At 47.5% G+C, this 144,179-nt stretch overlaps 1 protein-coding gene and 1 pseudogene across 5 annotated transcripts; one reads left to right on the forward strand and one right to left on the reverse strand.

Moving 5' to 3' along the window:
* Window positions 1-14,007: 14,007 nt before the first annotated feature.
* Ggta1 (glycoprotein alpha-galactosyltransferase 1 (inactive)) lies at window positions 14,008-90,762 on the reverse strand. 5 transcript variants are annotated; one of them, XM_057755114.1, is made up of 7 exons: window positions 90,539-90,762; window positions 32,172-32,260; window positions 28,809-28,844; window positions 26,549-26,614; window positions 25,470-25,571; window positions 19,879-20,016; window positions 14,008-16,481 (listed from the first exon to the last, which is right to left on the reverse strand). In XM_057755114.1, the coding sequence occupies exons 2-7, from the start codon at window positions 32,249-32,251 to the stop codon at window positions 15,788-15,790; spliced, it is 1,116 nt and encodes a 371-aa protein (XP_057611097.1). In that variant the 5' UTR covers window positions 32,252-32,260; window positions 90,539-90,762; the 3' UTR covers window positions 14,008-15,787. The 5 variants fall into 5 exon arrangements, with proteins under 5 accessions (XP_057611097.1, XP_057611093.1, XP_057611096.1 ...); XM_057755110.1 differs by lacking the exon at window positions 28,809-28,844 and adding an exon at window positions 44,066-44,160 and having other exon boundaries at window positions 90,539-90,592; XM_057755113.1 differs by lacking the exon at window positions 28,809-28,844.
* A 4,645-nt stretch (window positions 90,763-95,407) lies between these two features.
* LOC130864373 (40S ribosomal protein S26-like) lies at window positions 95,408-101,967 on the forward strand (annotated as a pseudogene).
* The last annotated feature ends 42,212 nt before the right edge of the window (window positions 101,968-144,179 follow it).

The raw sequence follows: 144,179 nt of genomic DNA on the forward strand, positions 1-144,179 counted from the left end.
GTGGAACAAATCCCTCATAATTCTGTCCAAAAGGCAGAATATGCTATTCTCATGGTACTAAGGGATTTTAAATAACCTCTCAATATAGTTACTGATTGGCAATATGCAGAAAGAGTTGTCTTGCATATTGAAACCACTGAATTTATACCAGATGATACAGAATTGACTTCCTTATTCATACAGGTTAAAGATATAATCAGGAATAAGTTTTGTTTCATATACATAACACACATCTGATCCCATATGGGTCTGCCGGGTCCTCTATCACAACATAACTATCTATCTATTCTTCAACTCCATCAAAGACTCCAGAAGGATATAATATTACCTAAGTAAACAGGAAGTGAATTGTAAGCAACTTCTAAAACTCTAGAAATGACAGAGACATCTCGCTGCCTGGACAGTCACCCAAAGTTCTTCTGTACCATTGGGGCATCCATCTTTAGCCTACAGGCCCATAGTATCTAGCAGACATTTCCATGAAGCAGGAAATTTTAAAGACAGTTCAGTCACTTTCTGTTGTGTCCTGCAGAATGTCTTGCAGACTCTTTCATGAAATGGGAACCCCAAAGGATCATCTCACCTTTTGGCAAGTTCAGTAGTTACCTCTCTGTGGGTTCTTCACATCCAGTTTATGCAACAGTCCAAGCAAGAGCAGTTTCTTGCCCAAATGGCTAACCAACTCCATTAGGAGCCTCTTTAATGCCCATCTTCCTCAGGAAATAGCTTCGTGCTGCCAGGAGCAGAAGTGTCTCATTGTCATGAAAAGCCCTAAATTATTAAAACATTTTAAATGCCATATTCTGTAGTCTTTGAAAGATATGAAGAATTCCTATCTGAAATATATCTATGAACATCTAGAAAATCTAACAAACATGACTACAAACTTTACTATTATAGAGATTATCTATTAACTTATATTTCTTAATTATATATTACATTCTTAAATGAACTACACAATCACAATACCTTAATCAAGAGCAGAAATATACATATAACAAAATTGACCTTAAATTTATATCAATAAAGCAAAATCCATATCAATACGAATTATTCATATCTATATCATATCCCCCTTTAAATGTAAAAGAACATCTATAAACAATATTTGGGAATATGGGCGTGGTTTTTTCTCTCCAAACTGCTTCATGCTGTATGGGGGTGCTGTTAATCAGGTCTTTCATGGTGTATCTTGTATGCTAGGTTCAACTCAGTTGGCAGTGGAGCAAAGTAAGTTTTTGAGAGTGTTTACAGCAACCTTTCAGGAGGGCATGGTCTATCATATCATATTTGCCTGGAAGCAATCCACAGGTTCTCATCTTCTGTGAAAACAAAAGAAGAACCTCTTTTTCAAAGCATCATATCCTTAGACCCAAATTCTGAAGTCATAATACCTTTATAATATCCATGCTGGTTTAGCTTAGCAGCCCACACAATGAAACATTTTTCTGTACTTAGCTCCTTCACAGTCAAAAAATTTAAAGAAAACACAATAATACACATAATCCAGACTCTCTGTGAATCTTCCATTTTTACGTGGCTTATTTATTTTTAATCTATGGTTGTTATTTGTACACTGTCTCTTTAAAGACTTTACCTTTTTTTATGACTCTCTATACTCTTTTTCTTCTTTCTCCAAAGCCTCCATATATTTATTCAACATTGTGACCCATTTAGAGGTCACTTATGTCTAAATCTGTCCTAGTGTAAATCTGTAATTCTTTACTGTCCAAGAACACTTTTGTTTTGCACTTTAAAAATGATAAGCTCTTAAGAATCTAAGCTATGACAATCCCAGGTCAAATACAGGTACTGCCTGCTTGCCCTGCCCAGTCCAACATGGTGAAGCCACTTGTGCCTCTGAGCCATGCGCACTGTAGCGCTAGCATGGCTGAGCTGCTTGTGCCTCTGAGTCACTTGTGCTGATGGAAGAGGGTCATATGTCTATTGATCAATAAAGAAACTGCCTTGGCCTTTAATAGGACAGAAAATTAGGTAGGCGGAGTAGACAGAACAGAATGCTGGGAGAAAGAAGTCGAGTCAGGCAGTTGCCATGATTCTCCTCTCCGACACAGATGCAGGTTAAGATCTTTCCTGGTAAGCTACCACTTTGTGGTGCTACACAGATTATTAGAAATGGGTTAATCAAGATGTGAGAATTAGCCAGTAAGAGGCTAGAGCTAATGGGCCAAGCAGTATTTAAAAGAATACAGTTTCCATGTAATTATTTCAGGTAAAGCTAGCTGTGCAGGAGCCAGGTGGCAGGAAGCGGCCACCACTCCTATTATTACATTGTGCCTCTGAGCTGCAGCAAGCAGTGCCCCCTTTTTAGGCACACCATAGCACTTTACTCACAAAACCCCATCTAAATACTCTGTCTCCTGCAAGAGACAGAGGTTTTGCTGGCAGGAAACTGGCATTTTTAAACTGTGTGGCTTTTTTTTTCTACTACAGCTGAATCAGGAAAATCTCTCTTAAAGCAGGTACAGCAAGACACCAGCAAACATCAAGATGCTGTGTTAAACACTTTATTCTTTTTGAAGCTCTCTCAGATTTTACGTGGAGTCAGTTTACCACGTTGGAATGCCATTTGTTGATAGGAGAGAGGGCCTGCTTTTGGTCCCAGCTGCCCGGCTAGCATATACCCGAAATAATCACACAGAAACTGTATTAATTTAAACACTCCTTGGCCATTAGCTCTAGTCTCCTATTGGCTTACTCTCACATCTTGACTTAACTCATTTCTAATAATTTGTATGTCACCATGAGGTCATGGCTTACCGGGAAAGATTTAGCATGTCTGACCTGGTGTCTCCATTGTGGCTTTCTGTCCCCCTTCTTCCTAGCATTCAGTTCTGTCTACCCCACCTACCTAAGTGCTACCCTATCAAAAGGCCAAGGCAGTTTCTTTATCCAACCAATGAAAGCAATACATAGATAGAATAACCTCCTACGCCAGACAATGCCAACATGCTTAACAATAAGGGATTCTCTTTCTTTCTTTCTTTCTTTCTTTCTTTCTTTCTTTCTTTCTTTCTAATACAAAATATAAGCAAAGGATACACACACTTAAAATAAAGTTCAGGAGAAGACAGCATTCCTGGAAATCCTCCAATCAGAGCAAAGCAAGAGTTACTTTTTGTTTATGTAGATACATGCAGAGTGAGATATGTAAAACAAGCACCATTACCTGCAGGAAGTAACCCAAAGGGTACTCAAAGAAATGAAATCTGGCAGATTGATGTATTCCACTTTATAGAATTTGGAAAATTAAAATATGTACACCACACCATTGACTCAGGTTTTCAATGGGCAACTGCCTTGAGCTCAGAAAAGGCCGATTCAGTAATCACATTTATTAGAAGTCATCACCATCATGGGTATACCTGCACAAATAAAGACAGACAATAGTCCAGCATATGTGTCTAAGAAAATGAAACAGTTTTTTGCTTATTATAACGTAAAGCATATTACAGGCATTACAAACAATCCTACAGGTCAGATAGTTATAGAAAGATCAAATTGAACTATAAAGGATATGCTAAACAACCAGAAAGTGATGAAAAATACCCCAGATAGATTGCATAATGTTTTATTAACCTTGAATTTTCTTAAGACTAATGAGAAAGGAACAACGGCAGCAGAGAGATAAAAAAAAACTTCTGAATTAAATCAGCCGGTATGTTTCAAGGATGTGCTGACCTCACAATGGAAACCAGGAGATGTGCTCTGTTGGGGAAGAGGTTTCTCTCTTGTTTTCACAGGAGAAGAAAAACTATGGATACCATAAAAATTAATAAAGATTCAGTTTGAAAAAGAGAAACCTCTTGAGAAAGAGAAATAGCATCCACAGAGGTGACAGCCATACATGTTGTAAGAAAGCCTCATAAGGATTGGGGCAGGGTTCTGTTCTTGTCTTTGCAAGAAAATACTCATCTGGGGGCTGGAGAGATGTCTCAGAGGTTAAGAGCATTGCCTCCTCTTCCAAAAGTCCTGAGTTCAATTCCCAGCAACCACATGGTGACTCACAACCATCTATAATGGGGTCTGGTGCCCTCTTCTGGCCTGCAGGCATACACACAGACAGAATATTGTATACATAATAAATAAATATTTAAAAAAAAAGAAAGAAAATACTCATCTTCAAAGAGTTGAGAGACCTTGGACATCTAGATGCCTAAAGATGAAGAGATAGCTACCCAGAAAGATCAACAAAACAAAAGAAATCTGTTTTATGATGCTGTATTATCTGCATGGTAAAATTTGATTATCTGGACATGTGTTCATCTCTACTTAAAGATAAGAGCTGGCTTTGGAATTGGACAATGGCTATCCTCAATTTAGAGCATGTTGTTAAAAGAAAAATTCAGAGTTTCTGTCTCATGTCAGGAGCCATCTGGTATGAGACAGAAAGAAGATAGATTTTAAGGAAATATTTTACTTTTTTCCATGCCCATTTTGTCTATATCATATCTCTCATTGAATATATGTCTATATGAATAATGTTTAAGTTTTCTATAATGAACAGTAGATTTTCCTGCAGTAATCTTTGAAGCTTTCAGGAAGAAGATGGGCCCTACAACAATGACTCCACCTTGTTGATATGACATCATGATGCTGATAGTGCTACCATGAGACTGGTTTTTGGATATCAGCTGCAGAAATGGTGTACCTTCTTACAACATTCTGGCCAGAACTCCAAATAAGAATTTCAACAAACAAACAAACAAACAAAACAACTCTATCAACTACTCAAAGACCACTTGCAATTATACAAAACAGCAAACTTGAAACTTAACCATCATTTTACTTTTATAGGATCCCATAGAAAAAATGTCGCCACCATGACAGCTGGAAGCAATTCTAGAAGACAACATCCCTCTCCCAATCAAGTTTGTCCTTGTGGTTAGGGACACCATTTAGGGGGTGATTATTACGCATATAAGATTTGGGGTTGGGGTGGACAGCTCAAAAAAAAAAAAAAGAATGGGATAATAGGTAGATTAGTGTGAACGTACACTCATAATAGTAATAAAGTGAATACTTGTGAGCTATTATTTATGGACAATTTACATTAAGTATAGATTTTTGCACATTGATGCAAGTTCAAATTATATTTATTATATTGAATATATGCCTATTTCTGTTTACAATATTTGTACACCTATGCAAAGTTATTTTGTCATATTGTATCCATGCATGTTTCTACCTTTGTTTAAGACATTTTGTATACTGATACAATTTAGGATATATTTATCCTATTGCATTATATATCTCTACCTCAGATCAAGACATTTATACATTGTTTATATTTCAAGGTTATTGTCCTCCTTTACTGCACAGTTATGATGGGGGAGAGTTTTCTGTTTTGTGTTAATTTCATTGGTTAAATAAAGAAACTGCCTTGGCCCTTTAATAGGACAGAAAATTAGGTAGGCGGAGTAGACTGAACAGAATTCTGGGAGAAAGAAAGCCGAGTCAGGCAGTTGCCATGATTCTCCCACCCGACACAGACGCAGGTTAAGATCTTCCCTGGTAAGCCCGCCTTGTGGTGCTATACACATTATTAGAAATGGGTTAAAGCAAGATGTGAGAGTTAGCCAGTAAGAGGCTAAAACTAATGGGCCAAGCAATGTTTAAAAGAATACAGTTTCCGTGTAATTATTTTGGGTATACCTAGCCATGCAGGAGCTGGGCGGCTGGAAGGCAGCCTGCTGCTCCTCACTACACAGTTGTTTAAAGATTGTTTAATATTCTGATATGAAGTCTTAATCTTTGTTATATAGGTATTAAGTATTATAGGTCAATAGTCATTCATGTTTGTCATACTTATAGTCAGACTAATTAGGTTCTTTATATACATAGAGATTGTATTCTATATAGATAGGTAATCTTCAACCACTTCAAAGATCTGTAGAATATGGCATTTAAATAACTTAGGATTCTGTTGATGTGAGACACGATTGCTCCTGGCAGCACTGATCTATTCCCAGGAGTGTTTAGCACCAAAGACACTCCACTTGGAGTTTGTTTTCTTCTTGGAACAAACAACTGGCCTTGGGGCAAGGAACTGCCCATGCCTCAACCACTGACAAAGTGTGCGGTGTCCAGACTGGACAAGCAGGATACAAGAAAAAAGACTGCCAAACCTTGCCAAGACAGGGTAAGATGGTTCTGAAAATGTTCCTGCCTCTGAAAATGGTCTGTCAGTTACTCTATGCCTTAGCCAAAATTGGTTGCTCCAACATTGCAAATGAGACTTTGGGTGATTACTCAGGCAGCCAGTTGTCTCTTTCATCCCCTGTACATTTTGGAAGCTGCTTGATTGCACATCCTGCCTACTCAAGTAATACTATGAACCTTCTCAGACCTTCGATAAGGTTGAAGATTAGACAGTCTTAGAATACTGGTTACCATCCTCTTATGATCTAGCTAAGCCATTTCCAATACAAGATTGAGATGCCTTAGGATGGTATGCTTGTTAAAACATTAGGATATGTTCCTTGCTTAATATCATTTATGCTGGCTGTAATTCTAATCTTATACTTGATATCTGTTCCAAGTGTATATAGTTTTGTATTGGGTTTAGAACTCTCTTATTTAAACAAAATGAGGAGGTGCTGTGAGAGGTCCTTCAGCCAATAGCCTTTAAGATACCAGCCCACTCGGGTATGATCTCTTATACTATAAATGCAGCTGTAAAGCGTGTGTTTGTTCTCTTGCTTCCAACTCTTGCTTCTGACTGCTAGACTCTGTTCCTGCTCCCTGTTCATGCAAAGGAATGACTGTGATCTAGGACAGTAATCTGTGAGTCTCCCCTAAATAAATAACCCTTTATTATATGCAATTCTGAACTAGTGTGGGATTATTTTGTATCTTCTGCTAACAGACCAGAGTCAGAGAAATCTTTCAGCTAGGCAGGTGGTGTGGGAGAATTGTCTGTATTCTGTCAATCATGTTTTAAATAAACACTGATTGGCCAGGCAGGAAGTATAGGCGGGAAAACCAGACAGGAAGTAGAAATGATACAATAAGAACAGGAGAATTCTGGGAAGGAGGAAGTTGATTCTTCCCACTCCTGCCTAGACCACCGAAGCAGCAGGATGTGATCTGCCCCACTGAAAAAGGTACTGAGCCACATGGCTAACATAGATCAGAAAAATGGGTTAATCAAGATGTGAGAGTTAGCCAGTGAGAGGCTAGAGCTAATGGGCCAATCAGCTTATAATTTATGGAGACCTATGTATGATTTTCTTTGGGGCTTGCCGGCTGTGAGGAACTGGGCAGGACAGACCCCAACAAGCAGGTCCCATTCATGTTACAGGCAGGGCTGGGGAAGGGCATGTTCCACACAAACTCTAGGGTACCACACCATCCCTATCTTTAATGTCAGCTGCACCAAGACTCAGCGCAAGGCCTTTGTGCTGGTAGGCTGCTAGCAGCAGGTGGCTGCACTCTCAGTCTCCTAGCAGGGCAAGCATCTCAGGCAGTAATAGCCTGTGTCAGCTCCATGCTGGGGGCCTGCTGCAGGCCATCCTGCAGCTCCTCCAGCGTGACCTCTGTGCTTACAGCCTGTGAACTGAGGCCAGCAGAGAAGGGTGTAGTTTCATGTTCTCCACTGCGTTCTGTTCTGTTCTGCTACCTTTCCTTTCAATTTTGTGTGTTCACTTTTTAAAAGCATCGTCTCATGAGACTTCACGCTGCCCCCCCTTTTAAAGTTGTTTTGGGGCTACAGTAGGTCCTGCAGACTCCTTTTCTGCTGCTGTATCTCCCTTCAGAGCCTCCTCAGAGCTCCGCTGCTATGCCGGCAGCCCTGCCATCTTTGTTTTTAACTGTATACTTTTTAAAGGCAGCCCAAACTTGATTCATAAGAAGTTTATTAGCTGAAAAGTTCAAGAATTTTAACAAATCCCAAACAATAAAAATACAAAACCTAAACAAAAAAAAAAAAAACAAAACAAAAAACCCAAAACCACACACAAAAAGCAAATTGCTCCACCTTGTCAAGCTTCTTAGCATACATATCAGAATCACACAGGAAAGCTGAAATTCCCCATGTTCAAGTCCCATCCCATGTAGGCTGAATAGCAATCTTAGGGGGTGAGATCCAGATATTAATATTCTCAATCTAGGCAACTCCAAAGTGCAGCCAATTTAGTAAACAGATGTTGAGTGTCCCCTACCACTAAGAAAGACAAAAACTCCTTTGGGTTGATTTTGGAATTTGGAAGTGGTAACCCGCAGCTGTGAATGTCCAACTGCCTCCCATCCACCTAATAAATGTAAAAAGCAATCAGCTTCCCATAAAAGCCTAGGGGAGGTCTCCAACTGATCTGGGCTACAGGCCAGTTACCTTGCCCCGGTGGATGCTGAGCAGGTGTGCAGTCAATGGGACAGGTAGTTGAAGGCTCACCTTGTCAGAACCCCTGGAACAAGGGTCACTGAATCTGGTTCACTTCTTTAGTTAGTGCTTGCTTCTCGGTGTGGGTTGCATTGCTACCACAAAATACTGGAGTCTGGATGCTTTACAAAGGGAAGTTTGTGGCCTCTAGTCCCAGAAATCCAAGAGTATGTCACTAGAACCTGCCAAGATCCCAGTGAGAGCCTTGTGGCAGTCCAACACCCACTAAAGCAGACATGCTTTGTGCAGAGAAGCACACGTTTGAGAGATGGAAGGGAGTTGGTGAGCTTGCTAACAACCCGGCTCACAGAAACAAATCTCCTGAGCAATGGTTCATTCCTCGAAAGGCATTAATCCCTATTCGTGGCCCCACACAACTCAACACTGCCCCCATTGGGCCCAGATTTCAATGTGAGCTTTATGGGTAGAACTGTATCCAAACCGTAGCATCCTTGGAGCAGATTACCAATGCGTCTCTCCTTTAACCCCGCATTAATTACTGTGATTGCCTCCCCTCTCCTCCACGCCTCTGCACTAACTATTGTATATTTAGGAGTGATTTAAGCTTACTGTTCTCTTCACAAACTGCAGAACACACCTGTAGCTGTCCAAAAAGGACACACATGCCCCTGCCTTTGATGGTGAGATTTCTGAGACAGCACACCCTAAGGAATTGGCATGTCCTCTGCAAGAATCTCATGTTGAGAAAATGAAAAGACTGAAGACTGGTGCCCAGCAGAGGAGGAACCTGTCTCCTGGAAAGAGCTTTCACATAGTTCCACAGCATGTCAGACCGTCCTTCAGGATGGGCTGGAGCTGGGACGCTGACAACAGTAAAACCTCACCTTGGCCAGGGACGTCTAGCTATGCATACTCCTTACTTTCTTTTTTTCCTTCTTCTTCTTCTTCTTCTTCTTCTTCTTCTTTTTTTTTTTTTTTTTTTTTTTTTTTTTTTTTTTTTTTTTTTTTTTTTGGTTTTTCGAGACAGGGTTTCTCTGTGGCTTTGGAGCTAACTCTGTAGACCAGGCTGGTCTCGAACTCACAGAGATCCATCTGCCTCTGCATCCCGAGTACTGGGATTAAAGGCGTGCACCACCATCGCCCGGCTCCTTACTTTCTACTTAAACATAAACACAAACCTGTCAGAACTCCTAAGAAGGGCTTGAGGATGGATGCCATTGGACCTCTTTATTTGTTCCTCTTCCTAATGTGGCCACACCGAATAAATCTTTCTGTGAATTTCACCATGACCTACCCATTTCTTTAATTAGCCCAGTGCAAATGTGTGGCCAAACTTAGCTAGTTGGAGCTGCCAGGGCCCAGACTCTGACCCTAAAATCTCCAGTAGTCAAATGAACTGCCTACAGGATCCAAAAAAGCAATTGTTAAATACTCTAAGAAATCTGTCCCTTGCTACATCTGTGGATCACCCTGTATCCCCTGAGAGAGCGGCTGTGTTGAAATGTTGCAGAACAACTTTGGATTAGAGTGGGATGTATTTTGGATATGTGAAAATGATACCTAGATTCACAGCCAGAAGTGGCAGCTATTTCTTGAGGGTTGACACCCAGTTCAGATACAACCATAGAGTTGGTGGTCACTGTTGTAGAATATTATTTTAAGACATGCTATATTTGTTTATGCTGTGGAACATTTGTTTAATGATGCAAAAATGTGTTATATTCGTTTATGTTGCATTTGTTTAATTCTGTGAAGCTGTGTTACTTCGGCTATCTAAAATACCCAATTGGTCTAATACAGAGCTGAATGACCAAGAGCAAGGCAGGAGAAAGGATAGGCAGGGCTGGCGGGGAGAGAGAAAAAATAGGAGGAAAAATCTGGGAAGAGAAGAGATTGGGGGAGTGAAGAGAAGAAGTGAGAAATGCAGAAGGGGAGGATGTCAGGGCCAGTCACCCAGCTACATAGCCATTCACGGAGGAAGAAGGAAAGAAAGGGATACGGAAATAGAGAAAGATAAAAGAGCCCAGAGGCAAAAAGCAGATGGGATCATTTAAGTTACAAAAAACTACATAGAAACAAGCCAAGCTAAGGGTGGACATTCATAAGCAAGAAAAAATCTCCATGTGATTATTTGGGAGCTGGGTGGAGGGCTCCCCATAGACCAAAAAGTAAAAACCAACCAACAGGTCCCACTTTCAGCAGCTTTCTTAGGACAGCGCTGTTTTCAGCCTTGAGAGCCTCCAGGTCCTTGGTTCGCACTCATGTCCTGGTTACAGAGATGCGATAGATAGCAAAGTGTTCACAGGGGCACAAACGCAATGACACAAAAGAGAAAGGAGGGGGAGGAAAAAGAAAGGTGGTCCAGGGTCTTGCTGATTTTCATGAGGGCTTCAAATGCCAGTGATGTCACCCATGTCAGGTTCTCACGAGCCTGCTCGTTAGCAGCTCTCCCTTGTCACCAGTAGATCACTGCACCAGCCTGCCAGTAAGCCCTGGGGATTTGAACACACCAAGGCTGCTCCCGGTCTTCATAGCCAAGACCAGAATCTCCTTCTCTCTGGACAGTCACAGCCAAGTCATTGTAAATGTTCTGACTTTGCATAACTTTCACAGGGGCATGCCTTAAGCTTGCAGGCCTATTTTCATTTACATGTAGAATCAGCACCATTTCTACAAATATGCCACCCTCAATAGCAACAGAGGTTTTAATCACTGTAATTTTTAGTCACTTCAGAAACTGGGTATCTTTGGAACTCCTGCCCTCTGGTGTCCACTAGGGGATATGCCTTTGTCTGAGCTCTGGATTCTAGAAAGTGAGCTCTAGAACTCCTGACACTTTCTTTATCCACTCTTCAGTTGAGGGCATCTAGGTTGTTTCCAGGGTCTGGCTATTACAAATAATGCTGCTATGAACATACTTGAACAAATGCTTTTGTAGTATGATTGAGCATCTTTTGGGTATATGCCCAAGAGTGGTATTGCTGGATCCTGAGGTAGATTGAATCTCAGTTTTCTGAGAAACTACCATACTAATTTCCAAAGTGGTTGTACAAGTTTGCATTCCTACCAGCAATGGATGAGTGTTCCCCTTAGTCCACATTCTCTCCAGCATAAGCTATAATTGGTGTTTTTGATTTTAGCCATTCTGATAGGTGTAAGATGGTATCTCAGAGTTGTTTTGATTTGCATTTCCAAGATAGCTTAGGATGTTGAACACTTCCTTAAGTATCTTTTGGCCATTTGAGATTCTTCTGTTGAGAACTCTGTTCAGTTCAGTACCCCATTTTTTACTTGGGTTATTTAGAATTTTAATGTCTAATTTCTTGAGTTCTTTCTATATTTTGGAGATCAGTCCTTTGTCTGATGTGGGGTTGGTGATGATCTTTTCCCATTCATAGGCTGCCTTTACACATTAGAGAACTACTCAAAAGCAGTAAGAAACAATGACATCTTGAATTTTTCATGCAAATAGATGGAATTAGAAAACACTATCCTTAGTGAGGTAACCCAGACCCAAAAGATGAATATGGTATGTTCTCACTCTTAAGTGGGTACTAGCTATAAACAAAGGACATTGAGCCTATAGTTCATGATCCTAGAGAAGCTAAGTAATAAGATGAACCCCCCCCAAAAAAAATATAGACCCACCTAGAAATTGGAAACAGACAAGATATCCTGAAAAAAATTGGGAGCATGGAGGTGGAGGGTAAAGGGAGGGGAGAAGGGGAAGAGAACGGGAGAAGGGAAGGGTTGAGAACTTGAGGGAATGGGATAGTTGAGATGGAGATGAGGACAGAGATGAGAACAAGCAAAGAGATATCTTGACTGAGGGAGCCATTATAGGATTAGCAGAAACCTGGCTCTAGAGAAATTCCCAGGAATCCATATGGATGACCCCAGCTAAGACCCTAAGCAATAGAAAGGGTGCCCAAACTGGCCTTGCCCTCTAGTCAGACTGATGAATATCTTAAATATCACCACAGAACCTTCGTCCAACAACAGATGGAAACAGAGGTAGAGACCCACATCAGAGCACTGGACTGAGCTCCCAAGGTCCAGTTAAAGAGTGGAAGGAATGAGAATATGAGCAAAGAGGTCAAGACCATGAAGGGTTCATTCACTGAAAGTTTACCTGAGCTAACAGGAGCTCACCAACTCCAGCAGGGCTTGGAAGGAACAAGCATAGGACCAAACTAGTCCCTTTGAATGTGGTTGACAGTTGCATAGCTGGGGTAGACTGAGGGGCCACTGGCAGTGGCACTGGGATTTATCTCTACTGCATATACTAGCTTTTAGGGATCTTATTCTCTTTGGGTAATACCTTGCTCAGCTTAGATATAGTAGGGAGGGCCTTGGACCTTCCACAAAGGAATGTGCTTTACCCTCTCTGAGGATTGGCTGGGGGTGGGATGGGAGAGTGTGTGGAGGGAATGAGAGGAGGAGAGGGAGTGGGTCCTTGGATTGGTATTTTTTTTTAAAAAATCTAATAAATTAAAAAAAAAAAAGAACTCCTGACACTTAATCATGCCATTTCCCACATGAACAAGACGCTTTCTGCTAGTGAAATCTGAAAGAGCAGGGCACCAGGCTCTGAGACTGGCACTAAGGACATGTCTTGGGGTGGGTTTAGCGCCCTGTGCATCTGTGCATTGTGAATCATTTAGAGGTGCTCCTTATACCTACCCACTAAATGCCAGTAGGACACACACACACACACACACACACACACCAGTTGTGAGGAGCAAGAGATGCAGATATTGCCACTGCCAAATGGCTGCGAGGGCAGAGAGGGGAATGAGTTCCAAGCGGAGAGCCACTGCTTTGCGGAGAGGGCAAACGATGCCAGGTCTACTGCCCCCCAGTTGGCACCAGACTCTGTCTACTTCAGCTACAGCCTCAGCCTAAACACAAGCCACAACCCTTGAGTTCTTAGCTTGTGAACCACAGGAAGAGGGCTCTGCCTGCCAGACCCTGAAGGGGGAAGTTGTGGCAGTGGGGACGTGGGGCAACTCAGTCACGCTCCACCTACAGTCAGGAAGCAGAGACAGACGCTGGGGCTCCTCCTGCTTTCTTTCTCCGTTTTAGTCAGTCTCGGACCTCACATTGATGTACCAGCCAGTTAGAGTGGTCTTGTTACTTCTGCTAACCCAATCTATCGCTCCCTTATAGACAATGTCTTTTATACTGGGAACATGCCTGGGCTGGGAAAATGGCTGAGTTGATCAACTGGATTCCCGAGAACCCACATAAAGTATCTGGGTATGAGGGCAGGCAGCTGTAGAGATGGCAGAACCTTGTTGGAGCTCGGCCAGCTAGTTTAACCAAATCAGTGAGCTCCATTCATGGGCAATGAGACCCTGGCTCCAAAGATAGGGTTGATCAGTCCTGAGGAAGACATCAAAGGTCAACTCCTGGCCTCTACACTCAGACAGACACACACACACACACACACGGGAGAGAGGGAGAGGACAGACAAGTCTGCTCTTTGTAGTCAGACAGGTCCAGGAGGTCACAGGAGGTCATGAGAGCTTTTCTACAGCTAAGGCCCTAAAATCTTGTATGATTACAGACAATCATAATTGATCCTTTTGAACATCTTTAGGAGAAAATGCATAATCCATGACCAGACCAGAATATACTGAGAAAATAATTTATTCAATTGTAAACCAGAATTTTTATTCAAAAAATGTTTAAACATTATCTTTAATAACATCCTAAATTTACTCATTAAGGATTTAAATTTAGATAAACGTTTAAAAATCAAGAAATTCCCTCAAAACTTCTTCAGCTTTTTACCACGCTTCAGAATCAATCGTGTCTTTGGTTCAGGACTTAAGACATTCAACTCCCCCACTTCAGCCTGGTCTAGCAGCCTCGGCGGCAGGGAGGCGGAATCCAGGGCCGGTGTGTGCTCTCCACTTCCTTTTGCAATGCCCACCAAGTCGGGAATTTTGTGGGGTCTTCTTGCTGCTGGGCACGTGACTTTTTCCTTTAACAACTGAAGAGCAAGAGGTGGTGCAAAGTAGACAAAATGTAAGATGCTTTTTTACTGAAGCCCTTCGCACTGTATGTCAATCAGCGCAATGGCTTTTTAAATAAACTGCTTGAAAATGGAAACAGATGACAACTGGAAGACAAGCAAATATAAATAGACGCACATATGGAAATACAGCCCGGCAGCCCTCACACTGACCGGCAAGTCACCATATGCAGCAGTGGTCTCGACCTCCCCAATGCCACGAGACTCTACTATAGCTCCTTATGCTGTGCTGACCCCAACCAAGAAATTATTTGTTGCTTCTTCATAACTATAATTTTGCTACTGTTATGAATGATGATATAAATATCTGGTATGTAAGACATCCTAGATGTGCCCACTGTAAGGGCCACAGCGGAAGTCTGAGAACCACGGCTATAGATCTTCAGCGTCTCTCAGAGGAGGGGACTGAACGTCTAGCAGCTCAGTTACAGTGACTGTGTTTCGGGTTGTTATAAAGTCAGTACAGACGGCTGCTGCACCTGCATAGTGTAGACAGAGCAGGGGAAAATGAGGTCACGTGACCGTGGGCTTTCTCTTCCTGTCAGTTCTCCAGGCGGAGAACCTTGAAGTTCAGAGCAGGTGGTAGGACCAGAAGATGATAGAGTGTCTTCCGGTGGAAAAGCATTCTCCCTCCCTAAAGCCATCCCCTCCCCTCACCAGTGTTCACCACTGAATATAACTTGGGCAAAACAAAACGCACCTTCCTTTCAACTCCTGCTCATAGCCATTGTTAAGAACACTGCCTGCATCTATAACTAAATTCAGGCACAACCCCGTGCCATGTCCCTCCAGCGTAGTGCAGTCTCTAAGTGGTCAGTCCCACATTACTGGGACTCTGAACACGTGCCACCACGATACGACCTTCTTTATGCATAGAAGCCAAACAATAACTGGGGCCTGGACCGCCAGTGGCCTGAAGCCACCAGCTGTGAAGTCCTCTACGGTCTCGTGCTGTGACGTCTCTCTGCATTGCCCTAGCATCCCCACAACCAGGATGACGGTGAACTGAGGGCACAGTGCACCCCACTCTGATCCAGCATTTCTCTTAGCACCCTATTTTCCAGTAAGCAGTCTAACATACTGGGTAGAACATTCTGGCTTTTTCTTTACCTATGGCACATTAATTTTGATTTCAGCTTATGTAGTACTTTCCCCACGCCCAGAATATATAAGAAATCACCGTGAATTTACACTCGATCACTTACCATAGCCTCTTTCTCACATGTTACAAGGCTCAAAGTTATACGGAGAAATAGTACGTGTTTGCCATGTTGGTGGGTTTTGATTTTGATTTTTAAGTTAACATTAACCGTTATTACTTTTTTTGAGGAATTAGCCAGAATAATTCTCTGTCAAATTTAGAAATCTACTGGCCCAATCTGAGGTCAGACATTACTTCTAACCAAATTATACTCTTTTGTCTGCCATGCTATCTTAACGTTTCGGATTTCCGAAGGCAAGCCTATGTGGTAGTCCCAGCAGTACTCTGGGGATAAGATTTTCGTGGGTTTGTTGGAAAGGAAATACTTGTTGAGGTGGCTCTCGTCATGCCACTGTGCTTCGATGTCATTCCTCTTGTCTTGGAGGATTCCCTCGAAGCACTCCCGGGTGAGGTTAAGGATATGGATGGGTGTTCCTCCAAAAATGGCCGCATGGTAATAAAAATCTCCCTGTCCATATGGGATGTACGCTGCCGACAGTTCCCGCCTCTCATAGGTGAACTCGTCATGATCAGCCTTGTACCACCAGGCCTGCAGTTGAGCTACCAACTGGCCCAGAGTCTCCACACCAAAAGTGTCTTGGAAGACCTGGTCCACATCCATGCAGAAGAGGAAGTCGACCTCATGCTGTATGTGGGCCAGGATGTGGTCCCCAATGGTCTTCATGCGCATCATGCTGATATCCTGCCACCTCTTCTCAGACTTGATCTCAAACACTTGCAAAGAGTGCAGAGGACTCAGGTGTACGGAGGGCATTCTGGAGGCATCGTCCATCATGACATAAAATATGACCCTGTGGCCAACCATGAAGTACCTGTTAGCAGAGTCCAGAAAATCTTCCAAGTAATGCTCAATGTACCTGAAACAGAGAGGAACACACTCAACCATGTGCCATTACACTCGGGTGCTCTGGATGTCACGTTTAGGAGGGGACTATGCAGTGTATTTTATTTGTATTTTAATAATAGAGCTTGAGGATCAGGGTACAAAGCTAAGCCACTAGAGGCCAGGGAGTGGTGGCACATACCTTTAATCCCAGTGTCTGGGAGTCACACACCTTTAACCCCAGCACTAGGGAGACAGAAACAAGAGTGATACGGCTGGGCAGAGAGAGGAATAAAGGGGAAGACACAGGAACTCACTGGAGAGTGGGGTCTGGGGATTCCTGTGAAGATTTAGTAGAGGTAAAAAGTCTCTCCAGCGGGTAGCTGCTTTGCTTTTCTGATCTTCAGCTTGAACCCCAGTATCTGTCTCTGGGTTTTTATTATTTGTGCTACAGGAATGACTTCTCCACACACCAGGTATGTGTTTGCATGTGGAGGAACACGTTAGTTAGCACAGCATCCTGGCTCCTCTCCACCAGCTGGTCACCCAGTCCCTGGGGAAAGTGGAAACTTCTCCCACTGCCAACTTAGTAAGAACAACTGGGAATGCAAAGTCCTGCCCTCTTGCTCTTGGAAGCTGGCCAGCCTGAGAGGTATGTGTTCCCAACTACTGAGTAAGCTTCATCCTAAGGCTCTGTTCCCGTATTTAGAAGCCTGCTGTCAAAGGTGTACTTTAGCCCAAAAAGGCCAGTGTTGTTTCTGCCAGGCCAAACAGAAAGAAAGCATGCTGTCCAAGTCCACTAGGGATTCATAACATCCTTACCTTCTCTGTGTTAGGTTAAGTCTAAGCACAGCACCACCCTGTCCTCCTCTGTGATACAGGGAATGGTGTGGAGGATGGAGATCTACTCCCATCAGCACCACCCCGTCCACTGTGATACAGGGAATGTGCAGAGGATGGAGATCTACTCCCATCAGCACCACCTCGTCCTCTGTGATACAGGGAATGTGCAGAGGATGGAGATCTACTCCCATCAGCACCACCCTGTCCTCTGTGATTCAGGGAATTTGTGGAGGATGGAGATCTACTCCCATCAGCATCACCCTGTCCACTGTGATACAGGGAATGTGCAGAGGATGGAGATCTACTCCCATCAGCACCACCCCATCCTCTGTGATACAGGGAATGTGCAGAGGATGGAGATCTACTCCCATCAGCACCACCCCGTCCTCTGTGATACAGGGAATGTGCAGAGGATGGAGATCTACTCCCATCAGCACCACCCCATCCTCTGTGATACAGGGAATGTGCAGAGGATGGAGATCTACTCTCACATTGCAAAGTCATTCTACAAACCTCCCATGTTTACCCCATATGCCAGTGTGCCATCCAGACAAATATGATGCTAAGAATCCATTCAAATACTAGAAGAGTGTCTCATTTCACCTTATTTAACTATTTTTAAGACAGGTTATCATGTATATGAGGCAAGCCTCAAACTCACTATGCAGTCAAAGATGGCCTTGAGCCTCTTAGACTCCTGGTAAGATTACACAATGTGCCACAACATCCCCAGACTTTGTGGTGCCTGAGATCAAACCTAGAGCTCCATGCACACCCTGCAGTCAGCCGTGCTACAGCCTGGCTCTATTTTAACACTTCTGTCTTTTTTTTTTTAAAGCATTGTTTAGAACAATTTTTAATTCTGAGCAAACTGAGCTGAAAGTATTGCGAGTACCCACACCTCCTGCCTAGACGCATGCACAGCCTTCCCTACAGGGCCACCAGGCCCCAGGAGGCAGGTTTGTGACAGCTGCCACACTTCCACTGATGCTTATACTAAGGTTCATGCAGGGAAATGTGCAAAAGCACAAAGTCAGGTACACCACCGCTGTGGTATCACTCAGAACAGCTTCACTCCTTAAGAATCGTCTAGGCCCTTCTTTTCCCCTTCTCTCTCCCTCAGCTCCTCAGTCGCCAGTCTTGCTCCTGGTACTATAGCTTTGCCTCCTCCAGAAGCAGAAGCAGGAGCAGAACAGCACGAACCTGTCCTGCGTGACTGGTGCTCTGCTGGAACACCAAGAGCAAGGGCAGAAGAAAGAGCAGCCAGCACACACTCACACTGCAGTCCACAGACGTCAGAAGGAAAGAGCCAGCCAGTTCACACTCACACTACAGCCTATAGACGTCAGAAGGAAAGAGCAGCCAGCACACACTCACACTGCAGTCCACAGACGTCAGAAGGAAAGAGCCAGCCAGTTCACACTCACACTGCAGCCCACAGACGTCAGAAGGAAAGAGCCAGCCAGTTCACACTCACACTACAGCCTATAGACGTCAGAAGGAAAGAGCCAGACAGTTCACACTCACACTGCAGCCCACAGAGGTCAGAAGGAAAGAGCCAGACAGTTCACACTCACACTACAGCCTATAGACGTCAGAAGGAAAGAGCAGCCAGTTCACACTCACACGGCAGCCCATAGACGTCCTCTGACCTACACATGCATATTAGATACAAAATTTAAAAAAAAAAAAAAAAACAGAAGTCCACCCCCACGCTCTCCAGTATGCCTTACTTTGTTGGTAGCTCTTTCATAATCCTCACTCAGCCTTTCTTAAAACATCCTTAAAAACACAACTCTGCCTCAAAAAAAAAAAAAAAAAAAGAAGAAGAAGAAAAGAGAAAAGGAAAAAAAGAAAAATTAAACCCAATGTTTTATTTAGGGGAAAACATTTAATTCATTAGGAAAGCAAAATGGGTTACACTTTAAAACCAATAGCACAGCCCAAGCTTCATGTAAGGATGAGTACAACTTCTCTGCTCAAATGTTCTGAATGAGGAAATGGAAGCTGCCGTAGCTACAACCAGTCCCATCTCAGCAGGTTCCAACCATTGAAATGCCAGCTAAGGTGAGAGACTGGTCAAGGAGTGGGCCAGCAAGACTCATGGCAACTGTCCCTGAATCCTGATATCTCCAGGATGATCAGGTAGACAGGACCAGAGGAACCCAGGGAAGAGCAGCAGCCATGTTAGCACAGAGGTCATGGTGCACACAGCCCACTCCCAGAATGTCTGCAACCCCTGTCCTTGGCCCTAGGTGCTAAGAGCACAGGAGGAGCACTTACGTCCCAGCCAGCCAGCAGCTGGTGTTTGCTGCTCCCTAGGAAAGCCCTGGAGGTCAGGGGGTAGGCGGTGGGCACGCTGCTGGCTCTGGGTCCCAGTGGCATTGAAGACAGTTTCCCTCCCCTCCGAGGCAGGAATGGGTGGGCTTACCTACTCTTGATTTTGTTCCTCCCCTTCATGGAAAAGGAGATAGAAGTCTCCTGCCCGGCAACTTAGAGAAAATAGCCTCTGGGCTACAGGTCCCTCACAAAGGCTTTGATGGTAGAACAACAAAAAATATCAAGGGCAAGTTTGTCAGTTTGCTTACTTTCCCACGGCAAAAACCGTCAGCCCCACGGTGATTTTCTGTCTGGCGTAATGCTTTTCCAGGCGAGCTCTGTTGTAAGTGCCTTCCCACACAATCGGCGCCTTCCACGGGGTCAGTGTCAAAACCTCCGGGCGGTTCCTGGTGACAAAAGCAGGCAACACTGTGGGTTAGAACCTCCATGCTAAGGTGAGAGACTGGTTAAGGAAGAGGAGGCTAGCAAGATCCTCGGCAGCTGTCCCTGGATCCTAACTGAAGCTTCATCCCAGAATGCTTGGGGAGGAGGTGTGATGTTCGCAGGGGCCGCACTGTGTGTGCTCAGGCACCTTCTCAGATTCTCATCATAAGGCACTGTCTACTCATGTAGCCAAGACTGACCCCAAGCTCCGCCGCCAAGGATCACCCTGAACTTCATCTTCCAAGTGCTGGGGTTACAGGCATGTACCCCCAAAGCCCCTTTAGGAGGTGCTGGGAATAGAACTCAGGTCCCATGAACGCTTGCTAGGCACCCTACCAACTGAACCACATCCCCGGCACCTTTGCGTTTCTCTCCAGCCCTAACTGACGTGTTTGGGTTGTTATTTGCCCTTGAGAATATCATCAGGGCCTAAGATGTGATGCAGGGGGATGAGAGAAAGAAGTTGGAGCTGAGAGACAAAGGCCTCTTCCAGTTTGCCCCATACTCGGGGGCTGCTGGTGTCATCAGCCTGCAGGGTAACACACTCCAGAGATGTGTGTCCCTCCCTTAGGCTAGTAGGCTATTGAGATGTGTACCTGGAGACTTCTCCAGCAGTCTCCTGCTGTGGGAAGAGAAAAGCCCAGGCCTGTAGCAGCCAGAGGGGGACAAGGTCTCAAAGTTCTAACAGCTTGTGAAACCACGCAGGACAGGCTGCTGTGGGGACAAGGATGTCTCAATGGTGGGCGGGACCGTGCATCTACCAGTCACTTATGCACACTCTTGCCAGTACTTAAATGACAGTCAGTGCCCCCAAAGACAGAGCTGGGGGTCACTAGAATCTTTATGTGTTCCTCTCCCCAATATGGACACATCACATGATCCCCACCCTCTCATTTCACTATTCTCTCACTTTAAGAACCTTAAAAGCCTTTGCACATGTGGGATGCATGTCCGTATGCATGTAAGTGCACTGTGTGTACTCAAGGTTGATGCTGGCAGTCTTTATTCCCTGAGACAGGGTCTCTCAAATGAACGTAGAGTTCATCGGTGTGGACTAGTCTCCCCACTCAGCTGATCTGGGGATCCAGTCTCCCATGAGCAGTGACTCTCCGGCAGGCTGTCACACCCACCCAGCATCTCACACGGCTGCTGGGGGTCTGAACTCTGCCTAGAGCTTCATCCACACATCGTCTCTCCAGTCCTAGTCCTGTCTCTCCCATCAGTGCATCGTCAGCGCTGCTCTGGAATACTGACGTTACCAACTCCACTTACAGACTAGGACACAGAATGCTCTGAAAGGGAGGGACTTCCTGGAGCGGAGCACAGGCGCGGCCAGAAAGCAGGACTCTGGCAAAGACCCTTTCCCCTGCCCACAGTCTCTTCACTAGGAACACAAAAGTGAACAGGAGGCTTGTTTTCATTACTCAGAAAGCTCAAATGAGACACCAACAGGGAGCCAGGCAGGTAGCAACAGTGCCTCCGAAGGCTGAGTGCAGAAGGACAGGAGGCAGCAGAGCCGAGCAGGGAGGAATCGAGGCAGGATTGCAGGGTAGACTCAGACTGAAGTACTGAGGACGGGCCCTGGCTGGGTGGAATACACCCTGACCAAGTTTGCTTGGCTTTGCACAGTGTTTCCTGGTATTTAAACCCAAACTCCCGGGGTGACACCCGCCCGTGTGGTCCTGGCCCTATTTGTGCTTCACAGGGGAAAAGCCACCAATGCGGCGGCGAGCGGGTCTGGAGGGAGACTGAGACAGGACACGTACTGATCCTCCCTGGCTGCTTGCACGTGGCCCTGCTGCTGGAAGGAGCCAAGGCAACTGTCCCCTGCACCTTCCACAGCAGCTGGAGGCCAAGTGTGCACTGGCTTGTGCACGCCATCATCACAGCTGCCGCGCGCTCCAGAGAGCCTGAGGCAGAGTGGGGAAGGCGCCCAGAACCAGGCTCTGCTCTTGAGATGACCTTGTCCCACCCCCGCCGCAGGCTGTGTTGCCTCTTCCTTCCCTAGGACCGCTGGAAGTACCTCTTCTTGGTATTGGCAGGGCAGGGAAAGACCATTGGCCACCTGCTCTCCTGGCCACCTGCTCTCCCAGCCACCTGGTGCCAGCACACCTGCTGCAGTGTGCACACAGGTGCGTGGGGACCCTTCTGTCATGAGAGATGACACAGTGGACTCTGCCAACCCTAGCCGGGCTCGTCCTTATCATGGGCCTGTGACATGCTGTATCCATTATCCAGCAAGAAAAGCAAAGCCAGAGAAAGCCATGTAACTGGTCACGGATATTGACAATTACATAGATGCACATGGAGCGCGTCCTGTGAGTCTTGGCACCATGTGTTTCTCTGAGGCAGGTCACATCTGGTCAACTCTACCCAGCAACTCACTAGGCAGTATTATCCACCAGTGCTCTGAACCAGATCTGCAGGGGTCACATTATGTCAACACCATGTGCAAGTAACTAATTGGTTCCTAGCTAATCAATGAAGGACTTGGAACAGGAAGGTTAAGTCATTGGCCTGAAGTCACACAGCTACTAAGGGGGAAAGCTGAGACTTGAACCCAGAGAGTCCTTCTCTGGAGTCCAGTGCTTTGAGCCCCAGTCTCTATTGCTCCTTGGATGGACACTTGCAACCCCAGGTTTGCCTTTGTCCACAGTGGCTGCCGTGGCGTCTTGTCAGTACTGACGTGCTGAGAGCTGGAGAGATGGCTCAGCGGTTAAGAGCATTGCCTGATCTTCCAAAGGTCCTGAGTTCAATTCCCAGCAACCACATGGTGACTCACAACCATCTGTAATGAGGTCTGGTGCCCTCTTCTGGCCTTCAGGCATACACACAGAAAGAATATTGCATACATAATAAATAAATAAGTACTGATGTGCTGAGCCTCTGTGTGGCTGTGTCAGGCACTCGCAGGCTCGGCTTTGTTGGAGCTCTCTTTAGAGCTTTGCCATGGCGATATTTAGTCCTGTTGTAGTCTTGCTTTACTGAATGACAGGATTTCAAAACAAAAAGGAAATAAACATACACAGATTCTATTTCTCCAACCCGGCATTTGTGAACTTCACCTCCCTCATGGACCACAGCCTTGTTTGCGGGTGGTAGTATTGGCCTGTCAAGGAAAGACGTCTCAGGAGCCGACCAAGCCAGCATCCTCAGTCAGTCCTGATGCTGTGTACGAGCCACAACATTGTGTGCTATTGTCTATGAGCAGGCAGTAAGTTTCCTTAATGGAAAGAGGGGGCAGGCACACAGGGGCTAAGAACAAGCCTTTCACTCCTACCTTTAATCTGGGCCCCAGCCACTGCCAGCACCCACTTTACAAGTCAGGCCATGAGGGGAAGGGGACTGAAGCCAAACTGAAGTTAAGCACTGGCCCACAGAAATGACAGCTAGTCCTTCCCTTTGAGAACCCGAGTCCCAGTGAGTGCCCAACCTGCTGGCACCCTCAGCCACATGGCCTCTCAGGCCCCACCTTCTAGAAGCCGAGTAAGAATCCCAGCGATCACTTCGGATACTTGAGCAGGAAGACAAAACAGCACTATTAAAAATTAATGCTAAATTAAAAATCGAAACATTCCACTTCCCAGCAGTTAATTGTTGGGTTCCACTGACAATCCCAGCATGTTGGCCATCCTTGACTGAGAAGCCAGACAGCCTGGAAGTGCAGGTGAGGAGGTGGTAGAAGGATGAGGGGGAGGCCAGCTTCCAGGAGCAACCTTTGCATGAGGCAACTTATTCATCAAATCCTGCAGCCCCATCCCCCAAGGAAACCACTGCAATACTATCAACTGCCTTAGCCAAGATCAAACAGAGTTCTAAAAGGAGGGAGGAAAAGTACCTTCCTTCTGAATGGGCACTCAGCACTGTGTGACCTCAGCACCCAGATCCACCATACACAGCAAAAGCATCCAGAAAAATCACAGAGCTCCTGGGGGAAAAAATGGGTCTAGGGAGTTGGTTTTCAATTGCATGTCTTTATGCACAGGTACATTAATGGTGGCCAGAGGAAGCATTAAAATCCTGTGAATTAGGCCAGCAAGACAGCTCAGCAGGCAAAGACACTTACGGGAACCCTGACAAGGAGAGACTGATTCCCCAGAACCCACAGAGTGGAGTGAGAGAACCAGCTCCCATCAGCTGTCCTCTGACTTCTCCATGCCCACAAGTAAGGATGTATTTAAAACTCTCAGGAACCACATAGTAGACTGAAGAAAAGATGCGGGACAGCATCACCCAAGCACCAAAGGGCACGGCAGCGGGAGCAGGGGTGGTGGCTGCGGAGTGGAGAGAGAGCTGCGGAGAGAATTGGGAACAAGAACCGATAAAAGAAGGAAGCCCTGATGGATGAGGAGCGGCTCTTCCACGCTCAGACTGACTGCTGAGACCAGAAGTGAGAAACAGGGCGAGGTGGAATTGAGAAATCCGTGTAGGTCGCATGAAGCAAACAGAGATGGCAGGCGGGCAGGCAGATACAGGTCAGGGCTCAGACACGGCTGGGAGAATCAGCATCTCCAGGCTACCGGATGCCAGGAAGTGGAGAGAGGCATAATGGAAAACAGAGCATGGAGAATCTGCCACGTGGAAATGCGCAGAAACTCCTGGGCAGGAAGACAGAAAGCAGGCATGGTGATGTGGAAATACGCATGCCTTGCTGTGTACTGGCTCTGCGGGAGTTCACAGGGAGGTGCACATTCATGTGACATAAACATGCGCACTTACTCATTCATTCTTCCACTATTTCTCATCCATGAAATAGATTTTGGAATCTTGAGAAGGTTTCAATGTGATGGTGGTTCAAGCCAATACTTTTTATTTGTGTGTGTATATGTAGGTGTGTGTGTGTGTGTGTGTGTGCATGTGTATGTAGATATGTGTATGCATGTGTGTATATGCATGCTACTGCATCTGGCTTTGCATGGCTCCTAGGGATCTAAACTCCAGTCCTCACATCAGTATGGCGCCAAGTCTCTAGTTCCTGTTTTGTTCTAAAAGCCGGTTTAGGCTAGTTTCTAAAAACATGAGTAGGTAATGACTACAAGTGTGGAAAATCCGAGCTACCATATCCTAATTTCTGAAGAACGCTAGTTGTTTGCTTGTGTGATGGGTGAACTCATGGCCCTGAATTCTTAGCTCAGGAATACTATGCCACAGAGTTAACCGAATCTACAGAGCGCCTCTTTGGCCCACCCCAGACCCTGCAGAGGTCCACACCATCCTACATGGCCTATGTGCTCTTCCTACCACTGGCCATTTCTTGTTGCGGTTACCACAGTGCTCAGTCCGTTTGGTTCCAAGTACCCAGACCGCAGTCTCTCAGCCCAAGTCCACGGATGAAGGTCTAATGGATGCTAAGACACCCCTCTCCCAGGGGACCACACTTTGTGTGCCCAGCCCCGACTTCAGTCTCTGTCCTTACTTTGGGCTAAACCAGTCCAACAGCGGAAGCTCTTCACTGCTGTCTTCATTTCGCACCTTTTCTCTCCTTCCTTCTAGGGCTTCTTCTCGATAACTGTGGGTCCTGTGTACAAAGAGAAAGAGGCCAGGTGAGGCCAGGCAGCTGGCGGCGGGGACTCTTTCGAGACTCCTGGCACAGGAGAATGCATCACTAGGGGCACTAAGCACTGATTCTCATAATTCAGGTAAAGGTGCAACATCTGTCTCTCTTGCCACTGGTCATCAGTTAGGTTTCAATGACCCTGCAACTCTCAGTTATTCCAGGAGTAGGACATCGCTCCAAGGAATGAATGTCCTACTGAAGTGTCTATTCTGAAATTTAAACTTCAGTCTTAACTTCACCCTTAACTGGAGAAAGGGAACTGGAGGGAGGGAGGGAGGGAGGGAGGGAGGGAGGGAGGGAGGGAGGGAGGGAGGGAGGGAGGGAGGGAGGGAGGGAGGGAGGCAAGCGGACTCGGAAGCCCACCTGCAAGGTAGATTCCTCTGAACTAGATGGCTCCTTAAGTCAAACTGCTTGTCAGGAAAGCCTGACCTCCAGAACCCACAATGGGAAGACAGAATCGCTGTCTCCTGAAAGTTGTCTTCTGACCTCATATGTGCTGTGGCAAGCATGTATCTACATTCATGCGCAGATCACACACACACCACACACATACTCACATCACATACACTACACAATACATTCACACACATATCACACATCCACATTCATACACACACCACACACATATCCACATCACACACATCACTCATACACACATCACACACACATACACACATCACACAATCATATATATATCACACACATATAAACACTATACAGATATATCACACATAAATATACACACATATACACATCACACAGCCACATACACACATATACACATCGCACACACACATCATACAGAGCACACACATTAACAATAGAAATTAAAAACAAAACAAAAGAGACTCCTTGAATGAGTTCAGTAAGCCAGAGAGAGTGATTGAGAAAGCCATGGCTGAGTGTTAGGGATGGAGGGACCCATCCTAACCCCTTACCTATTGTTAAACCAGTTCAGGAGCCACCATTCCCTCGGGCTGCTGCTGTCACCAACCTCTGGAGTTCTGGGAAACGTAAAAGAACAGAAACACTCTTAGAAAACGAGGCGGTCCCCAGCTGGAGGGAGGGACTTTCCAACATTCTTTTAATTGTCCAATACGACTATTAAAAGTGAACAGGGAGAAGCAAAAATGTGAACTACAAGGGAGGGACAGACCCAAGGAGCCTCAGCTGTCCCCTTTCAGGAAGCCCCCAGCACTCGGTTCATCCCTGGGACCCTGAAGGATGAGGGACAGGACCAATCGGACACTGGGTCCAGAGCACTGCTTGCTAACGGAGTACCTGTGGTGATGATCGATGAAACAGCACACATGTAGGAGCTCGGTAAAATGAACATGGCTGTAATGAGGGGTAATCTTTTTTAAATTATCTATTTTTATTTCATGTGCATTGATGTTTTCACCTGCATGTATGTCCATATAAGAGTGTTGGATCCCCTGGAACATGTGAGCTGCCATGTGCGTGCTGGGAATTGAACCTGGGTCCTCTGGAAGAGCAACCAGTGCTCTTAATCACTGAGCCATCTGCCCAGTCCTTTGGGGGTAATCTTAATTAAACAACAACAACAACAAACCATGCACTTTCCCAAGAACGATAGTGCAAGGATGCATGCATGCATGCATGCATACGTGTGTGTGCCTGTGTGTTATGAAAGGCCAGTCTGAGAAAAATACCAGTTGCCCAATCAGCGACAGCTTTGGGAAGTCCGAGGATTGCCAAAGGAGAAGTTAGAGAACCAGTTAAAACCAGCTTAGCCCCAACTTGAGACAGTTTGCATATTCTCTCTCACTGTGAAAGTTTCTAATTTGGGGTCTCTAGGATGAGAAAAAGGGGGACGATGGATAAGGTGGCAAGGTGACCCTGAACAGGGACACAGTATTAGTGGGGGGAGGGGTCCTGTTGTGCAGTTGAGGCTAACCCTCCCACTTGGCCTTTGCCGAGATGACAGGCACACTGCACCCTTCCTGGTTACGAAACCCGCCACAGAGTTCATCTGGAGGTGTCTGCAATGATCAATGACTAACGGCGTGGTTATAGGCGGGAAACAACGCAAGGACGAAAATCACAGGAAACAGAAAGACCAGCAAGATGTCAGTGAGTAAGGCGCTGGCTACCACGTCTGAGGACCCAAGTTCAATTCCCGGAACCCAGAAGGCAGAAGAAACATACCAAGATATCCTCTGATCATCACATGTACACACGCATGCCCACAAGTATGTACACACACACACACACACACACAACACAGACACATAATTTTTTAAAAGAGAAGTCCTGGTGGCTAGGAATACTGCTCTGAAGGCAAAGCACTTGTTTCAGAGCACGGGGACCTGCATTCTGATCCCTAGCACCATACATAAGTCAGAGAATGGCGTACATCTAGAATCCTGCTCTCAGTGGGGATCCTGGGGCGGGCTGGCCAGCCAGTGTAGCCAAAAATGACGATCTCTAGGTTCAGTGAGAGACTCTGTCTCCAAAACTCAGAGAATAACGGGGAAAGATCCTCGAAGCTGTCTTCTGGCCCACACTGGTGCACACACAGGCGAGCACACACCTAGACACATGTGCACAGGCGTGCACATGTCACACAAACCAACCACCTTCCCCTGATTTGATGACTCCAGTATGGATTTTCATGTGACCGTGGCCATCCCAAACAAAAGCTTCACATTCACTCTCATTTTTGCAGCTGAGGTGTGGGTTTAGTGGGTTTGGGCCTGTGGCCAAGGTCCCTGAGCAGGTAAGGAAACACTTCAGATGTAATACCTGGGAATGAATTACACTCAAATGAAGGCAAGCAGTTAAGAACAATTTGTTCTGAGCTTCCTGGCCACTGGGCAAAGACAGGAAAGTAGAGCTTAACATAGCTCCTCCTCGGTCCCTCACCCAGGAATACAGGCGCCTGCTAAACACCCAGCTGCCCCATCAGTCAGACAACAATGATCCCCAGATGACACCATTTGAAAAGAGTCACCTGATCAGAACTGAGGACAAAGCATGTTATTATTCTACACAGACCAGTCTGGGGACTGGCAGAGTACAACCCTGAGCCCAGGGTCCTAGGTAGCTGCTTCCTCCTTGCCTCTCTCCTCGCTGCCCCTGCACTGTGGCCTGAGCACCCCTGTGGCTGGCACGTAGAGAAAAACAGCACAGGTAGGAGACCAAGTGATGGAGGCGTCCGGAGTTCAGAGCACTTACTTTGTGTGGTATATCCATAAGAAGGAGCCTTCTGGGCTGAGGGCAAACAAGAAACAAAACACGTCACCTTACTTTTACTTCTCAGAGAGGCTACACTGCCTTCTCACTCCTCCCAGGCCTCTCCTTCCCTTGAGAGCAGCGGCAAATGCCTTGGGGATTCCCACAGCACCGCCAAGGATGGGAAGGGACTTCTGGCCATCTCAATTCCTGTTTTTTGCTTTGGGGATCTCCCCTCTAGCCCCCCTTCTTTCGTTTGAGGTTGGTCAGCTGTTACAGACAGGAAGGTCCTCTTCTACCGCATTCTCAGACGCTGGGCAATGAGGAAGCCCGGGTAGGTGGAAGCATCATTGCCAGCCACCCCACACTGAGTATTTATCCCCTTACCCCCACCCTCAGGAGGCAGAGACTGGGACATTTAGCTCAGATCCCTTCTGCAGAGCAGACCCAAGGGTGTTGCTTTAACCAGCCAAGGCATGAAGCTAACTTGATGCCTGGAAGGCAAGGCCGGGACTTTAGGGGATTACCTCCTTTCCCTCATTCTCTAAGTACTTGCCGGTTACATCCTCCAAGAGTGAAGGGACTCACTGCTGGCCAGGGCAGACCCATCCTTGCCCACGAGTGCTATACAATGTAACAGAAAAGGCAGGCCAATCTCGAGCCTACTTAAGTCACTAACCAAGAAGTGCGGGTGAGCATAAGCAGGAGCCCTTCTCAGGAGGACCCGGCAAACTTCCTGGAGAAGGCAGTACATTCTGAAGGATGAGGAGAAGTTCACCAAGGTGAAAGACATGAGATAAGAGTATTCCCAAAAGAGCAAACAGTATGCAGAGGCCCTGAGGAAGGATGCATCCGCAAGGAAACGGGGCCAGAGCTTGTGGAACCTTCTGGGGGGTTGCGCTCTTAACCCCTGAGCCCTCTCTCTAGCCATCTTCATTCTATGAGCCATTCATAACACAGAGGCACAGTTAAAGTAGACAACACCAAAGCCATCTAATCAAACTCAGTTTCAGAGCTTGCCGGCTATCCAAACAAGCATTTCAGCCCCAGGGGGGCACTCGTTCTCTTGGACAACTTCAGCGGCTGTAGTCACCACGTCTACCCGCCACAATCTTGATGCCATGTTTTGCCCATTGTTGCAAACACTGCTACTGTGTGGTGGATGCCTGTGGCCACCCTAACTGTGTCTGTTGAAGCCCTGTCCCCAGAATGATGACACTGGACCTCTGAGAAATAACTAGGTTTAGATAGGCATTTAAACAAAGGTGGGACCTCATGATGGATTTAGTGTTTTTATCAGAAAAAATAAATTAGAAATTGCTTGTTCTCCGTAAAGTATGGGCCAAGGGAGAAGGTCACTAGCTGTTTGCAAACCAAGAAAACTTCACTTGGGCACTGAGTCTCTGGCCTTGAGCACACTGAGAAGTAAGTTCCTGTTGTCGAAGTCGCCCAAGTGTGTGATAAGTGTTGTTAATGACAGAACAGGAATGTTTCTTGTTTGCTCATCTAAGGCGTAGGTACTAAAACCACTGCACAGTCCAGGCAAGTGCCCTACCACTGAGCTGTGGTTTTTGTTAATCAGTTTTTATTACTGTTTTTAACATAATGCCTTATTCTGTAGTGCAGGCGGACCTCAACCTTACTATGTAACCCAGGTTGGTTCCAACTCACAGTGATCTACCTGCCTCGGCCAGTCAGGTGTGAGGACTGCAAGCAAGACCCAACCCCCTGGGATGTTATCCCCATTTTTACAGGTCGGGTACTGAAGAACAGAATAGCTGTGTAGCTGTCCCAAGGTCACATACACAGGCAGTAGATGGAAGTCTGGGACACAACAGGCAGTCTGGTTTTATGATTTAGCCAGGATGCTCTTCAGCCCCCGAGAGCCTAAGGGTCACACCCAACAAGTGAATCATCTCTTTCTTAACTAACTTCCTCAATTCAAAGGACCCACTCTCCAGACCTTTTAAGTGGGTCACACGCTAGCTTGTCCCGCCTTTTCTCAAACTTACCTACTCAGAATGAAACAGCAGAACACCCTAGAAGTGGTTACAAACCTGTCACCCCTTTGAACCCGTGTCTTTTGCATTCTGACTGGAGGCTGCCCCTCCTAGGCCTGTACCTAAGGACACAGTTGATTTTTGTAGCCGGGGGAGGTCTGCTGGCTCATCCAACTTAGAAATCCAAAATTTTGAAAGAGGTAAATCAGATGTTAACCCAAAGCACCAGAACTCCGAGGCCACTAAAACATCCCCACTGTGAAGAAGGCCATCTCAAGACAGCTCCTACAGTTAGCTGTACAATTAATGCACTTGTTGAAGCTGAACAGAGCTCAGCTAGTGCCCTTCTTAGGCACCTGCTGGGGCTTTGCTATGAAGCTGGGTCTCCCTGAGGCCACTGACACGGGAGCTTCCAGAGGCAGAGGCGGCACAATAGATTCTAATTGACAGATGAGTTTGATGACTGAGAGACATTTGCTTCATCCTGCTTTCCAAAGCCAAGGGAAGGAAGGGAGGGAGAGAGTGCTTCACCCAGGCACAAATGAATCACTAGTAAAATGTAGTATGGGTTTTTGCACCAAAGCAAACCACTTGGACAGATCCTTTAAACTTCACAGATACTTTAGGACTGCAGAACTTAGAGCTAGTTTTTTGTGGAATTCCTATCTGAATTTTATCTATTTCTCTTTTTTCCTTTATTTTTAATTATTTTTAAATTTTATGTATGTGAGTGCTTTGCCTGTATGTATAGGCGTGCACCATTTGTGTGTCTGGCACCCATGGAGGCCAGAAAACAATTCAGGATGCCCTGGAACTAAAGTTACAGGTGTTTGTGAGCCACCATGTGGGTGCTGGAAATTAAACCCGGGTCCTCTGAAGGAGCAGCCAGTGCTCTCGACTGCTGAGCCACCTTTCCTGCCCCTTTATATTTTTGAGTCAGGGTCTCCCTGTAAAGCTATGGCTGACCTGGAAGTCACTATATAGACAATCTTGGCCTCAAACTCATACAATCCTCTTGTCTCTGCCTCCCAATTACAAGGATTCCATGCATACACCCCAGCCTGGCTTAAAATGCTTTATATAAGCTTATACAAATTACTCGAGGCTGTTTTGGGCTTAATGTGCCTTCTCTCTGGGTTTAGCCTACAGAAATGCACGGCAAGAACAGAGATGACGACTTTGGCAGAAGTTACCTGGATGGTCTGTGGTTTTAACGACCATGCAGGGCTGGGGAATACAGGAAGGGTGGAATCCTGTTTACAGCTCAGCTCCTCGAGTTCACCCTGCTTGGTCACTCTGCTGGCACCAGTCACACCGAATAAAACAGCCTTTCCATCCCTGTAGCTCTAGCCGGTTTCATAATTACCTGCTGACGTATTCCCAAAACACGACGAGCACAGTCGAGACAACCAGCATCAACAGGACCACTTTTCCCTTGATATTCATTATTTTCTCCTGTGGGGGAGGGGAAAGAAAGAGGGAAAACAGATTAAATAAATTAAATCTGGAGTGAGAGATGGCTTCTTGGGCTAGAGAAACAGCTCAGCGGTTAAGAACACTTGCTGGTTTCCATTCCCAGCATCCAAATGGCACTCCCAGCCATCGGTAACTCCAGTTCCAGAGAATCTGATGCCCTCCCTCTTCTGGCCTCCATGGGTACCAGATAAATGGGTGGTGTACACATATACACACAGGCAAAACACTCATACACATAAAATATTTTAAATAATAAAAATAACAAAAGGCCTCTGCCCACATCATTTTTAACAGGATACATTTGTGTGCAATGCACTAAAGATCAGAGGTGTGTCCCTGCTCAAGTGCACAAATAAAGTGGATGTAGTTAATGAGACTGCATGCTCTGGGAAGGATGCTGGAGGCGGAGCCAGAGCCGGGCGGAGCCACAGCCCTGGTGTCAGTAAGTGAGGAGGTAGCTGTTAGAGTTCCACAGACCTCCAGCTACCTCAGATTCGGAGCACCTCTGGTTCTGGGGCGGCGGGGGGGGTGGGGTGGGGGGGTGTTCCCATTCCCCAACTCTGTAGTTCCTGGAGTACTGAGGACACAGCTAATGCCTCTTTATAACCTAGGCTTTACCTACTTTCCACCCCTACCCAGTTCGCTCCACCACACACCCACAAGCAAGCAAACAACTGGAACTACAGGAGGAAAACTGTGGAAGGGTTGCTTGGCAGGAAGGCTGGGAAGTCCTTCAGTGTGGGGTGACCAGGAAAGGCAAGCAGAAGGGACATGAAAGGTGAATGCTGGATATGAAGATAAGGGTGCCCCTGTGGAACAACAGCCTAACGGGCTAGCCAGAGAGAGCTTTAGAACAGAGAGTGAGCAGGGGTGGACAGAGCTCTCAGAGGTCCACAGGGAGTTTGGGAGGAAGAACCGGATCTGTGTTCATGTGCTGAGGGGTGGGCAGAGGGTACCAGAACCCCAACATTAGTGGGGAGAGTCAGACGATTCTAATGGCCACGGAGAGTGGGCAACTGGATCATGATCTGCATGTTGCTGTTCCTATAGTGGGAAGTTTTGATAGAACATGTTGATACCTTACTACATTCTTCCGTGTAGGGAGAAATCATTCCTGGAGACTTGCCGGCTCTCTGAGATTCCAAGAGCTCAGACAGAATGAGCCTTTGACCCATAGTGAGCCAGCCATTCCGGAGCCAGGCCTCCTCCATCTGGTCCATGTACCCCACAAGGCAATAACACCTGACCTTATCACCCAGAGTACCATAAACATAGAGACCAGGCCTGACAAAATAACCGAGCAGATCTTAACCGCTCACTCTGCTCTCCTGGCTATTCCTGGGGATCCCACTTCCAGCTCTCAGTATCACTATGGTGGGTGGTGCTCCAGACATCCCAAGAAGAAAGGTTAGCTGAGAAACCTGTAAGAAGGAAGGCTGAGCAAGCCATGGAGACCAAGCCGGAGCAGCACTCCTCCATGGCCTTTGCATCAGCTCCTGCCTCCTGATTCCTGCCGTGAGCCCCTGCCCTGACTTCCCTCTGTGATGGAGTGTGGCCTGAGAGTTGTAGGGTAAAATAAACCCTTTCCTTCCTGTTGTTTTAGACCATGGTGCTTATCACAGCAATAGAAACCCTTACTAAGACAGAGTTCCAGGGACTGAACCCAGGTCCTCAGGTTTGGCAGCAAGCACCTTCACCTGCTGAGCCATCTCATTTTCCTCTTCCTTTTAGGTAGGTAGTTAGGAATAAGGCCTTTCGCAGAGCTGGTTTCTTAATGAGCTCAGCACAGACATAAACTGTGGGATCATCTCAGCAGAAACATCTGTAAACCAGCAGAAGGCTTCCAGATTAATTCCAGAAGAGAGTGCAAGAGACTAGATCCAAACGCTGTACGTTAGCCAAACTGAGCTCAGAAGCCCTCCTCCCGCGCATTGAGAGCACAGCTTCTGGGGGGACACAGTTAATTCACTATAAGTTTAGCCCAGAGGCCATGGAGCAACCAGGACACAGCTGGTCCCCAACCCTTACTGTGATGCTGGCTGATCCCCAGTCCTCACTCTCAGGTCCTAAGCCTACTTCCCCTACCTTATCTCCCACCCAACCAGAGAGCCCCACACCCATTCTAAACCAGTGAGAAGCCTGTCCACCTGTCCATGGACTCCCTAGTTTACTGCAGGCTAGAGCCTAGCAGACTGGGCATAAAAACATCAGGCAAGGGTCACTCATCTTCCGGTCTCCTCCCTTTCTTTTCAGAGGGCTGCCTTTCTACTCCCAGGAAGCTTTGCTTGTTTCTCACTAGCTCCTCATTCTGTGTGTGAGGTGATGACCGGGTGACTGCTGAGTTTCCCAAGCCTTAGTTCTCTGAGCCACGCCCACCTACACCAAGAAATAGACCTCATCACACTGCAGGACGCCCCACTAGACTGAGAGCCAGGGAAGTCCCAGGTTGAAGGTCACACAGGTCTGAGGCTGTGGCAGTAGAAGATTTGAGTCCTAACTTCGCACAAGAAATTAGTTTTTCAGCCTTCACCCACATCTCTATGAACACCTTGGAAAGCCAAACATCCTTTTGTAGCTCAAGGGGCGGCTCAGCCCTGATGTGGGATGCCCTTCTGTATGCTGTGAATATGTTTTATTATCATTGGTCACTAAAGAAGCTGATTTGCCCAATAGTGAGGCAGACTAGAACCAGTGGGAAATCCAAGCAAAGATAAAGGGAAAAGGAAGGCAGAGTCAGAGAGACACTAGCAGCCTCTGGAGAAGCAAGATGTGTGGTAATAACATGACCATGTGGCAATACAATGATTAATAAAACTGGGTTAATTTAAATTTTAAGAGCTAGGCAATAATAAGCCTGAGTTAATAGGCCAAAGAGTTTGTAATTAATATTAAACCTCAGAGTGTTTATCAAGGAAGTGGCGGGTGGGAGAGAAACCTCCAGTTACATAGCCCCAACTGACATTCTATTCTATAATCCCTATCCCATTTGAATATTTCTATGGATAAACATTAATGTGCCCCATTACTTGGTTCAGCTACATGGGAACTGCATGGGAACTGTATGGAGGCTAAGCAATCCATGTGCCTCAAAGTCTAAATTCAACCTATCTGGGCCCAGAGTTTTAGATTAGGGACTAAGGACCTTGACTAGATCAAATTAAGCTGGTTTCCTTGTTTTGACAATGGGGATAAGAATAGTGATGGGTCAGGTGGTGGTGGCGCACACCTTTAACCCCAGAACTCAGGAGGCAGAAGCAGGTAGATTCTGTGAGTTCGAGGCCAGCCTAGTCTACAGAGTGAGTTTCAGGGCAGGTTCTATAGCTTCTGAGAAACACTGTCTTGAAAAACAAAACAAACAAACAAAAAAAGATGACAGCTGTGTCTAAACCACCAGAGAAAGCATGTAACCTGAGTCTCATACCCAAAATGTACCATAGAAGGAGTGAAAGGCTCCTACATGGTTTCTTCTGACTACCATCTGTGCATTCTGACATATGATGCAACACACACACACACACACACACACACACACACACACACACACACCTTTAATCCCAGAACAACTAAGGAGGTGAAGCAGGTGAGTTTCAGGGCTACATAGTGAGACCCTGTCTCAGGAGAGGGGCGGGAGAAGGAGGGAGAGAAAAAGGGAGGAGAGGGGGAGGACTCATAAAATAGGGTACACGCTCTCGCTCTTTTAAAATGTTAGTCTTCATTACTGATGTTCATGAAAGAGGCTGCTGGGAGGGGGGTGAAAATGGGGCCTGATACTCAGAAAGTGCTCAAAATATTTGGAGGAAGGAGACCTCTGGGATAAAAACAGCTTATACAAATGGATGCAAATCAAAGTTTCACCATCTATATTGTAATGGTAAAAATAAAATGCAGCAGGATCCCCAAGGGGTGAGTCACAGCATCAACGTTATGGTGAAAACAAAATGCTGCAGGTTTCCCAAGGGGCACAGTGACAGAAACGCTGCAGGTCCCAGAGTGGCAGCAGTGGGGAGCAATCCCGAGTCCATGGCGGGCCATGTGTCAGGAGCCATGTTCCCCCAAATTATTATAAGAAGCACCGCTGTGAGGAGTTTTGCAGAGGGCTTAACTTCCCAATTTTATTGAGAATAGTTTTATTGACAAAGCCTATCCCACACCCAAATTAACTGTTAATAGAGAGCTATCTGTTAACGGAACCTGCCTCACATTCCAAACTATCCAGAGAACTAGGTGGGTCAACTTGTGACTTCCTGACTGAGGAATCGTGACCTGACCAATCATCGTAACCTCTTGGACTACGTGACCGGCATGGACCACGTGGCAAGACCCCGTGCCCCAGCCCCCCAAGCTCCTCATCCAGGGGCTATATAAGCTCTAACCATGACTCTAATAAAGGGAGCCTTCAACAAATATGCCTAGCCTTCTTCCTTTTATCAGCCTATGTCTTTCAGGTGGTGCCTCTCCGTGACCCTGAAATAACTGACCAGCCAGGTGGGTTACAAACCCTAGACAGAGTAACCCGCCGAGGTGGTCTACAGCCATGAAGGCAGGGAGTTGCATGGTGAGTGAGAGACCAAGACAGATAGACACGCCATGCAGAGAAAGTGGGTATTTATTTAGTGGGTTATGGAAGGGAAGGGAAAAAGAGGGGAAGGGAAGTAGAGAGAAGAGCAGAGAGGGGCAGAGAGGGGGTAAGGTGAGAAGTGGGGAGAAGAGCAGAGAGATAGAAGCTGCCTTGTTGGGAGAGAGACTGAAAGGGAGGGACTCGGGCTGCAGGCAGGAAAGAAGAGGCAGTGGATGGGGGAGGGAATGGGTGAGGCTTGTCTCTTAAAGGGACAAGACAGACCATTACATATACCAGCTCAGCCTGAGGAAGAGCTGCTCTAAAGGGAAACTAACTCCAATTTTCTCTAATCAAGTTCTAGGATACCCTGTGTTTGCTGAGAGACAAGGGTGAGCATTGGCTTCCAGGCTTGGCTGTGCCAACTTACCAAGGATCAAAGCAAAGCCTCTGCTACCTAGAAGAGGGATGACACAGAGAGACAGTATCGCCTATGCCATCAGAGGTGGTCCAGAGCAGCACATCTCCCAATCCCCACCACGAGCATCCCAGTAGGTGAGGGTGATTGCTGGAGCCCACAAGACCATACAGTAAATGTTCAGGTTACAGACCAATAGACTAATCCACAGGAAGTATATATGTCCACATGAAATAACCTGTTCTGCAGAGCTGCAGGAACACTTGTCTTTTGGAAAAGTCACTGTCACATCTGTAAAAACCTTGTGAAACCATGATTCTTCTCCTTGAATAGGATTCATTCTCAGAACACCTCAGCAGTGTGACTTCTGCACAGGCAGTGGAGTGACCTTTCCATTCCCCACATCATGAGGCCTTAGAGCGATAACATTCACTCTTTGTTCTAACAGTCAAATTTACATTGAGTCAATCCTGCAAAATTCCCTGCTAACAGACCACATAGAAATTTCTATAGAAGGCAGGCACTGAGCAGAAAGGCAGTGTGCGCCCCACCTGCTAGCAAACAAACATGGGCATCCCCAAAGCTGGTTATCACAAGAGATTAGATGAGGAGAATGGGTGAATCCAGGATTCAGGGATGTTTAGTAACTTTATCTAAATATTTGGAATGTCAGGTATTTCCCCTTGAATGCTGGCTCTTTCCCAGGTGGTGTCACCTGTTCCTGAGTGCTGCTTTGTCAGGTTCTACCTGCCCCTTTTTGTGATCCTAAAATGCATGTGATATTATTATCTTTGCCTATGGAAATTTCCAACTATGTCTGTAAAAACTAAAAAACTCAAGGAGATTGTCCTTCACATTTTTCACCTCGCTGGAAAAATAAAGAACATGCAGAGGCAAGGTGCTTGAGTTCATTTTTTTTTTTTTTTTTTTTTTTTTTTTTACCCTCAGATCTTTGCTAGTCACAGACGTCCTATTCTGAACCCTAGGGGAGTTGCTGAGGCTGGTGACCCAACTGGTGACCTTTTTAGATTTCAGGAATTTGCATCAGAGGTGACTCTCGGAGTACATTTCTTTTTAGGAGTACATTTCTTTTTAGGCGTCACTGATGGCTTGAAACCACCCACGGTGGCTAATCACCCTGCTGGTGAGAGCCTTGCCATCTGAAATGCTGTCAGAGTGAAGCACTAGAAATGGGCACAACATGCTTCCCAGAATCTTCCTAGAAACTCCAGTCTCCAGGGAAGGGAGGGTCGGCTAGATGGCCAATTAGTCTTTTAAAACCATTTTGCATTTCTCTCTGGACCAAAATGAGCCATTTGGCAGACAATGTGGCCTACAAGTTCTTCGACATCTGTTCCTCGGAACTTTGAAAACTACACTTTTGAAGAGGGGTGGATGGCTGTGCTCCCTGCCGTGCAAGAAATGAGTTGACTTCTTTTGGGTCTTGGCTGCAAGATAATAATAATGTAATACTAGTGTCATGATAATGATGATGATAATGATAAGAAGGTAGAGGAGGAGAAGGAGGGGGGAGGGAGAGAAGAAGGAAGGAAGATCGAACCAGAAAGAGCCTCAGGCATGTGCACTGTGCCTGGTGTATACCAAGGACAGACCATTCCTTGAATGTTCAACATTTGTAATACCATAGAAGCTGGGGCCATCGGGGATACTTCTTAAGCAAGAGTCTTTGATGTTTATGGGCTTCCCAAAGTCTAAGTAGAGCTGTATTACTGTGTGAGCTGTGCCACTCATAGCAAGGCGGTCAGGAATCGATCTCATAAGCTAGGCTGGAAGGACTAAACATTGCCACCATGATTTAGCCCTGCTGGTGCTACCCACAACAAAGCTTACTTAAAGAGGCAGATTCAAATAGGCAGAAGAAAAACCATCCGGAAAAATAAAAATGAAAGTTATACTTTAAAAAAAAAAAAAAGAAGAAAGAAATGAGTTTGGATCGTGCAGGATACCCCTGGGTGATCTGAACTGGCCCAGTGGTTCAGCCTGTGATGGTATGGGGCTCTGCTGCCAGCTCCGAGACCCTCTGACTCAGTGATCTAATTCCAACCTCTGACCACTCCCAGACTCACCCCTGCAGAACTTGGCTCCTGTGTGGGTTCTCATATGAGCACCTGTACCCCAACTTCTGGGACATGCACTGACGCTGGTGGCATTTCACAGGACAGAGCCATGCTGTGAAGCCTCCACCTTCCTGGCTCCACCTCATGGTCCAATGACCACCCCTCAGAAAACCTCATAGAGTCACACCAACCAAGTGACAACATTTCTTCCAAACAGTTCCTCTCTGGAGGGGACGCTGGGCAAGCCTGTTTTCTCCATCTCATATCAGGGTGAAAGGTGACCCTCAGCTGGAAGCTGGATGCCAAAGGGCCCTGGAAAAGCCATTATCACCATTGTGGAGAGCAGGGGAGAAAGCACTTGCCAAAGAAACCAAACCTCCTGGGAAGCATTTGCCTTCCTGCCTACAAGCCTACCACCACGGCCTGGAATCCACCCTTCTTCCCCAAAGAAGGGCCAGGCATGATGCGTCCAGGGCGGCACAGGCCCTGCAAGGTACTCGGTAGGCACACCAATATGTTTGTGAGGTGAGCAAATCAGTGAGAGCCACCCAGACCCATCAACCACCACGGACTAGGCTAGTGGGTCCTAGTGGGTTAGCAACCAGAGACACATCAATAAACAAGACCCAGAGGAGGAGGCAAAGGCTAAAGGGGCTACAGAGTGTCTGGTAGTGACCAATGTTACAAAGGCAAACAAAATAATATAATAACAAATAGGATATTATTGCCTATTGATTGCACACGCGCACACACACACACACACACACAATATTATTGCCTATTGACTGCACGTACGCACACGTGCGCGCGCATACACACTCACATAATGGAGCTCCACACTTCACTAATGTATAATCCTCGGCCTAAGATAGCATCCTCTGGTTCTCCCAAGCCCTCAGTTAACCAAGAGTGTTAATTCAGCACAACAGGTAAAAAGTAGATTAAGTGGAGTAGATTAGGTGGAGACTCTGAGCCCAGCAAGGTCCCAGATGGATCCCCTGGGGAAGCTGCTTAACCTGAGGCTCTGTCTCATGTATAATATGGAGACACAAACATCCTCCTTGGGGCTTTGCAAAGGACAGAGGTGAGACCAAGCCTCATTGGCAGGCAATCAGCCTGTATGGCAGCCATAACCGTAACAATGTTCTTGAGGGAGAGAGGTTCCAGTCATGGATGCAGAGACAAGAATCTCGGGCCCCTTTAACAAGCCCTCACAGAACAGCTGGAATGAGCCCAAGACCCCATTGCAAGCTGAGGGAAACCCTGCTTTGCCCAGTCTGGGACAGGTCGCAGTCAGACATCCCCACTGCTTCTCATGGGTGCCTCCATTAGGGCACCAAGATCAGGCAGGAGAAGTGGCCAAGGCCCATCTTGTGCAAAGACCAAGGGAGGCAGGGTTTCACAATTGATAAAGAAGTCTTTGGACTCATCTTCTCCAGGCCTGGACAAGAAGCCAGGCCCAGGGCATATCCCTTAGGCATAAGAGCTCACCCTGCTGCCGTGGTCCATTTGCTCTTCCGAGACTGACTGGATGACTGGATGACAGATTCCTTGGTCAACCAATGTATCTCAAGTCCAGAGGCTGACTTACCAGGCCTCAGGAAGCTTGGCCTCCGGGTCCCCTCACACGATGGAACTACTCATATTGGAGGACAGATAGGAACAAAACTCAAGAAGATTCTAGAGTAGAAACAATCCCCTAGAGTCTGGAGGAATCTGTGGCTAGCTCTGGCAGCTGTCAGGAGCTGCCCCAGAACCTTGTACAGCATCCAGGACCCACCTTCTCCCTCCCTGCCCAGGGGTCACGATGGGCCAGGCCTCTAGTGCCTTCCCAAGCGGCACCCAAACCTAGCTGCCCAACCGCCCTACGTACCAAGGATAAAGGGGAACACGCTCAGATCTGCCTGAAGCCACCTGAACAGGGCGCCGTCCAGACCATCCCAGATGTGGCACCGCTATCAACAAACTAAGCAGCCCAAAGCAATTCTGCCCTGTGCTAAGCAGTGGACAACAACCACTATGATGGAGACCAAATGAACTAATTTGTCTTTTGGTTTTATTGCTCCTTTTCTTTTTTGCTTCTCTGAGTTCCACCCCCAGGTCCCAGGATCTCATATGGTAAAGAGAAATGACACCTGAAAGTTGTCCTCTGACCTCCAAATGCATGGCACAAGTACCTTCCCAACCCCCAACATGCTAAATAAATGTAATTTAAAAGAGAAAGAAAAAGATAGTAGAACAGCAGTTCTCAACCTGTGGGTCACGGCCCTTTTAGGGGTCAAATGACCCTTTCCCAGGGGTCGCCTAAGACCATCAGAAAACAGATAATTATGTTACAATTCATAACAGTAGCAAAATTAGTTATAAAGTAGCAGTGAAATAATTTTATTTTATGGCTGGGGTCACCACAGCATGAGCAACTGGATTAAAGGGTCACAGCGTGAGGACGGTTGAGAACCACTGGCCTAGAGTATCTGTGTCAGGACACTGATAAGATCGAGGAGTCTGCAGTGGGGTGGAAAGAGGTTCAGCAGTAAAGAGTTTGGTTCCCAGCATCCATCAGGTCAGCCACAATCACTGCAACTCCAGAGATTCGACACCTCTGGCTCTGAGGGCACCTGGACTCGTGTGCACACAGACACACATGTATGGACATAAGTTAAAAGTAATAAAAATATTTTTTAATTTGCAGTCAAATACAGCAAGTGTATCAGGCCGTTCCACACAGCTCATCCCTTTTCCAATTTTTCTACCATTTTATTATTGTTTACTGAATGTTGTGTCTGAGGTCTTGGCCTTTTTTCCTACTATGTCATCCCTTCTCATAGTCTACACACTTACTTCTCGACCTGATAGTGATCTACAACTTTAAATTCTTTTCTTAAAGCGCCCTGCCCCACATCGAGTGAGCTTCCAGACTACAAATACCTGCATTCTTCCTGAGCCGGGCCAGGCCAAGCTGGGCTAAACCTTTCTCCAGCTGTCTTTCAATTCTGCCTCAACAACCCTGTGATGTAACTCTACAATTCAGCCCATTCTGCAGACAAGAAAACAGCTCGGAAAGGTTAAGCAACTGCCCGTACACTCAGCACACAGTGCCGCGGCTGGGTCCCACCCAGGGAATGTGCCTCCAAGGCCCTGTCAACCATCACAGACAGGCTCAAGTCTCTTTATGCCGCTCAGGGCTACCATGGAGTGACTAACTCAAACACCACCTAGGGTCAGCTTTTCCTCAGATCAGCTGGGGAGCCTGACTGGATCAGTCTTCTGCCACTAGCGAGGTCTCTCCTTGTGTGCCTGGTGTGGGGACTCCTCACTTGTGGCACCTTTACACTTAACAATGGCCAGTGGTCACGGCTGGGCTTTCTGGCTAAAACCAAGCTAGACTGAAGGGGCAGCTGGCATGACGTCACTGAACACACTCAGAAGCAATGGATTTAAGGGCAGAGTATCTGCCTCTAGGTCTTGTTCTTGGCAGGGGGACGTGTCAGGGTAAGGGGGAACCATTTTATTATAAAATTCCCTGTGGGGAGAAACATGATACAATTGATGGAGAAAAAAATAGAAAGCCAGTTTCCAGTTATGCTTTTCATTAAGAAGATTGGAATCAGGCTGGAGATCCGGTTCCGTGGGTAAGAGGCTTCCTGCTCTTACAGAGGGCCTGCAGCTTGGTTCCCAGCACCCACGTCAACAGCTTACAACTGCCTGTAACTCCAGGGTGTCCAATGCCTTCTTCTGGCTTCTGTACCCACACATCTGAGTGCACATGCATGCACACATGTTGAGTGTGCGCACACACACAAACACAGAATATTAATGACAATAGGGTCAGAATAAAAACAGATTCAGGAAAATGAGGGTTAGGTGCATGGTTAACTGTCACCCCAGCCACCACACACAAAACAGGCAGTACAGACCACAGGCCGCATACACCACAGGCAGTGCACACTGCAGACCGCACACACCACAGGCAGCGCACACCGCAGGCCATGCACACCACAGGCAGCGCACACCATAGACCGTACACACCACAGGCAGCGCACACCATAGGCCGTACACACCACAGGCAACGCACACCATAGGCAGTGCACACCACAGGCAGCACACACCACAGGCCGTACACACCACAGGCAGCATACACCACAGGCAGCGCACACCACAGGCCGTGCACACCACAGACCGTACACACGATAGGCAGTGCACACCACAGGCAGCACACACCACAGGCCGTACACCCTTACTAAGAGGTATCTCACTGCTTTCACTTCAGTCTCCTTCAGGAAATCCAAATGCAGGATCCAGCTACCATTTTTCCTGGCTGCCCCAGGAATCATTCATCAAAACATTCTCTACATCAAGAGACATGCTGGGGTGTTCTGTGCAGTCTCGAGAAGACTCGGCGCTCTCCCAGTGTCCTGCCCAGGCAAAATTCAGTCCCTGCCCCTGCACTGTCAACTGGAACCCTACACAGAGAGCTCCAGCCGTGACAGCACTGAACCCTGCCAAAAGAAGCGGAATCAAGTGGAACTTACAGCCAAAATCCCTGAGCCAGCATTCTGCCAGCCCCTACTTCCAGAGGCACCGAGGAAAGGAGAACAAAGCTTCGAAAGAGACCACGGAAAGGTTAGGGAGAGAGCAAGGATCTTCCCTCAGGTGGGACCACTTTGCAGCCTAACAGTAGTTCCCAGTAACCCATGACTGGCAGACACAAATCCTTTTAATCAAGCGCGTACCTCATCGTCCGCTGTGTTCCCTCCAGAGCTAACGGCAAAGTTCTACTGAGCAGGAGGCAGGGCTCAGAGGAGGGGAAGGTACAGTGTTCCTGCTCCTGTCAAAACAATAAACAGCTGTTTCAGGAAGAGGGGGCAGACAGAGCCCTCGGCGGCAGCCACAGGCTTTGTTTCCTCGGCCCAGGAAACGGGCTGTTGACCGGATCTGCATGCCCAGGCAGAACCGGTGCTCTGGGCCATCCTCGGACTCACTCATCAAGGGGAAAACCAGAAGACGAAAGCAGGTCAGGAGTCACAGGAGACAAGGTCGCCACCCCTCCACATCACCCACTCCTGGGGAAAACTGGTAGCCATGCGGGATGCAAACAACCTCACGGTACACCTCCCAGGGACAGCCAGTGGAGTCGCGTGCAGAAGCAGGTGAGCAGACAATGACTTTGATGAGATTGCCTACGTGTGGTGCTGAGAAAGCTTTGTCTCCACAGCCTGGCTCTGGAAGTCACACTGTTTTGTGGAACACTGTGCTTTAAAAAAACAACGTGAACCGGGTGTGGTGGCACACGCCTTTAATCCCAGCATCCAGGAGGAAGAGGCAGGTGGATCTCTGTGAGTCTGAGCCAACCCGATCTACAGAGTGAGTTCTAGGTCACGGGACAACAAAGATACACAGAGAAACCCTGTAAAAATTAAATAAATAAGTAAAAAAGAAAAAGAAAAAAAGGAAGGAGGGAAGAAAGATGATGTGAATCTCCATACAAAAGCCTTTACTATATGAACTTGGAAAGGCCAGAGGCCACACCTGCTCCTGAAGGGATAAGACTTTTCCCTCCCCACCCTGCTGGAGGCAATTTAAGAAGGGGGGTTTCTGTCTAGTGCTTTTTTCTTTTTCTTTTCCCCTTCTTTTCAAGTAGCCCATGAATTCACTGTGTACCAAGGATGGAACTTCTGACCTCTTGTCTGCCTGTCAATAGTACTGGGGTGCAGCACCCCCACATCCAGCTAAGTGATGCAAGGGATGGGGCCCAGGGCTGTGTGCATGCTGGGTAAGCCCCATCATCAGCTGAGCTTTTCCAAAAGCCCACTGTTCCTAGCAGCACTGCAAAGGGTACACATTGGCTCAGGCAGGGTCCCTGCCTCCTTCCCTCCCCAAGTGGCTGGGACACTGCCGGGAAGTCTGGGAACCCTAGACGATGGGAAGGGACCAATGCCAGACAGGAAGGAGTCAAGGCCTGGCCTCCTCCTCCTCCTGTTCACAAAAGGAAGTGTCACGGCTTCCTCCTCTGAGGGCAGGAGCCAGCTGACCACCACCTTCAGGAACCGGAAGTTCTTCCTAACAGCTGACTTAAATGCTTCTAATGACATCCATTCAACCCACAGGAACACAGGCCTGTGACAGCCATTCTGCTCTCAAACCTACTCCCAAGAGATGAGCATCGGAACACTAAACAGCCCGCGCTGGACCCCAAGGCCCGTCAGAAATGGCAAGTTGCCACCAAGTGCCACAATGACATCCTATCTGTAACAATGAGAACAAGCAAGCTGCAGTCACGTCACATCAACAGAAAAACTTCAACACTCAGTACACGGCAAAAAGAACTGACCCAAAAGGATATATCGGGTCAGGCATGGTGGTGCACGCCTACCCATGATCCCAGTCCTTGGATCAGGCATGGTGGTGCATGCCTACCCATGTCCCAGCATTTGAGTCAGGCATGGTGGTGCACGCCTACCCATGATCCCAGTCCTTGGATCAGGCATGGTGGTGCATGCCTACCCATGATCCCAGCATTTGAGTCAGGCATGGTGGTGCACGCCTACCCATGATCCCAGCATTTGAGTCAGGCATGGTGGTGCATGCCCACTTATGATCCCAGCACTCAGGAGGGTAGAGCAGGAGGGGCAGGGTTCCAAGGCCAGTTTTGGCTACATAATAAGTTTGTGGCCTGTAAGCAGTACAGCTCAAATGGGAAGGTATCCTGGCAGCCAGGAGCCAAGGAATACCACAAAGTCACACCAGACAACAAACCTCACACAAGAGATTTATTGGAAAGGAAAACACCAGGAGGGTGACTGCCTCTGCTTGGGTGAAAAGCAGCAGCGAACTGAACAGGATACAGGGCTTTTAGGTCTTATAAACAGGGAGATGATATGGGGGCCTTCTGTATGCTATGAATGTTTTATTACCATTGGTTAATAAAGAAACTGTTTTGGCCAATGACATAGCAGAGTAAAGCCAGAGCAGAGAGAGAGAAAGAGAGAGAGAGAGAGAGAGAGAGAGAGAGAGAAAGAGAGAGAGAGAGAGAGAGAGAGAGAGAGAGAGAGGGCAGAGTCAAAGAAATGCCATGTAGCTGCCAAAGGAGACAGATGCCAAAACCTTAACAGTAGGCCACAGCCTCGTGAAGATCCACATATTAATAGAAATGGCTTAATTTAAGATGTAAGAGTTCCTTCATAAGAAGCCTGAGCTAATAGGCCAAACAGTGTTGTAATTAATTTAGTTTTTGTGTGACTATTAGGGTCTGGGCGGCTGGGAAATGAATGAGCAGTCTCCAGCTATACAGGGCTTAGAGTTTCTTGGCACGGGAGTGGAACTTTCCAGGGTGGAGATTGGTGAGATTTCACATCCACAGAATGAGCTTTTTTTTTTTTTTTCTCTGTAGGATGGGGGCAGGAATAGCAGTTAGAGCATTCTGTGGGTGAAACCTAGTAGTTAGAGGATCTGGGGGAGGCTGGCTGCTCGTGTAGCTAGAAGGACATACATTCCCCTCTCTTAGTTTATTATTGATAAACAATTAGGTCATCGGAAAGAAGGCAATGTTATCATTATGTATTTCTGGTTGAATCAGGGTGTTGGAGTCCTTTGGGTGAACTTGATCTTCACCATCAGGGTATAATCATGAGTGGTTGGCCCCTGGCTCTGTAGATAGGGACTGGTAATCCCATAATAGCAACTGGTTAAAAGTCTGGTTGTAGATCTTTGGAATCTGTTGTTGAAGAAATCTAGACAGGAAGTTTATAAGGCAGGGTGTAACTATCAGGATTAAGAAAAGCAGGAGAAAGGAGATTAAGAAGAAAGTGAGTCACTAGCCAGAGGTATCAAGCTGTTTCTTACATTTCTGGAGGTTCATCTGTATTTGCCAGATCTTGTCCTTTACCATACCTGACTGGCTGGCACAGAAGCAACATTCTGCCCTGAGGAAGACCCAAAGGCCACCTCTTTCTGCTCTTAGTTAATTCTCGATAATTTTGTAGCAGTTATGGTGGCCCAGTGAGTTTATCTGGTCCTGTAGGGTGAGGATGGTCTGAGCCACCCATTGGAGATCCTTGAGGAACTGAGAGGAAAACCAATGGTAAACAGCTAGGCAAGTAAACATTTGGGCACCAAATGTAAGTGTCAGAGCTCTGACAGAAAGGAATCCTGGCATTCAGAAGCCAAGGGACACCCATTGCTCAGGAGGGAAAGGCGTCCTGGCTGTTGAACGCCGGGCTACACTTCAGCTGTGAAGGGAAAGGTATCCTGGCACACTTGTGCGGCTTTCATAGTAAAAGAAACAAAGCAGGGAGCTCCATAGACACACTTACCCAGTAGAGGGGAGAGACAGGTGGTTAGAGCAGGTGGAGGAGGAAAAAGCTGGAGAAGTGCCAACGTCTCAGTAAGGAGAACCGCACAGCTGGTGGGCAGCCCAACTGTGGAAGACTTTCCTACAAGATCAGAGATAGAAGCTTAAGTCCCCTGAGGCTATGGAGAGAGTAGTTATTGAGCCTGAGTGATATATTTGGTGGGATTTGATACAGCTGATAAAACTGTGACCCTACCCTGACAGCAGCAGAATAAGATGTGGGTCCCTAAAACTCCATCAGGACTAAATGGGTGACCCGAGTGCCCAGAGGGAGACAGCTCACCCTGATACTGTGATGTCTATCTGAGGCTCCCAGTGAGAGACGGCAGCGGTTAAGTCAATGGACAGATCTAGGAGGTCAGCTTAAGGGTCACCTGGGCTTTATATGGCCACGCTGCAAGGAACATGGGCACAGTCAACACCTGATGCCCCTCTTGATGGCACCTTGTACATACATGGTCTGGGTGGTTTTTGAAGGATCAGACAGGCCTGGGTTCAGTGACCCTTCTGACTTCATTTGAAACAGGAACTCGGAGGTTCTCTGGCATTGGGGGGTTAGGGAGCCTGGGCAGTTGCTATGGGCAGTCAAAAGGCCTTGGCTAGCACCAGGTACTTTTTAGGCTTTTTCAGCTCTCCCATGGTACACCTTAAAGGCCTGTACAGTCAGGGGTCCCTTCTCTAAGTTTGTCCCTACTATCAAGGGAAACTCTAGGATAAGAAGGTCCTAAAGAGTTGTTTTCCATGTGGGGGTCTTGGGACCCAGACTGGCATGCTGTAAGAGGGCCTTTGTGAAGTGGTCCAGGAACTGAGGTGGTTATCATGCTTGTCCTGGATAACCTCTTGGGTTTTTTTCATAATTTACTTCTTTAAGGGTGGCCAGCCAGGATGCAAGTTACAAACCGATCCCTAGCATGGATGCCCCCTGGGGTATAGTAATTTCATTCAGGGTCCTGGTCAGGGACTACCTCAGCCTTAACTGGGTGGGCAGCCTGTGACTGAGAAGGAAGAAAGGGAACCAGAAATGCTGGAGAGTTAAGAGAAGGGACTGTGGGTTGAGGCTTGCTAGTACAATCAAAAATAGTGGAAGAAGCCGGGTGATGGTGGCGCATGCCTTTAATCCCAGCACTCGGGAGGCAGAGGCAGGCGGATCTCTGGGAGTTTGAGGCCAGCCTGGTCTACAGAGCTAGTTCCAGGACAGGCTCCAAAGCCACAGAGAAACCCTGTCTCGAGAAACCAAAAAATAGTGGAAGAATCATCTACTTGGGGACCTCACAGTTAGGAGTTGTTTTTCCTTAGATGGTTTCTGTCATACGGTCACATTCCAAGATGGCAGTGAGGTCATCCTTTCCAACCCTAGCAAAGGTAACTGTCAGTCACATGGCTACCTCCATCCCAGGGTAGGGAAAGCAGCTAGGGTAGCAGTGAGCCACATGTTTCGCTTGAGATTACCTATATAGAGATCTTTAACTATCAACCCTGGTGTTAGGAGCTTTAAATTAACTCTTTAGTTACAGATTTTACAGGGTTTTAATCATATCCAATATGCTTACAATTCTTGAGGTAGAAGAAGTTTACACTGTAGTTTTACAAATCCTGAGATAAGATTTATACCTTAGCAAAAATTTTAGAGCGTTCAACCGAAACCAAAAGAGTGAGGGTGAGTAGCACTAGTTCCCATTGGGAAGAGTCTGCTCCTTTATTTTGCTTTGCTCCCCTTTCTCTGTCACACAGCAGATGGCTCACCTGATACCGGGCAGAGATTCTAGAAGAAACTGAAATAAGCATGCTTGGGTCTAGAGAAGGGGGCGCCATACTCTAACTCTGGAGCCAGATTTTAATTCAAGAGGGACAGCATAAAACAGTCTAATGCCACTCATACCTAAAAGACACCCGAATCCTTGTAAAACTGAATCGAGTAAGCTGAGGACAGAGGCTTGGAGTCCTGGCTGAAGACAGTGGACACTCAATGGCCACTTCCTCAGACTCAGAGAACTGTTTACACTGACCAAAGGGGAAACTTACCTAATTGTTGCTGGCGGATGGGCTGCTGAGTGATTGGTAAGCCAGAAGGTGAGTCTCTGTTGCGGGTGGACCAGAGATGAGGGATGGGGTTGCAGTGAGTTTTTAGACCATGAGGGGAAAGGCACTAGGAGAGCCATTCTGAGTCACAGCACCAAATTTTAGCATTGCAGCTTGGATGGAACAGAATCCTGGCAGTTGGGAGCCAAGAAACACCACAAAGTCAGACCACACAACAAACCTCACACGAGATTTATTGGGAGAGAAAATCCAGGAGGGTGGCTGCCTCTGCTTGGGCAAAATCACAGCAGCAAACTAAACAGAATACAGGGCTTATATAGAGTTTCTTTGGAAGGGGGTAGGACTTTTCAGGATAGAGACTGGTAGGATTTCGACCAGAGATTGGGCTTTTTACTCTGTAGGGTGGGGGGCAGGGCCCAGCAGTTAGAATAGCTAGAGTATTCTAAGGGTGGAATCTGGCAGTTGGAGGTCCTCAGGGAGGGGGCTCAGTCACTCACGTGGCTCAAGGAGCTTACAAGGCCAGCCTGAGCTACATGAACCTTGTCTCAAAAGAGGGAGCCAGGGCATGAGCCAGGGTGTGAGCTGTATGCTTCCACTTAAAAGTCTATGCAAGTAAATTAACCAGTTTTTGAAGTGGGGGTGGGACTCCCTAGGGGTGGCAAGTTCTGGTCTGGGTAGTGGTTACACAGACCTGTCCACTTGAGGCGGACACACAAATGGGCCTCCTTAACAGACTTTTTCCATGTGTATGTTCAAGATGGAAAATTCCAGAAAGCTCCCTAGTGGAAGCAGTGTGCATTTTTTGGGCACTCCCCCTCCTCGTCCCTGAGGGGCCCTAGATCATGGGTAGGCCCTGCCACTTCCTTCTCCTAGATTCCTCATGCTGACTGAACCCCTTAAGAGGATGCAGCTACGGTCTGCTATGGGACCAAGGCCATGGAGGGAGGGACAGGCAGCAGAGTAGACACAAAGGGCTGTGCTGAAATAAGCGGGTCTCCTTCAAATGTTTGCAGCCCTGGGGATGGAATCAGGGCTTCGTGCGTGCTGGGCATGCCCCTCACCTACTGAGTCACACTCCAGCTCCTCATGGAGCTCCCTGAGGATCCCAACGCCCCACACTCCACAGTGTGGTAAGCAGCCCCCTCCTTTACCTTGGTGAACCCTCACTACCACCCTCCACATGGGCTGTAGGATGTTCTCCATCGTTTTCACAGATTAAGGGAGAAGTTCTGAGGGTCAGGGTACCCAGCTGGGATACTTCCTCCCTGGGGCCTCCAGGGATGCTCTCCAGGTCAGCTGGTGTGCTGAGTGAGGCAGGCAGGTGCTCCTCAGAGGGACGGGGTAAGGACTCTTGTCATGCCAAGATAGTCTTTGGGTCTGTCTACACTGTCCATCCCGAGAGGCCAGCAGCTGCTACCCCAGAGCGGGGAGCCCTGGCTTTGTTCCAATTCACTTCTGGGCAGGAAACATGAAGATTAATTCCCACCCCACTTACCTCTGTGGGAATGTGGGGATTAAGTGTTCTTGGCAGAAGCACAATTAACACAAGGCTGGCTAGCTATCATTTGCAGAATCCCAAATCTGCTTAGGATGGTCACAAAAGACAAGCTCGTAGAGCAAGGGGATAAAGTGATTTGGTGGGTTTCTTGCCTTGTGTGACAGGGATGGTCATGTCTCAGGGTGACTGAGGGCCTGTACCATGTTAGTCATGGCTCTGCCCCACGGTCCATGCTATCCTCGAGAGTTTACACCTCTGTGCTTGCATCGCTATGTCTGTGAAAGGACACAGCTTTGTCTCAGCGCCATCGTGATGACCTGCAGCATGCAGTCAGCCATTCCGTTTTACACTGTGCAGGAGTGTGCGAGCTGACCGTCTGTCTTGGGAAGAGATTCCTAGAATGCCCCCCCCATGAATGTTAGAACTGTTGCCGACACAAACTGAAGTCACCCCAGAAGAAGAGACCTCCATTAAGAAATTACCTCCACCCATTATGAGCGGCACCATCCCTGGAAGTGGGCCTGAGTGGTTAAGACAGGTAGCTGAGCAAGCCAGGGACAGGAAGCCAGGAGGCAGCACTCCCCCAGGGTGTCTACTTCAGGTCCTCCCTCCAGGTTCCTGGCCTGGTCATGGCTGTTGTCACAGCGACATCTCTGAAATGATGGCGGTGGCAGCCTCAGAAAGAGCATTTGCTTTGTGGTCAAGAGCATTTGCTCCCAGAAGTCTCTCTCCTAGAGAGGACACTAAGCCCTCTCTAGGAAAGTGAAATTAGTGTCTTTTGTTCTGTTTTTGAAAATTACATTTATCTGTTAATTTGGGAGTGTACATTTGAGGGGGGCACATGCCATAGCACGTGTGATTAAAGGACAACTTTTGAGACTCCTTCTATCTATCTACTGTGTGCGAGCCAGGGACCTAACTGGTCATTGGGCTTGGCACCCACTGAGACATTTCACTGGCCCCCACTGCTGAGTCTTTCCAAGCAATATCACACATCTTGTGCTGCCTGTCCTGTCTAGCTTCAAGACAGATCTCCCGCTGTGACCTAGGGTGAATCTAATCCTTTGCTGTAAATGAGGAAGAGGCCAGTCCTGCAGACACCATAGAGGCTGTGAATGCTGAGCTCCACAGGGAAGGGCCAGCAGGTCCATCCCAGCTCCGAACCTGTGGGCAGTGTGCCTGCTCGATTCCTCCTTCGGCTCTTCCAGATGGAAAGGGGGCAGCTTTTCTCCCTGAACACCTGGGACGCAGCCCTGGGGGATCCTGGCACCTGGAACATGCAACTGTGCTCCAGGTGAGGCTCAGGCTTTGGAACCGTTAATCCCTTCGGACCTAGATGACACGATGTCATCCAGGAGCCCACAGGAGAGCTGCTGAGCAATGACAGGTGACAGTGGCCTTGGGGCAGAGGGCTGCTGTCCACCCAGGCTGGCTGGGCAAGGAGAGCGGCAGGCACGCTTTCCTCTGCTCTGTTTATCTAAGAGTCAGAGGCACCGGGAGAGCTGAAGATTTCCAGACTGGCCTGTCTGTTTCTCTACCATGTCTCCCAAGCCAGTCCCTATACCTCAGCCTTGCCGTCTGCTGGGGCCCCAGATGGCCAGCAGCACAGCCTTCTCAGTGACCTAAAGGGAAGAAGCCATGCTCACCTTCCCTGCTTTAAGTCTCGGGTTTTAGTGCCAGTGGTAACCTGTTACTCCTCCCAGGTCTCTGCTGACCCTCTCTCCCCATCCCTGCTTTAAGTCTTCTAGGAAAAGGGAACTTGTCAGCCAGCTGCATACCTGTTTCAATTTTGAACATACATCTGAACAAACAATTATAAAACATACATCTCAGTGTGAGAACAACCTCATCCTCACGAGGTGTATGTTTTATAATTGTCAGTCAGGTATGGAGGTTATGGAGGCGCACACCTTTAAACCCAGAACTCACGAGTCAGAGGGAGGTGGATCTCTGTGAGTTCAAAGTCACCATGGTCTACATAGCAAGTGCCAGGCCAACCAGGGTGACAGGGTGAGAACTTGTCTCAGTCCTTTATGCATGGGTGTCTTGCCGTGTGTTATATACATGTGTGCACTGCCTGCAGAGTCCAGAAGAGGCCATCAAGTGCCCTGGAACTGAAGTTACAGACGGCTGTGAGCTGCCATGTGCGGGCTGGGAACCAAGCACAGTTCTCTGCAAGAACATCAAGTGCTTTTAACCTCTGAGCATATCTCCAGCCCCAAGATAATCTGAATAATGGTCTGACTTCATCCTCACTGCAGTCCGGGGGCAACCTTCCTATTCCCCAGGCCGGGAAACTACAGCCTGGGCTTGGGTAACACTGGCTAGACTCCAGAGCCAAGAACTCCTCATATGAGTACCACCCTTCCCACAGAATATAGCAGATCCTTCTGCACATCCGTCAGGGACGCCTGCAGCACTGCTTGGTTTTATGTCCACTTGACACAAGCTAGAGTTATCGTCTCCATAAGACCCAGCTGTAGGGCATTTTCCTATTTAATGATTCATGGGGTAGGGCCCAGCTCATTGTGGGTGGGGCCATACTTGAACTGATAGTTCTGTGATATGGGATTATCTTTCTGTATGCTGTGAATACGGATTCCTCTCATTGGTTAATAATAATAGTTGTTTGATCAATAGTCAGGCAGGATAAGTTTAGGTGGCAAAATCAAACCGAGAATTCAGAAAGGAGAGGTGGAGTCGAGAGATACCAGCCATTTGCCAGAGGAACAAGATGTATTAAAACACAGGGAAAGCCATGAGACATGTGGCAAGACATAGATTAATAGAAATGGGTTAATTTAAATGTAAGAGTTAGTTAGTAATAAGCCTAAACTATAGGCCAAACAGTCTGTAATTAACATCAAGCCCCTGAGTGATTCTTTAGAAACAGTTGTGGGATGGGGTGTTTCGTTGTCCAGGTTTCAGAGTTATAAAGAAGGCAGCTCAAGACAAGTGTCTCATATACTTGTAATTTTGTTGTCATTATATCTCTTGCTGACCAAACCTTTCCTAGCACCTGGAATGCAGCTCCCGCTATTCCTATCTGCCTCCTCAGACCAATGGCTGAATGTGTTTGAGATGGCATGTCTCAGGAGGATTCTAGGCATCACATGAAGACATAGACTATGCAATGATGACGTTAATAAACATCTCCATTTACAGAAGAAAGTAAACTACAGGATATGGTAAAGGCGCTTGAGATACTTTGGCCATGTTATGAGAATGAATGACGGCAGACACCTGAAGAGAGCACTGCTTGGAGGAGTGCACAGGATATGGCAAAGAGGAAGGCCCAAACAAACTCTGGATAGACAGCATAAAGGAAGACTGTGGAACCTTGGGTGTGACGATAACACAAGCATCTAGGACTGCCCAGGATAGGAACAACTGGAGAAACGCCATACACAGGATGCCCATGCGTGCTTAAGATCACAGTCTGTGGCTACGAGGACTCTCACAGTCTATGCTATGGCCCACAGTCTGTGGCTATGGCTCATAGTCTAAGCTATGGCCCACAGTCTGTGGCTGTGATGACTCTCACAGCCTAAGCGATGGCCCACAGTCTGTGGCTATGACTCATAGTCTAAGCTATGGCCCACAGTCTGTGGCTATGATGACTCTCACTGTCTACAGCTATGGCTCACAGTCTGTGGCTACCATGACTCACAGTCTATGGCTACCATGACTCACAGTCTGCGGCTACGATGGCTCACAGTCTGCAGCTACGACGACTCACAGTCTGTGGCTACGGCTCACAGTCTGTGGCTACGAGGACTCTCACAGCCTAAGCTATGGCCCACAGTCTGTGGCTACGATGACTCTCACAGTCTGTGGCTACGGCTCACAGCCTGTGGCTACAATGGCTCACAGTCTACGGTTCACAGTCTGTGGCTATGATGACTCACAGTCTAAGCTATGGCCCACAGTCTGTGGCTACGATGACTCACAGTCTGTGGCTATCACAGTCTATGGCTCACAGTCTGTGGCTATCACAGTAGGAAAGGAAATCAGCAGGAGAATGAGGCAGCTGGTCACGACTGCTGTCAGGAAGCAGAGCTGAATGCCAATTGGCTTCCTCCTTTGAGAGAGAGAGAGAGAGAGAGAGAGAGAGAGAGAGAGAGAGAGAGAGGTGTTTAATTTTATTGCTTCTAATTATGTGTATGTGAGTGCAGATATCCTCAGAGGGCAGAGGTGGCAGGTCCCCATGGAGCTGAAGTTACCGGTTCCCCAACGTGGGTGCTGACTGGACGCAGGCCTCTGTAAGAGCAGTAAGAGCTCTTAACCGCCGAACCATCTCTCCAGCCCCCACTTTCTCTTTTGTGTTCAGTCCAAGACCCCAGCACACAGAATGGCGCTGCCCACAGTTAGGGTAGCTCTTCCTTGCCCACTAGAACCTTTCTGGAAGCGTCTTCCTCCTAGACATAATCACAGGCATGTTTCCATGGTGATTTTAAATTCCATCAAGCTGATAGTCAGAAATAATCATCACTAGGCAAGAGTGAGGGCACACACATTTAATTCCAGCATTTGAGAGGCACAGGCCAGAAGATCACTGAGTTTGAGGCCATTCTGCACACTCTTGACTCACAGGGGAGAAGGGGACCATCACAAGCGCTCTCCCCCATTCCTCCCTGAACCTCTCTGCTCCCCACAGCCGAAGACTGGTGCTTCTCACCAGCTTCCACCCCACAAACTCCCGACCAGCCAACTGCACAGGCTGATCTTGCCTCTCTAGTGACTTCTGTAACGTCTCTGATTTGATGCTTCAAAAAGGGAGACAAAAACCTCAAAGGAAGCTGTGCATGGCCCAAGAGTATTCAAATCTTAAGAACTTACTGGAAAATCCTGAGATTGTTCTGTATTGGATTTTTTTTTCTTCCTATTAGATTTTGCTCAATCTCTTACAATAAACTGAACATAAAAACACATTCAGGAATTTATGTCTAACAGAAGAGGTTCTAGCAGTTAAAAAAAAAAAACCCAACAAAATCTCACAAACCAACCAACAAAGTAACTCTAATTCAGGCCATAGGGAAATGCTTTTCAGCCTGTCTTTGGAATGAGACGCTCTTGTTCAAACACCAGAGAGTCCCTCATTTCCTTCCCTAGGACCCTGAACATCAACCTCCCTGAGCCCCGTTTTCTCATCTATAAACAGTGGTGACAGAGTGTGGTGAAATGTTTATGTGCTTAGCATGATTGAGGTCCTGAGGTGAACCCCTGCACTACAGAAGAAGCATGAGGAGGAGACAGAGAAGAAAGAGGAAGGGGCTTAGCCAGGCTCTCTGGCTCATCCCTAATCACAACAGCTAGGTCATGTGGGATGTCCTTCTGTCTATGTGTTGCTTTTATTGGTTGATGAATAATGCTGTTGCGACCAATGGCTTAGCAGAGTACAGACAAGCGGGAAATCCAAATGGAGATATGGAGAGAGAGTAGGCGGAGTCAGAAGAATTCTACCGAAGGAGAATGTTGCCATAACCTCACTGGTAGGCCACAGCCTCATGGTGATACATAAATTAGTAGAAATGGGTTGGTTTAAGATGTAAGAGCTAGTTAGAAATATGCCTGAGTCATCAGCCAAATGATGCTGTAATTAATATAGTTTCTGTGTGATTATTCAGATCTGGGTAGCCAGGAAACGAATAAGCAGTCTCCATTTACAGTTAATGATGTATTGAGCCCAGGAATTCAAGGCCACCTGGGCAATGCAGTAAGAGCCCACATCCAATTTAAAAAAAAAAAAAAAAAAAAAGTAGTCTTTGTATTATCAAGAAGATCAACAAATCCATCTGTGAAGTTCCTGGAACCTAGAATGTACTTAGGAAACACCAGACTGTGTTCTTAGGCACGGTCCTTCGTGCCTAAGGAACAAACTGTCCCCAGCCCTCCACAGCCAGAAGACAGAGCCTACATCTGTAGGAGAGTTTCAGGCGTTGACTGAATCAATGACCTTGGGCAAACTGACTTCTAAAGACTTGGTTTCTCCTGCCTGTACTCTCTCTCAGACATCACAAAAGGAGGGCACCCGCGAATTGTATGCCAGAGTGCCCGTGTTAACAAATCCCCAGGAAACAACAGTTTCTCAGTTCATGGTGATGATTATTCCAAACTCTCCTCATGGGCTCTGGCACCATTTGCTCTGTGTATCCAGAGTCCACCATGTACCCGTAGCCCTGCCTTGGCATGGATAGAGCAATTCCCAGAACACTTCTGAATCACCTTTCCCACACAGGCCTTGACCACAGGCTCGGAGGCAGGGCCACAGTACTCTAAGCAGGAAACGCCAACGACTCTGGTGGCTTGTCTCAAGTGACTTGGTGGGAATGGATGCTGGGCTCACACAGCACAAGAGTTCTTCCTGGCTGCATCATATCCCATAAAAAGTGCAAATAGGGACAGCAAAATGGCTTAGTGGGTTAAGGCATTCGCTGCCATACCTGATGACTTGATTTTAAGCCCCAGGACACACATGGTGGAAGAAGAAAGCCAAATCCCACAGGTCCCTCACCTGAGAACTACATATACACACATACATGCCACACCCACGCCTAAATATATTTAATCTGCAAGGAGGCTAGTGATAGGGCACTTGTCTAGCAAATGGTAATTAAAAAAAAAATCTGTAAGCTACTGGTTCAAATCATAGGAAGCCAGCTGTTCATACTTTCACTCAAATATTTGTTGGCACCAGGATCAGCACCTGGCAGGTACCAGGTATCATTGTGTCTAGAGTGGCACAGCCTCTGTCCTGGGGATCTCAGTGCTCCATGGGAAGATGAACTCTGAAGTCAACCACCTCCCTACTAAGGTGAGTGTCCTGAGACATCGACAAGCAAGGTTCCCTTACCAGCACCTGAGGTCACCAGTTTACACCTCTGAAGGCCTCTGCTGTGGATTCCTTCCCTCTCAAGCTTGCCCCCAGTCTTCTGAGCTGCACTATTTTCTAGGTGAGGGAACTGGGGCAAAAGGGAAGGGAAGAGATGTGCCCAGTGTAACTCAGCATGAGGTTAAGAAGTTTCGGTCTAGGCATCCCAACTTCCCCAGACAGCGAAAGAAGCCACAGAAATCAAGGAAGGGGCTGGGCACTGTCCTCAACCATCTTCCTAAACATGCCCAACTGTGTCTGAAAACGCCCCAGAAACGGCCACATTGCTCTGCTTCCCCTTGTCCTAGGAAAAAATGGCTCAGGGCTCTCTGATGAAGGGACAGCCCACTGCAAAAGTGAGCTTCCCTTTCAGTGAACCACAGACAAGGCAGGTGAGGTACTGTACTAAGAGAACAGGCAGTCCATGCAGGCAGAATACAGCTTAGACAGACACGAATCCTGAAGAGGCGCTCCATCCACCAACCACAGAACAACTAGATCTACAGAGTCATCTTTAAACTCAGTTCCACCTCCTTGCTTCTGCCTTCCCCACAGGTCCCTTGAAGGGTCTCAAGCTCTTAGCGGGTATCATTGCCCGCTTCGTGGTCACCTCCTTTTACCTTCAGCTTCAAGTTTCTGTTCCCCCAGAAAAACCAGCATACAGCCCTTGAATACCTTTTCTTTCTCTGCTGGGCACTGTTGGGGTTTTCTACTCTGATTGCGGTTTCCCAGCCTTCACAGTAGAAACCCCACAGGCTGCTGTGTGGGGGACCCAAGGCAGTAAGTACTTCATCTTCCTGAGCTGTCCTCAGCAACTGTGGCACGGAAGGGAACACCCAACCTGAGACAGTTTTTAGTGTTGTTTGACTAGGGATTTCCATCTCTCCACCTTCACAGTAAGATTTCAATCCCTAGCCCCTTGGAGCTGGCTGGGTAAGGCCATGTGGCTAACCCGACCAATGAGATGCGAGTGGACCCAAGCACTTACGCTCACACAAACCTTCCTTCCAGGGCTCTCTTTCTTGGTGCTATGGAGCAGATTCACAAAGGTAACTTTTCACCCTGCACCTTGAATGAGTGCAGCCCACAGCTGCCCAGAATGATGTGCTGATTTAATCTGCTGATGAGGGAGGGACTGGGCACCAATGCCCGAGAAGCATATTTTATCAGCCCCAGCTTACAGAGGAAAACAGGTCCAGAGCTCGTTTGCCTACACTCATGGTCAACACCAGAACCCATCGGAGCCTGGCCTCATAGAGGCTTCACCCCTACACAGTTTTCTTCCAGCTAAGAAGCAACTTCCCTCTCTTGGAACTTCCTCTGCCTTTGGCTGAGTTTCTCTTCAGCATCTGTTATCTGTTAACTGTTATCAGTGACTATCAGCCTATTCGGCTAGTGACAGTCCTGCCTGTGTGTGTGTGTGTGTGTGTGTGTGCGCGCGCGCGTGCGCGTGCATGTGTGTGCCCCGTTCAGGTTGTGAATGTCTTAGCAGTAGGATCTGGAGCTTGTGTATAACCGTCACTGCAAATGGTCTTCACTGAAGACACAAATTTTGCCAGGCAGGGTCCTGAGCATATGGTTCTCATTTCCTTCCACTCTTACTTATGTTCTGTGAAGTATGGAGATCACCCCATCTCACAGATGGGGTCCTCTCAGTTCTACCAAGCTGGCAGGCAACCCTCAAGAGCTGGAATCGATTCTCTCAAATGCCTCAGCTCCTCCCTCGGCCTGCAGTCTCACAGGAGGAGCCAAAGGAGCCCAAAGCACACGGAGGACCGTCCTCTTTCAATCCCATGGACTCCGGAGTCTCTGGCTGCTCCAGCGTAAATGATTCTTTGGTCACTTCTACACAAGAGTGGAGCGTGGGGCCAGGAGATGGTTTAGTGGATAAAGGCGCTTGCTGTCACTGCCAAGCTGAGTTCTATACCTGGACCTACGTGGTGGAAGGACAGAACCAAGCCCTACAAGTTGTCCTCCAATCTCCATGTACATACATACCAAGGTGCTTTTGTGTACATGCGTGCACGCACGCACACGCGCGCACACACACATAGAGTAAGAAAATGTTTTCCCTAGCATGGGGTCATATAACAATTATAATTAGACTTTACAAGTAAAAAGACTCATATACACACAAGTAAATAAACTCAACTTTTTAAAACTTTTTTTTTTTTTGACAGGTCTCACTATGCAGCCCTAGCTGGCCTGGAACTCGCTATATAGACCAGGCTGACCTGAAAGGCACAGCCTACCCCTGCCTCCTGAGTACCACACCTGACTCAAAAGCAGTTCTACAAAGAGCAGAAAATCCTGCTCTAGCACATCCACACACAGGCTGACCTTGAACTCAGAACTTCAGCAACGTATTACATCTGTAACTCTCATCAGAATCAACACATTCCATGTTTCCCCAATTAAAAAACAACAATAAAACCCAAAACCTCAGCTTTCAGCATCCAGTGTTCACTTGGCAAAGCACCAGTTGCTGATTCAAAGATGAGGTAGGGGATGGCTTACAGCAGCCAGCTCGCTATACAACCCTGGCAGAGCCCATCTCAGCTAGGCATCCTTGCAGACAGGGAGGCTGACTTAGGCCTTAGCATCTGTGAGCTGGCTTGCTTCTGGTGACACTCACAAGCTAACCGTCCCATGAACTTTCACTGACTTATATAAACTGCAGGTGCCCACACCAAAATACTGAATCTCGGGCCAACAGCACCCCGTGGATATTGGGAAGCCCCTAGCTTGTGCCAGCTGCCACGAGATAATCCCAGTCCAGTGTTCCCCAATCTCACCAGAGATTGTTAGACAGCCAGTGCTGACAGCTGAGTGCCAAGGTCCTCAGGTACCCGAGGGACCATGTGGCCTCCCACACCTGCCTATCTGGGCTATCCTGTCCTCCAAATACTGCAAATGTATCAGATCCTGTTCTAATCAATAATCAATTATACAATGCCCACTGTACGGCCCTGTAGGAGATGCAGAGATTACACAAACCCCTCATGCTGGCCCCTAAAATGCTAACACTGTAACCAGACAGCGAGGCGTAAACAAAAGGAGCTGAAGAGAAGCGGGTAAAGGGAGGAGACAGGAGACCACAGGGGAAGGAGGCAGTCTCAGCCTGCGGAAGGATGGCCAGCTTCTACTCGCCTCTGCACTTGAGCATGCTTCAGCGAGAACATTTGACTCTGTAACCAGACAAGAATGTATTTAATTAAATTAGGTGGTTCTCCAACACTCAAAAAATAAAAATAAATTAAAAATAACGGCACTGTTGACTTTGCATAAATGTAAGCCATATTTTCTGTCGTTCATTTGCACAAGGAGCCAAGTTCAAGGACGCCACATGAAACACAATCCAAGCCGCTCCAGCAGCAGAAACGAGTGGCAGGCAACACGGTCTTTATTTCTAGAACTCCGGTTCTCATCTGTATTTTAATAGATTTCAAATAAAAAATGGAACCAAAATAAGTCTTCTAAGGAGGCACCCCAGCAGCTGTCTGGCTTGGAAAGTTCAGCCCCAAAGCCACGAGAAAAGAGAGAAGCAAGGGACTGCGCGCCTGCCGGTGGGGAGTGTCTGTCCCCTTCCCTTCAGGATGAAACTCAGTTCAGCTTAGAAAGTGTCATTGTCAGTCATTTTCTGTCCCTCTGCTTCTGCAAAGGTCCTTGTGTGGGATGGGACCCCAGGATGCAGAGCAGGCCTCTACCTCTGCAGCTGGCTTCACGCCACATAAACCCTGAGCAAATGTTTGAAGAGTATTGATTTGAAAGACAGCCAGTGTGTCTGCTTGCCAGGGTGGCCTTGGTTCCCAACCACAGGGGTCCTCCTCTCCTGCTTCTCCCACAGCCTGCTCTAGAGCGGCTCAAGGACAGACAGGAGAATGAGGAAGGATTTGGGATGCTGCAGTGGGCCACATTTATCTCCCCACTCCACAGTGTGGCAGAGTCCTTGAGCTCCAATGAGAAGGAGATGCCACTCTGCAGGGCCAACAACGGGAAGGAGGTGCCTGCCACTCTGCAGGGCCGACAACGGGAAGGAGGTGCCTGCCACTCTGCAGGGCCGACAATGGGAAGGAGGTGCCACTCTGCAGGGCTGATGTGAGGGTTAAACTCAGCGATACTCCTTTGACACAGTCTTCATGGGTGACGGGGGAAAGGAAAACTGTGGAACGTAGTCAGCGCGGGTGACAGGTTATAGGGATACAGAAAGTAAAACAAGGGACAGAGATGAGACCCACATACACACTCCTTGAGACCTGGCTCAAGGAGAGGGACCTGCAGTCCAGTCCTGGATCCGGCTCATGTGTTGAGTTGCCAGCAGCCTTCACAGAGGCCTCTGTCCAATCAACTAATTCATGGAGGCTCAGGTACATTCATGCACTTGTTCAAGGCCACAGTTAAGAGACAGTCAGACTTAGGGATGCCTAACATGTGCATGCATGCATCTGTGCATGTGTGTGTGCACGCAGGTTCCTAGTACAGGACGCCATCTTGCACGGGCTCTATATGTGAGCTACCTCTCTTGCTTGCTTTAGGGTTTCCTAACCTTACTTTTGGCATGAGGAAGGAGCAGCATTTTTTAGTACCCCAGCCCTTCTGGCAGCTCCTCTTTAGTTATGTGATTACCTCCTGCCTCTTGCCTTAAATCAAATGAGGGAAGCCCAGAGATTACCAAAGCTGGCCCGGACTAGGCCACTGTTTGGACGCTGTCTGACTGATGTCCACCCCCAGGGGTAGATATAAACTGCTCCTCAGTCAGCAGCCAGCAGAAGAGGCTTCTGTGTTTGTGTTGATTGGAAAATCATTTGTTCTCGTGACTCATCATGAAAGTCTCCTCCCCTCCCAGACCGAGACTGCCAGCCTCAACTCCAGCTACAGAATGAGGAGAAGCGTGCTCGGCTACCCTGATGGTCTTATACTCTCACGTCATACTCATAACTCACAACTCTGGCAAACTCTGAGAGCCAGGACAGGCTCTCAGACATGCTTTAGACTTCAGCTTATCTCAGTCTCCCTATGTATAAGAGAAAAGTTGAGCTCATTTTAGGCTCCTTCCACCTCCAACTGGTAAGGAGGCTCGGCCCACCCCTCGCCCTTCACCCAAGGTTTCATTTGTGTCCCAAAGGCAAACAAAAAATGTGACCCACGTAGCAGACAAGCAGCTTGTGGCTGTCTCCGTGGCACAGCTGCCTGAAAAAGGGAGCTTCTGAACTATCTCTCGGGCCCAACCCTGTGGCCCTCGAGTCCCTTTAGAGGGGAGAATGCCTCTGTCTGGAGGTGAGGGACAGAGATGCTGCGTCTCCCCTTTTCAGGAGTCTCTGCAGCTGTGCTGAGCCTCTGCCTCTTCCCCTGCAGACGGTGGAGCCTCCAGAAGCTTCTGGACTTCCGAAGGCTGACTGGAAACTTTCAACTTTCTGATGGTAGAAATGCCATCTATGTGCTGTTGAAACCACACTTTCCGTTTTGTATTTTGATCATTTCCAGGTTAAAAATATGCAGTCAGATACTCCTGCCATGACATGCGACCCCCAATCCCGAAGCAAAAATCCAAGACCCTACACAAACTACACTAAGCCAGGGCGTTCCTCCAGTTAGGTGTCCTCACTGGAATTCTGATTTGTGATACTTCTGAGTCACTACGGATTTACCCCAGCACAGCCCCTGTAAGTCAGGCATTGCTGTATCTGTTACACCAGCGGATGAGAAAACAAAAGCAAAAGGCAGCTGTGGGGTCTCCCAGGACAGCGACTCTCATCATGTGGCCCACAGGACCTTAAATGTGAGTCATTTTACTGTACATGACCAAAATACCAATCCCCTGAGTCCCAGGGTGCGTGTGTGCAGAACTATGCCAAGAATAAGGTAGGGTACGCAAATGAGAAGTCGGGGTGTGTTCCCACTCTTGGTGGCACCCACTGGGTTTCAGCAGGCTCTGTGTTCAAGTTAGGGCTGTGTGTCCCAGCCAGGTACCCAGGTGGTTGACCCTTCCTCTGACCCTAACAACATCCTACCTAGCAACAAAGGAACAGCTAGACTTTCAGCAGGCTCTGAGGAAGGTGCACGCGGCTCTGTCCAGAGGGCCGGCTCCCTCTGAGTGCGGCTCTGAAAGCTAGGGCACCATGGGAAGCCATTTCGAACTCAGTACACAATCGCTGCTGGTAAAGACAGAGGAAAACGGACATCCCGAGAACCAGCACATCCCGGCTTGAGTCACTCAGTTATGGATCTCTGCACGTGGTGGGCAGCAGCGTAAGAGGACCCATTTCTTGCTGGAGCACTGGACAGGTGTTCCACACTGCTCACAAGAGTCGCAGTGCTGCGGAGTGCTTTCCGCCAATGTCTTCCAGGAGTTCCGAAAAAGAAGCAAATAATTACCAGCTCTCAGACTCTTGCTGCCCAGGCTGCTGTGAGCTAAATGGCTATCATCCCATTCAACAGGCAACAGCAGTCACCTTCAGCACTCCAGGGACGCCCGGAGAGGCCTCTGCGGTGATGACTGCAGTGTACTGGCTCCTGGAAGGACAGCCTCAGCCAGGGACGCCTGGAGAGGCCTCTGCGGTGATGACTGCAGTGGACCAGCTCCTGGAAGGACAGCCTCAGCCAGGGATGCCTGAAGCAGCCTGTACCTGACCTTTTGCAAGCACGAGCCTTGATGAACTCCAGATAACCCTGCAACCATTTCCTGGTAGGCCAGATGTGGAGCATGTCCCATGGTGGTTGAGCACACGCTTCTTAAACTGTGGTTTTGGCTCCGTGTATCGGCATGCTCCTGATTGGTTGAGCCACACAACCTTCGCAACAGTGGAAGGGTTATGAACATGAAATGACCAAACCCAACTGAAAACCAACATGCGGTGAGCCTGAGATGCTCACCCATGCTGCACCTCCACTCTGGCTTATTCTGAACACACAGCATGCAGTTGGCAGTGGTCATGATCTCTTGCCCCCCTCACCTCTAACTACTATGGCTACTCAGTTGTCAAACCCTGGAGTAAACAAAAGCCGGAAATCACAGCATCCCAGAGTTGCTCCTAGCGAACCCTCAATTGGTGATGGGCAACAATCAGGCGCAGAGGCACAGCTGTAGGAAACCCTTAGGTCAATCCCTGAACCCGTCTCTTTTACAGATAAACTGAGGCTCGAGGACAGATGCAGCTCACAGCAAAGGTGGGAGGGTGGGCAGTCGAGGAGACTCCTTGCCCCACATCTCTCCCATCAGTCAGCCCATAATTTTGAGTGTCTGTGAGGTACAGGGCAGGGCCATGTTAAGTAGGCAGGCAAGCTGTCTGTCGTCAGCGCAATCACACCCCACTTGGCAGTGTTAGCTTTCTGACTGTGCCAACAGTCGAGAGATTAGCTTATAAAGAGAATGCTTTAGTTCATGCGTTTTGAGGTTTCAATACATAGTTGATGGCCTCTGGGGACATGGCAGTACTTTATGTCAGAAAGGAATGCCGCTTACCTCATGCCCAGGAAGCAAGAGAAGAAAAGAGGAAGGAGAAAGAGGAAGAGAAGGTGAAGAAGCCAGTCCTGATCGCAAATTTGTGTGATCCTACCATGGAGGAAATGGAGTCAGAGGACAGCCTTGGATATTTGGGGGGTTTTAGGGAGCTCGGGGCTTTAAAGGATTTGCTGCTCTTGCCGAATTTTGTTCCTAGCACCCACACCAGGTGCTCACCAGCACCTGTAACTCCCGCTCCAGAAGATCAATGCCCTTTCTGGCCTCCACGGGCACTGCACACACATGTTCACACACACGCATGCGCACACATAACTAAATTTCTTTTCATCTAAAACAGAGGAGGACAGAGAAAGAGGCCTAGGAATCCACTGCCCCTTCAAGCGCCCCCTCCTGTACCTGAGACTTCTGTCTAGGCCCCACTTCTTAAAGCTTCCTCCTCCAAATAGCAGCCCTCTGGAAATGGCGCCTTTAATGGGTGGGCTTTAGGTCAGTGGTTCTCAGCCTTCCTCAGGCTGTGCTGACCCCCACCATAAAATTACTTCCATTCCTACTTTGTAACTGTAATTTTGCTACTGTCGCGAATCGTAATATAAACATCTGTGTTTTCAGAAAGTCTTAGGTGAACCCTGTGAACGGTCATTCAACCCTGCCTTTGAAAAAAAGGGGTTGAGACCCACAGGTTGAGAACCGCTGTCTTAGAGGGCTGCTTTGGAGTCAATCTAAAGTTGTAAATGGGGGAATAAAGAGAGGAAGCCCAGGTGTCAAGAAGGGTTATAGAGCAAATGAAAGGGAGAGAGGTGTGAGTGTGTGTGTGTGTGTAGGTGTGTGGGGTGTGAGTGTAGTGTGTGTGTGTGTGTGAGAGAGAGAGAGAGAGAGAGAACCTGTGTATGTGTGTGAGCCTGTGAGTGTGTGTGTGTGTGTGTGTGTGTGTGTGTGTGTGTGTGAAACAAGGCTCCTGCAGCCCAGGCTGACCTCTAATTCAGCGCTGGTGAGGATGGCTTTGGACTCCTGATCGCCCTTTCTCCCACCTCCCAAGTGCTGGGATTACAAGTGTGTTCAACACCTCAGCTCCCACTCCAGGCTCAAACAGAAGACCTTGACAGAGTAACTCAGGACAGGGGAGGAGCTGACCCGGGAACTCTCTCAACAGTTGCTTCAGCTAGCGGATGCCCCAGAAGCTGACCCCACACCGAACAATCAGCCCCAAACAATATACTAAGTGAGCTCAGTAGACTGTTTTCATAAATGTATATATGTAAGTGTGTGACAACCAAGAGGCCATAGAAATAAGGTTCAGTCAGACACACTGACAAGTGTCCCAGTGAGTCATACCAAGAGGGAAGGTGGCAACCACCCCTCCTTTCTGATCGTTGTTAGCTACCCTCTGGGTTCACTTTTATCAACTGAACGTAGGCAGAGCAGAAAATGCCACACCACTGCGGGCTCCCCTGCGCCTTCCCTCCGTTCCTCAGGCAGCAACTGGAAATGGACAGGATGGAAATATTTACACTGTGAAAACTGACAAACGCCACACAGCAAGGCGCTGTCTTTGGAAGAACTAGACACCAAACATCTGCTAACACCACCTGCCACTTGAGAGGCCGTATTTTCCTGGGATGAGGAAGGAGTTCCTAGCCCCCGCCCCCGGAAGGCGGTAGTCAGCCCTTAACGTGTGGGCATTTAGGGTGGCTTGGTAGATCTATTTGTTTAAAAGGATGTGGTTCCTTTTTATGGAAGTGGTGGTGCACACCTTTAGTCCCAGCGCTCAGGAGGCAGATGTAGATCTCTGAGTTCAAGGCCAGCCTGTTCTACATAACGAGTTCAAGGCCAGCAAGGGCTACACAGTGAAATCTCACCTCAAAGGGTGTCCAAGTATCCAGTATCCCAGGACAGCTATGTAACCAGTGATGACCTTCCAATCCTCCTGCCTCCACCTCCCAAGTGCGCCACCATGCATGCCCCATTTGTGCTGCGCTGGCAACAAAACCCGTCTCTACGCATGCACTCTAGGCACTCTACCAGCTGAGCCACAGCTTGGTCCTTTGGCTTTTGGGAAAATTAGCCCTCCATGTTCAGGGGCTGGGTACACAGCTCAGTGGTAGAGTGTTTACCCAGCAAGCATAAAAAGCCCTGTGTTCTCTCCCCAGAACAAGCCCAGGATTGAAGTGGGAGGGGTCCTAATTGTTCAGGTGTATCAGAGAGGCTGCAATCGAAAGGGGCCTCACAGAGACTCTGCATAAGGCTCCACCGAAAACTCTAGTGCCTCTACATCAGCAGTTCTCAACCTGTGGGTCACGTGACCCCGAGCAAGCCCCTGTGTACTGTCCAGGCCTGACTGGTTCTGCGGCAGCACACACCCTTCTGTGCACGCCTTGTCTGCCACGGGTGCTGTTGTCTCCCCTGCGCTCTATGCCCACCATCTCTGACTGACACATCTGGGGGATTTGGTGTTTGGACTCAGAGTCACTATGCACCTCTGCAGTGGCTTTCATTCAGGACGTATTCAAGATGCCTTCCCAAGTGCTCAGTCCAGTTGGCATGTACAAATACTATCTACCCTCCCTTTGCATGGTACTGGCTAACATACAAGCCAGATGTTCCTAAGAATCTACAGACATCCACCAGCAACCCCGGACTGTGCCAAGTTCCCTCAACCTTGTCGCTAATTTTGTGAGTGCCATCTGTGGCCTCTCCCTGACCGATGCCAGACAAGTTCCTCCTAGGGACAGCTGGCCTGCCACATAAGCACACTCGGTCTTCTGGAGGGGGAAGAAGGCAGGCAGCTGCTCCCTGGATGTGGCTGACACTAATTCACCCCACTAGGCAGCTGAGTGGGTACCAGGCTAGCTCCCTCCTCTGGCTTCCTCTCTGCCTCCAGCCAGGACTGTTCTCAGCATTCTGGAGCAGCCGCAGGGAGGGTGGGATGGTTGGTTCCCACTGAGGGTTCCCCTGCCTCAGAAACTTCCTCTTCACTCTCAGTGCGAAGGTCACATCTGTGGGGGAAGGGGAAGTGTTCCCTAACCATCGCAGCCAGGACTGAGGCTGTAACGTCAAACCAAAGTCTCCCAAGGGAGATTCCACCTCTCCTCAGTCAGGACTGAGGCTGTCTCCAATGTCAAACCACCGTCTCCCAAGCGAGATTCCACCTCTCCTCAGTCAGGACTGAGGCTGTCTCCAATGTCAAACCACTGTCTCCCAAGCGAGATTCCCCTTCTCAGGCAGGTGTACAGTCTCAGCAAGTGCGCCATCAATCCTGAATGAATAAACAAACCCAAGAACGGATCGAGGGCAGCTGTGTGGGGGCTGCACAGCTGGCAGAGCCACTGTAAGTCTCCAGGCAGGTGTATCTAAAAGCCACTTCCGGTTGTCCAAACTGTAAAGAGAGCTGATCACTTGGGATTCCTCTGGAAATAACAGGCACTTTCTTCTCTTCGGGTTTTGCTTTGAGAACTCACTTCCTATGGGTTCGGAATTCTCCTTTTGCTTTGCTGTGGATACTCAGGCAGGTTATCCAACCAGCCTGGGCCCTGTGCTGTTTGTCTGGCAGGGAAACGGAGGCTCACACGTCACCAGAGCCAGAAGCACTAGAACTAGATGGGGCATGACCACCTCACTTTCAGCCCACAGTCCTTGCCAGTGGCCCAGCCTGCAGAAGAGCCCAGACCAAAGCATCGAAATCAGTGGTTCTCAACCTTCCTAATGCTGGGGGCCCTGACCAGAAAAATCATAACTGTAATTTTGCTATGTTATGAATTGTAAATAGTTGTGTTTTCCGACACCTGTGAAAGGGTCATTCGACACCCTCCTGAGACGGCCCCACAGACTCCAGGGAGACAGACTTGTTAATAGCAAGCCCAAGGGTCAGGGCTGTAGCTGAGTTGGTAGAGTGCTTGCCCAACATCCAGGAGAACATGGGTTTGGTCCCCAGCACCTCAAAAACTGGGTGTGGTGGCTGTAATCAGGTAAGAGCGTGAGGCCTTGGGGAGAGACAAAATAAGTCCTAATGCCTCACCACCTCCAGCATTTCCAGCAGCTCTCTCTCTCTCTCTCTCTCTCTCTCTCTCTCTCTCTCCCTCAGGCAAGAGCCTTCTCTGATTCTCTGTGACCCAGCAGCTGCCTCCATAATGCTTTCTCCCTGGAGCTCCCAGCCACTCTTGGAATCCAAGATTTAGCTTGCGTGACTCAATTCTCCATTTCACTCTTCATTCCTGGGCAAGCCTCAGTTTGCCTACGAGTAAAATGGAGAAATAATTCCTATCCTGTTGCCCTCCCAGGATCACACAATCTCACTTCTCAACTGTCCACTGTGCAGACAATTCTGGTCACATCAACTCTATGACTACTTCCTGCCCTCCTCCAGAGTCCTGCCATTCTCCCAGGGTCTGTCTCCCTCCCAGCCCCACCCTTCTCTCAGCTTCCCGCCTCCCTGTCTGCATGCCCCTCCTCCATCTTACTCACTCTCTGTGGGGTCTTGCTTCCACAGGAAATTCCCACAGTTTCTCTCAATTTCACGTCCCAGAGCTCTACAGTCTTCACGCGGAGACTGGGTACTAGGATAGACCAGCACTGGCCAGAGACCTAGACAATCCTTTGTACGTCCTCTTTTTAGCGCCGGAGGATTCTCAGAAATGATGCTGGGTAAGCATGCTAAATGGTGATCCTTCTGCCCATAGTCTGGCCTAGGTCTCAACTACTCATTTTACTTCCCAAATGCCTCCTCTCAGGAGGGAAGGCCATGTCCCCAGGAGCCCATCTACGCAGCAGGACTCAAGTGTGATGGCCAACACGGGACTGGAGAATAGTTTGGAGGTTAGGAGCACTCGTTCTTCAGAAGGACTGGGTTTGTTCTCCACACTCACATGGTGGCTCACAGTCATCTGTAACTCCATTTCTGATGGGTCCAGTGGCCTCTCCGGACCTCTGCAGACCTCTGCAGACACCAGACACACACACAGTCCACATACACACATGCAGGCAAAACACTAATACTCAAAATCTAAAGAAAAAAAAAGAAGGAAAGAAGGAAGGGAGGGAGGGAGGGAGGGAGGGAGGGAGGGAGGGAGGGAGGGAGGGAGGGAGGGAGGGAGGGAAAAGGACCAAGGCAGTGTTCGCCACAGGCCACACCAGCCACCAGTGTGTGCCAACCAGAGAACTTTGGGGTCTATAAAGCCAACCGTGAACTCTTCAGGGCCATCAGTTCACAGCTTAGGAGGGAAGAAATAATGACACCTGGCAGGCATGCAGCTAAGGCTCACCCCACGGGATGCCCAGGGTACTGGCAGAGAGGGAAGGAATGCCTAACCCACCTAGAACACGACGAAGAGACTGACTTCGGAGAAAGGGCAATGGTTCAACTGGGTCTTGAAGGATGAATAGGAGTCTGTAGAGGCTAAACTTCAGAGTGAGTAAGGGGGCATTCTAAGCAGGGATAAGGGGGTCCCAAGAACTGCAGTAATTTCTGAGGCTGGAGTAGAGATTTGTATGTGGGGGTGAGGTTAAAGCTAAGGCCAAAGTGTAACCCTTGCAGCACAAGGAACATGTGCTTGGAAAGATCAAAACACCCAATCAGCTTTCTATCTGGTGAGAGGGTTCTGACTGCAGTGACATCACAGGTGACACTGTCCCATGGTTCCTAAGTAGCCATAGGGGAAAACAGGACATAAAAAATCCTACAGGTTTCAGGCAGCCACTGGGGTCTGGAAGTGTGCCCTCAATAAATAATGAGGAAATTATTTTATTAACAAACATAGGTGGTCATTAGATGATTATTTCCAAGTACTGATTCCCTGAAAATAAGCAAGGCATAGATCTATACCCCGTTGATGTTTTATTTGGTCATGTGACCGGCTGTGATTACTGAAAACTGGGTGGAAGTGACAATGGTCTCATGCAGAGAGGATGCTAAGACATCTACAGAGAGGATGCTGAGACATCTACAGAGAGGATACTAAGTACAGAGAGGATGCTAAGAATTCTACAGAGAAGATGCTGAGACATCTACAGAGAGGATACTAAGTACAGAGAGGATGCTAAGACATCTACAGAGAAGATGCTGAGACATCTACAGAGAGGATACTAAGTACAGAGAGGATGCTAAGACATCTACAGAGAAGATGCTGAGACATCTACAGAGAGGATACTAAGTACAGAGAGGATGCTAAGACATCTACAGAGAGGATGCTGAGACATCTACAGAGAGGATGCTAAGACATCTACAGAGGGGATGCTGAGACATCTACAGAGAGGATACTAAGTACAGAGAGGATGCTAAGACATCTACAGAGAGGATGCTAAGACATCTACAGAGAGGATGCTAAGACATCTACAGAGAGGATGCTGAGACATCTACAGAGGGGATGCTAAGAAACCTACAAAGAGGATGCTTAGATATCTACAGACAGAATGCTTATACATCTACAGAGTGGACATCTGAAGAGGCATGATGTGTGTTTTGTTGTTGTTTTGTTTTGTTTTGATGTGTGAAGAGGCATCAGGTCATCTTTTTCTTGTTCTATCTCTAAAGACGAAAACGATGCACACAGACAGAAGCAGCTCCCTCAACCTAGGTCCTCAGAAAGCGGACACTTGGAACAAATCTTCTGGTTTACTGACAACTAGAGAAGAGCCATAAGACCATGACCCGGAACATCCTTGTACGGATATCCTCCGTGAACAACAGTCGCTCAGAAGAAGAGCTCTGGAGGTTGGAACACAGCACAGTCATGGCAGAAGCTAATGGATATGCACTGTGTATATGAGATAACAAGTCCAGGTTATGAAGATGTACACATACTATGATAAGGAGCTGGGAGTAAGGGAGACTCAACAAAAACCTTCCATTATCTTCTACACCTAGGGTTTTTGTTTGTTTGGTTGTTTGTTTTTGAGGATCTCACTATGTAGTCCTGGCCTAGAACTCACAGAGATCCACCTGCCGCTGCCTCCTGAGTTGCTGGTACCACCAAACCCAGCATGAACCCAGACTTCACTAATCCTTTCCACTCTAAAAGCCCCTGCCCCCACCTCACCTCACCTCTCTATAGCTCCTTATTGTTTAATCTCTTTCCCGGGACTTCTCAAGTAAACAGCTTTAAAATTTCTGGCTTAAGAAATTTCTGGCTAAAACAACGAGACTGAAGCAGGAATTAATTAAGTCTCCTTGTAGGCATTACAGCTTAAAATGGAAAGGTATTCTGGCAGCTGAGAGCCAAGGAATACCACAGAATCACACCACACAACAAACCTCACACAAGAGATTTATTGGGAGGGAAAAACCAGGAGGGTGGCTGCCTCTGCTTGGGCAAAATCATAGCAGCAAAGAGAACAGGACACAGGGCTTACATAGAGTTTCTTGGGAAAGGGTGGGACTTTGCAGGGTGGAGCTTTCCACCGTGGAGACTGGTAGGATTTTGTGCAGAGATTGGGCTTTTTACTCTGTAGGGTGGGGGCAAGGTTCAAGTTAGGGCAGTTTAGAATATTTTGCAGGTGGAACCTGGCAGTTAGAGGTCCTCGGGGAGGGGCTTGGTCACTGGTGTGACTAGAGGGGCATGAGCTCCTCACAACAACAACAAAAACCAGGACCAAAAAGATTGACTGAGTTCCAGACTTAATTTTAAACGATGATTTTATTATCCTAATTTAATTTCTTTTATTTGATTTATATGAACGTTTCTGCCTGCACGTATGTGTACCACACACTTGCAGTGCCCATGGAAGCCAGAAGAGGGCATCAGACCCTCTGGTATCCACTGTGACTCCCTGGGATGGTGTTCCAGATGGCTGTGAGCTGGCTGTGAGCGCTGAGACTCAAACTCTGGTCCTCTGGGAGAGCAGCCATCTCTCAGCCTCGGTTCCCACTCTTTAAGGAAAACCTAGTAGCACCTCTAAAACTGTTTACAAAACAGGGCAGGAAGAGACACTCCCAAATTCACTCTATAGAGCCAGCATTACTGACACCAAGGCCAGATAAAAAAAATAAAATAAAATAAAATAAAAAAAAAACACAACAAAAAAGAAAACTTCCCTGATGAACAGAGATGGAAGAACTTTTAACAAAATCCAAGAACACACTAGCAGGGCTGGAGAAATGGCCCCGCCATTAAGAGCATTTTCCTGCAGAGGACAGAGATTTGCTTCCCAGCACACACATGGCAGCTGACACCTCTCTAACTCTAGTTCCAAAGGGTCTGATACCCAGTTCTGTCCTCCAGAGGTGTCAGACACACACGATGCATATACACACATGCGGGCAAACAACTCGTACACATAAGGCTTTTAGTCTTAAGATAAAAACAAACAAACAAACAAAATTGAAAACATCATAACCAGTTGGTTTCATCCCAGAGATCCAAGGTTGGTTCCATATATGCAAACCAATAAATATGACCAATCACATAAATATACATGTTCACCTTGGTACTAAATGACACCTGAAGGTTCAATATGCTTCATGATAAAAAGATAAAAAGTATGCTAGGAACTAGGAGCCAGTGGAACACATGCCAGCATAAATAAAGGCTGTATGTAGCAAACGGACAGCAAGGATCAGAGCATTCCTGTGAACTCAGGAAGGAAACAAGGGTACCCACTTCCTCCACTCAGCATGGAGCTCAAAGTATCAGAGCTCTCAGATAAGATGTGAATGTAATAAAAGCAGGAAAAGAAGTCAAACTGCTCCCAGCTGCGGACAACATGATCCTACACTAAAGGACCTTACAGACTCCACTTTTAGATCTCATAAACATTTTTAGTAAAGTTGCAAGAAGAAAAAAAAGCCTGTAGGTTTTATATGTGCCAAAAATGAACTCAACTAAGGAAAAATATTAGGAAAAATATTCCATTCTCAATAGCTTCAAGATAAATAAAGAAACAATAAGCTTAGGAATAACCCTAACAAAAGAGGTAAAAACCTCTATAGGGAAAACTTTAAGACATTGAAGAAATAAACTGAAGTAGAAATAGATAATGCAAAGACCTTTCATGCTCATGGTTTGGCAGTACTGAGAAGGCGAAATATCTACACTAATATTAGAAGTGTAGAATTAATCTACAAATTCAGTGCAATCCTTGTCAAAATTTCAATGATATTCTTGATGGAACTAGAAAGAACAATCTGAAAACAGAAGCACAAAAGACCACAGATAGTCAACTCAATGCTAAGCAGAAAGAACAGTGCTGGAGGAGGCACAATACCTGATGGTAAGCTATCCCACTGAGCCCAGTGACAGAGACGGCGTGGTAGCAACACAAATACGGACGTGTAAAACAACCATCAGAAATTGCTCTGGGACAATGGTTTGTACCCAGTCAATTGTATTTTAGTAAAACGCTGATTGGCCAGTACCCAGGCAGGAAGTAGAGGCAGGGCAATGAGAACAGGAGAATTCTGGGAAGAGGAAAGCTCAGTCTGCAATCGTGACCCAGACACAAAAGAAGCAAGATACGACTGCCTCACCAAACAAGGTACCAAGCCACGTGGCTAACATAGACAAGAATCATGTGCTAATGTAAGTTATAAAAGTTAATAAGAAGTCTGAGCTACTAGGCCTATCAGTTTATAATTAATGGAGACCTCTGTATGTTTCTTTGCGACTGGGCAAGACAGAAACCTCTGTCAAGAGAAAGAACTGGGCAGGACAGAAATCTTGGTCACAGTTGTGATAACTACATTTTGATAATGGTATCAATAGCATAAGTGGAAAAAATCCTATTCAACAAAAAGATGCTGGCAAAAACAAAGAAATAAAAAAAGAATATTACAGAAGAATAAAACTGGATCTGTGTCTCTCACCTTGCACACACACAATCAATTTAAAGGAGATCAAAGACTATTTCGAGGCTAAACCTCACACTTCTAAAGAGAAACACTTCAAAATGTGGGTACAAACAAGAACTTCCTGATGGAAGGAAGCCAATAGCACAGGAAACAGACCCACGGACTGACAAGCAGGATTACGAGGAATTAATGCTCTCAGTAGAAACAAGGTCTGCAGAATGCAATCTTTGCTGTCTCTATACTTCAGTCAGAGGTTACCATCTAGATGATAAAAAGAACCAAAAAATCCCAGTAGTGATGGCACTTTAATTCTAGCATTTGGGAGACAGAGCCGGGGGATCTCTGAGTTTGAGGCCAGCCTGGTCTACAGAGCTAGTTCCAGGACAGCCAGGGCTACACAGAGAAACCCAGTCTTGAAATAAAGAAGAACTGAAGAAAAAAAAGCATGCCAAAATCCCTCCAACTAACAAGTGGGCCAATGAGCTGAACCGTTCTCAAAGGAAACACAACTGGCCAATAAATGGTTTTGGTTTGTTGGGGGTTGTTGTTGTTTCAAATATGTTCGACATCGTCAGTCATCAGGGAAATGCAAATTAAAATGGCTTTGAGACTCTATCTCACCCTAGTCAGACCGGCCATCCTCAAGAAAACAAGTGACAACAAATGCTGGCAAGGATGTGAGGCAAGAGGGATCCTTGCTCACTGCTGGTGGGAACACAAACCGGTGTAGCCACTATGCAAATCTGTGCATAGCCTTCTCACCAAACTGAACTGCCACATGACCCAGCTCCCCCACTCCAGGACTCTCCGTCCTACCGCAGAGATCCTTGTTGACTGCTAATCTAGTCCTAATAGCAAAGAAACGGAACCAGCCTAGCTGTCCAGCCACTGGCGAGTGGATATAAAAATGCAGGATATATAAATTCACATGGGAATTTTATTAAGCCACAAATAAAAATGAAATTTGCAGGAAAATGGATGAAACTGGGGGACATTGTATTGAGGCAACCCAAGCTCAGAAAAATAAACATCCCACATTCTCTCTCATCTGCTGACCCTAGCCCCTAATAATGTGTATGTGTAGTTACGTTGTACATTAGTTATTTGAGTGTGAGTATATATTATGACTAGAAAGGGGGACCATGAAAGGAGAAAGGATTTAAGGAAAGGGAATGAGATGTGGTGGATTGAAAAAAAAGAAAAAAGGGACCCCACAGGCCCATAGAGAGTGGTACTATTAGGAGTGTTGCATAATGTCCCGCTGGCCTCACACCAGAGGGATAGGAAGCAAGTTCCACTAGCCATGAATACCCGCTGAGCTATACCTGGCCTAGCTCTGGAGTTTTCACTCAGCCCCTAATCCATCCTTTGTGTCACTGATACCTCTCGTTGTCCTATGTGAATCTTGCCTGAGAGTTTCCCATGGATACAAAGTCAATGCAAAACTTGGTTTAGAGGAAACCCGGAAAACCCTGGTACCCCAGGAATCAGGTACTTGCACCTGGTATTGTATTTTTGGAAACTTCATTCAGGTTGTTTTGAGATAGGAAAATCTACTAGCTAAAGTGCAAATATAGGAAAAAATAAGATGCCAAGAGGCAAAGGGAAAGTGCTTCAGTTCACGGAGACCGAGCGCCCCGCACCCAGCCACAAAGGTTAAGTTCTTCCTTATGAGTTTCTGAGTCTTTATTTCACCACCAGTGTGAACCCACACAGCTGACCAGGCGTGACAAGGAGGTGTGGCCTTGTTGTGTCACTGTGGGGGTGGGGTTGAGATCTCATATGCTCCTTTGTAACAGTTGCCCTGGTCATGTGTCTCTTCATAGCAACAGAAACCCTAAAGCAGAAGTTAGTACTAGGGACTGGGGTGTTGCTGTGATAGGCCTAACCACATTTTTGTACGGAAGAATGTAAACTTTAGAAGCTTGGGTTAGGAAAGCAGTAGAGTGCTTTAAGCCCCGCTTAATGGGTCATCCTAGTAGGAGCAGGGAAGACAGTGGTGCTGAGGGTGCTTTGAACTGTGCAGGGCTGGCTTAAGAGGTTTCAAAGGAGAAGAACTTTAGCATGTAGCCTAGAGACTGTTCTTGTGACATTTTGGCAAAGAATGTGGCTGCTTTTTGCCCTTGTCCAAAAACTTTGCTTAAGACTACAGGGAGGAGTTTGGATTAATTCTGCTGGCAGTGGAAATCTCAAAGCAGCCCAATATAGGCTACTCCATCATGTGGTCATTGTTAGTTTAACTAGGCAAAGATGTGCTACATTTGTTATGCTGTGGAATATTACTTTAACTATGTAAAGATGGGTTATATTTATTTATGCTTCATTTGGTTAATTATGTAAAGGTGTGTTACTTTGCCTGCCTAAGGTGCCTGATTGGTCTACTAAAAAGTTGAATGACCAATAGCTGGGCAGTAGAGGGACAGGTGGGGCTGTCAGGCAGAGAGAATAAATAGGAGGAAGAATCTAAGCTGGAGAGAAAAATGAGAAGACAGGGAGATGCCCAGAGCCAGAGAGGCAGCAGACAGACAGACAGACGACAGACAGACATGGAGTAGGAAGAAAGGTTAAAATCCCTGAGACAAACTGTAGGTGAAGAAAAGCAGGTTAAGTTAAGCTATAAAAGCCAGTTAGAAATGAGCGTAAGGCTGAGCATTCTGGGCCAAGACCAACTTACAAAGCGCTCTCCAGACAATGCCAACACCTGCACCAGCTCCTGAGACTTCACCATTGATACCAACTCTCCTGGATCAAGGGCACCTACCAACTAAAATCTGGTTTTATCTGCTAGTGTGTCCCAATTATACACCCGAGCCTCACCTGTACAACCAGGGCACTTCTCTGTCCCGTTCTATCTGACAGTTGTTAATGATTCTTCCCATGGCACTTTTCTGTCCCGTTCTATCTGACAGTTAATGACTCTTCCCATGGCTAACCCCATTCATATAGGGCCAATAAGAATATTTTTTTCTCCTAGCCACCTGCTTTCTCATCTCCCTCAGGGACCACCTGCCTGAGGTCTCCAGGATGACAGTAAACTGGTTGCCTCTCCAGCCACACCTCTCACTGAGCGTGAGCCCACCAACTCCCAGCTCTCCCCTCTCCCATGTCACCCCATGCCCGCAGGAAGCAGCCAGACTTGAGGCAATGCCCTTTATCCAAGGAGTCTAAAATGTTTGGTTGAGGGGCTTCATCTCAGCTCACTGGCACCCCCTTATCCAAAAAGCCTGGAACATTTGATCACCCCAGCTCCCTAACACCCCTCTATACAAAAAGTCTGGAATATTACAGTCAGGGGCTTCATCCTAGCCCTTGGCACCCATCTTTGGAATACTGGGCAAAAAATTCATTTCAAGCCTCCTCCTCTGGGAGTTACCTTAATCCAAACTCCACCTCTGAGAAAGCCCGCCAAATGGGAACCCCAGGGAGGGTCAAGACCACTTCCACAGGCTACTTAAACTGCCCCCCCAACCAGAGAATGTACATGTGGTCTCCGGGTTTTGCGTGATCTCCCCCATCTCTTCTCCTCACCATGCTTTCTCGGTGCCGCCCGGGAGCACTGCATTAAACATGGGCATCTTTTATTCCGTCTAATTTGGTCTGATTGGAATTATTTGTGTTGGTGGAGAGGCTCGTCTTAAGAAATATTCCTAACACCCATGCCATGATTTCAGAGCTGGTTGGTGGCCCCAAAGAAAGCCTGCTACTGTTATTAGTGTTCACATGGATGAAGATCTATAATGAAAACGAGCAAGTTGAGAGACGAAAAATACAAAATGTATAATTTGAGGAAAAAGGGGGCATCAAGAAGTAGAATAGAGCTAAGTCCTGTACTCAGGGAGATAAAAAGATTTCAGAAAAGCAGATATAATATGGAATAAGAAGGAGTGGTGACCTCTCGGCAAAGGTTCCAACCTGTGAAAAGGAACTAAAGAAAAGCTTGACACAAGGTGTGGTGGCGTACACCTTTAATCCCAGTACCCAGAAGGCTGAGGCTGATGGATCTCTGAATTTGAGGCCAGCCTGGTCTACAGAGCGAGTTCCAGAAAAGCCAAGCTTAGGCAGCGAAAGAAACCACTGAAAACGGAAAGCTGATGAAGATGTAACTGGACTAGGGGACGTGTTCCAGCTCCAGCAAGCAGCAGAACTTGGCAGCTTCACTCCATGGTTCTAGTTGTAGTAGAGTCAAGGGGAGGAGAAAGGGATTATGGAATTTCCTCTATGGGAAGCTGCTGAGGCCAGGCATGTGGCAGGCAAGAGAGGCCACTGGGTGAAGCTGTGAAAGTGAAGCCCACTGGGTTGCCTTGGAGACCCCAAAATGTTGGAGATGCCAGAGCTGTGGGATACCTGCTGGGGAAAGCTGCCTGCTAACAGGGAGTAGAGCCAGACCAAGAGGAAGAAGTGTGTTGAAGTCAACAAAGCTGAAAGGAGTTGGAGATCTGAAGAGTGTTTGGGCATCAGACGTGGAGCTACAGAATTTGGAGTTTGCCCAGCTGGTTTTCGGTCTTGCTTTGGTCTAGAATTTCCTCACCATGCTTCCTTTTGGAACGATAATGTATATCCTGTGCCATTTTAAGTTGGAAGTATGTGATCTGTTTTTTATTTTGATTTTACAGGGGGTTACAGTTAAGAGATTGCAGGAGTCTCAGAAGAGACTGAATTTGGGCTTTTTTAACAAGTTTGAACTTGTTATAGACTATGGGGACTTTTGAAGTTGGACCAAATGCAGTTTTGCTTTATGATAAGGCCCCTAGCCTTTGGGGGCCAGGGAGCAGAATGTGGTGGCAATATCAGGAAGTGTGACCTTGTTGGAGAAAGTCTGTTACTGAGGCTGGGCTTTGAGGTCTCATACGCAATGTTCAGTGCGGCTCACAGGTCGCTTCCTGTTGCCTGGGAGCCAGATGTAGAACTCTCGGTGCCTTCTCCAGCACCACGTCTGCCTGCACACCACCATGTCCCACCATGATGACAAAGAACTAAACCTCTGAAACCATAAGCTGCCACACCAATTAAATGTTTTCCTTTACAAGAATTGCTGTGGTCATGGTGTCTCTTCACAAGACAGGAGGGTGACAGAACACAGGTGAAATGGAAAGAGGGTTCTATTGGAGAGAAAGGGAGAGCACGGGGAGGAGGGGCAAGCAAAGCTTCAGATGGAAATACCTCAGAAAGCTCGCTGCTTTGTGTGCTAACTAAACATGAGGAGCTGGAGCTCGGCAGTTAGAGCACGAGCTGCTCTCCCAGAAGACCAGGGATCAGCTCCCAACATCCCCATGGGGCTCACAGCAGTGTGTAACCCCAGTTAAAATACTAAAAACACCTGCTTAGGCAGGGGAGGTGACGCATGCTTGGGAAATGGAGGTAAAAGGAATCTGAGGTCACCCTAAACTACACAGAGAGACTGGGGCTAACCAGGACTACACAGATTACACAGGGAAACCCCATCTCGAAAAACTTCTTGGGCTGGGCATGGTGCTGCATGCCCTTAATCCTAGCACTCAGGAGGCAGACAGGTATCTATGGGTTTAAGGCCAGCCTGGTCTATGTGACGACTCCTTGACCAGACATAGCTATGTAAGGAAACTGTCCCAAAACAAGCAAAATCTCGGGCTGCCCAGTTAGCCCAGGAGATTAAGGCACTTGCCACCAAGCCTAACTATCTGAGCTCCATTTCCAGGAACCACAAAGTGGGAAGAAAGAACCAAGGTCTACAGACTGCCCACTGACTTCCACACAGGCTCCATGACATGCATGTACCTACACACATGATAAATAAATTATAATAAAAAATGTCAATGCTTCACGTGGGCTCAGCTTTCGTGGCTCTGGCTCACTTACCCTTCCCTGCACCCTTCACTATTTTGTATTCTGGCCATTTCTTTGCCCAGGGGAACTTCCGGGTACCGTGCCGCCCTGCCCCCACGCCTGCCGGTGCTGCTCTGCCTAGGTCACTCAATTCCCTCCTTCCCCGCCCCAGACACTCCTCTCTCTGACCTTTCGCTACCAGCACCACCTTTCATCCGCTGGTACATGACAGGAGGTCACCGTAAGAAACTGGACCCCATTCTGGACTTGTTAGCATTTGCCAGGCTGATATGTCTAAGAAGAAGTTAAAAGCCAGGACAGAGGAACCAATATTGAAGATAAATGTCATACTTAAACTTAGAAACATTCTTGAATTTGCCTAGATTATGGGCTTCAAGAACCAAGTCTGGAAACTCTAGTTGATAACAGAGAACACGTTGGAGCCCAGGAGAATCTGCAGAAAGCCACTATGAGGCAGGCAAGCATGGGAGGCAGCCTGGCTCCGTCACCTGCACATACTATCTACCTGCAGCCCTCTGCAAAGCACCTGGCAGCCTCAGAATCCATCAAGCCTCCACCTGCATCAGGTCACAGGAGTTTCTCCACTCAGCTAACAATTGGCTTTCGATAACTTCCGCTCCAGGTCAGAAAAATAGAACCTCCATGGATCCAGCTTGAACCAGTGTTGGATGCGTGGGCAATAAGGTTAAATTATGACCTCTAGTAACCTTTCAGGGGAGAATACCCTAGGTGTACAAATGACAAAAATCAGATATATTATAAGGAAAGATATATGCAATAGAAAAATGAATATGACCTAATTTGTCAGTCGAAACAGAGAGGCCATGGGTAACCTGGCACTCCTTCGCTTGCATGCTATAAAAGGAAGCCCTGAACAAAAACACTCATCTGGCCTACTATCAACCTTTTTATGTTTTATTTTTGTTTTTAATTAAGTATGCATGTGCATGGGGGGATGGGTTGTGCACTTAAGTGCGGGTCCCTATGGAGGTCAGAAGAGGGCAGTAGACCCTGAAACTAGAGCTATAGGCAGTCGTGAGCCACCTAATGTGGGTGTGGAAATTGAACTCTGGTCCTCTGCAGGAGCAAGTGCTCCTAAAAGGTAAGCCATCTCTCTCTCCAGATGCCCCCCGCCACCCCAATAAAATTATCCTGATTCTTTTGTAAAGGTCAACTCTTCTCTCTGTTCTTTTGTTTGTTTTTGACAGGATCTCTCAATACAGCCCTGGTTGGCCTGAAACACACAGTGATCAGCTTCTCTCCCTGCCCCAAACGCTGGGCTTAAACGTATGCACCACCACGTCAAGCAAAAGGCAGAGGTTTTGATGGCGTTTTTTGTTTGTGTTTAGTTGGTTGGTTTTATTTTGTTTTTTTTTGTTGTTGTTGTTGTTGTTTTTTTTTGCTTATATTTTATTTGTTGTGTATTTTTGAGACAAGGTAGCCTCAAACTCAGAGAGATCTAATTGTGAACTCTAGTTTTAAGGTTTTTTTGTTTGTTTGTTTGGTTTGGTTTGGTTTGGTTTGGTTTGGTTTTTCGAGACAGGGTTTCTCTGTGGTTTTGGAGCCTGTCCTGGAACTAGCTCTTGTAGACCAGGCTGGTAGTTTTAAGTTTTTTGGATGAGTTGTCAAGAACCTGAAAACACCCAGTCTGAATCCTGACCACCAATAACAACTAGTCAACCACCACTTGGTCCCTTCCATTCCAAACCACGGCCCATAAGGGGCCTGCATATCGCCAGCTTGTTTTATATTTTGTTCCTGCTCATGTTCTCATCTTCAAAACCCAAAATTCAACCGTTAAAAGCAAAACAGAACAAAACAAAACAAAGGCAGTAACACTATCAACTAGTCACTCAAATGGCTATAATAGAAAAAGCCACCAGCACTGAATATTGTCAATACCGGTGGGGCCAGAGAGGGCTCAGTGAGTAAGGTGCTTGCTGTGCAAGAACAGCTAAGTTTAAATTCAGGATGGCGGTGCAGGCCTAGAGCCCTAGTGCTGGGGAACAGGCAAGGACAGGAGGGAGGATCCCCGGAGCTTGTTCACCAGCCAGTCTAGCTAAGGTGGCACCCCAGATTCAGTGAGACCCTGTCACCAAAAGTAGAAGAGTGACGGGAAGAAGGCACCTGACACCTCCCTCTGGACTCCATGTGTGCATGAATGGACCAGCACAATCACACATGTGCACACACAAACACCTCAACAACTCCAGATCTCGAACATACAGTGACCCCGCCATTGTGTGCTAGCCCCACACGGGAAGGGACTACCACCTGGTTTTCAATGAGAGGAGAGATAAGCATAGGTAGTTATGAGACAGAATATGGCTAAACAATAGCAAAAATGAAATTACTCATCAGCAATCCACAACTGACTCTCAACACACTGTGAGCGAAATAAACCAGGTATGTTCGATTCTGTTTGCATGAAGTCCAGGAACAGATGAAATCAGTGAGCAGCAAACTCAGGAAATGGTTGTGAGGGGGGAGAGAAACTGAGCATTTGCTGGGATGACGACACTTTTTAAAGATTTACTATTGTTAACGATGTGTATGTGTGTCAGTCTGTATGAGGCGTCGCACACGCATGCAGGGCACCTGGAGGTCAGAAGAAGGAATCAGATCCCTGGAGCTGGAGACACAGGCATTTATGAGCTCGCTCACTTGACTTGAGTGCTGGCAATAAAACTCCGGTCCTTGGCCAAGGGCAGAAAGCCGGCTCTCTGGACCTGATGAGAATATTCTCTCATTCTAGGTAGTTGCTTACACAGGTACTGACAACTGTGCTGGCCATGGAGCTCGGCTGGCAGAGTCCTCGCTTGCCGTGTACAAAGTCCCGGGTTCAGCCCCAGAGACTGAACAAACTTGGAATAGCAGTGCACTCTTACTGTCCCGGCACTCAAGACGTCAGAAACCCAAGATCCGTAACTACTGTAATCTAGGCCTGCATGGGCTAAAGGAGACCCTGTCTCAAACTACTAAAATAAACACATAAAAGACAGCTGCTTACATTTTACCGCCTTCTCAGCCTTCGCAGTGCTAAAAAAAAGTCTAGCTGCTCCTTCCCTCTCGTTCTTTCTCTTCTTTGGAAAGCACACTCATTCTGAGCCTCTGTGCATGCGTCCGTGTTTCTCTGCAGATCCCTCCCACCTGGGACGCTGCTAGCAGATCTCCACTGCCAAGCAGCCCTGGACTGCAGCTCACGAGGCCCCACTCTCTCTCCACTTACGGGGCTCCTTCCTCCCGGCAGCTCACAAGATTTACGGTTTGCCTGTTCTGTTACTGGTCTCGCACATTTCCTAAGAGAAATAAGCACATTTCCATAAGATGGTTCTCGACTTTCCTTCTGAGTCGGTCTGAGAATCTCCATTACACCAAGAGGTGATTTTTAGGTCTTTTTACCTAAATGTATCAACTGGGTCCCTAAAGGGAACAGAGATTGCCCTAGAGTCCTAAGATGCCGACGTGCAGTGGCCAGGATAAAAGGCTTTTTTAGAATCGCCTCCTGATCGCTGTGTTCTTCTAGGAAGGAAAGGAAAGGCATTTGTAACAGGCAATTGTATCTTTACTCCTCTCTCTCTCTCTCTCAGACAGACAGACAGAGTGTGAGAGTATGTGTGTCTGTGGGAGTATCTGTGGGAGTGCCTCTGTGTGTGAGTGTGTGTGCGCGCGTCTGTATGTGTGCTGAGTGTGTGTGTCTTGTGTGAGACTGTGTGTTGAGTGTATGAACGTGTGTGTGTCTGTGTGTGACAGTGTCTGTGTGTGAGAATCTGTGAGTGTGAGAGTCTGTGTATGTCTGTGTATGTGAGAGTATGCATGAGTGTGTGTGTGCATGTGTGTGTGTGTAAAGCTTATTCAGCACTGGTCAAAGCAACTTGTGGATCCTGACCATCACCAGCTGGGAACTTAGACCCTGATAACTAAAGTAATTTCAGGACGGGGGGAAGCACATACTCCAGCTCCCAGGAAACTCTGGGCTTCACACTCATCAACCAAAGCAGCTCTGGAATTAGTGGTGCATGCTCCTGCTGGTTCCCAGCCTCCCTGCCCTTACTCTTCCTTGAACACTGGTTCTCATTAAATGCAGTCCCTAGAATTAGGAAAAATTTGATCCCCCCCAAAAGACGCAAACTCGTCCCTGCACAATGTCCCTTTTAAGTCAACTTGTTAGAGAGAATGATCAATCACTGGTAATTTAAGCTTTAAGCTCAAAATAAATAACAATAATAACTATAAATATTACCATCCTCGTCTTTCTAGATCTGTCTTGTCAAAGGAAAAAAGTGACGAGATGTGGCTTCTCTCCAAGGTTGTCATAACTGACCTGGGTGGGGGGGGGTCAACAACCAAACTTTGCCTGGAGCCAGTGAAGATAAACGAGCTGAAAGAACAGCCACTATTTTAAACCCTACCCCTGGGTCAATCAGGCCCCAAGGGATGATGGGATAGTTCTCCAAAGGTTCTGAGAGCTCTTGTAAGTCACCTGTCCTCTGGAGTAGAGGAGCCCTGCAGAGGTAGACCTACCTATTGACCATGGCGGAGAGGAGGGTCAGCACAGAGAAAGGCCCTCAGACTGCCAAGGGAAACAACAATCAACAAGCCCCAGACTTATCCCAGCAGATGGCAAAGATGTCGGCTAAAGACAAGAGACTTAAGGGGCTCGCTTAAGTCCCTAAGAGCATCAATAGGCCTTAGCAATAAAAAGAAAATTGAATACATTTCTGGGCACCTACACTGTCTTAAGCATCCAGCAAGAAAGTATGGACAGCTAAAGAGTCAAATAGCTGGTGAAGTACAAGACAGAGAGGTAAGTGGAGGTATAAGGAAGAGCCGGGCCTTCCGCCTCCCCGGGCTACCGACACACCAGGGAGGGTGCTCGCACACTTTTCCTGGCCATGAACAAAATGCTGTCTGCGTATGCTAACAGTTCCATTAAATGGTTCATCTGCTCTACACAATCCACAAAATTAGGTTCAGGGCACGCAGACGATGTCCAGATTCCATGGCGGAAATGAGTTATGTCTGCCACATCCTCAGTCGTGATCTGTTTACGGCAGGAGCCACCGCTGTACCTCCTGTTGTTTACAGTGCATCTACCCTCTGGTGGACTTCCTCCTATCTAGCCCCCTGCAGTACCCTCCCGGGCCTGAAAGTCGGCTGAGCCCTTCCACGCCTCCATTTTGGATGGAAGTGCCCAGATCCAGTGGGCAGCCGTCTCCTAGACGCTAGGTAGCTAGACAGTATAATGCAGGCATGGAAGCCATTGACGATGGCCTCTCCCATAGATGTGGCCATGTCAGAACTTTGCTGAGGCCCACTAAGGAAAGCTCCCTCCTCAGACTCAATGGAGTCCTATCTATGGCCTTGGAGACACAGCTTACTTTTTTTTCTTCAAGACAAGGTTTCTCTGTGTAGCCCTGGCTATCCAGGAACTCTCTCTGTAGACCAGGCTGGCCTCTAACTCACAGAGGTACTCCTGCCTCTACTGGGATTAAAGGCGTGCTCCACCACGCCCAGCTACATTCTAATCAGTCCCAAAGATTACAACGGCACACACTATTGCTCTCTCCTTAAAATTTTTTTTTGTTTTTTTTTTTTGTTTTTTGTTTTTTGTTTTTTTCGAGATAGGGTTTCTCTGTGGTTTTGGAGCCTGTCCTGGAACTAGCTCTTGTAGACCAGGCTGGTCTCGAACTCACAGAGATCCGCCTGCCTCTGCCTCCCAAGTGCTGGGATTAAAGGCGTGCACCACCACCGCCTGGCTTCTCTCCTTAAAATTAACCCAGATGGGCCTGCCGATCACCTGGCCGACCTAAATTAAGGTTGACACAATTGAATATATGTTAATATATAGGAAGGAATAATTATCCCCTTAACAAGATAATAGTCTCCCTAAGAATACTCCTCATGAAGTTACTTACACATCTTCACTGCTAAACCTGCTTAATTTTCTGAGTCCTCACTCAAAAGGCCTAACTCTTCCTTTCATCCCTTTTGGTCTGTTCTTTGGACTCTAGCTGAAATTCTAAGCATGTCTGCCCTGATCTATGGGATTCTGTTTCTCTAAGGATAACAGGTATACAAGCACGCACACGCACACATCCACACACGCACACACCCACACACGCACGCACTCCAAGAAGCTTACAGACTTCCATGAGCCTGCCCTTGAACCACAACTCCAAATACTCTTCCGAGTCTCCGCCAAGATTCATGCCTGTCTATCCTGCCATTTTCCTCTAATTATAGTAAAATGGTCCTTAGGCTTAAAATGCAAAAACAAATCCTAAGTGTATGAGGTGAGATGCAGGAGGGCACACCTGTGATCCCAACACCCAGGAAGCTGAGACAGGGAGATCTAGGGAGAGAGCCCAAGGCCTGCCTGGCCTGCAAAGCAAGACCCTGTTTCAAATCAAATGGCAGACCAAAGGGGGTTAGAGGATATTAGGGGATATTTCACAGAGGCAGAATAACTGCAGGGGCTTAGGGTTTAGCTAAGAGGGTAACACTCACCCAGACTGGATGTGTAAAGGCCCTGGGTCCAAATGTCCTCATCAACATGCCTGTCCCCCCAAAAAACACACACCTCAAAACTTTTGTGTAACAATCTCCTCCTAGATTAAAACACTCCACCCTGCAGGGACGCTCCTTCAGCAGGGAAGTGAGCAACAACTCAAAACAGCCTCCTGACCTCCCCGAAACTGACCAGATTCACTACCCGCCCTCTCTTAGTCAGAGTAAGCAATAAAAGCCGAGGGTCTATCTCAGGCAAGGAAGTCAGGCTGCAAAGCAGACTGAGACCAGACCTGCTGCCTAGAAGAAACCAGCTGAGCTGTCTGGAAGAAGTGCGGACCATAGTCACTTGGAAGTATACTCTCCATCCTACTGAGGGCCTGCAGACTGCAGTGTGCTCCGGGTTCCCAGCTTTGTGAGCTGTCATGCTGGGGTGGGCACTGGCGATGCAGCTGTCTGTGTGTCACTTCTGTTCCTGTAAAACCTCTCACCCATAATCCTGTAAATAACCCCAATAAGACTTACAGGTTCACCACACTGGACTTTGGTGGTGTTCCTACTCTCATTGGTCCTGGATGCCCTATCCTGGAGAGTAAACATATTTGTTAGTCTCCCCAGGAAAAGCTTTGTCACACAAGACCTCAGCTGCTCCACCAAAAATGACGAGGGACTGTCCATCCAAAAAGCTTCCAACTCAGCAGACCAAAAATGCTTATGACTTGTGGATGTTAGCGTGTGTAAATTACAAGGTAACTAAAATTTAGAAAATAAAATTTAAGTATCTAAAATAAGCAGAAAGCACAAAGCAGGAAGGATATTCACTTCAAACAAAATATTTATACCTGACTGCACCCAATACTCTCTCCCTTCCACTCTCCCCCAGCCCCTCCCCCATAGTCGTGGCATCTGTCCTTTAGCCATGGCGGGTGATGTTGAGGAGAAAGTCCACAAGACTTAGAGACCGACTAGAAGGCATTCACACCTCAGCTTTGCTTCACACTGAGAGCCCATAAATGGGTGACTTGGCTTCTCTGAACTCTGGTTTCCTTCTCTATAATCTGGGCCCCATTTACACTAGACAGCCCACTAAAGACCCACAAGTGCCCAGTGAATAAGGCTCACGGTCAGTCCCTGACCCAGAAGTGCCACAGCGCTGGGGCAATGGCTTCCAGTATGGCCAGAATTACCACTCCTTCCTGGTAAAAAGGTCAGCCACTGGGGGACCTGACTGTAATCAATTGCTTTTCTCCCTACACCTTCTAATCTCAGGCATTCCGCCGAAAACTGGTCCTATCACGGAGGATGGGGACGGGGAAACTCCCCCAAAACATCCTCTGGGAGCTTCTAAGAGAGAGCAGGGGTGAACTGAATTGGTTCTATCTAGTGAGCTAGGAGGAGCAGGAGCCAGGGCCTCCAAGTACCCCTCCTCAACCTCTGGGGCCCGAGCCAAAACATCCTCAAGGCATGTGGAACCCGGTGATCCCAAGGGACTCTGCCAGCTTTGCCCTATTTAGTCACCATGCACCTGTTAATAGCATCAGCTGTAACTCGGACCGCACACGATCCCATCAGGATGGAAGTAACTACTCCTACAAATAACTGTGATAGGAAATAAAAGAAGGTAGAAAGTACGTAGTGCCACCAAAAGGCTGAGGCTCCCATAGTCCAGACGCCCCAACCCTGCACACCCCAGCCGTGGGTGAGCCCCCTCGCCTTTGCCTACCTAGAGCCTGAGAGCAAGTCCTCCAGCGGGATCCGTATTGCGCATTCCAAGAAGAGTCTGCAGGGAAGGTGTCTCCCAGCTAAGGAAAGGCAAGACCAGGGCTCCACCCAGAAGCTGCCTCCTGAGACACACCTATCAACCTTCAGGCAAATCAAAGAGACAGTCGGATTCGTTCTGAATCGATAAGGCCAGACAAGCAAAACCACAAAAAAAAAAAAAAAAGTCCCTGGGTCGTGGGTCCTTCCTGGGGGGAGGAGCGAGTGGCGCTCACACAATACCCTCCTCACCTCGGTCCAGGCCCCTCCGTGGGGAAGGCAGCAATCTCTCCAGCCTCTCTGCTCTCCCTCCTCCGCTCCCCAGCCCCGAGCCCTAACATAGTTCCCGCTTTGCTGTTTCTTGGATGCTTTTCAAGAGTTTGTGAAAACGCCATAATGAAACGCATTACTTTGTACGTGTTTAAATAAATAGAAAAATAATAAAAACGTGCGTGTGCGCTTCTGTTCTGTTGAACAGTTTTCCCTGCCACCTTCAAACGCTGGATGGTGTCCCTTGCTGTGAGAACGAGGTGGTTTGAAAAGTTGGACGGGATTACCTCCCATCACCCCATGCAGCAAAGTTAGTGCCTCAGACTTTACCCAGGCTTGGTTTTGGCTTCATCCTTCCTCAGCTGTTAAAAGTCTCAAAGTCTCTCTCACTCTCAAAGTCTCTCTCTCTCTCTCTCTCTCTCTCTCTCTCTCTCTCTCTCTCTCTCTCACACACACACACACACACACACACATTCGGGTGTTCCTCACTGTACCCCGACCTTTTCCCATTACGCCCTGTCCTATTCTACAGCAGGAAAAGACACCTCCAGCCTTCCGAGACTCACAGGTTAGTACTGGTGGTCTCGAGATTCTCTGCCCTGCGCAGCCCAGCCCGACCCTGTTTTTCGGACACCGAGGGAAGGGGGAGCCCCCGGCCCGCAGCCGCTCAGCAGGCCCTGGTCTGGATGGTTGGACAGATGCAGCGACGCGGTACAGGGTGGAACAGAGCCTGGACAAAAAGCAAGGACCATAGTAGGGGTAGGCCGGAGCAGCAACGCTCCCGGCTGGCTCACACCGCTTCCCCACGCGCAGCTCGTGGCTTCAGTGTCGGCGCCCCGCGGGACCCACCTGATCCGCAGAACCAGGCCCGGCGGGTGCGGTCGGTCGCGCTGGGAGCAGGACCGCGCTCGCCTGGCGGCGCCCTGCGCTGCAGGAGACCCGGCCGCTGCTCCGCCAGGGTGTGCCCGGGTGTGCCGGGCGGGGTGCGCGCCTCCGTCCCCCACGGACGCCTCCTCGGGGCAGCGCGCCGGGTCCGGGGGCGCGGGCGAGCGGCGTGCGCCGTCCCGCGTGTGGGAACCCACCTCGCCCAGACCCCTGACGCAGCACCGGGAGCGAGTGCACGTGTGTCTGGCTGAGGGAGGGGCGATGTTTGTTTCATCTCCACTCAAGCAGAAAAAAGCCTGAAACCAGCAAAAACAAAAAGAAAAAAAAAAAAAGGCCCCGGTCAAGACCGCCTCTGTCTCCTCTGATCTGCACGTGGTGATACGGGGGTCACAGAGAAGGGACAGCGCGGGGGGGGGGGGGACGGGGGGCGGTGAATTACTGGATGATGGGGTGGAGGATGTCACTCTGTACAACGAAGGAAGGTCTCAGGGACACAGACTCCTAGAAGGTCTTCCCCTCCGTATGTTTCCCAAGGGATCCCACAGCAATGGATGGCTGCTGGGAGGTGAGGTCCCCCAGCACTGAGCTTTGGGGGTGACAGACTGGCCTTGAGACACCTAGAGAATGGCTTACTTGTTTGTGATCTTCCAGCCCTGGTGGTCTCTGACAGAGTTACACAGAGATCATCTGCTGTGATTATTTAGAAAGGAACCCAAAACAATTGTGGCGGACTTTGTGCTCTACCCCCGACAGGCACATCTGCCCTCATCTGGTCTGCTTCACCATCAGGCTCCGATGAATCTGTTTTAGCCTGAAAAAAAAAAGTAAAATTTTGCTTTTGCTAAAATATACACCACTGAACATAGTTTTTTTTTTTTTTAAAGACTTTTGTTTAGGTTTTATTTTAAAAAAAAATTGGCCTGCGTGGATGTGGACACAACACTGTGTGCCTGGTCCCCCAGGAAATCCGAAGAGGCTGTTTGAATCCCGTGGATCTAGAGTTCAGGACAGTCTGAACCACTTGTGAGTGCTAAAAACAGAACCACGGTCCTCTGTGTAAGCCCCAAGAGGCTCAGGGCCAAGCTCCTCCCCCAGGACCTCCAACCCCCTGTGCACTGTAAATGCCCTAAGGGCCAGAGCCAGCCACACCCTACAAAGAAAAAAGCCAAAACTCTGTACTTGAAAACCCACCCATCCCCACTGGGAAAACTCCACACAAAAGAAACGCTATCTAAACCTCTGCTAAGTTCTCTAGGTTTCTTGCCCTAGCAGAGGCAGCCATCCTCCCAATGAATCCCCTGTGTGAGGCTTGTGCGGTGTAACTTTGTGATATTTCTTGGTCCCCACTGCCAGGACACTGTTCCTTTCAGAGCTGTAATACTTTGGGGAAATCTTCCCCTGTGGGAGCAGAGCTGTAACACTTGCAATGGGGAAACCTTCTTCCCACCCCAGAGCAGAACTGAAACACTTCCATTGGGGAAGCCTTTCCCCTCAGAGTTCTAACACTTACCTTCCAGCTGTGACTCCATAGGCTCTCCTGGTGCCTCTGCTCCCCCTTGATGGGAGAATGGGGGTGTTGTAGTGGGGGAGGGGGTGTCTAAACTGCACTAAAACCTCATCCCTCATCTCTGGTCCACCAGCAACAGACTCACCTTCTGGCTCACCTCACTCAGCACCCCATCCACAAGCAGCAGTTAGAGAAGTTTCCTGGTCAATGTAAATCTTTCCCTGAGTTTGAGCAAGTGAACATTGAGTGTCTGGTACTCCTGGAAGTGGAAATACACCCAGACACAGTCTTCGAGGCTACAGCTGACCCTCTTCACCTGACCCCATCCCCCAACCTTCAGTTTCCTTAGGCCCTCTTGACTTTTGTGACTCCACTTTCTAACCCTTTCCTGTGGATAAGACACACCCCTCTCCAGGGCTTCATTTTTTTGTCCTGTCTTTGCCTTCTCACCACAAAAGCCCTAGTACCAGGTGCCAAGTTTCTCCTCAGGCTAATACCCTGACCCCCATTGCTTGAGTCTTTCTCTGATCCTCCCTGAGTCCTGGGGACACCTGAGACTACAGGGTGCTGTGCCGGGTTTTTTTTTTTTTTTTTTTTTTTCCCTCTAGTTCCTCCTCTAACAATGTCTTCCTAACCTTCTCACTTTTTAGAAAACCTACAACCTGTCCTACCAACACCCAACCTAAAGGGGCCTAAATTTATTCCCTTTGGCTATCGAATTTGGCTTCAATGCACTCTAGATAACCAATCCAAAGGCTGCCTTATAGCACCCTAGATCTCAATATTATTTGGTGTTGACAGAGGTTTCTGTCCCACCTGGTCCTGCTGCCATTCAGTCCCAAAGAAAACACAAAGAGGCCTACATTAATTATAAACTTATTGGTCTATTAGCTCAGGCTTCTTTTTAACTAACTCTTACATCTTAACCCATAATTCTTATCAGTGTTAGCCACATGGCTTGATACCTTTTATCAGTGAAGCATTCTCATCTTGCTTCTTCTGTGTTGTGCTTTCCTGTCCCTTTAAGGGACAAGCCATGCCCACTCCCATTACCTCTGACCTGCCCGCGCCATCTTGTTTCTTCCCTTTTTTGCTTCCTTGTCATGTGCACATGTTTTCTGTCTCTCTCTCCTTCTTCCTCCCTCTCTCTCTCTCTCTCTCTCTCTCTCTCTCTCCCTTTTTCCCCTTCAATAAATGCTTTTATGGCTACTTTCTGTGTCCATGGGTCTGTTCACAACCACCACGCATTGGGAATTTTGCCACGTGGCTTCCCTCTGCCGCTGCTCGGGTGCCGGACTCTGGAGCCTGTGCCTGGCACCGCTGGGGACCCGCCAGAACTTGCTGCTCCGTGAGCCTGCCGGGTGGGGGAAACCCCAATATTTTAGGAATAAGATTGGTGCCACGTGACTCCCGAACCGGGTTCTTTTCCACTTTGCCAGCTTCCCTAATTGCTTCAATCGGCGCTTCCATCAGTGAGTGTCTCCCATTCTACTATGGTCGCTTTCGTTCTGCTGCCTTGCTTCCTTTGCCAGAGCCGTGTTTGGATCGGTCCCGGGGGCCGGTCCACCCGCATTAGCACCGCACACTTCCCGTGCAGTGCATTCGACTGGGGACCGGGTCCTCAGCTTCTTTATCTTTTCTTTCAATTTCCTTTCTTTCCTTTTTTCTCTTCTCTCGACAGTTACGGTTAAGCGGCGCTCGGAGTGGTGGTACTCCCAGCCTTCCTGGTTTCTGGGTCGCCAGGATCCAGCTAGGCCATAGCACCCCACCCGTGGACAAAGGATGCTTTTCCACACGGTCCTGGGTGTTCGTACTGCGGGTTTTCACGATTTTGGCTCTGGATAGCAACCGGCTCCCTGGCTTTTTCAATTCTGGCTTTTTTAATTCCAGCCGTGGCATGGTGCAGTTTTTTTCAGTTCCAGCCTTTTGCCCCTCTGCGGCTTTTGTTATGGCACAGCAGCTCTCCAACAGAGCAGACTACACCGGCAGTCGCCATCTTAGCTGATGGCCAGGGGTCACGTGACCACACTCTCCCGGTTTTACTTCCAGCTTTCATTTCAGACTTCAAAACCATACATTTTAAACTGGTATGTACCTTTAAGTCTCTTAAGCTGTTCTCTACCATTGTTGGTTCCACCACTAACCTTATATTACAAACAGTTTTTTGTCCTCAACTGCTCAGAGATCTGGGGAATGTGATATTTAAATATTTAATTATTAAAAACTTTTTCACAACAACAACAAAAAAGAGACAGGTTGGCTCCTAGCAGCAGCTCTCTGCTCCCTCCAAAGAAGACAGAAGACAGACATGCACAGAACAACGTCCTTCTGCATTTCGCTTCTACTGCAGAGCGCTGACCATTGGGCAAACCTGCTGTTCGTCTAAAGACCTCCAGACATGGACGAAATAGCTGGAATCGACAGCCTAACTGCTCAGGTCAAGGTAGGCCTGTCTTCCTACAGATTTCTTAGCCCACAGGGTCTTCTGCAGCCTGACAGGCCCTGCGCTAAACAGCAAAGGTCAAATGCAACCTTCAGCGACCACAGAGGACCCAAAAAGAGTAGCTCTGGGTGCCAATCAAGTAAGCTCTCTGTCATTTTTTAATCAGTAACTCAAGTAAAATCTTATCCTTCTCAAAGATCTCTGACAGTTTGACAGCTGAGAGGTTTCGCCAGGTTGAGGTTTTGCAAGGTGACCTCACCAAACAAATTTCAAATCAAATTTATCTCTTATGCCACAGTCATTATATGTCTAAAACTTCTGTTTTCACAAACCCAAGGAGTTCTCGTGAGTTCCAGGGAGCTGAATTAAGAAATCCATCTTAAACAGGTCAGATACCCCCTCAATTCCCTGGTCCTAAATTTTTTTTTCTTAATTTAACTTTGTTTTTGTTCTGCCAATACCTTAGGGACACCAGACAATTCTCATGCCACAGACACTGGTCAAAGACAAAGAGACCAGCTGTGACAGGATGTGACCAGCACCCAGCCTTCTCTCACCCCCCCCCCAAAGACGATGCCCACAATCAGCCGGAAACAGTCTTGAGAGTTCGCCGCCCCAGTTCCTTTGGGCTGTGGTGTCTTGTCTCCTGCTTTTTATTATAAGGAAGACCTGGGAATGTTGTGCTTTTTTGTTCCTTTAAGAGACAAGCCACACCCACTCCCATTACCTCTGACCTGCCTGCGCCATCTTGTTTCTTCCCTTTTTTGCTTCCTTGTCATGTGCACGCGTTTTCTGTCTCTCTCTCCTCCTCCTTCTCTCTCTCTCTCTCTCTTTCTCCCTTTCTCCCCTTCAACAAATGCTTTTATGGCTACTTTCTGTGTCCATGGGTCTGCTCACAACCGCCGCACATTGGGAATTCTACTGCGGGGCTTCCCTCTGCCGCCGCTCGGGTGCCAGACTCTGGAGCCTGTGCCTGGCACCGCTGGGGACCCGCCAGAACTTGCTGCTCCATGAGCCTGCCGGGTGAGGGGAACCCCAATATTTTAGGAATAAGACTCTGCATCTGGGTAATGACTCCAGACTGAGGCTTTCCCCTTCCCAGAATTCTACTGTTCTGGTCACCCCACCTATACTTCCTGCCTGGCTACTGGCCAATCAGCGATTGATTAAACCAATACAAATGACAAATCTTTACAGATTAGGAGACCATTGTCCCACAACACTTTCCCCTTTTTTTTCTTTTTTTCAAAACAAAAACTCTGAATCTAATCTCCTTTGTTTAGTTTTTTCCATGATCATTATCTATAATAACTTGTAACCGACACTCTAAACAAAGAAAAACATCCATAATCCATTTTGGGGGAATGTGGGCATAGATTTCTAGGCTACTTCCTGCTGATTGGGGGCTCTGATAATCTTATGGGGATCTAAAGAAAATTTATGATTCTGGTCAAGTCCTGACTGGAATATTCTGTGAGCCTTGATCATCTCATCCAGCATTCTTGAGGCTGTTCTGGATGTAGAACGCAGAGAAAACTCCAACAGAGATCCTCTGAAATGTTGGATCATCTGGGCCATCCATTCCTATCAGAGATTCTCAGGGGGTTTTCCTTGATCAAACCTGATTTTTCTTAACCCAGAATAAATCCAAAACCTCTCATTTCCTGTGGAAACAAAAGCAAAACCTCTTCTCCAAAGTGACATAATCTTTTGACTTAAATTTTGAAGTCAAGGAATTTTCAAAATAATATATTTTGGATTATTTCAGCAGCATTTATAATCAAATGTCTTTTAGCAGCTGTTGCTCCTTCCTCAACAGTCAAACAATTCAGACAACACAATAACATACAGTATCCAGATTCTCTATGTGGTTTTCATCTTTATGTGACTTTATTTTAAACTTTATTTCTTTTATTTTTATTTTTAATTTTTGTTTTTTTTTGTTTTTTGGTTTTTGTTTTTTGAGACAGGGTTTCTCTATGGCTTTGGAGCCTGTCCTGGAACTAGCTCTGTAGACCAGGCTGGTCTCGAACTCACAGAGATCTGCCTGCCTCTGCCTCCCGAGTGCTGGGATTAAAGGCGTGCGCCACCATTGCCCGGCTTAATTTTTGGTTTTTTGAGATGGGGTTTCTCTGTGTATCTTTGGCTGTCCTGGAACTCACTCTGTAGACCAGGCTGTCCTTGAACCCACAGAGATCTACCTGTTTCTGCCTCCCAAGTGTTGGGATTAAAGGTGTATGCTACCATACCCAACTACTCTCTCTCTCTCTCTCTCTCTCTCTCTCTCTCTCTCTCTCTCTCTCTTTTTCAGGACTTTATCATTTTTCTTTTCTCTCCCAAGCCTACATATATTTTTAAACCCACTGTAAACCATTTAGAGTTTTTTTTCTATCTGAATCTATCTTTACTGTATATCTCTCTTTTTCTGACCATACAAGTCTTTAGTTTGCTAAGCAATATGGCTAGAATTAAAGCTGTGGCTTTGACAACTGCATCCACCCCATTCCTTAGCTTTCTGAGAGTCTAGCTTCATGGTGGAGGTACTTGCAGGGACCATGTTTATTGTAACAACTGTATGGAGTTTCAAGGTCCCTACCACCACCAAGAAGCATGCTGTCAGCTATTCATAAACACCATTTAAGTGTTTGTTGGTAGGGCCTCTTAAAAGAGTTGCAAGGTTTTTGCAGCTAAAACTGAGTCAGGAAGCCTCTCTTAAATGAGATATTCTTGCTTCTAGCAAACAGAGCCCACCTGAGAAATGTTGCTACCAAGAAGTCATGCTTAACTCTGTTCTTTTGTATCTAGAATTACTTCCCAAACTCTCTCAGGTTTTATGGGATGTAGTTGTCCACATTGGTGCCATTTGTTGACAGAGATTTCTGTCCCACCTGGACTGCTGCTGGGATTCCTCTTCCCAGAATTCTCCTATTCTGGTTTCCCCACCCTATACTTCCTGCTGGCTACTGGCCAATCAGCATTTCATTAAACCAATACAAGTGACAGATCTTTACAGGGTAGAAGACCATTGTCCTACAGCAATTTGGGACCTTTACAAATTCTGCAAGCTTTAGGAAAAATGGAAAGAGAGTCTCCATTCTCTATTTCTTTCTTTTTTTTTCCTGTTCCAAGCCCTGTTTGTTTTTGTTTGGTCTACCCCTACACAAACTGTATAAATGTCCTGTCTTTTAAGTTTAGGCTGATTGATCTGTAAATATGTTACACAGTGTGAGTGGAAAGTGGGATCTGGTAGGAGAGAGAAAGCAAAGGAGTAGGCCAGCAGCAGTGTGCACACACCAGCACACACCCTGCACAACCCTGCACACACACACACACACACACACACACACACACTTCACTGGCTGTTGCTTCTCTCAGCTCCCTCCCTCCCTCCCACAGCATCCTCTGTCTATAACCAGTGCTCAAAAATAACCCATCTCGGCCTTCTTTGTTCTCAGCCTACTGGATTCAGTTTTACAGGGATTTGGGTGTCTTTTAGGTATGAGTGGCATTAGACTGTTGTTCTATGCTGATTCATTTAAATTAAAAACTGGCTCTGGAGTTGGGGTATGGTTCCCCCTCCTCTAGATCCAAGCATGCTTGCTTAAAGGGTTCCTCCAAAGTCTCTATATGTGACAGAGGAAGGAGAGCAAAACAAAAGAAAGGAGCAGACTCTTCCCAGTGGGGCCTGCTTCTACTCATCTCATTCGCTCTTGGGTTTGGTCTAACTCTCTAAAACTTCTGCTAAGGTATAAATCTTACCTCAAGATTTGTAAGTGTATTGGGTCTGATCAAACCCCTGTAAAATCTGTAACCAAAGGGTTAACTTAAAACTTACAATGCTGGGCTCGATTAAAATCTGTACACAGGTAATCTTAAAGGAAATACGTGGCTGGCTGCCATCTTAGCTGCTGTCCCTCCACTGGAATTGAGGCAGCCACGTGGCTGGCAGCCATCTTTGCTAGGCTTGGAAAGGGTAGATTTTACCATATGACTTCACATGTTGATTAAAAGTGTCCACACAGCATAAGCCAACCAAGAAGAAAACGACTCCTCCTAGCTACAAAGCCCTAACCAGAAGATTCCTTCACTATTTTTACTTGTGTTAATGAGCCTGCCGGTAGGCCTCAACCCATGGTCCCTTCTTCCCCTCTCAGACATCTTTGGTCTCCTTTTCTCCCTCCTTAGCCACAGGCTGCACAAATCAATCCTCTCAGGTACTCACTGTCAGCCCTTAGCTCTCCTGCTCAGCCACAGGACCCTTTTACCTCCCCCATCCAACCTAACACAATTCTTCCTTTGTGGGAGGTGATTGGCTTGGTCAAGGTGTACAGCCCCTTCTCACTAAGTGAACACTGTCAAATAGAAAGGAGACTGGGGTCTTTAGTAAAGAATTCCAGTGTGTTACCCAGTCTTACAACCTCCCCTCCCACTATGTTTACATGATGCTCACCAACAGTCTTCTCCCCAAGGAGCTCAGGTGAATGAGGGATGAGGCCAGACCACGAGCAGATGAAATCCACCCATGCAATCAGGGCTGAGGCCATCCCTGACTGAAACCCTTAATGAAATTACAATACCCTAGGGTCTGACTGGTCTCCAAGGCCATCCAGGCTATCCAGGACAAACACCAAGACTCTTCTTAACTCCTAAATCACCTTATAAAGCCCCTCTTACAATGTAACAGTCTGGATCCCGAGACCCCAGGTGGAAAACAACTCCCCTGATAGTAGGAACAAACTTAAATGTCTAGAGAAGGGACCCCTAACTGCACAGGCAGAAGTCTTTGCTGTTGTCTTTACGGTGTACATGGAAGAGATGAAAAGAAAACAAGAACGTCTGATGCTGGCTAAGGCCTTTCGGCTGGCAAAGCAGATGCCCCAGCTCCTTCCTTATCCTCCCAAAGCCTGAGAGTCTCTGGGTCCCTGTTCATATGCAGTCAGGAGGGTCACTGGGCCAGGGTCTGTCTGAACCCTCTCAAACCATTCCAGCCATGTCCATAACGCCATTGAGAGGAACACTGGATTGCTGACTGTGCTCATCTCCCTCGTGGCCTAAGAACACCAAGCACAGAACGCCCTAAAGCAGACCTCCTAAATCTGGCCGTGAACAACAGAAGGAGCCCAGACTCCCTTGAACTTACCACCACCATCTCTGACAGCAGCCTCAGTTCGTCATCACAGTGTCAAGGTGATTCTGCGTGGGGAATGAGTTTCGGCACCAGTGCACTGGTTCCTGTCCTGTCAATAAACCTCATGTGATTGCAGCAAGGACGGTCTCTCGTGAGTTCCTGGAGGGTCGTGTTATCCCAAGACTTGAGTGAGAATCTCCCCGCTCCAGAGGTCTTTCAGGATCCACCTTAAACAGGTCAGAGACACCCCTCTCAGTTCCCTGCTACTGAAAATTTTTTCTTCCTCAACTTAACTCTGTCCTCTGCTCCGCCAACACCTTGCCAGGTCCAAGAGACACAGGATAGTTCCACACCACAAAGCCTAGACAGGAGTAAAGCGACCAGCTACCCCAGGATGTGACCAGCACCCACAAATAAGTAGGAAGCAGTCTTGAGAATCTGCTGTCCCAATTCCTTTCACCTGCTCTGCCTAACTTTTGACTTTTTATTATAAGAAAAGATGGGAATGTTGTAATCTTCTGGCCTGGTCTGTCACCTGGGTACCCTGTCCCTTTAAGAGACAAGCCCTGCCCACTCCCAACCTTCCCCTTGGATCTCCTGCCTCCTCTCCAGACTGCTCTCTCTCTTTCTATCCCTCTTCTGAAGAGGTAACTACTGCCTCCCTGCCCCTGCCCCGTCCTTTTTCTGGAGAGGCAGCTTCTGCCTCTCTCTCTCCCTTCTCCCCCCTCCTCCCTTCTCCCTTTCCTTTCTCCTTCCATAACACACTAAATAAACTCTATACCCAACTCTTTGCATGATATATCTATCTGTCCGCATCTTATGGGCCGCAGTCTCCCACCCGCCAAAGGAACCCGCTGAGACCCCGGATGGCCCACCACTACCCCTCGTGGGGTTGGACCCCCACCTTCTATTTATAAATAGTAACACCCACTTCTCCCCAGTCCTCTATTGTTAAAGTAGAGGGACAACTTTACCAAATTCACCAAACCCACCACTTAGCTATATATTTAGAGGTATTCTCCTCACCCACTCCTTCCTAGTGGTACCAACCTGTCCCATCTCCTTGCTGGGAAGGGACCACCTCGCCAAAGTGGGAGGTGTGTACTGGTCATTTGTTTCTGCCGGCTTCTGCCACCCAGCATATTTAATCTCAGCTGCCCCTTCCCTCCACTGGTACTCCTTGGCTCCCTACTGCTCTGCTCTAACAGTTTGGGGAACCTCCCCACCCTGGAGCAGCACTGTAACATGTCCCCTCAGAACTGGAACACTTACCTTCTACAAGAGCAACACTGCTCCTTACCACTGAGTCATCTCTCCAGCCTTTGAACATCATTTTCATAGACGAAGAAATAAACTTTTTAATACTTTCCTGCAGTGGAATTGTAACTTGATGCCCTGAATATGGCACATGTTTTTGAGTGTCCCATGCTAAAGGAAAAGGAACAAAGGATTGCTCGGCTTCCTGAGGAATGAACAGAGCCTACACACTCACCAAGCGCTATTGCAGCACTTGGGAAACCCCAATGAAGTAAAGCAATGGGAGAATGGAGTCATGGGCCTAACATGTCAGCCCAGGAATGAGGAGTATAGGCGGTTGTACTTGCTCATCTGAGAGGAGGGAACCTCAGTTAAGAAAATGCCTCCAGCTCTTTCAGGACTTGGCTCCAAGATGACCAAAAAATAAATAAATAAATAAATAAATAAATAAATAAATAAATAAATAAATAAGTAAATAAATGGAGAAACAACGGTCGTGCCAAAAAGGGCTGCGTCCATGTGCAGCCAATTCGCTGCACTAACTGCGCCCGCTGCGTGCCCAAGGACAAGACCATTAAGAAGTTCGTCATTCAGAACATCGTAGAGGCCGCTGCTATCAGGGACATATCTGAAGCAAGTGTCTTTAACACTTACGTGCTCCCCAAACTCTATGTCAAGCTGCATTACTGTGTGAGCTGTGCTATTCATAGCAATGTGTAGGGACATAGCCCCACCCATTGGGGGCGTGTTCGCCTCGGGCTAATGTTTACGGATAAATCTGCCGGGCATGAGCCCAGCAGCCCTTTTTTCTTTTGCTCCGCCGCGGGAACCTGTGGTCCTGTAAGTCTATTTCCTTATTAAAGCTGTATATATCTATATAATCTGTCTGCATTCATTCACGCCACCACAGCAATGTAGTCAGGAATCGATCTCGGGAAGCTCGGAAGGATCTAACACCCTCACCATGATTTAGACCCACTGGTGCTGCACCACGACCTCCACCAAAGCCCCTGCAAAGTGGCTTCATAAAGATAGAAGAGAACACCTTGGAAAAATAAAGAAAGAAAATGCCTCCGTAAGATCAGGCTGTGGGCAAACCTGTAAGGCTTAGTGATTAATACAGGAAGGCCCAGCCCCTTGTGGGGGTCATCCCTGGGCTGATGATCCTGGGTTCTATAAGAAAGCAAGCTGAGCAAGTCATGGGGAGCAGGCAGAAAGCAACACCCATCCATGGCCTCTGTCTCAGCTCCTGCCTCCAGGTTCCTCCCTTGATTGAGTTCCTGTACTGAACCATTTTCTTCCCAGCTTGCTGTGGGGCATGGTATTTTATCATAGCAATAGTAACCCCGAGTAGGATGTCAGCCAGTCCAATGGGCCCTCTGCTGGACATCAGTCTTGCAGACATGCTCACCGCAGCTCCTTAGTATCTTCCGTTAAAACCAGTGAATGTGAGCTGCCAAGTGCATTATTTTCCACTTCTCATTACCACGTTGGAGAACATAATGTTCGGATCGTTCTGTCCATTACACAGGATGTGATTTTGTTGTTTTTGTTTTGTTTTTATTGAAATAATGTTTCATACCCTATATTCTGATCGCGGTTCCCCTCTCTGAGATCCTCCTCACCAAAGCCTTTTGGTTTGTTTGACAGCATCTTGTGTAGCTCCAGTTGGCTTTGAACTTGTTATGTGACTACAGCTGCTCCTGAACGCCTGCCTCTACCTCCCAAGTGCTTAGAATTACAGGAGAGAACCATTACACCCTGCTTGAGGATTTCTTGAGAGCCAGACACAGACACACATCTACAATCCCAGCATTCAAGAGACAGAGGTGAGAGGGCCGCCGTTCATCCCTCCACTATGGACCTTCCCTTGGGGCAGAGGTCTTACCTTTGTGATCACTTCATTCTCTTACAAATATCACAGGGAGCATACATGGAGGAGACCAAGGCAGGCAGTCACAGCCTGGAAGGAGATGGCATCCCAGTAAGAGGCAGATGGTAAACTACAAACCACTTACTGCATCACGCCAGGACAAGTGCAGTCAATGTCGAAAGGGAGAGCTCCAGGGACATGGGTCCCATGATGAGAAAGCTGAAACCCAAGGGGGTGCAGGTTCATAGCCCAAGCAGAACTGAGGCAGAAGACAAAAACAACAAAACACTGGGGACATGGGAGGGGGAAACCCTTCACTCCTGCTAGCTGAGAATCCGGAAAATCTCAAATAAGATAGCCTAGACTGTGAACATTTCTCACAGAAATACCTAAGGAAGAAAGCCCACACTTCTGTGGAGCCATAAAGCTCTAGATCCCCAAAGATGGTCAGCCCTACCTTCATAGACAGATGCAGAAGTGAGATCTAGGTGGGGAAGTAACTGCGTCGAAACCACAGGCTTGGGGTTTTTCGAACTAGAATCTGTTCCTAGGGCATTTCCCCAGCCCCTTAGCCAGGGACAGGTGTGGAAACTCCCAGGTCCAGCATGAGTTGGGAAGTGTTTTAATAAAGACTCAAAAGCATAAGTACCCCATTATTTGTTACTCTGCAGGCGTGCACAGTAAATGTGAGATGCATATCTAAGAAGAAGTAGGTGAGCAGAGCACTGAGAAAGGTACCAGGTAAGAGATATGTAGCCATTGAACAATGGAGGTGGCCTAGGTCCCTGTAGGAGACAGTGGGGGTACAGCACAGCTGAGGGGGCCTGATGGTGTTTACAGAAAAGACCAGAGACTCGTGTGTTAGCCCATCCTTAGTAAGGCATCCCCAACCAGGGAAAATGGCATGACGGAATGAAGTTCTGTTTCAATGGGACATCATCATCCCAGGCACCAGCCATTGCTGGAAAATGACATCAGAAGAGAAGGGGAAGAAAGGGAAGGAGACAGAGAGAGGTAGACAAAAAGACAGAGGAAATGAAGGGGGAAGAGAGAGAGAGAAGGAGGGAGGAATGGAGGACATGAAGGAACAATGACAAAGGAAAAGAGGAAAGAGAATGTGAATGTATCCGGCTGCACAAATGCTAAGTTATGTCACATAGCAGTGCCACCTATGGGCTGGCCTTGTCCTGAGTGATCCGTCTATAAACAGCAGTGTGCTCCATTGAAGGCGCCAACGCTGAGGTAGAATGAGTCTACATTGTGTGCCAATTCTGGGCTTGCAGGATGGCTTGGCAGGTAAAGGTGCTTGCCACCAAACCCAAGGACCTGAGTTCAATCTCTGGAACCCCCAGAGTGGAAGGAGCAAGCTATGACAATTGTTCTCTGTAACAGGAGTGAGCAGGCTGGTTATCATCCCGGCCGCCCAGCTAGCTCACACAGAAACTGTATTCATTTAAACACTGCCTGGCCCATTATCTCTAGCCTCTTATTGGCTAACTCTCATATCTTGATTTAACCCATTTCTGTTAATCTGTACATCACCATGAGGTCATGGCTTACTGGGAAAGATTCAGCATGTCTGATTCTGACAGCTCCATGGCGGCTCTCTCTGGCTCTGCTTTCTTCCTCCCAGAATTCAGTTCTGTCTTTTCCACCTACCTAAGTTCTGCCCTATCAGGCCAAGCAGTTTCTTTATTGATTAACCAATAAAAGCAATACATAAACAAAAGGACCTTCTACACCAGTCCTCCAAATCCCACATGCGTGTGTGCTGTCCCCAATGCAAGTGTGCTATCCCTGATGTGGGATTTCATTGGTCAATAAAGAAACTGCCTTGGCCCATCTGATAGGGCAGAATTTAGATAGACAGAGTAAACAGAACAGAATGCTGGGAGGAAGAGGAAGTGAGCTCATACGCCTTAGCTCTGCTCTCTGGGGCAGACGCTATGAAGCAAGCCGCCAGGTCAGACATGCTGAATCTTTCCTGGTAAGACTGGTACTACACAGATTACTAAAGATGGGTTAAGGCAAGATGTGAGAATTAACCATTAAGAGTCTAGAACTAATGGGCCAAGCAGTGTTTAAAAGAATACAGTTTCCGTGTAATTATTTCGGGGCATAAGCTAGCCAGGTGGCTGGGAGCTGGGTGGCAGGAATGCAGCCCCAGCTCCTTCAACATGTCCCCACATATACCTGTCCAGAACAAATCATGAGTACTGAGTAAGTTACTTATTTAAACAAATGAGATATTGCCTCCTATGGAATTGCCAAATTAAATCAGGAACACATGGACACATTGGGTATATTAAAACCACACCAAATAGCTCAGGCCCACCACAAACTTCCTAAAACCAACAGAACAATGAGTGATATGATTCCCCTTACATGAGTGATAGAGATAAAGGGAGGTGTTAATCTGGGTTCTCCAAAGAAGCATAACTGAATTACTAGAGTGAATGAGTGTGTGTGTGTGTGTGTGTGTGTGTGTGTAAGAGAGAGAGAGAGAGGGCTGGGGAGATGGCTCAGTGGTTAAGAGCACTGGCTGCTCTTCCAAAGGTCCTGAGTTCAATTCCCAGCAACCACATGGTGGCTCACAACCACCTGTAATGAGGTCTGGTGCCCTCTTCTGGCTTTCGGGCATACATACAGACAGAATATTGTATACATAATAAATAAATAAATATTAAAAAAAAAGAGAGAGAGAGAGAGAGAGAGCGCGCTTGTGTATATCTGTGGTGTATGCCTGTGTGAGTATGTGCTTGGGTGTGTGTATGTGTCTGTGGGTATGTGTAACTGTGTGGAGTGTGTGTGTGCCTGTGTGTATCTGTGGTGTGTGTGTGTGTGTGCTTGTCTGGTTGTGTGTGTATGTGTCTATGAGTGTGTGTAACTGTGTGGGAGGTGTGTGTCTGTATCTGGTGTGTGTGTGTGTGTGCGTGTGCCTGTGTGGATATGTGCTTGGGTGTGTGTATGTATCTGTGTGTATCTGATGTGTGTAACTGTGAGTGTGTGGGTGTGCGTGTGTGTGTGTATTAAAGGAGATTCACTAGAGTCACATACAGGATGTGGCTGTGGTCCAGGTACTCACAAATAACGATTTCCCAATAGAGAGGTGAGGAACTGTTAAGTCTATGAAACCGGATGTCTTAGAAGCCCCATTGTGGCGCAGGAGTCCCAGGGAGTCCTAGAGGGCTGCTGGTCTTCAGTCCACACTGGAATCCTGAAGGAGTAGGTTCTAATCCCAGCGAAGCAGAGAATCAGCAACAGAAGAGATGAACCTGCCAGCAAGAGTGAAGGCAAACAGGCAAAAAGCAACAGCTTTCTTCTTTCATGACCTTTCATGTGGGCTGCCACCAGACAGTGTGGCCCATTCCCAATGGCGCAGTGAAGAAGATTCCTCACAGGCGTGCCTGGCTGCTTTAGTTGACTGCAGACACAGCCAGGTTGACAAGATCAGTCGTCACAGAAAGGAGCCCTGGGGACAACCATCCACCAACCATCATCCAGCCCTCTGCGCATACAGCATGGTCGGCAGATGAGGACCTGTGACGCTGTCCCCTGGGCAGGGTAGTCACCCACTTGACTTACTATTGTCCATCAGGACCCAGGAAGCCTGGAACCAGCCGCCCCGTCGAACCTGTGCTGGCCTCTGGCATCTGGTGCCACAGCATGTCTGTGACCACGTTGTTATGTCAAGATTGTGACCCGTGGGGACTCTGCTTCTTCACCGGCTCACCAGTCTTGTCTTTAATAAGGCACCCTCGAGCCCTTCAGCCTCCTACGCCCGTTCTCGGTCATTCTGTAGCACAGCACTTGTGCAAGTGTTAGCTGTGACCTGGGAGTTGATATGTGATAGCCAGTGGCTGCGAATACCAAGTCAGATCCTTAGGACTTGGTCAACTGAAGCCAATGGAATAGACCTAGCTTGTGAATTTGTGATTTTTGGTAAACTTTGGCATTGTGGAGAGACATTAATGCATCCATCTAGCTTCTGGACGGTCCACCCACAGTGGTTAATGCAGCTGGCAGGGTTCTGTCCATTGAAGAAGGAAGCCAGGGAGCAAAACACTACGGGCAAAAAAGTAATCGACAATATATGATGGAGGAAGGTCATTGGTTAAAAAATAAAGAAACTGCTTGGCCCTCATAGGTTAGAACATAGGTGGGTGGAGTAAACAGAACAGAATGCTGGGAGGAAGAGGAAGTGAGCTCAGACTCCAGATAGCTCTCCTCTTGGGGGCAGACGTGATGAAGCTCCAACCCAGGATGGATGTAGGCTAGAATCTTTCCAGTAAGCGCACCTTGGGGTGCTACACAGATTATTAGAAATGGGCTAAATTAATACATGAGAATTAGCCAAGAAGAGGCTAGATATAATGGGCCAAGCAGTGTTTAAATGAATACAGTTTGTGTGTCATTATTTTGGGGCATAAGCTAGCCAGGCGACCAGGAGCTGGGGCGGCAGGAACACAGCCCACAGCTCCTACTACAGATACATAAAGACTTATTTTGTTTTTTCAAGTCAAATAAACCATTTGGTGATTAAGATAAAATCTGAAACCCTACCAAAGTCACATCATCACACTTGGAGCATGCAGCTCTTTCCTAAGGTCTGACTCACACTGTGGTGTCATCCAACAACCGTTCATAGTAACACTTGTCTCACTCGGGTACTGGATGGAGGCGGGGAGGCACCCTGCCCTCACTGTGGAGGCTCACAGCTCTTAAAGAATTGGTTGGCAAAGGAAGTAGACCATGGAGCAGGAAGAGGAGCAAGCTTCAGCACATGCCTAGGACTTCATACGTAAGGTAGCCTATCGCCAGGCCTAGGGCAGGCAGCTGAGGCAGGAGGATAACTGTGGGCTGAAGGCTAGCCTGGGCTAAACAATGAATTTAAGGTGGGTTTGGGCTATATAGCAATACTTTGTGCACGCGCGCGCACACCCACACACACGAAAGAGAGGGAAGGACTCTGTAGAGTTATACTCTGCAGAGCTGAGAAATTATTTTAATAGGCAGGAAGAACAGCTAGACTTGGAGATGGTGGTGCATACCAGCACTCGAGAGGCAGAGGGAGGCAGATCTCTGTGAGTTCGAAGCCAGCCTGATCTACAGAGCAAGTTTCAGAACAGCCAGGGCTACACTACACATCCCAATATGTAGGAGGCAGAGACTGGTGATCCCTAGGGCAAGCTAGCTAAACTAGTCAACTGGGGGCCTAGGTTCATCAAGAGACCTTGCCTCAGTATACAAATGGAGAATGAGCCAGCATCACCTTCCCCATATATGGCCACACCAGTGCACCCCACACATGCTTTAACACATGTGTGCACATATCCACACCTCCTCTCTCTCTCTCTCTCTCTCTCTCTCTCTCTCTCTCTCTCTCTCTCTCTCACACACACACACACACACACACACAATTCTGGAGAGCAATAAATCTGTAAACCCACAAAATTTAAAGATAACTTAAAATGGGTGGGTCTAGATCAAGCTATTAAAAACCCCAGAAAGTGGGCCATAGCAACAGAGATGTATAACCAGACACAAAGCATTGTTCAGGGTTTCACAAAATGCTGTGAGATTCCCCTCTGGATGCTGTGAATTTGTTTTATTAGCATTGGTTAATAAAGAAGGTGTTTTGACCAATGGTTTAGCAGAATAAAGCCAGGAAGGAAATCTGAAAAGAAATATAGAGAGAAAGTAGGCGGAGTCAGAGAGACGCCATTTGGCTGCCAAAGGAGACAGATGCCAGAAACTTACCAGCAGGTGACAGCCTTCAGGGAGCCACCTTCTTCTCCATCTGTCCTGGCTGCACTCTCAGCACTTAGAGACATAACCTCTGCCATTCAGGATCCCAAATAATCACACAGAAACTATATTAACTGCAACACTGTTTGGTTGATGACTCAGTGCTATTTCTATCTAGCTCTTATATCTTAAATTAATCCATTTCTGTGAGTTCAAGACCAGCCTGGTCTACATATAGGGACACAAGGTTCACATGCTCACAGGTAAACACTGAAGAAACCAGGAATTATAATCATGAAGGGTATCTCCTCAATGGAGGAAATAAACTTCTGTTTTCCACTGAGAAAGCTGGGAGGAGATGCTGTTAATTACCCAGTGACCTTTGCAATCTGTAGAGACGGACCTCACCCAAATACCCCAGAACATTAGCCTAGACTTTAACCTCACTAAACCCTTACCTTAAGCTCCCAGTCAATAGAACCCATCCTTAGGGGAGATGTCACATGTAGTTCATAGCCTGCTGACCTCCACACGATCTCCAGGTCCCAGGCCCTCAAGCTATAGGACCCACCGTCATGGTCACACGTACCTTCGTGAGAGCCAAAGTTACATCTTAAGTTTTAAATACCATGCCTTAGGGATCCATGCCAGGCAGCAATGCCTCTGATCTGCAAGCCCCTTGCCCAAGGACAGCCAGCTCCTGAAATGCTGGATGCTATTATTTAGGGGGGTAACAGGTCACATGTTTTCACTCCCCAAAACAAGTTTGTTTGTACTGAGCATGTTCATCACATGTGGGTGGGAGGCTTACAGGTAGGAAATATGTCAGGATGTATTCTTGCCCCTGATTGGACCTGATGGGAAATATTTAAGCCCCTGTAAACCCTCATTCGGGGCCTAGAGATGGACCTGGCCAGAGCCTTTCTACCTGGCCAGTATTTAATAAAACTTGCTTCAAATGTGGTTTTAAACTGTGGTATTGCTCTTGTTCTCGATTGGTGGGATTAACATTTGGTAAAGGAGTTTCTGTGTAATCACACCTTAAGCTTTATTGTGCACTGGAGCTCGATGATTGCTGCCTGGAAACTTTCTTCCAAATTGTGCTGTGTTTAAACACGCTAACAATGAGCTGCCCGGCATCAGACGCCCTAACAGTGCTTCTCATGACCCTTTCATGGGGGCTGCCTAAGACCATCAGAAAACATAGATATTTACTACAGTTCATAACAGTAGGAAAACTATTGTCATGAAGTAGCAACAAAAATAACCTGTGGTTGGGGTCTCCACAACCGTGTGACTGGATTAGGGGTTGCAGCATTAGGAAGGTGGAGCCCCACCACTCTGGGCGTTTGATCCAGACCAGCTATGTCAGCCTAAACTTGAGTTTTCAGCCTCCCGTCTTCACAGTTCATTTCCCTGCCAGTTGTGACAGGTGCAGGGAACCCTCGCCCTCACCCCATGTGCACAGCAAGTTCTAGAAGAGCCAGGACAGAGATCTGTCTCAAAAAGCTAAAAAAAAAAAAACAAAAAAGGAGGTGATATAGAAACAGAAAGAACCGAAGGCACACACCAAAACTAAACTAAAGGCAGTGTCTCCCCACGGGAAATCTTGGCACCGAGAGAGAAATGCCTATTGACAAAATGACATAGAGAAACGTTACAGCTGCAGAAAACCGGCAGTCTCTGCCCCTGTAACTAGAAATATGAATGAGTTTGCCATATGGACTCTAGTATGAACATGGAAGCAATAATAGTCTTGGTGACGTCAAAACCTGTACCCAGCATAAAAGCTAACCTTTCACCTATGATCCTATCTGCAACCCTGACATTGTCATAGAGCGTGGCTAGCCCGTTTCAGACATGTTATGGAGCTGTCAGTCAGGGAGCCTCTTCCACGCTCTCATATACTAACCCTGTGGGGCACCATCACTATCCCATCCACTGGCCATATACCTGTGCTCACGGATAGCATGGCCAACGCCTCCCCACATATAGGCAGACAAGCTGCCTGCAGCATGGACGCACACCTCTGCCAAGGCACGTTAACTAGACCCTTAGCAAAGCAGAACCATTGAGATGCAATGTCTTAGACGTTAATGAAGGTTTCTGCTGCTGTGATAAACACCATGACCAAAAGCAACTTGGAGAGGAGCAGGTTTATTTCAGCTCATAGTCTTCATCACAGTTCATCACTGAGGGAAGTCAGGGCAGGAACCAGGAGGCAGGTACTGAAATAGAGACCATGGAGGAGTGCAGCTTACTGACTCATCCTCTATGGGTTGCACCACCTGCTTTCTTACACAACCCAGGCAGGACCACCTTCCCAGGGGGAGCACCACCCACAGTGAGCTGAGCCCTTCCATATCAACCATCAATCAAGAAATCACCAAAAGGTTTGCCCACAAGTCAATTTGGTTAGGGGCATTTTCTCAGTTGAGGTTCTCTCTTTCCAAATGACTCTAGCTTATATAAAGTTGACACAAAATTAGTCAGCACACCAAGCATGGTGGCTCATACCCTGTCATCCCAGAACTTGAAGAGTAAAAGCAGGAGAATTTTTATTAGTTCAAGGCCAGCCTGAGCCACTGTGTGGCTCAAAATAAACAAAGGAAAAAAAGAAATAAATATGAAAGAGCTATGATATCTAATGGACATGTTATAAAAAAGAAAACAGTATATGAACATATAACATTTATGAGTTTTCACTTTTGGGTTTATTTTATTTTATGTGTGTGTATACATGTTTGCCTGCATGTATGCATGTGTACCATGAGCATGCAGTGCCTTTGGAGGCCAGAAGAGGGTGCTACTTTGGTCATGGTGTCTCTTCATAGATGTAATGGATTAAATAAAATGCTGCGGATCCCCAAGTGGCTGCAGTGGCAGAAATGTTGGAGGTACCCAAGCAGCGGCAGTGGGCAGCAGGTCCCAAGAGCAGCCAGTCCCAGGCAGGGATGGCACAGTTCCCTAAGTGGCTGCAATGAGCATGCCACAAGACCACACTGCAGGTCTCCAAGGGTGGCTGGTCCCAGGCAGGGAGCCACATGATGGGCAAGAGACAGATGGATAGGCATGCCATGCAGAGTGAGGTTGGATATTTATTTAGTGGGTTATAGAGGGGAAAGGGGAGAAGGGGAGAAGAGCAGAGAGAGAGACAGACAGACAGACAGACAGAATCGGGAGAGAGAGAGAGAGAGAGAGAGAGAGAGAGAGAGAGAGAGAGAGAAACAAAGAAGGGGGAAGGGGAGAAATAGGGAGAGAGAAAAGCTGCCTCTTTGAGAGGAAGATGGAAAAGGAAGAGACTAGGGCTGCAAACAGGTAGGAAGATCTGCCTGCCTCAGCAGATGGGGGGAGAAGTGGGTGGGGCTTGCCTCTTAAAGGGACAGGACAGATCATTACAGTAGAAATGTAACTAAGACAGAAATATTGAAAAGTGTGAATGGCTACCACATCCTAAGCCAAACACTGAGATACAGCATTAGAATCACACCTCGGGGCATAGTGCTTTGATTGTTATAAACTCAGAGTGTTTACACCTGATGTGCGCTATAGTAGTTTGAGTAAGAATGACCCCAAAGGGCTCATAGATTTGGATACTTGGTTACCAGAGAGTGACATTATTTGAAAAGATTAGGAGGTGTGACTGTGTTGAAGGATCTGTGTCACTGGGTGTGGGCTTTGCTTGAGGTTTCAGAAGCCCATGCTAAATCCAAACTTTCTCTCTTCCTGCTGCATGTGGATCTGGATGTAGAGCTCTCAGCTCTTTCTCCACCACCATGTCTGCCTGCACACTGCCATGTTTCCTGTCATGCTGATAATGGACTAAACCTCCGAAACTGTAAGTAAGCCCTAATTAAATGTTTTCTTTTATAAGAGTTGCCATGGTCATGGTGTCTCTTCACAGCAGTAGAGCACTGACTAAGACAGGAGTTGGTACCAAGAAGTCGGGTATTGCTATGACAGCTTGATCATGCTGCATGTTGGAGGAATACAGATTTTGGATTAGGAAAGCAGTTGAACAAATTAAGCAGGGCCTAATGTGCCATACTATAGGAGCCTAGATGACAGCACTGAGGACAATTTTATCTGGGGGGGGATCCAGATCAAAAAGTTTCTGAAGGGAAGAATATTCCTAAGTGGCCTAGAGACTGTTCTTGTGATATTTTGACAAAGAATGTAGCTGCTTTTTGCCCTTGTCCCCAAAAAATCTGCCTGAGGTTAAATCAAAGAGTTGTAGATTATGGTCTTGGCAGAGGAAATTTCAAGACAGCTTAGTACTGACAGTTACTAGAGACAAGTGATTCAGTTACTAGTGGTCACTCATATATATCTACAACGAAAAGGGGCAAGTGGGCAAATAAAAAATAGAAAATATACAGTTTGAGGAAAAAAGATAGCACCAGGAAATGTAATAGAACTAAGTCCAGGCTCAAGGAGATAAATATTTAAAGAAAAGCCTGATGCCAAATGTAATAAAAGGGAGGAGTGACTTCTGGGCAAGACCCCACCCAGATAATTTGTGAAAAGGAATTAAAGAAAAGTTTAAGCAGTAAAGGAAACCATAAACAACAGAAAGCTGATATAGATGTAATTGAAGAGGGGGGCATGTTCCAGTCCCAGCAAGTAGAAAAACTTGGCAGGTTCAACCATGTGGTCTGGTTTTAGAGTCAAGGGTACAAGACAGGGGTTGTGGGTACGAGACAGGGGTTGTGGAATATCCCTCTGCAGCTAAGAAAAGCTGTTGAGGCAAGGCATGTGTCAGGGGTGTCCCTGCATGGCGGTCAAGAGAGGTCATTATGTGCATGGTGAAAGTGAAGTGTGGATTGCACTGGAGACACCCATGATGTTGAAGATGCCAGTGTTGCAGGATATCTACCAAGGACAGTTGATAACAGGGTATGGAACCAGCCCAAGAGAGAGAAGCATGTTGCAGTCCACAAACCTGAAAGGAGTTGGAGTTCGGAGGAGCACTTTGACATCAGACATGACATGCAGAATTTGGAGTTTTCCCTGCTTACAGTTTTAGAGGTGTTGTCCATGGGTATGATGGAAGCATGCAGGTAGATGGGTGATGGAGAAAGAGCTCAGAGTTTTCATTCTTGCTTTGGTTGAGTATTTCCTCACTTCTGTGCCACTGTATATTGGAAATATGTGATCTGTTACAGGGATCCAGACCTTAGTATAGATCCCCAAGCTTTTGCATAAATGACTCCATGAGAGAAGTGACGTTTAGGCTGTAAAAAAAAACTCAGCACATAGACAGCACCACTTAACAACAATGAAAACAAAGACCTAATCTATCAATGCCCCTAGTTTTGGGAAAGTCTCTGTGTATTAGCCTTGGTTTTTGGCTTCTGAAGTTCCTCTTCTGGCTAACTGTTCTTGTTCATGGAAGTATGTCAAGCCAGAACATGGTTTTTGTGCTTAAAGTGCACCCTGAGAAAGGTTCAGGGCTTCACGATCCTGAATACCCAGTGTAGTCACATTATAGATAGACAATAAAGGTTGTCTTGGCTTAAACCATGTCCAAGCAGTCTTCTCTGGTGAATACTCCACATGAATTGTTTTTTTATTTTGATTTTATGGGGGGTTATATGATGGAGGTGGGTCTTGTATCTATCTGTTGCTTTCATTGGTTAATTAATAAAGAAATTGCTTGGCCTTTGATAGGACAGAAAATTAGGTAGGCAGAGTAAACAGAATAGAATTCTGGGAGAAAGAAAGCAGAGTCAGGCAGTCGCCATAGTTCTCCCGCCGGACACAGATGCAGGTTAAGATCCTCCCTGGTAAGCCACCAGCTCGTGGTGCTACACAGAATATTAGAAATGGGTTAGATCAATATGTAAGAACTAGCCAATAAGAGGCTGGAACTAATGGGCCAGGCAGTGTTTAAAAGAATACAGTTTCCGTGTAATTTTTTCGGGTAAAGCTAATGCTAGCCGGGTGGTGGGAAGCAGCCCCGCTGCTCTTATTACAACAGTTATAACTAAGACATTGCCATGATTCTCAGAAGAGTGATGTGGAATTTCCCTCTGTATGCTGTGATTACCATTAATGATTAAAGAAACTGCTTTGGACTTATAGCAGGACAGAACTTAACTAGGTGGGGAAAACTAAGCTGAATCCCGGGAGAAAGTAGGATGTAGTCAGAGAGACGCCATGTAGCCCAGCTGGAAACAGATGCTGGAGCTTTAGCCAGTAAGCCACAGCCACATGGCAATACGCAGATTAATAGAAAAGGGTTAAATTAATATGTGAAAGTTAGCCAATAAGAAGCTAAAGAAATGGGCCAAGCAGTGATTTAAATAATACAGTTTCTGTGTAATTATTTCAGGAGTCTGGACAGCCGGGAATGAACAAGCAACCTCCTCCTACAGAAGAGACTTTGAACTTGGGCTTTTGAATAGTGTTGAGACTGTTATAGATTATGGGGAATTTTGAAGTTGGATTCAATGTATTTTTGCATTATGATGTGATAAACCTTTTGTAGCCAGGGAGTGGAATGCAGTAGTTTGAATAGAAATGACCCTATAGACTGAAAGATTGGAATGTTTGGTCACAAGGGAGTTGTACTATTTGAAGGGATTAGGTAGTATGGCCTTGTTGGAGGAAATGTGTCAATGGGAGTAGGTTTTGAGGTTTCAGAAGCCCATGACAGGCCCAGAGTCTGTCTTTTTCCTGTTGCCTGAAGTTCCAGATATAGAACTCTCAAGTCTTTCGCAAGCACCATGTTTGCCATGCTCCCTACCATGCTAATGCTAGTACATTAGCATGGTAGGAAAACCTCTGAAACTGTAAGTGAACCCCAAAGAAATGCTTTCTCTAATGAGTTGCTGTGGTAATGGTGTCTATTCATAACAACATAATACCAACTAAGACATATGTCAACAGTTTTGCAATGAATGAAAAAAGGTCTTCCCTTACTCATACTTAGTCATTGTCTTATGAGGACTTGCCTAAAGTCTGGTCTGGGAGAATTCCAGAACTCCTGTACACTGACACACATGGGCACTGTCATTGGAAGAAACTGGGGGCGCTCGACCTGTATGTAAAGCAAACATAGTGTTCAGTTAGATACAGACGTGGTGTTGCAGCAGGAGGAGGACGAGACGTCCACAGCCACCTCTGCTACCTCGCGTGTTTGAGGCCAGGCTGATTACAGGACTCTCCGCTGCGATTTTAAAAAGAGAGACTGATTGGTGTACCCTGAGCAGTACAGTCTGGTCCCATCTAAAAAAGAACACTGGGCTGGGCATGGTGGTGCACAACTTCAATCCCAGCACTCAAGAGACAGAGGCAGTTAGATCTCTGTGAGGTCTTTGGTCTACATGGCAGGTTCCAGACCAGCCAGGGCTACATCGTGAGAGAGACTTTTCTCAAAACGAGACAGAAACATAAACACAAACACCAAACGTTGTTCTTCTCACTAGCGCTTATGTTTTGATCCTACTCAAGCTGCAAAGCCTCTAGACTGTGTTGTAAAAAGAACAATGTTGGTTGTTTCCGCTCTCAGGAACCAGGAGGCAGACTGGGAAAAGCTGTACCCTGTGCTGTGTCACCCCATACCGCATAGGACAGTTGCTCTCAGACTTGGGCTTGTCCTGGGTGACACCAGTTAGCTCCATTGTGAGTGCAAACTCCAGGAAGAATGGCTCCATGTGTGGTTTGTGCTCCTAACGTTAGTACCGCTAACGCGATAGTTAGCTACCGCTCTCTGCCTACGACAGACGGAAGCAGAAGTGGAGGCATCTTGAGGACAAACTGATGAACAACTTTTCTCGCAAATAAGATATTGGTGGCTATGAGCTGTCGACTAAACCAGGAGAACACAGGTGCAGCAAATCCACATCAGAACTAAACAGACTCATGAACTTATTCAACACATCTTGATCACATAAAACAAGGGACTGGGGCACGCAGCAGCCCATGCTTAGGCCATTGGTGCAGGACCACAGGACCCTCAGGGGCAAACCCGTGACTCGTTTATCACCAGGGTTTCAGCTTAGCATGACCCCTACGTTCACATTTGCCATTTGTCTGGATGCAGGGAAGCTGCCCCATGCTCTGAGATCCTCATGTCTGAAGAGCTCTGACTGGGTTGTAGCCACTCAGCTCCATCAGCTCTCCCATCTTGCTTTCAACATGGCACCTTTGAGTCTCTCACCCCCTTTAACCTCTTTCTCACCATTCTCTAACCTACATATCATCGTATGACATGAAATGTGACCTGAGACTTGATGCCAGTAGTTAAGACTGGAATAAAAACCCAGGCATGGAAGCACAGTGGGGGTGGCACACATCTTCAATCCCAGCACTCAGGAGGCAGAGGCAGGCAGGTCTCTGAGTTCGAGGCCAGTCTGGTGTACAGAGTGAGTTCCAGGACAGCCAGGGATACACAGAGAAACCTTGTCTCAAAAGAAACCCCAACCAAACCAACCAAGCAAACAAAACCAGCAGCAACAACAAAACATAAAGATAGTCATGGTGGTTCATTCTTGTGATGACAGCATTTGAGAGGCTGAGGCAGCAGGATTGCTCTGTATTCAAGGCCATCCTGGGCTGTGTGTGAGTTACAGGCCAGCTCGATCTCCAGAGTGAGACTTTATCTCAGAAACAACAAACTAGAATAAAAGAATCGACTATGAAGGCCACGTGAAGCCAGCGATACTTGGGGAATTAAAAGTGATGAAGCCAACATTGTCTGTGGTTTTACCATTATTCTAGAAACTCTAGCAATGTGGAAAAAAGCAAATATTCTGGGGGTGGGGGAGAAAGAGAGAGAAAGGGAGACAGAGAGAGTCTGATGACTTGGGACTGGCATCCAAACAATTTATTTTCTTCCAGCTTAACAGTAAATCACACAGGAAGACATGAGCTTCCTGTCGACACCTCTGTTCCTAACTGTTCCTAAGAAAATGTTGTTCAAATCATGATTTCTTTCTTTTTACCTATCTATGACTTGCAAATCCTTTGTTTTCCAATGATATTAAATTCTACCTCTGGTACTTCCTTATATCTAGTTTTAAAAGGCAGACAGGGAGAAAGCCAGGCATTTTTATGATCTTGGAATTCAATTTTTAAAATTCCCAGGCTTTTCAGGCCAAATAATTCTACCAGTTGAAATAAAAATCTTACCTACCCAGCCAAAGCTTAGAAGGTTGCATTCTATCCTTTCAGTGTTTCAAGTGTTGAGACTGTTGTCCTTTCCTGAAAGGTCAATTCAACCCACTTGAGTGGAGGGAAACACAATGCTAGATTGTTCTTATGTACAAATGTGTTATTTAACTCTTAAATAAGTGCATGATACTTAAAAGCACAAATATAAAATGTGAGCAGTCCAGGTCTTCACAAGACTTACTGTGCCCAGAATTTCTTCTGTGCAATAAAATTCAATTCTAGTCTAACATTTGAGATTATCTTGGGCTTGTATAATGGCCCCCACTGTTCAACCTTAGGGGGACACTATTACTGAACTATTTAATCTGTCCCTCAGAGAACTTCAAACAATTACCAAAGATACGACAACTGCCAATCACATGAGCAACTCTCCATCACTTCGACAGAGTCACCCAATCCTGCAGGAGGAGGGTTCGCACCCACACCATGTAGACGCTAGCCATATGGGATTTGTGTGGTCTAAGAAACTTGCAGATTTCTAGCACTTGAGAGATGGAGACAGGAGAACCAGGAGTCCAACGTTATCCTTGGCTACACAGCAAGTTCAAGGTCTTCTTAGGATACGTGAGATCCTCTTTTTTTTTTTTTTTTTTTTTTTTTTTTTTTTTTTTTGTCAAACGCCTCTACCACCAGGGTCTCACTCTAGAACTGAAGATGTCCTTGAACTTCTGATCCTCCTGCCTCTACCTCCCGGCCTTTGGCATTACACATTACAGGTCTGTGTCACCGTGACTGTTGAATGTGGTGCCAGGGATTAAACTTGATTTTTTTTTCAGGGACCTTCCTCTTCCTCAATTCCCTTTTGTCCTAGGTTCTTTACTCATCGGTTATCAAGTTTTGACCTCCGTCCTGTTTCCCTCTCAGAACAGACTGAGCCGAGAGCAGAGTGGGAGAGAAGTCACTTACCAATGTCTCAATCTTCAGGGCTCGGGCAGTTATAGATGCAGTAAAACAAACGAGAAAATAGAGGCAGGTGTGATTGCTCACATCTATAACGGCAGCACCGGGAGGATTAGTCTGGAGCCAGCTTGGGCTGCGCAGTGAGACTCTTTCTAAACAACAGGAGTTGGGGGGCACTCTGGAGAGAAAAGCAGGGATTCCCCCAGAATTCCTGCACAACCTCTTCTGGTTCTATGAACTGAAGTCCTCCAAAGAGCCCAAACTTGCATCTGTGCAGGGAATTCAGCCAAGTGCGTGACCAGAGGGGTGCCATAGTGTCTGAGAATTGAAATGTCACAGATAGAAAGATAAAATTGTTCTGGGTTATCATTAGTCCATAGGAGTGTACCAGCAACATCCTTTGACATTCCGGGGACATGTGTGGAATGCATTCCTGGCAATTAATGCCCTTCGCCTACTCCAGAGCTAAGAGTGTCACCAGACAGCCTCTGGAACCCACAGCAACAGTCCCCTGCTTGGCTGCAAGCTACCTAGCTGGTGTCCCCAACAGTGTACTCAGTGAATGAACTGATCTGTGTTTTGTTTCCTTCTGTGACTATAAAAGTTCTGATAACCACTCCCGTGGTGGACAGCGTCATTTGGGGTAGCCTGAGCTTGTGTTCTGGGGCCATAGTCAGTCATAATTGGCTCATCATAAACCATCTTCTATTCTTTCTGGGGCAAAAGCTGTGTTTTACAGTAACTTCTTTTATGGTTCTTCCTGGTTTCCATGGCAATTGTCAACTGTTATGGAGCTGAGAGGAGTGTGTTAAAGCAAATGGATGGGATCATAACGAAGCTTAGAGGTTTCACTGGGGCAGACTCTTCACTCCAACAAGTCTGGGCTAGTGCCCCGAAGAGGAACTTCTAGCGTCCAATCATCCCATGCTCCAAGATAAACAGGGTTAGGGCAGGGCAGAATTTCTACGGGGTTGTGTAGGAAACTGATAGGTATTTTCGAAACCCTGATAGGATGTTTCTCCGCCCTTGCTATAAGCCAGATCAACCGAATTAAAAGCCCAGTATGAAGCAAGCACTCTCAGGTGACCTTTCCAGCCCCACCCCAGAGATGAAGTAGGGAAGGGGGGAGAAATCATGGGGCAGGTCTAGGGCCAGAAGCTTAAATACCCTGTAGGCACAGTCTAGAGCTTTGGGGGAGGACTTTTGATAGTCTTTCTGAGGGGACACGGTTTGGAGAGGGAAGAGTGGGGCTGAGGCAGAACTTCCAGCTGAACAGCAACAGAGGTAGGTAAACGATTAGGGTAAGGCTCCTGTAGAGCAGTGTTGGCTCCTTCCTCCTGTAAAGCAGTGTTGGCTCCTCCCCCTCTGTAGAGCAGTGTTGGCTCCTCCCCCCGTAGAGCAGTGTTGGCTCCTCCCTTCTGTAGAGCAGGGTTGGCTCCTCCCCCCTGTAGAGCAGGGTTGGCTCCTCCCTTCTGTAGAGCAGGGTTGGTTCTTCCCTCCTGTAAGCAGTGTTGGCTCCTCCCCACTGTAGAGCAGGGTTGGCTCCTCCCCCCTGTAGAGCAGGGTTGGCTCCTCCCCCCTGCAGAGCAGTGTTGGCTCCTCCCTCCTCTAGAGCAGGGTTGGCTCTTCCCTCCTGTAGAGCAGTGTTGGCTCCTCCCCCTGTAGAGCAGTGTTGGCTCCTCCCTTCTGTAGATCAGGGTTGGCTCCTCCCTTCTGTAGAGCAGTGTTGGCTCCTCCCACTGAGAGCATGCACCCTACACATCCATTCTAGACCTCAGGACAATCCTTGGAAAGAGGATGTAATGTTTCCATTCACACAAAAGAAAGTGAAGACTCATAAAAATGATTTCACCCAAGCTTTACAGCCTCCAGCACCAGGAGTGGCTTTGCCTAGGTCTGCAGAAGCCCTAAGATCCCAGGGAAGATGGCTTTTCCTGCCACAAGCAAACAAGGCAGCATCTTTCATCTCCTGGGCCTACCCTGTCTGTTGCGACTTCTTGCCTCTAAACTGGGTTCTTTGTCCCTCTCAGAATTGTGAGGGAAAAAAACAAGACCAAGTGCCAATCAAGCAGTGAAGGAGACTTTTTATTCTTGGCCAAGAATAGGAGAAAGGAGGCAATAAATGTGAAAAACAACTTCTCAGCCCAAGGGCTTGAATGCTATAGTTGTGTGGCGGCAGAAATGAGGGGCAGGGTGAGGCAAAGAAGTGAGTGAAATGCTTGTGTTTCTTCTAGAAATGGGCAGATTTTTTTTTTCTGGGAATTTAGGCACTGCCTCTTTTCAACCTTTTATGGTTCTTTTTTTTTTCCAGTTATCAATTGACATGGCCCTGAAGTTTGTGCCATTTTGCAAGCAGATGGAATTACAAATTAGACTGTTTGACGGCAGCCATATTCTTCAATCTACCCAGTCTAGGCCAACCCATTGGGAAAGGGGCTTCAGGACTCCGTGCATCCTGTCCTCAGAGAGAAACACAGGGTGGGCAAAGACTCAGCTAGATCTCCTAGGAATGTATTCTAGCAGTACCCTAGGCAGGGGAGCATGCCCTGTTCCCTCGAATTCCGGCATTTATTTATTTATTTATTTAAATAAATGTGCTTGGTCACATGTGGACGGGACAATCACAGGCAGGAAATATGTTAGGTTGTACACTTGCCCCTGATTGGACCTGAAGGGAAATGCAGTGAATCATGGGTTTTCCTTCTTAAGCCCTTGCCATACTTGATTCTGGGCCACTTCCTAGGAACCTGGCAGAGCCCATCCACCTGGCCAACATTTAATTAAAGCTTGCTTCACATTTGGCTTTAAGCTGTGGTGGTAGTGGTCTTATTCTCAGTGGTGGATTATCAGGCTCTGCCATCAGCATGGTCAAGAGGTCAAGGGGATTGTTTGACCCCCAGTTGGCCACAGGCCTTGTTTTCTACACAACTGTCCTGTTCTAGGGCCATCTTCCTTTTCTGTTTTTGTTTGTTTTGTGTTTTTGAGATAGGGTCTCATATAGCCCAGGTTGACTCCAAACTATGTAGCCTAGGCTGCCCTTCAATTTGCTGATTCTTCCCCTAAACACTAGGATGTTCGTGTCTGACACTGGTGTGGGAAGTCTTTCTGTGTATTTGTTGCTTTTATTGGTTAATGAATAGTGGCTTGCGGCAGGGCAGAATAGAGCAAGGCAGGAATTCCAAGCTGATAGAGGAGGAAAGGAGGCGGAGTCAGGGAGAAGCCATGTAGCCACCTAAGGAGAAAGCCGTGAGCTACCAGCCAAAACCTCACCAGTAGGCCTCGAGCCTTGTGGTAATATACAAAATAATAGAAATGGGTTAATTTATGATGTAAGAGTTAGTTAATAAGAAGCCCTAGCTAACTGGCCAAGCAGTGATTTAATTAATGTAGTTTCTGTGTGATTATTTTGGGTCTGGGCTGCCTACATGGCTCCAGGACCAAACTGTATGCTAGTGGGGGTCTAGCCCAGGGCATGACCCACAGGAAAGTTTTCTTTTTTTTATCTTTTAAAAACTAGTGTGTATAGCAGGCTTTTTCTTTTAGGTCACCAACCAGTTCCCCAAATAATGACACAGAGACTTATATTAGTTATGAATGCTGGGCTTTATCTTAGCTCTTACTTTAATCTGTTTCTCTATCTAGTTTTGCCTCAGGTCTTTTTTATCATCTTTTCTTTCTGTCTGTATTTCTTACTTTCCTGCTGTCTCTATATCTGGCTGGCTGGTGACTGCCTTGCTGGTCCCAAGCATCTCCCTCTTTCTTGTTCTCTCCTCCCTTCTCTTGTTCCTCTTTTCTCTAGATTCCTCCTTCAACTCGCTCTCTCTGTCCACCAGCCCCACCTATCCCTCTTCTGCCTAGCAACTGGTCGTTCAGCTCTTTATTAGACCAATCAGGTGCCTTAGGCAGGCAAGGTGAAACAAATGCAGCACAAACAAATGTAACACATCTTTGCCTAGTTAAAATAATATTCCACAAGTGTGTGTGGGTGTGTGCATGTGTGTGTGTGTGTATGTGTGTGTGTACATGATGAGTATGAGAACTGGAGCAGGGTGTGTGCATTCTTGCCATGGCACAAATGTGGAAGTCAGAAGACAATTCTGTGATGTCAATTGTTTCTCCTTTACATTGAATTCTGGGGATCAAACTCAGGTCCCAGTTTTGAGTGGTCTTTACGCTTGAGTCATCTCACTAGTCCCCAGGGCAGTGTCTCATCAGAAAATGTTCCTTGACAGCTGGGGACCCTGCTGGTTGGGCACTGTCTGGAGACTGTGGGTCATGCTGACCACTAGAACAAGTGCGAAACACTTCTTGGTACTGACTATAGGCCTGGTGCCACAGAAAGATCAAAATAGCACTTTCTCTAAGTGTGGCACACACCTGTACTCCAATCACAAGGGATCACAAATTCAAGGCTAGACTGGGTTATAGTCTGAATTCCAGACTAGCCTGGGCCACATAGTAAGACCCTGTCTCAAAAGAGCAAAAGTTGCTGGGCAGGTGAATTGTCTCAACAGGTAAAGACACTTGTCACCAAGCCTGCTGGCCTGAACTTGATTCTCAGAACCTACATGGTAGAAAGAGGGACCCAAATCCTGAAAGTTATCCTCTAATCTCCACTCACAACATGGCGAGCACACTCACACCATGGCATGCACACTCACACCATGGCGAGCACAATCACACCATGGCAAATGCACTCACACCATGGCGAGCATATTCACACCATGGTGAACACACTCATACCATGGCGAGCACACTCACACCATGACAAATGCACTCACACCATGGCGAGCATATTCACACCATGGCGTGCACACTCACACCATGGCAAGCACACTCACACCATGGCAAGCACACACACCATGGCAAGTACACTCACACCATGGCAAGCACACACCATGGCAAGCACACTCACACACAAGTACACGCACACAAAATAGATAAATTAAAATTTAACTAAAAGAAACCCTATGAATCAAAAATGTTAAAGCAGTGATCTTTTTACCAGCCAAATTCTACTTCAAGCATTTTACTCACCATACCAATTACTGTTGTGGAATATTAGTTTAAGATGTGTTACATTTGTTTATGCTGTGGAATATTTGTTTAATGACACAAAGATGTGTTGCATTCTTTTATGTTGTATTTGTTTAACTCTGTGTAATAAAGAGATGAACAGCCAATAGCAAGGCAGGAGAAAGGACAGGCAGGGTTGGAGGGCAGAGAGAATAAATAGAAGGAGAGAAGGAGGAGGATGCCAGGGGCCAAGCCATTCAGCCACACAACCAACCACAGAGTAAGAAGTAAAGAGAAGTATATAGAATAGAGAAAGGTAAAGCCCAGAGGCAAAAGGTAGATGGGATAATTTAAGTTAAGGAAAGCTTACTATAAACAAGCCAAGCTAAAGCCAGGCATTCATAAATAAGAATAAGTCTCTGTTCATTTATTTAGGAGTTGGGTGGTGGGCTCCCAAATCATGAAGAGGAAAAACCTACAAATTACCGAGGAGGCCCTCCCTGTCCTAATTCTAGTAATTCAAAATCCCCATGGGTATGGTGGTGGTTTGAAAGAAAATGTCCCCCAAACCAGTAGCACTATTAGGAGGTGTGACTTTGTTGGAGTAGTATGGCCTTGGAGGAAGTCTATCACTGTGGGGATTGGCTTTGAGATCTCCTATGCTCAGGCAACTTCCAGTGAGACAGATCACTTCCTGTTGCCTACAAGATAAGGGACTCTCAGCTCCTTCTCCAGCACCATGTCTGTCTACATGTGCCATGTCCCATCATGATGATAATGGACTGAATCCTTGAACTGTTCTCTTTATAAGAGCTGCTGTTGTCATGGTATCTCTTCACAGCAATAGACACCTTGACTAAGACATATGGGACTCTGACTGTAACAGGTGGAGTGGGCTGCTTGCCGTCCCATGGTGCCAATTGTTACAAGGGAGTGGGGCCCCTTGTTCTGTCCTGGCTGCCCAGCTATCTTACACCCAAAATAATCACACAGAAATTGTATTAATTAGATTACTGCTTGGCCAATTATCTCTAGCCTCTTATTGGCTAACTCTCACATCTTGGTTTAACCCATTTCTATTAATCTGTATCACCATGTGGCAGTGGTCTACCGGGAAAGAGTCAGCACATCTGACCTGGCAGGTCCATGGTGTCTCTCCCTCACTCTGCTTCCATCTTCCCAGCATTCAGTTCTGTCTTCTCCATCTACCTAAGTTCTGCCCTATCAGGCCAAGCAGTTTCTTTATTGATTAACCAATGAAAGCAACACATAAACAGAAGGACCTCCTACACCATTTCCCCTTTTTTGTTTAAACAAAAAGGAAGGTTTTAACTTTAACATAGTAAAATTACATATAACAAAACAGGTATCAAATAAGAATTACAGTTACCATATTTATATCTACTTTATCTTTTATCATAACTAAGGAAAACTATAATTATAACTATCTATCCTTCAACTCCATCAAAGACTCCAGAAGGATATAATATTACCTAAGTAAACAGGAAGTGCATTATAAACAACTTCCAAAACTCTAGAATTGACAGAGACATCTCACTGCCTGGACAGTCACCCAAAGTTCTTTTGTATCATTGGGGCATCCATATTTAGCCTACAGGCCCATAGTTTCCAACAGACTTTTCCACAAAGCTGGAAATTTCAAAGACAGTTCAGTCACTTTCTTCTGTGTCCTGCAGAATGTCTTGCAGACTCTTCCATGAAACAGGAACCCCGAAGGATCATTTCACCTTTAGGCAAGTTCAGCAGTCATCTCTCTGTGGATTCTTCATGTCCAGTTTATGCAACAGTCCAGGCAAGAGCAGTTTCTTGCCCAAATGGCTATCAAACTCCATAAGGAGCCTCTTCAATGCCCATTTTCCTCTTACAGTAGCTGGTGCTGCCAGGAGCAGATGTGTCTCATTATCATGAAAAGTCCTAAATTATTAAAACTATTTAAATGCCATATTCTGTAGTCTTTGAAAGATATGAAGAATGCCTATCCATCTGAAATTTATCTATGCACATCTAGAAAATCTAACTAACATGACTACAATAGATAACATGATTATCTATTAACCTATATTTCTTAATTATACATTACATTTTTTAAAAAATTATATTCATTTATTATGTATACAACATTCTGCCTCTATGTATGCCCACACACCAGAGGAAGGCACCAGATCTCATTACAGATGGCTGTGAGCCACCATGTAGTTGCTGGGAATTGAACTCAGGACCTCTGGAAGAGCAACCAGTGCTCTTAACCACTGAGCCATCATCTCTCCAGCCCCTACATTTTTAAATGAACTACACAATCACAATACCTTAATCAAGATCAGAAACACATATACATATAACAAAATTGACCTTAAATTTGTATCAATAAATCAAGATTTATACCAATGCAAATTATTCATTTCTATATCATACCCCCTTTAAATGTAAAAGAACATTTATAAACAATATTTGGGAATATGGGCATAGTTTTTTTTCTCTCCAAACTGCTTCATGCTGTATGGGGACACTATTAATCAGGTGTTTCATGGTGTATCCTGTATGCTAGGTTTATCTCAGTCAGCAGTTGAACAAAGTAAGTTTTTGAGGCTGTTCGCAGTAACCTTTCAGGAGGGCGTGGTCTATCAAACCATATTTGCCTGGAGACAATCCACAGTTTCTCATCTTCTGTTAAAACAAAAGAAGAACCTCTTTCCCAAGCATCATATCCTTAGACCCAAATTCTGAAGTCATGATACCTTTATAATATCCATGCTGGTTTAGCTTAGCAGCCCACACAATGAAATGTCTCTCTGTACTTAGCTCCTTCACAGTCAAGAAATTTAAAGGAAACACAATAATATATAGAATCAGACTCTCTGTGAATTTTCCATTTTTACATGGCTTATTTTTCTTTACTTCTTTTAATCTATGACTATCTGTACTCTGTCTCTTTAAAGACTTTACCTGTTTTTTTAAGCATTAACTTTATTTTATGACTTTCTGTACTCTTTTTCTTTTCTCTCCCAAGCCTACATACATTTATTCAACACTGTGACCCATCTAGAGGTCGTTTGTCTGAATCTGTCCCATTGTGAATCCTTTAAGAGCTTTTGAAATGCTAAGCAGCTTGGTTGCAGCGACCCTGGGTGCTGGTTCCACCTCTCTCCAATTTCAAAATGGTGGATATACCATTTCTGCTAGCTCTGGGGCCACCAGGTAGGAGCCACACTCAGCACTTTAACTCAGAATGAGTGTGCAGCACATAAACTCTTTTTATCTGAGTTACAGCCAAATCTGCCATGCAGAGCACTGTGCAGCCTGGAAACATCTCTGTGTATGACGGCAGGAATCCCCCATGCTCTCCTGCCTGTGCACGCCTAGTAGACCTGATCCTGCCATCTGTCCAGGCAGGAAGAGCCCACGGCATGGTCTCAGCTACTTTCCTCCCGACCCTGAGTGGGCACACAAACACCTGGGCCCACAAATGCTCCATAGCCAGAGTTTGCACTGGCTGCAGGGCCCAGGAAGCCTTGTTTTAAAATGGCACAGCTTTTTTTCTGCTGCTACTGCTGAGTCAGGAAAATCTCTCTGCGGCAGGCCATCAGCAAACAGCAAAATGTTGTGTTGAACTCTGTATTCTTTTTGAAGCTCTCTCAGATTTTATGTGGATTTAGTTGACCACGTGGGTGCCGCTCTGTAACAGGTGGAGTGGGCTGCTTGTCATCCCATGGTGCCAATTGTCACAGGGAGTGGGGCCCCTTGTCCTGTCCTGGCCGCCCAGCTATCTTACACCCAAAATAATCACACAGAAATTGTATTAATTAAATTACTGCTTGGCCAATTATCTCTAGCCTCTTATTGGCTAACTCTCACATCTTGGTTTAACCCATTTCTATTAATCTGTATCACCATGTGGCTGTGGTCTACCAGGAAAGAGTCAGCACATCTGACCTGGCAGCTCCATGGTGTCTCTCGCTCATTCTGCTTCTGCCCTCCCAGAATTCAGTTCTGTCTTCTTCATCTACCTAAGTTCTGCCCTATCAGGCCAAGCTGTTTCTTTATTGATTAACCAATAAAAGCAACACATAAAGAGAAGGACCTCCTACACCATTTGACATTTAACTCCTGAATATAGCTGGCTGATATTTTCTCATTGCACCATCTCAGAGTTGTGCAAAACTTAATTTATCAACCATCTACTTTATTTCCTGTTTCCTGAGTCATAGAGCACATGAAAAGATTTAGTCAACGAACCAGAATGTGTGACGATGAATATGACACACAGCCTAGGCATAACTAAGCTTTGTGAATGGTGTTCTATGCTTGAACAACAAAATTACTGAATGGTGCACTTCGTGGAATGAGTGCCCCACCTTGAGATGACACATCACACACACTTAGCTGAAGCCCCACAGTGTCCAGGCCTCTCTAACTCACACACACTTATCTCCAGCCCCACAGTGTCCGGGCCTCTCTAACTCACACACACTTAGCCCCAGCCCCACAGTGTCCAGGCCTCTCTAACTCACACACACTTAGCCCCAGCCCCACAGTGTCCAGGCCTCTCTAACTCACACACACTTAGCCCCAGCCCCACAGTGTCTGGGCCTCTCCAACTCGGGCAAGACCTTTACCAGTGTTGTTCACTCTTACTCACTCAAATATTTGCTTAGTTTCATCCTTTTTATTATTTATTTATTGGTCTTTTGAGACAAGGTCTCGCTATGTAGCCCTGACTGGCCTGGAACTTGCTCTGGGGACTGAGCTGAGCTTAAACTCATAGAGATCTGCCTGCCTCTGTTTCTCGAGTGCCGGGATTAAAGTATGAGCCAATACATCTGACACCCTTATCTTCTTTTTTGAAAATATAATATTTCTAGTAGTTCTTTGAGAGTTTCACATATGCATGAATATATTTTGGTCATATTCACTCTCGGCTCCTCCCTGTAACTCTTCCCAGATCCACCCCAATATTGACCAAATACTCCTGGGTGTTAAATTGTCCACTGGAGCATGATCAACCTACTAGAAGCCACACCCTTAAAGAAAGCTGACTGTCCCTCTCCCAGTAGCCATCGACAGTCAATAGCTACTCAGTCAGGGGTAAGGGCTCATGACCCCCTCTCTCCATGCTAGACTGTTGACTGACTTGATCTTGTTCAGGTTTTATGCAAGCAACCTATACCTCCTGTGAATCAATGAGCGCAATGGGCCTGTTGTGACCCAAAGGGTTTTTCTTTCTTGAGGCATGCCTTGAGCTTCTGATCCTCTTGCCTCAACCTCTCAAGTGCTGGGATTAGAGTTGTGAGTCGCCTGGCATTAATCAAATATTTTGGAAGGACAGTTTGGTGGTCTCAACTGTTGTACGTCAGTGATACTGTCCCGTAGTTCTCTTCGTCCATATGGACATATCTACAAGGCTGCTCCCTGCAACAGGGCTTGAAACATTCGCACACAGCCTAGGTGTCCCTCAACAAAGGGCCAGTTAGATAGAATGATGCACAGGCTGGACTGGGCTGCAGTTCATGGACAGAGTGCCTGCAGATCCCGAGCAAGATCCTGGGCTCCATTCTTAGCACTGCCAGAAGAAGATGAAGACAGGGCCACCAAGAAGTCTTTCCTGGACAAAAGGTGCTTCTTGTCAGGCCTGACAACCTAAATTCCATCCCCAGAACCCAGGGTGGAACAAAAGAACCAGTTCCTAAAAGGTATCCTCTGGTCTCCACATGCGAACTGAGATTGCAGGCGTGTATCATCATGGGGCTATATGTATTGATCAAAAGCACTTTTTTAATTAAAAACAAATAAAAAATCTTCGCCTGTATTCAGCCTGACCTTCAGTCTGTGGGTGGCCACATCCCAAGAGCCCAGTCTGTAGACTTATCAGGAGGTCCCTATGACGCCACAGTGAGCCGAGTCTGTCTCCTCTGAGACAGGTTGTGTGGTTCCCCATGAGCTTTGCTCTTTCTCCCCATCCAGAGAGCCAGCCTACTTTGGGTGTGTCGTCCCTGGGTTAGTGGGCCTGGACTGTTTAAGTAGCAGAGTGAGCCGGAGGAAGCAAGCCAGTGAGCAGCATTCGCTGTGTGTGTTGTTTGGGTTTTGCTTCAAGCTCCAGGCTTGAGTTCCTGCTTTGACTTCCCTCTTTGATGGCCGGAACTTGTGAGGGAATGAGCCCTTTTCTCCCAAAGCTGCTTCAGGCCAGTGCTTTGTCACCGCCACAGAAAAAGTAATTAGAATGTGTAGATAGTCAGGAGAAGAGCGGGCAGGGGGCACACGAGGTACCTATTATTACAGCCCCCACCCTACCCCGCCCCGCACCCCGTGACTGTGATCAGGATGCAGGGGAATGAACTCAAAGGTGGACCCTCAGGACTTCTAACTGGCCACCGGGAAGGTAAGATGGCTAGAAGGACAGACAGCATCCCTGATTGGACTACAGCAACAATCAATGTCTTGTACCTGGAATCTGCCCTTGAGTTTCTCACACAGTAAGATGTGGGGCAACCTTCATCTTGAATGTTACAGTAGGGGCTAGTCTTTCCCTGTTGCCCTTGTCTAAGATGGAACTGGGCTGTTCCCTGGACCCTGGTTATTTCTGGAAGACCTTGATGATTTAGTCTTGCTATATAGCCTGAGACTGGTGATGTTCCTGCCTCTGCTTCCTCGATGCTGGGAATCCACGGGAGTGTGCTTGTACTCCCAACTATGGCTTCTTTCCCTCCAGGAGTACATGAGCGCTGCTACACGCAGGACTCTAGATCTGTGCTGGGCGCAAATTACACCCTTCTCTGATCCCTTTCTCAAGTTACCTGCTTATACTGTGTGATGGGGTAGTGTGTGCTTACATACAGAGTGGTGTGTGTGTGGACCTGTGCTGTGTGTCCTGCATGACAGGGTGGTGTGTGTGTGGACCTATGCTGTGTGTCCCTGCATGATGGACTGGTGTGTGTGTGTGTGTGTGTGTGGACCTATGCTGTGTGTTCCTGCATGTGTACCGGTAGCCGAGCTAATGCATTTGATGGGTAAAAACAGGTTTGGGGTGTGTGGCTGCAGGCTAAGTGTGCAGGCCAGGGTGTTGCATGCAGTCACAAGTTTGCCTTCTAGAGTGTACCTCAGCTCATTTCTGGCATCCAAGTGTTGGCGGGGGTGGGGGACGTCTGGGGAGCAAGCAGCAAGCAGAGTGGGTTTATTTTTCCTGGTGAGTTGGGAAACCTCCCCTCAGTGAGTCCCCTCAGGGTCCAGGGCCTAGAACTGCCCCCTTATTTAGTTGTTTCTGCTTCCTCTCTGGGATCCAGGAGTCGCACATCCACAGGAGTCTAGCTGAAGTATCCAGCATCCCTGATGCTGTTGGGACTCTTGGGGGCAGCGGGGAGACCACAGTTCCAAGGATGGCTCTCAGTTCTGTCCCTGCCATGATTTCGAAAAGTTCCTCCATTTTGGCTAAATAGGGACAATTCCTCCAAACCATGTGGATAAGCCTTCCTAGATTCCTGCCTCTGGCCCACTGCAAGCCCACTGATAAGGGCTGGCCTTAGGAAGTGAGTGTCAGCCACTCGACATTCCTATTCACCCTTCTTTAGCTGTTCCTGGCAATGCCCACTGCCAGGACAAAAGGAAAATTCCATTTCAACCTTCTTTCCTGGCCCTCCTTTCTGTCCTGTAACTATCCCAGCTTGGAGGCTTTGGGCAGTCACCGGATGACTCCTCCATCAAGGTGGAACCCTGGCTCCAAGCAAGGCGAGCCGCAGCTTAGCTCATGCATGTATCTACTAGATGCTGCTGGGTCCTCCAAGTGGATCTCCATGGTGACTGGTACACTCGTCCCCATCCTCCATGAGCACTGGCTGCTCTACAAGTCACAGCTCTACCACCCTACCCCACTCCTCTCTTTTGAGCTAGGGCCTTGATATAAAGCCAGGCTAGCCTTGAACTCAGTCTCCTAGAGGACTAGGATTATAGGCATCTGTTACCATTCCGAATTCAACAGTACTTCTATGTTAGCAAAATAGCTCAACAAATAATATCACCAACCAGCAAGCCTGCCAAAACACAACTGTAGAAGGAAAAACTGAGTCTTCCAAGCTGTCTCCTGACCTCCACATTGCCTACCATGGCACATGCCTACGCTCGAGCACACATGTGCACAAACACACACAAACACAAACTAATTAATGTATTTTTTAAAGTTTGTTTTGTGACAGGATCCCTCTATGTAGCCCTGGCTGGCCAGCAACTCACAGGCAGCCCTCTGCCTCTGCCTTCTAAAGGTGTGGACCATATTTTTTAAAGTTTTTAAAAGTAAATATTCTTTAACTGTGTTCCAGGTGCTATAGGAAGTCAGAAGCCAGTTGAACACCAAGAACCAGCCTTGGACGTTTCCAAATGCATCCCTGAGTGGTGTGGAGAGGCAGGTGTGTGAGCTGGACGGGCTAGTGAGGAGAAGCTGCGCTTGTTTGAGAGGCTGGAGGAGTGCTGCTGGGGACCTGGTGCCTGAACTGATCTCTGAAGAATAAGGGAAATGTCACAAAGGGCATGAGAGAGAAGCACAGAAAGAGAGCAGGGGCGGCAGGCAGCAATGGAAAGGTAGGTCTGTGGATCTGTGGGGAGCGAGAGGCCTGAGGTGGGGAGCTAAAGGAGAAGCATCAGAACTGAGGAGCAAGCCCAGACATACACGTCCCCCACCACCCCTGAGCAGTGAAGGCCTGCGAGGGCTTCGAAGGTCCCCTTTCAGGTCTGGAAATGACTGCTCCCCACCTGGCTGTGACAAGTCCCCTAGCATTCTTGGGCTTGCTCCAGCAGGCATGCCAGGTGACTCAGAGAGACACCCAAGGGTGATTGTTGATTCTGCACGCTGCAATGCCCAGGGTCTCAGTTGCAGCATGTGGTAGCTAGTTATTTTAACTTAATTAAATAATGAATTCATTTGTGTATGTGTGCTCTCAAGAGGTACGCCACGGTACACATCTGCCAAAATGATGCACGCGTGGAGGTCTGAGAGCAGCTGGCAGGAGTCAGCTCTCTCCCTTGGTACACACCTGCCAAGATGCACGCGTGGAGGTCTGAGAGCAGCTGACAGGAGTCAGCTCTCTTCCTCCACCTGTGAACTCCTCCGCCTTGGTGGCAGTTGTCATGCCTTTACACGCTAGGCCATTTCCCCAGTCCCTTGATGGTTAATCTTGATTGTCAACTAGACTCAATTTGGAATCAACATGGAAACACACCTACGGGCGTGTCCAGAAAAGTTTACAAAAAGAGGAAAGACCCACCCTAAATGTGAATAGCACCACCCTATTGGCCAGGATTCCTGGCTAAATACAAAGGAGAAAGCGGGGAGAACCAGATCCTCTCTGGTTCCCATAGCATCTCTGGGACCTGGTGCTCCCGCCACTGTATGCTCCCCACTTGATAAAACCTCGCTTCCTTAAGTTGTTTCTGGACAGATAACTAGACAGCTAACTATGGGCTGGAAAGATGGCTTGGTGGTTAAGAGCTAGCTGCTCTTCCAGAGGACTCAGGTCCAACTCACAGCACCCATATGGCGGTTCACACCTGTCTGTAACTCCAGTTCCCTGGGATCCAACACCCTCTTCTGACCTCTCTGTGTACCAGGGACACAGTGCACAGACAAATGCCCATACACACAGAGTAAATCTTAAAGAAGAAAAGTAACTAAACACAGCAGAAAGGTGGCAGGGAAGCCGGGGACAGAAAGCATGTTTCTAACAGGATCTTCTCTTGGGCACCCTTGCTGCCTCTCCAGCTCCACCCACCACCTGCACAGGCAGGCACACTTGAGGTCTGTTGGGGGACAAGGGAGGGGGGTGGTTCTGAGGAGGACCCAGCTGCTGAGGCTGAGGGGAAGGAGGCTTTTGAAGGAAAATGGGTCTGTGGGGAGCAGACCATGGAATGCTTCCCTCAGCTCTACCTGCCTTGCCTTCTCCCCACTTCCCATCTGGGGCTGGGGGAGAGGAGGAAACAGGAGCTGAACTCCCAGCATGCCTTGCAGTCAAACCTGCTGGATAATGAAATTTTGCCCGATGACATGTTAGCACAGCAGATTCTAAGACCTAGTTCCCACACTTTATATATGTGTGCACACACGGTGAGACACTAAACAAATTCACACTCAGACTGTGCGATACATACACATAATGAGACTGCTTAGGATTTTGGTTCTAAGAGTAGTCTTCAGAATTATCAGAGGAGCTTGGGAAATGCAGACTCCTGGATTTGACTGAGACTTATATCTTCAAAGAAGCCCGTAATTCTGTACTAGAAGAGTAGATTGGCCCCTAAAGATATCCATACGTGTGTGTGTGTGTCCTGGAACTCTCTGTGTAGACCAGGCTGGCTTCGAACTCTCAGAGATTCACTTACCTTCCAGTGCTGGGATTAAAGGTGTGTGCCTCCATGTCTGCAGATACCCACATCTTAACCCCCAGTCCCAAGACTGTGTTATATTACATGTAGAAGGGGTAGCTGAGGCCCTGTATGGAATGAAGGCTGCTAGTTAAATAACTTTAAAGCAAAACTTTAGAACTGGGGTGTAGTTCTGACACAGAGCACTTCTCCAGTATGTGCAAGCCTGGGGTTCTAGCCTCGCCATCACAATAACAATAAATAAAACAAAGCATTCAATATCTGTGGTTACTTGGTTGAAACAGACTGAGTGAGTTTTTCTAAAGTAAATACAGATAAACCTTCGTTGCCATGATCAATGGTCTTAGGCATCAAGGACTCTGGGAAGTAATCAGGACACGATAGCCAACCCCTCACACTCTAGAACTCAGTCAAAAGTGATTGAGGCACAATCTAAGTGGGATTACAGTCCTTATGGGGGAGGATAATGGGAGAAGGCAGCTTGTTTGGAGGATGCATCTCGTGGATACCCCGGTCTGGACTTCTCTAGAACCGAGAGATCTTCGACTAAGCCCTGAGTCTTTGGTGCACTGTGCTCCCTGGCTGTGGGTCTATTGGAGCAGCCTAACCAACTACGACTGGGTAAATCCAAGGTGGGGGTCTCTAGTGCAGCAGAGAGAAGCAAAGGGGTCTGCTGAAGAAGGAAGCAGAGAGGCGGGGATACAATGCAAAGCCAGGCTCAGCCAGTGATGCATGGACCCCAGCATGAAAGGAGGTCACAGGACCAGTGATGCCAGAAGTTTCTAGAAGTCAGAAAAAGCAGAGAAATACCCTGGCCCCTAGAACTGAAAGGAACACAACCCTGTGACTGCTTGGCAGACTGAAGAACCCTAAGGTAACAAATGAGCGAGAAGGCTACAGCAGCAAAAGGAAATGAACAATAACGTCCCCTGTTTCTGAGGACCACTGGACTGCATCAGCCAGCCAGCCTGTGCCGTAGGAATGGGCTGCCAGCCAGGTGGAACTTGGAATGGACACAGACACTTCCAGGACTGCATGGCGTCCTATCTTGGGCACTGTCCGTACCAGCTCCTGCTGGGAAGCACAGACAAGCAACACAGGGGATCAGCTAAGCAGGCACTAGAAGGGTTTATAGGGAGGAGAAGCAGCAAGCACGGGGACAAGTCTGGATTCCCTTATGGCAGACACAGGGCAGGGGCAGTGACTGCACAGGAGGCCATTGTAATTCCTCATGCACCACACGCTCTACTTGGTGACACCACTTGGTGACAGGATGATCTGGCTCCCCACCTTATCCCTGAGCAGACGCAGGATGCGGACAGCTGCTTCCTTCCTAAGGTCTGCACCAGCTATCTTCCTTCTCCTGCTGTCCTCCTGCCTCCAAGCCTAGAGATGGAGAGGACAGATGGGCTGTCAGACTGTTAGTCACCCTCACACGTCTCTGAGCACATACTGCATGCTGCCCCTGGCCTGAATTGTCACTCACACATTCTTCAAGATGCCCTGAGCAGGTCACGCTGGAGGGTGGGGGTGGGACGGGGATTTATGATCCCCTTACGTGAGGATCTTAGGTAAGACAGGAAGAATAGCAGAGTGGATGCAGGGGACCGAGGGACAAGCGAGTGGGTTGTCACTTCTGTTTGGGAAAGTGGGGACATTTCTCTGGAAAATGGGCCACGGTGACAAACAGACCAAGTGTATGGAATCAGATGCTTAAAGCCTGTTTTGTGTGGCAAATACTTTATCCTTTTAAAATTCTTTAAATTAGCACTTATTTATTTAGCACGAGTATATGAGGAAGTCAAGAGCAGCTCTAAGAGTGAGCCCTCCCCTCCTGTGTGGGCTCTGGGACTGAGACTCAAGTCATCGGCTTTGCCTATAAGCACTTTTACCTTCTGAGCCATCTTGCCAACGCCACCCCCAAATTTTAAGCACCCTCAAACAGTATGATTAAATGAAAAATGTTCTCTAGAGACTCTTTGTCCCCAGCTGGTAATACAATTGATTCTGAAAGGGGTTGAGGCTTGGTTGCCAGAAGTAGATCACTAGGGTGGGCCTTGGAGGGTACACCCTCTCCTCGTATAACCCTTGCTCTCTGCTTCTTGGTCTAACATGACCCAAACAGCCCCCCCCACACACACACCCCACATATATACACACACACCCCACATGTACACACACCACATATACCACACACACAGAACATGTACATAGAGATCACATACATACATCATATACACATACATACACATTACACACACCACCGACACACATACATACACATTACACACACCGCACACACACACATACATATACACACCAGCACCACCAGGAACAGAGCAGTTAAACTCTGTCTTCCTCGTCGCTGTGGACTGAAACCTCCATCATGAGCCAATGCAAGTCTTTCTTACCTTAAGTCGCACTTATCAGATATCCGGCTATAGCAAGGAAACAAGACTTTTTAATTGTTTTGAGACAGGGTCACACTATGCAGCCCTTACTGGCCTAGAACTGGCTATGTAGGCCAGGCTGGCTTTGAACTCACAGAGTTCTCCCTACCTCTGCCCCCTAAACTCTGGGATTAAAGACATGTATCACCACATCTGAGAGAAAAATTTTAACACCTTAAAACAGAGGTGTGGGAGTTCGAGGTCAGCCTGGTCTACAAGAACAAGTTCCAGGAGAGCTGTGACACAGAGAAACCCTGTCTCGAAAAACAAAACAAAACAAAACAAACAAACAGAGGTATGCCAGGTGGTGGGGGCGCAGCTGGGTGGTGGTGGCACAAGCCTTTAATCCTAGCACCTGGGAGACAGAGGCAAGAGGATCTCAGTGAGTTCAAGGCCAGCCTGATTTACAAAGTGAGTTCCAGGACATCCAGGGCTGTTACACAGAGAAACCCTGTCTAGAAAAAAAACCAAAACAAAAAGGTGCTCCAATCCCTCTGAACAGACTTTTCCCAGCATCTTATAGCAGAGAACAGCAGATCTGGATTTGAACCCCAAATCCAGATTTATTTCTCCATTCTCCCCCAGATACAGCAGAAGTAAGGCAGAAGTGGGCTTCTGAGGAGGTGTCCAGGGAGTTGAAGAGGAGGCTTAGTGCTAACCTCTTGAGAGGCCATCTGTGAAGGCCGCTTCTCTGGGTTTCCCTTGACAACCCTTATTTTCCATGATGACATTGGAAGCAGCTGACTCAAAAGAGCAGCTGAAGCAGGGAGGAGGAATTGGAGATTGCAACAGGATTTCTGTCACCCGTCTGATAGCCATTTGTAAGAAGCGGTTTGGCCCAAAGCGCAGAGTTTTTATTGGAGGGTATGTGACCCAAATGCCAAATAAAAGGTCAGGGTAGGGCTAAGCACACTCTCTCTTGGGTGTGGGCGAGCTGGCAGCAAGCCACGGGAGCACACATGGCTGGTGGCTTGGTGCTCATCCCTTTTGGAACAAGGCAGGACCCACAGTGGTGTAGCAGCTTCATTTTGTCCTATGAGTGCAGTACATTGATCTTGATTTGTCTATTAATAAACCGTACGTGACCTCAATTGGCTACCTTCTTCACCAGACAACTGCTGTTCTCTGTAGCAAGGGTAACTAGCGAGCATCCCTAACAATCTTGCCATCCAGAGGTAGGGGCCACGCCAGAGCTCACCAGGGTTACCCAACAAAGCCACCGAGGTTTTCAGAATTAGCACCCTTCACAAGCTGATTCTGCCTGGATCTTCCCCCTACCCGGAGTCCAAGGATAACACCGAGAAAACAAGGAGTCCAAAGCCATGGGCAGAGTCTGTCTACCCTGAGAGAACCCAGGGTGCGGGACAGGTAAGCTGGTTAGGTTCTGTCCACTTCACACAAGCCTGAGTTATCTAGGAAAAGGACAGACACCCCCAGTGAGAAATATACCCCTATCGGGCAAGGCTGAGGTGAGCGGGGCTACCTCAGGACAGGTGATGCTGGGTGCGGTAAGAACAGAGGGAGCAAACTAGCAAAAGGCGCTCCTCCACGGCCTCCGCTTCAGTTCCTGTTTCTAGGTTCCTGCCTCGGGTGCCTGCCCTGTTTTTTCTCAATGACCAACTGTGACTGGAACATATAAGCCCAATAAATCCTCTCCTCTCCAAGTCGCTTTTGGTCATGGTGTTTATCAGAACAGAATCTGGGGTTACAGGTGTCTGGCGAACAGGCCTAATGGCTACCAGCAAAGCAGGGAACAGAAGCCTTGGAAGGGATGAGACCTCTCCTGGAGACTCTTCCTGTAAGCATGAAGAACAGCAATACTATGGCATCAGTTTTCTGAGACCGTGTCATTCCTCAGAGCTGAATGGCTTTACACCACAAGGGTTAAAGGCCTCAGTTTTCAGGGGCAGAAAACTGGGGCAGTAGCTGAGCTCTCTGGGAACTGGGACGAAGATGGAAAGACCTGGGGTGAGAAAACATGTGTCACACATACGAAGTCACAGGTATTGTCACGAAACAGATGCCCACATACTCACCACTAGATTTAAGTCTTGATGTAACCACTTCCGGCACAGCAGCCCGGGTGTTCTCTGTCCCCTGCTTCCACATTGCTCCCGCCAGCCATGTGACAGAGTCCCTGGCTTTCCTGGCAGCGGTGCAGCACACAGACACCTCCAACCACCATTGTTTGGTCTTGTTTTAGTCTCGAAACTTGCATACACATTGCTTCGTGGTTGGACGTCTGCTGGGACCTTCCCGTCCCCGTGACAGGCTGCCTCGGAAGGACAACCACACTCTTGCTTCTGGTTTTGGTTCCTTTATTTTCATTGCTACCGTGGTCACTGGTGTGAACCGGAACTCGGTACCTAAACTGCAGTGTAAGTCACTTGAGGCTTGAGGGGTTTTTTTCCTCAGTATGCAAATTGGGGAGGGTAGTTGGTAAATCCTTCCCTTTCATCCAGGCTCTAACCCTGCAGCCGTGCTTAGAATGCCCTTCTCTGAGTCTTCTAATCTCACAGCCTCAAGTCCTCAGCTATCCCACTAGTTCAGCGTCCCTTCTCTGTGAGGTGTCCTCTGAGGGAGGCCGAGCATTGACTACTTCCTGTAGAGAATGAACCACAGGATTGTTCTTCTATGAACTGTCTTCCTGGTCCCTGAACGCCTCCCTCCTTTCCTCGTAGAAGGTAAGAGCCATATAGAAGTTGGTCATGCTCTATCCCAACCCACATCCTCCCTATTTACAGCAAAGTTGCCTCCTCTCCCCCTCTGCCTTCTCAGAATCTACATTTTTGCACCCCACCCCAGGAATAAGACACACAGCCCTGCACCCCAGGCATAAGACACACAGGCCTGCACCCCACCCCAGGAATAAGACACATAGCCCTGCACCCCACCCCAGGAATAAGACACACAGGCCTGCACCCCACCCCAGGAATAAGACACATAGCCCTGTACCCCACCCCAGGAATGAGACACACAACTCTGCACCCCAGGAATAAGACACACAGGCCTGTACCCCAGGAATAAGACACACAGCCCCACACCCTACCCCAGGAATGAGACACACAGCTCTCCCTGATCACTGCAGCTCTGCCTTGCTCGGAGGAGAATGCTTTCCCCACCATAGATGTGGGAAAACATCACTCTGGCAGCCAGCCCTCAACTCACATCAGAAGGCCCCCGCCCACTCCCACAGGGACTCCAGCCCTAAGGCACACTGTACAAGTCACCCAGGGGTCGGTCCTGGTATGATAAGTAGAAGTTGTAGAGATACTAGCCAGGAGATATAAAGTTTTTTGTTATGTTCTGGTTCTTTTTTGATGTGTCAAGTCAAGAATTGTGGCAAGTAGGCATTACTCAGACGGATGCCATCTTCGTCGGTGGCATTGCTGTCCCGAGCCTCCCTGTTGCTCTGTCATCTGCCCTCAGCTATCACAGACCGCCACAGAAGAAAGTGGCCCAGCAGGCACTCTAGCAGGCTAGTGTCCTGGTATGTCCCCCAGTTCCCACAGGGCCACTAGGATGAGGGCCGGTTCCAGCAGTGGCCACCCTGAGCACTGCCCAGTCAGGAGGGAGCCTGTCCCCTTGGAGGAAACCTGAACCCCTCGACGACAGCTGTTCTGCTCCGTCCCCATATGCCACAGGGCACTTTGGCTATAGACAGTGGTGTTCTGCAGGTTACCCCACAGCCCTAGGGGAGGCAGTGGGTGCTGAAGACAAAAGCTGGACTTGGAGGACAGCACTTGGTGTAGGAGGTTTGGAGAGAAAAAACTACTCCCGTATTCCCAAATATTGTTTATAAATGTTCTTTTACATTTAAAGGGGGATATGATATAGACATGAATAATTTACATTGGTATGGATCTTGGTTTATTGATATAAATTTAAGCTCAGTCTTGTTATATGTATATTTCTGCTCTTGATTGGGGTGTTGTGATTGTGTAGTTCATTTAAAAAATGTAATGTATGATTAAGAAATATAGGTTAATAGATAATCCTCTATAATAATCAAGTTTGTAGTCATGTTAGTTAGATTTTCTAGATGTGCATAGATATATTTCATATGGATAGGCATTCTTCATATCTTTCAAAGACTACAAAAATATGTCATTTAAAATGTTTTAATAACTTAGGACTTTTCATGCCAATGAGACACATCTGCTCCTGGTAGCAATAGCTACTTCAAGAGGTAGATGGGCATGGAAGAGGCTCCTTATGGAGCTGTGGGGACTGAGGATGTTAGAGGGAAACCTTCATCTGGAACCTCAGCGTACGTTGCTCTGTAACCATTGCTCTAATAGCAATGTTGTTACCCTTAACTGCAGGATACATCAGAGGCTCCTTGGAGGTGCTCTGAGCCCCATGCCCGGCCCATCTCCACATCCTCATTGACATCGTGTGCCAGTTCAGCCCTTGTCACATGTTTGTAAGCCATGATTCGTTTGAAGAGGCAGAGCCATTGGGCCTATAACGAATGGGAGGATTATGACAAGCTGACTTTACGTAGGGGTAGGAGCTTGACCAACTGCTCTGCAGTATCTTGCTCCATGGCCAGCAGGACAGAGAGCTGGGAAGGAAATTCACACTGGTGGGGACCAAGGGCAAGCTGGAACCCACTCTGTTTCCAGTATCTTCCCTTATGTCCCAGGAGGTGAAGAACCAGCAGAGGACCAAGTGGCCAAGGATGAACGCAGCTGCCCATCATCCCAGGACATGGCCAGGTGGACCCATGTCAGTTGCTTCAGTGTCTCTCTGTCCTGGCTTTCTGATATAAATAGGGCCGTCTCACTTCTACTTCTCCGTCTTGTCCAGAGTTCTTTTAAGGTCAAGCCTAACCCAAAGGAGATTCCGGGGCAAGCTACACACTTCACTGGACCGCTTCCTTTGCCTAGACTGTCCCCCATTTCTCTTCTGAACGGCATTCCTCTGCATTTGCCACAGCCCCACTCAGCTGGCTCTTCACCCCCGAGAGTCCTCAGGCCCGTCACCGGTACTTGTAGGCCTCATAACACAGCACACTGTATCCCAGGAAACCATCTAACCTCTGTCCTCCATTCCCAAATGTGAGGACTGGGACAGCTGGGACACCACTGAACCCTGTCTCAGCCGGTGCCCTTCGAGGTGAATGTTACGTTCCTTATTGAGACAGAAGTGCCCCACAATATTGTACTGCCAGCTACCCAGAGGCAGAATCTAAACCAGCGCATCCACAGCCCACATTCTTAACTACCTAGCATTCTTTCTTACTTATGCATTTATTGCGTTGGTGCACACCTGCCACAGCATGCATGTGGGGGTTGGAGGATGACTTGGGGGAGTCATTCTCTCTTTCCAGCATGTGGGGCGCAGAGACTGAACTCAGGTAGGTGGTAAGGCTTGGTGGAAGTGCCTTCACTACTGACCATCTCCACAGCCTACCCGCCAACCAGGTCTTAAGGTAGGAAATATAAAGTGTGGTGACAAAGGTGACCACTTGGTTTTTCCTCTAAGATGTGTTTGTGTGTCTGTGTATTACGAGTAGAGTGTGCGAGTAGCTGAGGGAGCAGAAGGCAGCTTTGGGTCCCTTGGAGCTGGGGTTATGGATGGCTTGGAGTGGCCTTACATGTGCACTCAGAACTGAACTCTGGTCCTCTGTGAGAGCAGCAAAAACTCAGTTGTTGAACCACCTCTCCATCTGTTTTTATTTTCACATTATTTCTTTTGTTTGCTTTGAAGCAGAATCTTCTGTATTGGCTAGATCAAGTCAGAGTAGCTTTGAACTCATGGCCCTCCCACCTCCATCTCTGGGGTGCTGGGATTACAGGAGTGTGCCTTGGGATCTCCATCTCTGGGGTGCTGGGATTACAGGGGTGTGCCTTGGGACCTCCATCTCTGGGGTGCTGGGATTACAGGAGTGTTCTTTGGGATCTCCATCTCTGGTGTGCTGGGATTACAGGGGTGTGCCTTGGGATCTCCATCTCTGGGGTGCTGGAATTACAGGGGTGTGCCTTGGGATCTCCATCTCTGGGGTGCTGGGATTACAGAGGTGTGCCTTGGGATCTCCATCTCTGGGGTGCTGGGATTACTGGGGTGTGCCTTGGGATCTCCATCTCTGGGGTGCTGGGATTACAGGGGTGTGCCTTGGGATCTCTATCTTGGGGTCCTGGGATTACTGGGGTGTGCCTTGGGATCTCCATCTCTGGGGTGCTGGGATTACAGGGGTGTGCCTTGGGATCTCTATCTTGGGGTCCTGGGATTACTGGGGTGTGCCTTGGGACCTCCATCTCTGGGGTGCTGGGATTACAGGGGTGTGCCTTGGGATCTCTATCTTGGGGTCCTGGGATTACTGGGGTGTGCCTTGGGACCTCCATCTCTGGGGTGCTGGGATTACAGGGGTGTGCCTTGGGATCTCCATCTCTGGGGTGCTGGGATTACAGGGGTGTGCCTTGGGATCTCCATCTTAAAATGGAGATCATCAGTCACTGCTATCATTTATAAACACATGGTGCCCGAGGCTGGTGCCACGAGGGGCATCGGCGGGGCACCCGAGGCCTCTGCGAGTCCCCTTGGTGGGTGGAAGACCACAGCAGGTGAGAGACAGACTGATACCTCATGCAGAGAGAGAGTTTGGGTATAGAGTTCACGTAGTGCATTATTGGAGGGGGAAGGGAAGGGGGAAGAGGAGGAGGGGGGAGAAGAATGAGGGGAGGCAGCAGTTACCTCTTCAGAAGAGAGAGAGAAAGGAGGAGAGAGAGAGAGACAGAGACAGAGACAGACAGAGACAGAGAGAGACAGAGACAGAGACAGAGAGAGAGGGGCAGGCTGGAGAAAAGGTGGGAGATCCACTTGCCTCGGCAGAAGTGGGGGGTTGGGAGTGGGCTGGGCTTGTCTCTTAAAGGGACAGGGTACCCAGGTGACAGACCAGGCCTGCAGATTATACCAGTTACCACAGGAGAAAGTATTCTGTGGGTCTGGAGGCAGGAGAGGGTTAGAAGCCAGGGTGGGGTCCAAGGCCCACAGATCTGGAAGCACTGAAACTGTGTATGAGGAGAGTTTTGTAATTGGCCTTGTTCTCCAGTTTGTCCGTCCTTAGGACCAAGCCCTCCAGTATCTAGAAAACCATTTGACAGTCACAGCCAGTTAACAACGGCACCTGAGACTCTGGGGTGAGGGGTGGCGGGAGACAGTCTCCTTTCCTATGAGGTCTTTTGTGAGCCTGGCATCAGGGCTCAAAACTGAGACTGTTCTGGGGCTGGATGATGGACTTCTCTGGGTGGTGCTCAATTGAGAGGCCCGAGATACCCGAGCTGGATCAGAAGAAGTGGAATCGCAGTCTCCTAAGGGAGGAAGGCGCAGTTCAGCTGTGCCTGCTCAGCCTTGGGAGCTCTTTGTCCAAGGTCATAGGTGATGGAGAAGAAGATGGTGGTTAGAATTCAGGTCTCCAGGCTCTGGGCAGATTGGAGACTTGAGTGCCAAGCACAGGCCCACTTCAGGTAAGTCTTGTCCTCTGATCCATACTCTGTGAGAGAGGGAGGAAGATGCCCAGGGAGAAAAGACTGGGAAACCCAGGAAGCATGAAGTTGCTTTCCTCGGCCACAGAAAGGTGGCTGATGTGCTGTGGAACCAAGCCAGCCCTCGCTGTGCAGCTGTCTCACTAGGTGGCTTCCTGGGTAAAGCGAGATTGCAATGAGTACACCCCACCCTCACCCCCACCCCTCCCCACCCTCACCCCCACCCCTCCCCACCC

This window comes from Chionomys nivalis, chromosome 22 (assembly GCF_950005125.1).
Source record: "Chionomys nivalis chromosome 22, mChiNiv1.1, whole genome shotgun sequence".
Taxonomy (NCBI): domain Eukaryota; kingdom Metazoa; phylum Chordata; class Mammalia; order Rodentia; family Cricetidae; genus Chionomys; species Chionomys nivalis.

What these genes read in the sequence shown, in the direction of transcription:
- Ggta1 (XM_057755114.1), bottom strand. Translation starts at nt 32,251, where the DNA reads ATGAATATCAAGGGAAAAGTGGTCCTGTTGATGCTGGTTGTCTCGACT. An exon ending in CTGAACTGGTTTAACAATAG is followed by an intron (nt 25,572 to 26,548) that starts GTAAGGGGTTAG and finishes CTTTGTACACAG; the next exon opens with GACCCACAGTTATCGAGAAG. An exon ending in TTGGACTGGTTTAGCCCAAA is followed by an intron (nt 20,017 to 25,469) that starts GTAAGGACAGAG and finishes TTTTGTCACCAG; the next exon opens with GAACCGCCCGGAGGTTTTGA.